The sequence below is a fragment of the Jaculus jaculus genome, chromosome 6, assembly GCF_020740685.1.
Source record: "Jaculus jaculus isolate mJacJac1 chromosome 6, mJacJac1.mat.Y.cur, whole genome shotgun sequence".
NCBI classification, from domain to species: domain Eukaryota; kingdom Metazoa; phylum Chordata; class Mammalia; order Rodentia; family Dipodidae; genus Jaculus; species Jaculus jaculus.
The window spans coordinates 26,077,559-26,221,737 of NC_059107.1; the positions used below are offsets into that span (position 1 = coordinate 26,077,559).

Genomic DNA, 144,179 nt, shown 5'->3' on the forward strand with positions numbered 1-144,179 from the left:
ATTGGACCTGGCTCCTTTGGCTTTGCCAGCAAATGCCTTAACCACTAAGCCATCTCTCCAGTTCCTGCCCATTCTTATTTGAAATGGAGTCTCTTGCTGATACCAGAGCTTGCCTTTTTTTACCCGTGAGCTCAAGCGAATTTTTAGTCTCTGTCCCCCCTTGTGTGACTGGGGCTATAGGGAGCCTGTGGCCATGTTTAGCAGTTTAAGTGGATTCTGGAGATTTCCTACTCTGGTGGGTTCACTTTAGGCCTTTAAAACGCTTGAACAGGAAACACATCTAATCATCGAACCATCTCTCCAGCCCTCATCTGTTTTTTAAAAAGTCAAGACACTTTCCACAGTTGGTAGACAGACACTGCCCTAGACCCCCCAAAGGTCACAGTTTCCCCCAAATCCAGCTCCAGGGATACGGGGGTCTCTTTTAGGCCTGTGCTGTCACCAAGGTCAAAGACTGGCCCAGGGCAAACAGAAAACATGGAACTCCATGTTCAACAATTCTTTAGAATTTCAAGACAGCATCAGCATGGGATTATACACAAGCCCATAGTCTCCCAATACAGGCTGGTCTGCACGGGTTGTAAGTCCGTGAAGCAGGCACTGCTCAAAGCCCTGTTCTGAACAGATGTTTAGGGGTTTTGAGGTGATGGCCTGAGTACATGGGGAGCTGGGTGAAGACCAGGAAACAGGAAACACCTCTGCCAAGTTCTTGTCCCCACTGGAGATTAGCCCCTTGTCTGCGTACAGTATCTAGTTACTACTCCTGATGCACTGTTTGCCGAACCCTCATTCATCAGTGCATTTGTGTAGCGCTTTTCTCTTTGTGAACCAAAACCTCAGCCTGCTGACCCGGCTGCTGTATAAACACACCGAGCAGGTGCCCCAGCAGACCTAGAATCTAGAGTCTGGTAAGCTCTGGCCCTGGCTACCGTGCCCGGTGACTTGAGGACTATCTGGGAACCTGCCCAGCTTCCATCTTAGCCAGGTGTCCAGCCAGTGTCATAAGAGGGGCTTCGGGGAACACCTTACTAGCAGCCGGACAGCTTTGGGAAACCCACCGTTCCTGAGTCACATGTCTAATTTCGTCTTCCCAGGGTTGAGATAAACTGCCAGCTGGGACTAGGAATGAGCTGGAGCCTAACCGCTTTTGATGCAAATACAGGTCAAAATTTAAAAAAAAAAAAAAAATGCTTCGTGGAGTTAATAGAGTCATTTGGTTAAAAGTTTAGAAGCATTGCACCACAACCTCTGGCCCCAGTAACTGGCCCTCAGGATTTGCATATGTTTTGAATGAAAATTGTTGGGACCATGCAAACTAGACAGCTAAATGCTTCTTATCAGATGGTTGTGGGGGAATCTTAGAGATGACAGGAGGAAACACCAGCCAGGCCTGGGGCCCTTGGGTGGCTCTGGGTGTCTGTGATAATATCTATACCAACCCTGGCTGATAAGCAGCCTTCTCCATTTCACCCGCCCCAGGGACTAAAAAGACACCTGCCACAGACTCCACCAGACCTGGCCAGTAATGAAGGGTTCTTTGTGTCCTCCTGGCCCTGCAGAGGACCCTTGTAAGAAGTAAGGTGACCATTCTCTCTTTATCTGTCTCTCTTCTCTCTCTGTGCTTGCAAATAAATAAATAAAAGTTTTTAAAAAGTGGGGGAGGGCTGGAGAGATGGCTTAAAGGTTAAAGCATTTGCCTGCAAAGCCAAAGGACCTAGGTTCAATTCCCTAGGACCCACGTAAGCCAGATGCACAAGGGGCACACGCATATGGAGTTCATTTGCAGTGGCTGGAGGCCCTGGTGAGCCCATTGTCTCTCTGTCTGTCTCTCTTCTCTCTCTCTCTGTGCTTGCAAATAAATAAATAAAAATTTTAAAAACAGTAAGGTGAGGATGTCACTTATCCTTATGAGGGCCCAATCTGTTTGTGCCATTAATCATGAAGCACTTGTTGAGAGCTCACGGAACACATCACTTCTTCCTCAATAGGGGTTCATTCTGCCATGCTTACAAATGATACCTATCACGAGAGAGAGGATCCTGACAGGAAATTCTATGGATACATTTGTTCATGCTTGCTCTCACCTATGTCATACAAGTTTTTTGCAAGGAAAAAAACTCAGCATACAGATATATAAAGTGAAAAAAAAATATATAAAGACTTAGTTTGAAGCGCCCACCATCGTGCTGCCCAGAAGGAACACCACAGGTAACTTCTGGCTGGCGGCTCTGCGCTGGCCCCGTGTGCTCATGGGTGTGGAATTATATCAGGATACTGAGCACTTTTCTCCCTAGGTTTTCTTTGCTGTTGTCCTGACATTCCTTAATCCTCAGTAATACGTGTGCAGGGCCATCCTTCACGACGTACCTCATCTTCCCATTGTGAGGCAGCTTCAGGTTAAAAGACCCCCGCCCCCTAAAAAAAATAAACTAAAAGTGGCTGAAGGCAAGAAATGGCCTTTATCCTATAAGTGGAATCTAGATTTCCTTGATTTTTTTATGCATAAAGGGGTTTCCTCCCTAGATCTCTTTTGCTTTAAGCCCAAGTCCTTCCCCAGATCTCCTCTTCCATAAAGAATTTCCCTTAGCCTAGAATAGCTCCCTTTCCTTGTGGATTAGGATTCCTGGAAAGAGTGTCCTCCACACAAAACCCCAATCTGGGTCTGTAGGTGGGCTTTCTTATTTCTGGCAACTTCACTCCTGCCTCCTCTTGGGCAGTGGCCGTGTCCCTTTCCTTCTCACATGCTCTATTGTAAAATCATTCTAAAGCCAGGGTGTGGTGACACACACCTTCAATCCCAGCACTCAGGAGGATCACCAGGAGTTTGAGGCCACCCTGAGACTACAGAGTGAATTCCAGGTCATCCTGGACTAGAGTGAAACCCTACGTTGAAAACCAAAAATAAAAATAATAAAAATAAATCATTCTAGAGTTAACCCTCTGTGGTTTGTGAATGCCAGCTCTGAATTCATAAGACAAGAACCCAGAGGCCACTGACTCTGGACAAGGTGAGGTGACAATGAGTGTCTGGCAATCTAACTCTTGAGTTACTTGCTGCCCACCGAAGATCCAAGAAAGGTTCTTTCAGTCTCAAGCATACCCCAAATGCCCATATTGCCAGAACTGACAATATCATATTCGTTCTTAGAGCAACCAGAGGCTCTCTTGCCCCCTGCTATCTCTCACTCACTCTGGGCAGGGAATATTGACATACTGTGGCCAGACATCTCCTTAGGCCCAGGGCATGAGCAAGGCACATTTGTGAAGACACAAACTAATGTTTCGCAGCTAACGGAGGCTTCCCAGAGAAGCAGCCACCGCCGACCCTCCAGTGTGACTTACATACTCTGCTTTCCAAGAACCTTTGTGCAACTTAACATTGCCCACTGCCCCTCACAGCTTATTTTTCCTGACCTACCTATAGATTGCAGGCTTATTACATCAAGCTTACATTGCTTTTTGTAATGGGGAAACACAATAAAACTGAATTTATACAGAATTAATTTTGTGGGTATTACACGCCTGAGAAATATTCATTATAGAAGGGACAACTTCAAAACTTCTTACAAACGGCAACAGGCTATTTTCACTCAAACTGCTTAGGGTAGGTGGAAAGGCCAAGAAAGCCCGTGTGTATTTTAATGAATGATTTCTGTGATGTGGGTGATGTGGGTCTGTTCAAGGCAGGTTTCCTAAGGTGGTTGGTAACATTAAGTCAGAGAAGTTAACTCTTACATAGGCCTGTGGGGCATACATATCATCTGTAAGGAAGAACGATAGAGATGATGTAAATGGCCCTATGACATGCCCCTTTAATTCAGTGTCCCCTGTGTGCTGGGGGGCTGACAACCGTCAGGACAGCAGTGTTAAAGTAATGAGGTTAGGTGAGGTCCCGTGCTCCTGGCGTATGTGCCATGAGTGTTCAGCAGTTTTCTCATTTCCTTTCCAGAACAGCCCTCTCTACACGACTTTTATTTCAACAGGTATTTGTTCTGTGAAAGACCTGGAGCTTAGTGAGAACCGAATACTTCGCTAGCAAGTAGTGAAGCTGAGATTCGAACCCTGCTCTCTGACAGCCAAGAGGACATGAGCTGTTGCTTGACCGTATCTTGGAATAAATTTAAGAGTACCTTGTCTCGGCTCTTCTTCTTAATGGTCCAGGTTTGGGCTGAGAAAGGAACACTATAGAAATAAATCTTCCAAAAAAGAAAAAAGAAAAGAATTCCGTCCCCAAACCTGGACCATTAAGAAGAAGAGCTATTTCTCACCCCTATGCTTTGGTTGGAGGGAAAAGCACTCAGCTCACATTGTTTAGTTTTGGTTCTAAACCCTAAACCAGATCTGCCTACTAAAGTACACTTGCTTTTTCCCTGCTCTCCTTCTGGGGCTACCTGCCTAGGTCAAAGCCCCCTTTGTAAGTTACTACCTAGATACTGAAATGTGTCACCTGGATCTCTCCAGCTGCTCCACTTCTTTTTTGTTAATATTTATTAATTATTTATTTATTTAAGACAAAGAGGATGAAATGCTAGCCACTGCAAATGAACGCCATATGCATGTACCACCTTGTGCATCTGGTTGATGTGGCTACTGGGCAAACAAACCTGGGTCCTTAGGCTTTGCAGGCAAGCGCTTTTAATTGCTAAGCCATCTCTCCAGTCCCCTGCTCCATTTCTTTTCACCAAATTCCGAGTCATAGTTTAAAAACGGGAGAAGAAAAGGCCGGTACTGCTCATGACTGGTAATCCTTCACCTACTGACATTGTCACATGCCTCCAGAGTTCTACCAACTTCTCCACTGGAACTCGAAAATGATGTCTACTGTTCAGAAGAAGGAATATGGCAGAATGCTGGCTCCCAGGCTGCATTGGTCATGACCTGGGTGGTCCTTGCAGTATGTTGAACAAGCTGCCAACCTTCAGAAATCCAGGGATTTCATCCAGCCATACAGACGCCCTGCTTTGTATGGAAAACACTTAGAAAAATCCAGACCTGGAAAGACTGGGCTTGCAGCTGAGCTACTTACCAGTGGCTCTCTCCCTATAGCCAGAGGACAGTAACCGTGCTGTCCTTACTTGCCAGCCAGCTCTGTCAGCTAATTCACCACGTGACTTAGGACAAGTCACCTAGGTTGCGTAAGCCTTCGACTTCTTGTGTGAAGCCTTGTGGGTGCTTGAGTCATGCCCTTTTTGTAGACCATACTTCTGGGATGCATCCCCTGCTCTTTATATCAGACAATTCATCCAGCCAGAAGGTAGAGGACCCCTGTAGCAGTTACCTGTTCATTACTGGAACAAAACACATGCCCAGGAGCAGCTAACTGGGGCGGGGGGAGGAGGGTTTATTTCAGCTTACAGATCTGAGGGGGAGTTTCATCATGGTGTGGAAAGCATGGAAAAATGGAAAACTGGGGCCTCACATCTTGCCACAGCGAGCTCGCTGGTGAATACCTAGTGGGCTGGACTAAAAAACCTCAAGGCCCAGCCTCCAGTGACACACCTCCTCCAGCAAGGCTACATCTGTCAGAGTTTCTTCCATGTGGGGATTGAGAGTAAGGCTTCATCACAAACACATGAGGATCTAGGAGACCTTCCATACGCAGACCTTTGTATACCTTTGTGGCCAGAAAAACAAAACAAAACAAAAGAGGAATTCAGGACAGCTTTCTGTGGGGACTCTGTGATACTGGGTGGTGAATTCTAACATCAGGCTGCTCTTTCTCCTGCACAGGGGTTAGCATTTGCACAGATCAAAAGCTGTCATGTTCAACTCACTTCCAGATAGCTCTGGGCTCACAGGACTATTTAACTTAGCATCTGTTTCCAGGCTGGCCATCAGAAGAGACTTTTTCTTCTATTTTTAAAAGAGACGGGGGAGGAAGGACAAAAGAAGGGAGGAAGGACCCATTTTGATTACAAATACTATTTTGTTTTTGAGGTAGGGTCTCACTCTAGTCCAGACTGAACTGAAATTTACTAGGTAGTCTTGAAGTGGCCTTGAACTCATACTGATCCTCCTACCTCAGTCTCCTGAATGCTGTGATTAAAGGCATATTCCCCACATCAGGGAGAGAGAGAAAAAGAGAGAGGGGGGATGGGGGGATGGGTCCACCAGGGCTTCCAGCCACTGCAAATGAACTCTGGATGCATGTATCACTTTGTGCATTTGGCTTTAAGTGGGTACTGGGCCATTGGGCTTTATAGGCAAGCACCTTAACTGTTGAGCCATCTCTCCAATCCTACAACTACATTTTTGCAACATTAACAAAAGTTCCATTCCAATAATTCCCACAAGAGAAATTTTCAGGCACCAGGAGCACTGAGTGAAAATCCTTGGGGACGATTTAAGTTTGAGAGTCCAAGGGATTGGCAAGGTGACCTATACCACTTAGAATTTCTGAATCATGTCTGGAGATATAGCTCAGCCAGATGTACAAAGTGGCACATGTATCTAGAGTTTGTTTACAGTGACTGGAAGCCCTGGCATTCCCATTCGCTCTATCTGTTTCTCTTCTCTCTATCTCTCTTTGCTTGCAAAGACATAAATAAAATATTATTAAAAATTTTCTGGGGCTGGAGAGATGGCTTAGCAGTTAAGCACTTGCCTGTGAAGCCTAAGTACCCTGGTTCGAAGCTCGATTCCCCAGGACCCATGTTAGCCAGATGCACAAAGGGGTGCATACTTCTGGAGTTCATTTGCAGTGGCTGGAGGCCCTGGCATGCCCATTCCCTCTCTCTCTCTCTCTCTCTCTCTCTCTCTCTCTTTCTCTCTCTCCCTGTCTCTTTCTCTCTCTGTCTGTCACTCTTAAAGAAACAAATAAAAATAAAAAATAAAAAATTTTCTGAATCTACTCAGAGACATCTTGCTGTTTTGTTCTCTTATGAATGCTTACCATGAAGTTGGGGGATACTGCTTATGGTTTTACTGTTGTAATTGTCCTCATTGTCTTGTTTTATTTTGTTGTTGTTGTTTTATTTTTATCTGGTTGTGTTCATGTATGTGCATGCTCATGAGTGTGAATGTGGGCATGCGTATGCCATGGCACACATTTGGGGAATCAGAGGACAACTTGTGGATCGCTTCTCATCACCACGTTATTTGAGGAGGGTCTCTTGTTGTTTACTGCTCCACTCATGAGGCACCAGGAAAATCCTCCCATCTCCCCTCCTCGCTTCTCACAGTAGGTTCACTCTGCTTATAGAAGCCAGCCGCAGCTTCTGGCTTCTTCCTGTGGGATCTGAGGATCCTCCAAACTCAGGTACTCAGAGTTATATGGAAAATGCTTTAGGCCTTTTCATTTCGTTTGTTTCATTTCTTTGTTTGGGATAGGGCTTTTTATAGCTCAATCTGGCCTCGAACTTAATATGTGCCCAGGAATGACCTTGAACTCCTGACCCTCTGGGCTCTACTGCCCAAGTGCTGGAATTATAGACGTGCATCACCATACCTGATGTATATGGTGCTGGGACTCAAACCCAGGACTCGCGCATACTAAGCAAGCAATCTCCCAGCCTCCTGGCTGAGCTGCACTCAGCCTGACTCTTATCTTCGTAAGTGAGGACCCTGAGACCCAAAAGATCGTGACTTACCCAATGACATACAAACAAAAGGCAGATATGATAGCAGCACTTTTGGAACTTTTGCTTGAATCTGCACACTGTAACCTTGGAGACTACACATTGCATCTGGATAAATAGAGCATTCATCTCTTCAAATGTGCTCTTACTAAGTAATTTAACACAACAGTAACATTTTATATGCCAGAATAACAAAGTTCTGAAAATAAAATACAGGAGATTTCAGGGAAACAATACTGTTCATTACATACAGATTATTTCTGGCTTCCCAGGGAAGATATTCATTCATTTCCTTTGCTTCTTACCAATATCAGGTGGAAAACCTTGATAAGAAATGGATTAAGGCATGCATGTTTTACAGATGAAAAGATTAAGGCTCAGAGGCCACCCATTTCACTAATCTTATTGTAGTAATGCGTCTCTTGGATTGATTTTGGTCTTTAGAAAAAAAATGAAAAGGCACAGATCATTTTGTGGGTATTATATTGGGTTTGAGACTTCTTTCTATGCCAGGAATTATTGTCATCTTACATGGAAACACTGCTAAATTTAGAGGATAAAATAATGGAAGTAACAATGATAACTGGCATATGTAGACTGCTTACTCATTTAATCTTATCATGTTTAATCTTCACGTCAGTTCTATGTTCTATTGCTAGACCCATTTTGCTAATGAGAACACTTAGGGCTCAGTGAGGTTAAAAATCTCCCTACGGGGCTAGAGAGATGGCTTAGCTGTTAAGCGCTTGCCTGTGAAGCATAAGTACCCTGATTCGAGGCTCAATTCCCCAGCACCCATGTTAGCCAGATGCACAAGGGGGCACATGCGTCTGGAGTTTGTTTGCAGTGAATGGAGGCCCTGGCGCGCCCATTCTCTCTCTCTTTCTCTGGCTCTTACTCTCTCTGTCTGTTTCTCTCAAATAAATAAATAAAAATCTCCCTAGGCCAGCAGCCAGGATTCAAACCAAGGCCGTCTGGCTTCAGACTTACTGCATTGACACCCTGTAGGATGCTGTTCTCTTCTTTAGAACAGGGAGTTGGAGCCTTGTTGGAGGAGGTGTGTTGCAGAGGGTGGGCTTGGGAGTGTTGTAGCCATCCCCCCTTTGCTAGTGTTCTGCATACTCTCCTGATGCTGTTCTCCACGTGCTGTGGCAGAGGTGACATCCAGCCTCTGCCCTACCATCTTTCCCCTCCCTTCACGGAGCTTCCCCTCAAGACTATAAGCCAAAATAAACCCTTTCCTTCCGTCAGCTGCTTTGGGTCAGGTGTTTTTGGACAGTGACAAGAAGATCACTGCAGCACCCAGCAGTGAGAAGGTAAGGGCCAAGGGTAGAAGGGAGGGCCTTTGATGGTTTTCCCCCAAGATAGTCATCACTGCCTCCCGGCCTTTGGTCATGTCGCTGGCACAAAGCACCTGACCGAAAGCAGCCTGTGGAAGGGAAGGGTTTGTTTTGGCTTACAGACTCGAGGGGGAAGCTCCATGATGGCAGGTGAAAACAATGGCACGACCAGAGGCTGGACATCGCCCCCCTGGCCAACATCAGGTGGACAACAGCAGCAGGAGAATGTGCCAAACACTTGCAAGGGAATATTGGCTATAATACTCATTACTTCACCCCCAAGCATATCTCCTCTAGGAGGCTCCAGTTCCCAAGTTGTCATCATCTGGGGACACAGCACCAAGAACACATGAGTGTATGGGGGACACCAAATTCAAAGCTCCACAAACATTTTCTTTTCTAGTGCTTACCCAGTTGACTCTTCCCTACTACAGTCCATATCATCTCACAGCACAAAGGCCTCAGTCTGCAGGTTTGATGAAAAGCAGGTGAATCCCCAGGCCACTGGCACCCTACATCATTTTCATTTTTCTAGACAGCACTTCAGGCCCTACTGGGGCAAGCAATCTTTGCCCTGAGTCATGGGCACAGCATGAATTACTCATCATGGGATTTTCTGGGCCTATACCTGGTATTAGCCAGGTCTGTTTCTTTCTCTAACCATCAGGCTCCCATTCATAAAATATAGGGATTGGAATCAGGTCAGTGTTTTCCAAGCTGATGAAAAATCATTTGAGAAATGACTTAGAACCAGACCCCATGTAGATCTCTGAATCTGAGGAAGAGGAGCAGTTTCTGAGGAGAGCTCAAGCCATTGGGCCCTCTAGGGGTTAGGGATGGGGGGAGGGGCAGGAAGCTAAGTGCTGAAAGGAGCCAAGGTGTCAAGAAGGGGCTAAGGAATCTGGTGATTGTGAGACTCTGTCCTGTGCGCATGTCCTCCACTTCCTATCTTGTGATAGCTCAGGAGGGAGGGTCCTTGGAGGCAAAGACCTTACAATCTGCTGTCTTATAATATTCCAGTATTACACGGATCTGTGGTATGTTGATTCCGTACAACTTTCCTTGCTTTCTGGTCCACTCAGGCTGTGCCCTGTGCCTTCCTATTTCTGTAACCTTGAGCTGGCCCCATAGAGTTCTCGGCACCCATAGCAGGAAGAGCTGCTGGGGTTGCTGCTCACAACAGGGAATTCAGCTGCGGCCACTCAAGCCCACCTGAGCAGCATCTGAAGCAAGAGGAGCTGGGCAACCCTAGGGAACTCCAGTGACGGCCTTCCGGTGCACGGCAGCTTCAGAGGGGAGGTAAGAGGCAGTGGGAAGAGAAGGAGAGAGGAGGGGACAATAAGGATAAATTATGAGCCAAGATGGGCATAGAACGCTGTGGCCCAGGGCTCATGTTAGGCTGGACCTATGCACTATAAATTCCTAAGGTCAGGTTTTCCTTTATGTGGAGACCAGGAGAGGGCCAACCCCTCCCCTCCAAGATAGTAAGCTACAAGTACTGTGGGGGTGTCAGTGTATGTTTTCAGGGGGCAGCCTCTAGTTGCCATCAGATTCACATGTGGTTAAACCTGTGGGGGCAGATCTAGAATCTGAAAATAATGTCCCCATGCTGTCACCACCCTGGTCCAAGCCACCTCTCCCAGTGTCAGGCCTATCTATACCCTTTATCTTCAGGCTCCAATCCACGTGTCTCAACTCAACCCTCACCTAATGCCAATCCCCTCACCCAGCCTGGGTTCCAATCGCCTTTTGCTTATGAGTCATGTGATCTCCCTAAGCCTGTGTCTTCATGTGTAAGACGGCCTGCTGGGGCTTCAGTTCCCGGTTCGGAAATGCACAGTGATCTACACGCCCTCTCGTATGTCTCAGCTCATCTTCCCCGTGAGCCTCAGACAGAGTCCCGGGCGAGGGAGGCCGTCCAGGTCTGGAAGCTGATGGCACTGAGGACAGCAGCAGGGCAGAGAGGAGCAAGCAGCCTGTGAGGCCTCCACCTCAGACCCGGACCCCCCACTTTCACTCCCCGAGGGTGGAGCCTCCGAAAATCTTTCGCCCTGGAGAAAGACTGCCTTGCCCTGCCCTCCTGTGTCTCCAGCACAGAGCCAATGGGTTCCCGGTGTGTGCCACGTCACAGCTTTCCCTTACCTCGCAGCGAAGCTGTAAGGACGCCCCGTGAATGACAGCAGCCAGTACACCACTTGGGAAAAGACAGGCTAACTACTGAGGCAGTAAACCCATTTAACCTTCTAGCTCAACTACATGCTGTCCATCTGACTGCTCCTGCAAGCTAACTTTCTGAGCTGACTAGGGAGTTATTTTTTGTTGTTATTGGTTTTGGGGTTTTTTGTTGGTGTTTGTTTGTTTTAAGGGAGTCTTTTTTCCCTGCTGTCCCTCAACATTAGGGGCCTGAGAAGTTAAGGGTCTTTGGCTGAGCCAGGTCTTTGACTGACGTGCCTTGCCACTGAAACCAGTTCACCTGGCTCCAAATAAGACAAATAGGCCCTTTCAGGAGCTAGCAATTAGGCAGCATTTCAATTTTTTTCTACATATTTTTATTACCTTACATTTAAAACATTTATTGCCTTGCTAGCTTCCGGCAGCAGCGCCCAGACATAGATGAGAAATAAGACCTGCAGAGTCCTTAAATTCTTGGCTGAGGAAAGCTTCCGGCCCTACACAAGACTCTGCAGAATGGGAGGCCTCCGGGGACACTCCCCAAGGAACTGGGCCTGAGAAGGTCAGGAATGGGTGGTCTCGGGGCTGCTATGCAGAAGAGACATAGTAAGCCCTGGCTGGTTCTAGAAGGAGCTATATCCCAGAAACCTGGGAGCCACAAGAGGGAAGGGGAGTGAAGTTTACTGAAAGTGTCCATGGGACAGGTCCTTTGGGGACATTAGTGCTTATTAAGTACCATCATCTCACAGCTGCTTTATATATGTGAAAACCAAGAGTCCCTGAAGTTACCTTACTTCAAGGTCACGAGACTGGTCAGTCTGATCAGCACCACTCACAACCTTGTAACCTTGGGCTCCATCCTTCCCTCTCTTGGCCTCAGTTTCCCTATCTGTGCCCTATGGGTGCACTAACCATATACTGATGCTCAGAAGTTTGAATGAGGGATGGAAAGATGGCTCAGCCATGAAGGCACTTGCCTACAAAGCCAAAGGCCTCAGGTTCAATTCCCCAGTACCCACATAAAGCCAGATGTACTAGGTGGCACATGCATCTGGAGTTTGTTTGCAGTGGCTGTGGGGCCTTGGTGTGCCCATTCCCTCTCTATCTGCCTCTTTCTCTGTCGCTAAAATAAATAATAAAATAAAATAAAGAAGTTTGAATGAAAAACCCATACATTATCTGTCCCACATCACGACGCATGCAGTCTTTGCTGAATGAACAAGCAGAAGAATGAATGATCGGCAGTGCGCGTTCAGCACGACCGAGAGCTCAGCTGTTTCTCTGTGACTCATTTTTCTCTGTGACTTGCAGAGCTCACACTGAGGCCACAGCATGCCAAGTTTCCAAACCAACCTTTATAGCTGGGCATGGGAGGCATGCCTTTAATCTCCACACTTGGCCGGTAGAGGGAAGAGGATCATTGTGAGTTCAAGGCCACTGTGAGACTACAGAATGAATTCCAGGCCAGCCTGGGATAGAGAAAGACCTTATTTAAACCCCCCTCCCCCCAGAAAAACCAATGTTCATGACATCTGCAGAATAGCACTACTCCAATTGATGGGTTTCTCAGTCCAAATATTCTATGTCCAGTGGGCACCACACCCGAGAGGTCACTGGGGCCCTTCTCAAGTGACTGTGGAGGCCTCTTTCATCTCAGAATGTTCCCCGCTGGGTTAGAGGTAAGACGTATCTGTTCTCCAGTACCTCCAAAGTAACTGTCACTGGAGGCAAGACGCCATGTTCCATCTGTGACAGACTTTTCTTCCTTTCAATGTGCCTCTTGGGGATAAGAGCTGTCTCTGGGGTCTTGTTGTCTGAGGCAGTGCCTGGCATCTGAATAGTGCCCATTAAGCACATGTGAAGTAAATAGAACAAAAAAAAAAAAAAAAGTTGACCATCAACATACAACACTTGTTAGCTGTTTGGCCTGGAGGCCAAAGCATCCTGGTACCCAGCAATCTCCCTGCTTTCCCCGGAATCTAAATGGAGGAGAACATAGTCCACTTGCTCATGATTTGTTAAGACGCCAGTTCCCCGGAGCCATGTGACTGGTTCTCATTGAGCAACACTTAGAAAGGAAACCAGGGAGGTCAACAACCACATAGGGTTCCTGCAAAGAGCACCTTTTACAAGGAGGCCTCTTGCCCTTCCTCGTGCCTCAGAGTGCACTCACCAGGAACAGATCAAGCCCGATAGCTCTCTAACTGCAGATTACATCGCTGCAAGAGATCCTATCTGGATGGACAGGCGCTGCCTGTCTGAGGTCCATTGGGGATGCCTTAGGACTGCCCAGCTCTGTCTATTGTGGATCCTGGCTCCACCATGACAAGCTTCTTTTACTGCCATGCTGCAGGATGGTATCCTCTAAGTGGTTAAGTCTTTGACAGCCAGGGCTGGGGCTCAAGCCTTGGCTCCATCACAGACCACATAAGACTTTGGTCTTTGGTCAAATTATTTATTCTCTCACAACCTCAGTCAAAACTATAGAATGAGGATGGTAGTAATATAGAGGGGAAAATATAAAGGGAGGAAAAAAAGGCTTGTAAGTATTGTGAATGTTGTACCTGGCCCTTAGGAATGCAACAAGAACCATTTTCTGCTGAAGCACATGTACCCTGGGTCTGCATTCTATAACCTATGTCGTCACCCTCTGGATCAGAAGCTATGTGAGATTAGGAACCCAGGAGACCAAGCAAGAGCCTGATCATAGATGCTCATCACTGACCTATTGAATGAATGAACTTCCTCTTCCTCCCATGTTGTAGTATTGGCTTATTTTCCAGTAGCATAATTAGACTGAGGTCCTAAGAAAGCCCCAGTGAGTCTATTTTCCTAGTACCTTCCATGTGCCTGATTTCTCTGAGGCTCAGTTTTTCCACCTGAAAGAGGGGGAATACAAACCGTGCTTGGCTGGGCTTCTGAGAGAGTAACCTGAGCTAATGCACGTGGACCACATCCCATGATGTCTCCATCCTCTAAGAGCCTTATGGTGGCAACGATGATTGCAACCAATGTACACAAAATGTACACATTTCGCCTCCACAGTCGAGTGTGGTGAAAGTGAGCTAGGTTGTACTCAAAGGCCATAACCATGTGAATTTATCAGTAGAAAAGCTTAGCATTCTCATCTCCTACTCACCAGGACATGCACTGGATAATTAACACAAGGCCAAGAGTAGCTACGTAACTTGCCCATGATCACAAAGCACTAAGCAGCGGAGTGGCATTAGAACCAAGTATCTGGCCCCACACCGTCATGAGTGAACTTTCCCTGGTCAGTTGCCTCTGATGCTTTTTGTCAACCTCAGCGCTACCGATATTTTGGATCAGAAGAGCTTCCCTGTGCATTGTAGGATGCTGATGCTGAGCACGATCCCCGCTGGTCTATATGAAAAGATGGAAAGCACAGGGCTTAGGGGGTAACATCTTTCCCTTCCTGAAAGTTCACCCCTGCCCCCTGCCCACCAGCATCTCACGGCCATTGTCTTCTGGGACGGGAGTTGCTGGAAGAGAGGTTTTAGCCCTGTGCCATTTCTTGTCACCTCTGTTCCAACTGGAGACCCCAGTATCACCCAGTAACCCAACTCAGATATATAGAAACTACCCATGCCCCCCTCTCTCTCTCTCTCTCTTTTTTTTTTTTTCATTACCCACACCTTATTTCTTACATGTTTCTGCTCCTCTCCACACTCTATTCAGCTGCTCCAGCTCGGACTGCCATACATCACCCCTGGTCCACCCCTTCAGCCAGCCTCTTCCTCCTCCAACTCTACTCCTTCAAGTTCAGGGTGACCACCAAATGCAAATCTGGTCACTCGCTTCTTTGGCTATTTCCTGAAAGTAACCCTCTACTCCTAAGCCGGGAGTGGGCACCCAAAACTCTTGGAGTGACCTTCTATCCAAGCCCTAGCCCCTCACCATGACTACAGCCTAACCTGTCTGCCTTCTTCCCTCACCCTAAGTTCTGTCCAGGCAGGTGGGCTCAGGCCCTGCATTGTTCTCCACGTCTGGCAGAGGAGGTATACTTGGTCAGTACCCAGTACATATTTGTTGAGTGGTTAGATAAGTGGATGGATAGACGCAAAGATGGATGGAGAGAGGCACCCACTTATGATCCAAGTTGAAAAGCCTGTGTCTATTGCAGAGGCTCAAAAATATTTTAGGGGTGACCAGCTTTCTGTTCTAATATGTCTCCCCACTTTCAAAGGAAGTTCTTTCTACTGGAATGCTTCAGATCCAGCCAAGGGGATGTATAGGGTGAGATAGATAAGAAAAAGCACATCACTGGCTACGTATTTGACAGCCCACTTCTGAGCCAGAATTTTTGTATAGGAACTAACAATAGGAGTGGCCACTTCTCCAACAGCAAGGCCCTGCTCCCTCGGATGGAGCAATGACCTTTATTTGGGGAAAAAAATGCACAATAATCATAACCATGTTTATTTGGCCTATGTAATTTCAGTCTGTCAGGGGGTTTTCTTTCCAGGGTGGGGAACAGGTTTGTTCTAGCAGAGAGGCTGCTGGGGCCAGTGTGGCCACATCCAGCCAAAGTGCACACACACATCACCAGATCCCTTGTTCTCCTCCTCACCCTTTCAGCTTAGGTCTGAGGCCCAGAAGGGGGCCAGCCAGCCAGAACTTGGAGCTGGGGACAATGACAGCTGCACCTGCCCAGAGCCAACAGGATTTGTTCCTCTGGATTTTCCACATCATCGATTCCCAAGATCAGACCTGATTGCCCATGCACCCTCGGAGGCTTGCCAGGGGCAGGGTGGGGGCTCAGAGCAATTTTGTGTCTCAGTTACCTGGAGAGAACCATGCCAGAAAGGGGCGGACAGATGGGACTCTAGTATGCTACCCCCCCCCCACCAACATACACATGCCAAGAAGGTAACTGGTAGGAGCAATGGAGCCAGCCGGGGGACAGAGCCCAGATAAGGGGTCAGCTGAGGCCAGATTAGGTGGGGAAGAAAAGCGGCGTCTGCCTTGTTGTAAGCCAGGGAGATGTGAGCAGAATGAAATCACGGCTCTAGTTCATGGGTTCTAGAACTGGAGCTCAGGACTTTATAAAATATTTTTTTGTGAGCAGAGAGATAGAGAGGGATGTGTGTGTTTGTGTGTGTGTGAGAGAGAGAGAGAAAGAGAGAGAGAGAGAGAGAGAGAGAGAGAGAGAGAGAGAGAGAGAGAGGTGTGTGTTTGTGTGTGTGTGTGTGTGAGAGAGAGAGAATGGGCATACCAGGGCCTCTAGCCACTGCAAACGATGTCCAGACATATGTGTCCCCTTGTGCATCTGACTTCATGTGGGTAGTAGGGTACTGGACCTGGATCCTTTGGCTTTGCAGGCAAGCACCTTAACCACTGAGCCGTCTCTCCAGCCTGAGTCCAGGACTTTTCAGTCAGGATGATTTAATCAAGGCTTCTTCTTTTTTTAATTTTTTATTTATTTATTTGAGAGCGACAGACACAGAGAGAAAGACAGATAGAGGGAGAGAGAGAGAATGGGCGCGCCAGGGCTTCCAGCCTCTGCAAACAAACTCCAGACACGTGCACCCCCTTGTGCATCTGGCTAACGTGGGACCTGGGGAACCGAGCCTCGAACCGGGGTCCTTAGGCTTCACAGGCAAGCGCTTAACCGCTAAGCCATCTCTCCAGCCCTAATCATAGCTTCTAAGAGAGCTAAGAGACTTTAGTATCCTGAGGGACTGAGTTCCAGCTCCTCTTTCCTCCCTTTTCCTATGTGTGGCCTTGGGCAAATTCCTTCTCTTCTCCAAACCTCAGCTTCCTGATTGGTAAAATGGGGACGACAGGGAGGATCACTGAGGCAATCAATAGATGAGGTGCTCAGCGTAGGACCAGTGCGCTGCGGATGCTGCGGTGTTTGTAGTGAGAGTTTCTGCACGCTCCTGGGATCAGGCAGAAGGACGAAGTGAGCAGTCTGGTGAGGGGAAGGAAGGGGGCCCCAATAGGGGCTTCCCTTGGTAGGATTATCAGAGACCCCACCAGGCAGACAGCTTCAGAACTCCTTGAGAGGGGAAGCACAGGCAATAGGCTCTCTGCTCGTTGCGGCTGGTGCTAGTGGCTATTCACCTAACGACCGCTCTCTCCTGTGGCTGGAAGGACTTAGTCTGTGCAGGTAAAGCCCACTGCCATCAGAGAACCTGGGAAGAGCAGGTCCGTTCCTTCCCCACCCCTCCCCCCAGCCTCCCGCACTTGGGCATGTGATCCATTCACGGAAGGAAACATCCTTCACTTGGTGGATGTTGACCTGCGGTATCTGGGCTGCTGGAAGCTAAGCCACTACATTGCAACCCTAACAGCATGGTTCAGAACTGAGTCACTTCTGGTCAGTTTTTTTATTATTTGAATCAAAGATAAAATCATCCTAAGCCAGGCATGGTAGCCCGTGCCTGCCCACCATCCTAGCACTTCAGTGGCTGAGGATTGTGAATTTGAAGCCAGAACAAGCACGAGGCAAGACCCAGTCTCAAAAACAAGCAAACAGAATACCATCCTAGCACCAGCCTTCCTAAGCCTGAGAAGGACACCTTGACGTGTCGTGAGTCTGGGCCTGGGCTGCGTCGTAGGTGTTCCCCTGGCTCCTTGTTACCCTTCTCTGGCTGAGGTGGGAATTGAGGGTCTCAAGTTCTTGAAAGCGGTGGATCTGAGCCCCTGTCAAGTCTCAACATGACACACCTCCACAGAGAATTTGTGGCATCATGAGATCTCAAGTGTCTTCTGTGTACCCCGTGACCTGGTGAGAGTACAGAACTAAAGCATTCGTCTCTGCTCGTGAATTTAGTAAGCACTTACCCCAAACCACAGTACCCCCCAAACTATTAAGATTTGCCTTTTCTGCTGGTCTTCCTTTGATGCATGTCCCTACTAACCCTACTGTGGTGCCTCAGGTTCCTTCTCTGGAAGAAGTTAATATCACTTTTCTGGTGGCCTCATGGATTCTGACTCAGCAGTCATGGTTTGAAGACCCCTTGGAAAAACAGAAATGTGCTGCTTTGCACTGAGGTCTAGAGTGAGGGCTGACTTCCTCATCAGGATCACATGATGGATAAAGTATAGTACTACGTGTCTGTGATCTCAGCATGGGGAACGCCGAGGCTGGAGGATCATGAGCTCTAGGCTAGCTTGTGCTACTTAGTGAGATCCTCTTCCCCCGCTAAAAGGAAAAGAAAAAAATTAAAGTAGGGCCGGAGAGATGGCTTAGCCGTTAAGGTGCTTGCCCATAAAGCCTAATGACCCAAGTTTGATTCCCTAGTACCCACATAAATAAAACAAGATGCACAAAGTGCTTCTGGAGTTGTTTGCAGTGGCTAGAGACCCTGGTGTACCCATTCTCTCTCTCTCTCTCTCTCTCTCTCTCTTTCTCTCTCCTTGGCAGAGTGGTGCACACTTTTAATCCCAGCACTCGGGGAAGGGGGGGAGGGTAGGAGGATCACTATGAGTTTGAGGCCAGCCTGAGACTGCATAGTGAATTCCAGGTTGGGCTAGAGCAAAAACAAAACAAAAAGCTAAAAGAATAAAAAGTCATATGCCACGTGCTCTGGAATCTAGCAGAGCCTAACTTTGAACACCGGTTCTGCCAGTTGTTTGCAGCATGACCTAGACAATCAATTTTTACCTCTGCAGGTCTCAGTGTCCACACGTCTCAATGGGACACATCGTGCCCATCTCAAAGGGTGCTGTCAGCACGCACCTCACTCAGCCAGGGGACATTGCATGTTCAATAGACAATAGCTTTTTTTTTTTTTTCTTTTTTTTGGTCTGCTATTTGTATTCTTATTAGTATTAGGTCTCTAGTCTTCTTGAAACATTCTCTTTGAGGGCCTCAGAAAACTGTCATGATAAAATTCATTTAAATGTGAGAGTCCATCACATAGACTATGCAGAAACAAACTAGGACAGACTCAGACAGCCAGAGCTGGGGAGCACGTCCTCAGCCTTCTGTTCCCTTCCTTCATCCCACCAATAGGAACATGGAGCTCAGAGAGGAGAAAGGACTTGCCCAAGGCCACATAGCCAGGCCTGGATCACTTACATTTTAGGGGGGTACTCTACTGAAGCAGGAGCACTTGGAAGAAGGAAGCAGAGGAAGTTGGGGTTCATGGCTGTACAATCCTGGGGAGAAGACAAGGGGGAGTGGTGGAGAGAATCCAGACCTTCCTCTGTGCTGGAGACTGAACCTGGGGTTAGGCCGGTGATCTACCCTGAGCTACATGCCCCAGTCTTGCTTCTTGTCTTGATTAGTGTCATTTGCTTGGTCCTCTTCCCTGCCGAACTCCAACGTTTGTCCTTGGAACAAGGTGGATCCAGGCTTCCAGGATGTCGGGCATTTGGATGTCCTCTATTACGAAGGATGTGCTTGAATGCTAGGTTTTAGGCTTCAGGGACCTGCGTAAGAGAGTTTACCTATGAATGGCTTGATTGAGTCTACACCTCTGGGGACCTACTGGCACGAAGAAGCAGTGACAATAAAGACAATTCATCCAGGACCCTGTCTCAAGGCTAAGGGTCTAGTGAGGGAGGTTTCAAATTATACAGGTATGCTCTAACAATAGATTGAGCTGAACAGTCACAATTTACCACACTCCTGTGAAAATATGTAACCCTGCAATGTCAATGTCTTCGTTCAAAGGCGGGTGTCTACTTCGGAAGGAGTGCATAGAGTACATTTGGAATCTCACATCACAGCGATACAGTGATTGTTAGAATCTCACCATCATAACGCACCTCCAACACCATAGATGGCTCTACCACAATCTTCTGAGTCATGAGTTCCTGAAGAGCAGATACTGATTGGGAAACTGAGGCATTGAGACCAGGGTCTCAAGGTCATAGGATTCAACAACAGCTGAGTCAGGCAGAGGCCAGCAACCCTCCCTTATCACACCACACCCCGCCCCTTGCCTGGCTGCCTCCCAGACTGCTCGTGTCTGCACCTTGCAGTGGCATGGGCCCATTAACTCTCAGGCAAATGGGTTCTGGGCGCGTGCAGGCAGCAGGTCCCAGGACAGCTTAAACAGGCCTGGACTGCCTGGTGCCTTGTGGCAGCCGCCCCCTGGCCTCTAAATGATAGTGTAGAGCACTTGACTGTTTTGAGGGTAAACAGGAGGGCTGGAGTGACTGTAGAGGGTGGCATGCGCCTCTACCAAGCCAAAACACAGAGCAAGTGCAGGGCTCCTCCTGAGCCCTGGGGGTCACTGAGGCCAACTGGAGGCAGTCTGGTTTTCAGGCTGCTGTCAAGGTCCTTACAGATTGTCATGAGAAGGGGGCATAAACTTTGGTCCACCCCCAGCAAGCTCTCACTCATTCCATCCTGGCAGCCTCAATGTAGGGTAAGTGAGACAAGGCAGAGTTAACCCACATCTCTCAGCACAGAGAAAACACTGGGGGGTGGGGAGTTGCTCTGCCTTCACCTCTGTCTCCCCGGACCCCGGTACCATGCATGGCTTCCTGGCCAAGAGACAGCCTACGCCTTAGTCCTGGCTCTCCCATTCACATGGTGTGACCCGGGGCTAATTATTTAACTTCTCTATGCCTCCGTGTTCTCATTGCTAAAATGCAGCTATTGGGCTGCAGAGGCGGCTCAGCAGTTAAGGCACTTGCCTGCAATGCCTAATGACCCTGGTTCAATTCCCCAGTACCCACATAACGCCAGACGCACAAAATGGTGCATGTCTCTGGAGTTCATTTGCAGTGGCTAGAGGCCCTGATGTGCCCACTCTCTCTCTCCTTGCAAATAAATAAATACATTAAATTAAAATGAAACTATTTACATATATACAACATGTAAGTAGAAGAACAGATTAATGGGAGTGAAAAGGCCTAAGTGAGGTCAGAGGAAGAGGTGGAGGGAAGGCTAATCAAAATCTAAGAGGATAAAAATAAGTCATATGGAAACCTACTTTTTCGGACAATGGAACACTCAGAGACCATAGACTGTTACTAGAAAATTTTCAGTGCCAGGGATGGGATACCTTCCAGTGAGCTGTTGGTCAGGGAGGTCCCTGATACCCCCAATACATTACAGGCCATTGCCGAGGCCCTTGGTTTCCCACCAGGAATAGATGGTCAGATCATATTGCTAAAGACTCCACATACTTGGGCTGCAAGGTCACCGAGAAATCCTGCTGGAGCTGAGCTAAAAACCTCCTCTATGTAGAACAGCTGACAGAAAGAAGGAAAAAGCCATGCTGCATACAGTTCAATGGGAGAGAGAGAGATCACCAGTGAAGATACCTAACAGTGGACATTGTATGCCTTATATTTGGCCAGACATGCCAAATGAGCTAATGGGTGCAATGGCAGCATATCTGTTAGGGGGGAAACCACCCACCCTCTAATTTGACTGGAGGTCTGCCATATGGGAGGGAATACATCCCTGATACTAAAAACATATAACAGGGGTAGTCATGAGCCCTAGGGCTATAATGTCTGCTGCCGTCTGGCTAAGTGTATATACTATGCTCATCAAACTTCCCAATATGTACTCCTCTTAATGTTCATACCCATATATTAATGCTACTCTCATTTTTGGTTAGAGAATCTTCTCATTTCAGACCGCGGTGATCTTGGGATGACTCAGAAGGCACCATGGTGCTGAGGAGTACTCAGCATTGAAATATCTCTATCATACCTTCCAAGACTCAGGGTCTATTGCAGAAGAGGTGGCAGAAACAATGTAAGAGCCAAAGGAAGGGTAGGACTTCTTACAACATGCTCCTCTAGACACAAAATGGCCTGGATATCCAGGACCTCACAGTGCCTGACACTACCTACACAAGACCATCACAATAGGAGGAAAATATCATGACATCAAAATAAAAGAGAGACTGATTGAGAGGGGGAGGGGATATGATGGAGAGTGGAGTTTCAAAGGGGAAAGTGGGGGGAGGGAGGACATTACCATGGGATATTGTTTACAATCATGGAAGTTGTCAGTAAAAAATAAAAATAAATAAGTAATACAGTTATTATGAATATTGCAACACACCAAAACCTAATGGCTGAGAAGCCCACATAGTTTAGTCCTGTCTTTCAGGAAGCAGCTATACCCAGCTCCCAGTGAACATCACCGTGAGGGCCCAGGAGTGTCAGACTTGTAGATACTTTGAGAAATGCATGAAACTGGACATCTGTGTGTAATCAGTCTTCTGATTTTTTTGTTGTTGTTGTTATTGTTGTTGTTTTATTGAGGTAGCGTCTGTCTCTGGTCCAGGCTGACCTGGAATTAACTATGTAGTCTCAGGGTGGCCTTGAACTCATGGTGATCTTCCTACCTCTGCCTCCCAAATGCTGGGATTAAAGGTGTGTACACCATCAGGCCTGGCTCAGTCTCCTGATTTTTAAAGGTTAGTGGCTAATCACAAATTACTACGCGAACTATAGAAACTAGTCTTAAGATTGGTTTTGGCCATTGGGCCCTGTTGTTGGGAACGTCAGATAGAATCCCATCCTCAATTTGCTATTGAAGGGCCTAAGAACAGAAGAAATAATTTGCCCAACCTTGAGCTACCAACTGACAGCCAGAGATCCACACAGCCATTAGTGGGTAAGGGCGGGGTTCCTAGTACACCATCTTGGGCTTCTTGGCGTCTCTTCCTTATGGTATGTGATCCTCACAAAGCTCCTATCTGTACCAAAGATCACCAGGGAACAAGAGCCTGGATTCAGAATCAGCACTGTCCCCCCACCACTGATGGGACTGGAACCCAAGCCTTTTCCTATCCCAAGAGGACCACCCCTGCCAGGCTGAGGGGAATGGCCACCCTTGAACTCTCTCCCAAATACCCAAACAGGGTACCGTGCCCCTGGCAAGAGAGAGTGCTGAGTGTCAGACTGTCTTGGGAAATAGTAGTGCTGTGTGAGTATTTTCTCAGTAAAATATATCAAATGATGGAAAAGATGAAGTGTATTTCCCCTAGTTCCTCTGCCTTTCTCGGTGATAAGTCTGTCACCAAAGGTAATATGTCACTTCCTTAAATGAACCTCTTTTCTCTCGGGACTCTCAAAATAGCCCCCTGAGGGATTGCAGTTGGATGTTGGGCCAGCCATCCCTAGACTTATGAGACTGGATGAGCCTCAAGGTTGGCAGCTATTTGGATAACTTTTGGCTGTTGGGAGGAAACCCGTGCTCTGGGTCACATCTCCCAATTATGATTGGTGGCCATCTGGGTTAGAACAAAGTCTGGTGGCTCATTGCCTCTGGGTCTCTCTGGAAGCCAAGCCTTGTCAATTCATACTTCTGGAAGTTGCTACGTATGGCTATATAGGAGTATTTTTCATCTGCTATGCTCTCTTCAGTATGTTGGAACCAGTTTATAGCGAGTCATGCTGTTTCCCCAAAATTTATAGCTGGGATATGGATTTTCAATTAAGAACAACTTGTGGAGCTGGGCGTGGTGGTGCACACCTTTAATCCCAACACCTGGGAGGCAGAGATAAGAGGACTTCTCTGAGTTCTAGGCCACCCTGAGACTGCACCGTGAATTCCAGGTCAGCCCAGGCTAGAGCAAGACCCTGTCTTGAAAAAAAAAGGGGGCGGGGATAAATTGTTGTATTTAAGTTTAATTAAAAATAGTTAAATTTGGGTGTGGTGGCTCATGCCTTTAATCCTAGCACTTAGGAAGTAGAGGTAGGAGGATTGCTGTGTTTGAGGACAGCCTGGCATCACAGAGTGAGGTCAAGGCCCTACGTCAAAAAGTCCTAAAATAGCAAATAATGCTCCAGGTGACTGGAAGAAATTTCATATCATTCTACTGGGAAGAAAATGGTTGAATTCTGGCATATACTGTGTGAGGCAAATGAGAATGGCCTTGTCTTGAACACCGTCTTAGGAGAATTTATCTGGTCGCCCTTGAGGCAAGTGGTGTCAGGTCTGGCTATGCAGGGCTTGAATTGTGGGTAGTTGCGGTAGGAAGTCCAAGAGGACCCTCTGCCCCTAATGTCCTCCGATGATCCAGAGGCACGCGAAGTCATCCTGGAAGCCACATTAAGTTGGTCAAGACAAACCAGGGGACAGAGAACTTCCTTCTGCGTGTGTTTGTTTATTTTTAATGCGTGCCAGGAGTCTGGCATTGTTGGCTTGGGCATTCAGAGGCCTGGGTTCCAGTGCCAGCATCAGTGCAGTGAGTGCCGTGAGTCCTGTGCCTTGGACGAGCACTCTGGAGGCTTCCGTCTTCTTCCCTCTGCTTTCTGAGTTTGTTTCCTGCAAAGTCCTTATCCTCTTTGTGGCTCGGTTTCTTCACCTATAAAAAAGATTTAATAAGGGTTTGGGTCACTGGGGCCTCACGTGGATGAATTGAAATATTCGTTTACGGTACTTAACAATGTTAAGATGCACCCAGCACTCCAAACCCAGTAGCTGCCGTTGCTCCTCTATCCTTAGAACGGTTTTAAGCAACTTTTTCCATGAGTCAGGGAACTTTAGGACCTGCCCACTGTCTTGGAGTCAGATGGCCTGTATTTGCATTTGGGCTCAGCTCTGGGGTTTGAACTTTGGGCTAGATGGTCAAAAGCCCTTAGTGTTCTTGATCATGAAATGAGGTGGGTAGATGCCTTGCAAGAATCTTTGTGCATGCATTGAAGTTGAGTGTGAGAGTGTAGTGTGAGTGTGTTTGTGTAACACCAGTGTGCTGCCTCTGACCTGATACTTTCTCTCCATTTCCCCTCAAGACTCTCTCTCTCTTTCTCTCTGATCTGTGAGAGGCTGACAAACTCCAGATTAAAGACCGGTGACAGTGTAGACTCTTTCTGCCCCCAGGCAGGGGCATTTGCATATGTTTAGAGAATGTGGAACATGAAAACATCTCTTGTCTCCTAAGGGTGGATTGCAAATAGTGGGATTACCAGCCTTCATTCACCCCCTCCTGTCATTCCCTGAGAGCTGTGTGGTGCAGTGGCCTTCTGAGAACTTGATTCCATTGGCGCGAGGGGAACTGAGGGGAAGCGAAACAAGTGATTAGGGAAAAGTAAACAATTCCGAGACAAACACAAATCAATTAGGTAGACTCCTAAATCTCCTTTTCAGCCCTTTGGGTCTCTTCTGTTTTCACCCGCAGGAAAGCAACGCTGACAGCCGGAGTTGTGATTCCACAGCTCTCCTTGGGTCAGGGAGACGTATGTATGTTGCTACATCGGATGGGGAGCAGATAGTTGACTTTAAAGAACTGCACGGTGCCTATTTCTCTTCTTCTCCTCTCCCTCTTCCAGACAGGACTTGGCTGTGTAGCCCAGGCTAGCCTCAGCCTGGGATTCTCTTTTCTCTGCTTCCTGAGTGCTGGGACTACAGATGTGTCATTTCTATACATATCCCTCTGTATTCATTTTTCACGTGAACATGTCATGGCCATCTTCCCATTGCATAAAACTCACCATTGTTTACAACTGCCGAATCCAGCACTGCAGTGCCATGGTTGATTGAGGCTTTGCTTCTTTCTCGGGATCTACGCGAGTCTTGTGCTTTCCCGGTGCCCTCTTCACCACACAACCACTGCGCTGAATGCCGCCTGTGGGCGCAGCTCCTCAACGGTCTTCATGGTCCTGGTCACCATCCCAGAAGTGTAACTGCTGGTCAGGGTGAAAGGACTGCTGGTGCCCTGATTTGAGGCAGGGATTTGTTGACAGCACAGCATTCTAGAGAGTTTGAAGACCCGAGGGGAGTAGAGCGGGCCACACTGACTTCATGCTAGGAACAGCACATCCACAGATGGTCTCACCTGTGGATGGGACACCACCATTCACCATTCACCCTGATATTGGGGGGGGGGCGGTGGGCAGGGGTGGAGAATAGTCATCATGCAGAGAGGGACACAGAAGCTTCCAAAGAGGAAAACACACACCTAAACTGAGGCATTCTGAGGCCTCAGCTGAAGGATCCTGCACCATCACCAGCTGATAGCTGTTGCTATGGGTCTAGCCATACACAGAAGATGTCTACGGAGGGGCGGTGTGTGTGGGGGAGACCCAGAAAGGTTTCAAAAGGAAACAGTGTCTGCTGTCAGGGTAGTGGAGAAGCCCAAAAGGCCACCTCTGTGCATATGGCTGCTGTTACTAATGGTACTGCCTCTTATTCTCACTATAACCATTCTCTGTACTTTCTGGCTAATGTTACCTTTAATTGAATGCAAAAAAGAAACCCCCCTGCCCCTCCCTGCCCCACTATCTAGGTCTCTGAAAGAAGTGGGGAATGCTCCTTCTTTTTCCAATTCGTTGCAAGCAATTGCTTTGCAGTTGAGTGGTGGGGTCCAGCAGGACAAACTCACTGAAATCATGGGTGGCAAAAGTGCCAGTCAGGGCACTGACTTGCAGTAACATTTCTCACCCCATGGAACCCACAAACCAGAGAGGAAGAGTTCTTCCAGAAGTTCAGGGTCGTTGGACCTGAAAAGAACCTCTGGCTCATGGTCATTTGAACAACTAACTTGAGTAGCAAGGAAACCGAGGCAGGCACGTAACTGGTGGGCTGGCAAGGAGAGACATCATGGCAACGGGCAGCGTCTGAATTGCTAAAGCGAGAAGCCAGAGCCTGGCGTGGTCCATTGGTCCTGTCCACATGGAGAATCTGGGCCTCAACCCCAGAGCCCTTCTTTCCTCACTCCCAGTTACCTTCCTGCCCAGCTGCCCTGCTCCAGAGCTTGGTCGGTGCTTGCAGATGTTAAAAATCAGTGCTACAATATTCCATCTAACCCAGTCCCCAAGGTAAAGGCTCAAGACAAACATCTCTCTTAAAAGCAAGGGGAGATAGCTCAGTGGTTAGGGCGCTTGCCTGCAAAGCCTAAGGACCCAGGTTCAATTCCCTAGAACCCAAATTAGCCAGATGCACAAAGTGGAGCATGCGTCTGGAGTTTGTTTGCAGTACTTAGAGGCACTGGCATGCCCCTTCTCTCTCCCCCTCTCTCTCTTTCTCTTTCTCAAATAAATAAATAATTTTTTTTTTTTTAAAGCAAGGGGCATCCTTGGCTGAGCTTGACTTGGTTGACTGCCTTTTCCAGTCCAGGCTAGTTCCTTGGAGAGTAAAAATTCTTGGGCTATAGAAGAACAAGAAAGCCCTGAGCTCTGAGCCTGCCTCAGATACTGACTGTTCATGTGTCCTTAGGTAGGTCGTTTCACCTCTTGAAGTCTCAGTCCAGTCCCTCATTATTAACAACAGCTAAGGAATGTATGTGGGGCGTGTATCGGATGACATTTATGGAACACGTAGCTCAGGGCTTGGCAAGGAGATATCAGTAAAGTGTACTTTCTTCCCTTCCACTCTTCTGCTGAGATTTTTCTGTCACCAGCATAGAACCTACCAAAAATCCTCTGGACCTTCGGCCAGGGCTAAGTACATGGTGGACAGAAGCTAGAGGGGTCTGAACAGAATCCTAATACATACTCTTTGGGCTCTGCAGGGTTCTAAGTTGCTTGGGGAATGTTGTCTTGGCCACTGGCCATCTAGCATGCCACCCTTGCCCTCCCCACCCCAGGGTGCACTGTCCTCTCTAGAGGGCAGAGGATTCCCCCGTGTTTCTTGTCCCAGTCAGAATAGAAATAATGGGGAAGGCAGGACACATATACCATTGCAATGGCACACTGCTTATTCTGTCCTCTAAGTCCAGCCAGGCCTTAAGGCAGGCAGCATGTGCCCAATCAGCCAGCTTGGCGGTGTGGTGCCTCCCTCCCACTTGCCTCTTGCAGCCTGCTCAGCCTCAGCCCACACAGCCAGCCTGGGTTTCCAAGGCTCATGCTGCCCCCTTGAGGCTGTCTGCCACAGCAGTGTGGCCGTGAGACCTGTGTTGGCTGTGCAGAAGCTGGGAATGGAAAGTCTAGTCTGGGACAGGCAGTCCTCAAGGAAAGGCCATCAAAAGACCAGGAAGACTCTGCTCCGGCCCTTGGTACCACTTGCCCACTGGTATTCAGAACCCACCACAGTGCACCTGCGTGGTAATGGGGTATGAGGGGGGGAATCCTCACGTTGGAGTTGTTCAGCTGCTTCCCCGACTTCTCTCCCTGTAAAATGGGAATCATGACAGTGTCCCCATACACAACCTTTAGAGGTTGCTGACCACCAGGAGACAATAAGAAGCATCATGATTTATGTTTAATTGAGCTGGGCACTATGCTTTGCACATATCACCTCATTAAATCCTCTCCATAGACAAACTTCTGATGGAGGAACTAGTAGTGTCCCCATTTTACAGTTGGGAAAATTGAGGCTCACTGAGATGTAGTGAGCTGCCCCAAAATTATACACTCGTAAAGAGGAGAGCTAGGCTGCATGCTAGGTGCATGGGACACCAGCCTCTTGTCCTTCACCCACCACTGTGATCTGCCTGGATTAATTCAGTGTACTTTCCACTGGTATCTCTGCACCCCTCTCCTGTCTGTGCCCTGTTTCTTTTTCACCCCTCCTCAGCTCTTAGTTGCCTTCATTTGCCCTGTGTGTCAACTTTTCCCAGCCACTGCCAGCAGGACATTTGGGGCACTTCTACTCAGACTATGACACGGGAAGCAGTGACCCACAGACCGTTACTCGGGACATGGGCTGCTGACAAAGATTCCCTGATCCAGAGCCCAGTCACAGGACAGCCCAGAGCCTGGGCGATGCTAAAGTGGGCTGTTTCAGGCTTATCGTCCAAGGCACTCCTAGAGCACTCTTGCAAGGGTGCTTGCGTCTGTCAGGTACCAAACACTGATGACTTGCTGACTTCCAGACACCAGACAATGTCTTCTCTGAATTTTTTTAAACATTTAATTTATTTATTTGTGGTTTTTCGAGGTAGGGTCTCACTGTAGCTCAGGCTGACCTGGAATTCACTATGTTGTTTCAGGGTGGCCTCAAACTCTCAGTGATCCTCCTACCTCTGCCTCCCAAGTGCTGGGATTAAAGGCATGCGCCACCACTCCCGGCCTTTAACATTTATTTTTATTAATTTGCAAGGAGAGTAGAGGGAGAGAGCAAATGGGTAGGTCAGTGCCTTTAGCCACTGCAAATGAATTCCAGATGCATGCACTACTGTGGCCTTACTCCATTGGGAGCAAAAGTGGGAAAATTTCAGGATGGGAACTGCTATTCACCATGAGTGAGGGCTTCCTAGGGTCTTCTTAAAATATTGTACATGTACTGTGTGTGTGTGTGTGTGTGTGTGTGTGTGTGTGTGTGTGTGTGATGTGTGTAGTGTGTGCACGTGTGTGTGGGATGCATGAGCCTATTGTGGGCATGTGGAGGCCCAAGGAGAACACTGGGTGTCCTGCTCCACTGCTTATCTACATGTCTCCTTGAGAGAGTCTCCATTGATTCCAGAGCTTTCCATTTTCACAAGCCCCACTGACTCTCCATCTTGTGTTTCACGTGGGACTGGGGTTACAAGATATGCATGGTCATTCCCAGATGTTCACCTGGCTGCTCGGGTATTGAACTCAGCAGCCTTAGGCCCTCATGCTTGGATAGGAGCATTCTTATCCCCTGAGCCATCTCTCCAAGGATCTCAAGAAAGCACCATCCTAAAGTTGCCCTTGAGTCTGCAAGAGGTCACAGGGAAAGAACATGCATTATGCTATTTTAAGACAGAAATTAGGAAATGGTCTCCACTGACCGTTCCCAGAAATCCACTGTCCTTTACTCACAGCCCTGAGCGCTGGAGACAGGTGATGTGGAAATAGCTGTTCCTAATTCGCTACTTCCTTGTTTTTGACAACAGTCCCCACTCTGACCTTGGCGTGCGGCAGAGGCAAACTGTCTAATCTGGGAATCAGGAAGTCTGGGTAACAGTTCCAGCTTCGTGGCCAGCTGGCTGCCACCTGGTCAGGTCACGAGGTCTGCAGACCTCTATCTGCTCATGGGTAAAGGCAGAGAGTTGAATGCAGTAAGTTCCTGGCTTCTTGACTTTTGCACATTTCAACCAGGAAGCTATCGCTCTGTCCAGCTGGCTATACTGAACCATCTCTGTGCCTCACCAGACCCCAGCACGGTGGAAAGGACCAAGGCTTCTTCTTCCAACCTGACCACTAACTAACTGATGGCACATGTCTAGCCCCAAGGGATGAGCCCATTTCTTTATCTACAAATGGGAGTCACTACCTTTATCAGATGACAGGGACAATACATCTTACATATCTACCACATGTAGTAGGTCCGCAGGAATGCTCTGCTGCTGACTAACAGAACCCACATGGAGGCAGCTTTAACTAAACTACTGGCTTGGAAAAAAAAAAAAAAGAATGCTGTTTCTGCTCCTAAGCAACGAGAGCACAGTTATTCCTGTCAAAGACCACGCCAGTAACGGGCATGCATCAGAGCCCCTGTCAGCACACCAAGAAGTCAAGAACTCTGCCACACTCCCTAATGGGCTTAGAAATAGCTACAGATCCGAACCAACCATTGTGAACACTCAGGCTTAGTCTAGACACTGTAACTGACTTCCTGTATCGAAAATAGAATATTTGAAGAAGCTAGTCATTCTCTAAAATGTCAACCCAATTTTTTTTGCCAGATATGCTGCTTCCCCATGTTCAGCAAGTTTCAAGATAGAAGGCACCTTGAGGAAATCTAGTTAGAAGCTCCCTTGACAAATACAGAAATCTTAAGTAACATGGGCAGATTAATCCACAAGGAGCTGTAATTAAATGGTGGGTCTGCTATCATTATGCAATATTGTATTTTCTACTTCATACGGCCCTCTCACATACATGAACTCACTTTGTGAGTTCCTGAGAGGAATTCAACAGGCAAGGAAGACCAAGTTCACCGTGTTGAAGGAATTTGATCTCCATCACCAGCCGCATGGCTTCATTGCCAAGGCAGGCCCAGAAGTTGTGCGTGGCTCTGGGAGGCATCAGAGTGGCTCTGAAGGGAGCCCAGTGCGCTCAGCTTCCTGGGTCAGAAGTGTAGCCTTTGGGGGGAAAGAGGGGAGGTTCATGGATTGAGATGACCTTTGGGGGTGGGAACAGAGTGGTCATGTGTATGCCCTGTGTCAGGGAAGATGGGTTATGTCACTTCCAAAGCCACCTATGCACCTAAGGGACATGCCAAGTATCAGGAAATGTGACTCATGCCCTCAGGATGCTGGTGGCTGCCTGCATAGCCGGTGGAACTTCATGGAGCCAATGTGAACAGTACTGGTCAGTAACGTAAACGTGCGTGCTCTAGTGCACACGTGGATGGTTCTCAGAAACACTGTGATGAATGGGAACACACATACACACACACACACACAAGCATGCTGACCAGCTGATTGCAATGACATCAAGCTATGGGCAAGATAATCTGATCTGCCAGGAAGAAGTTAGACCAGTAGTTGCTTGCAAGAAAAACAAGAATGACTATGAGGCCCACTGGAACTTTAGGGCAGATGGGTAAATGAGTGATTGTGGTAGGGGTGGTTACACTCGTGTATAAGTTATTTAATTGACTTAATTGCACATGTGTATGTGTGTATATCTAAGCCAGGGTCTCTTACTACTGCAAACAGATACCTTTCCAGCATTATGTAGGTGGCTGGAGAATTGAACCTGGGCCAGTGGGCTTCGTTAACAGGCACCTTTAACCACTGAGCAATCTTCCCAACCCCCACGTGTAAGTTTTATAAAAATTTGGCAGCACACATTGAAATGAATGTGTTTATTATACATAAGTTATGCTTCAATAAAGTTTATTGCCTAAGACAACACAATATTTGCTCTTTGTGGAGTTTTTAGTCTAGAGGAGAAAAATAAGTTATTTCATAAATAAATGTGACATAATTGTGATGGGAATAAGAGCTAAGAGGGACATTACATGGAGCATGAGGATATAAGAGGGACTTGGTTTGTTCAAGTAAACTGAGAAAGCTTTCCCAAGGAAGTATCATACATCTGATGTTAATGCATATATGGACCAGGTTACAGTACCTATGGACCAGGTAGAAGATGAACCAAGCAGGACAGCACGTGCTAAGAGTCTGTTGAAAGGTTGAAAGGACTTTGGTAAGGATCTCTGAAAGAAAATACATGTGTCTGGAGCAGAGGAGAGATGCTAAAAGGCAAGTTAGAGGCTTGAGATGATAGGAGGAAACCATGTAGCTATGATCAGTCCTGGATAAGAGCCGGCATTTTTCCTGAGAGAATCAGAAGTCCATTGAAGTTTGAGGACTTGTGGATGACCAGCTCAGTTCTGGGATTAGTGCTCACTTCTCCCTCCGCCAGGTGGAAGGTTCATGAGCTTCAAGCCCATTCTTACTGACCTGTGCAGCCCCTAGAGAAATTTCAACAGCCCTGAATAGGAGGGAATGCAAAGAACTTTCTGAATGAGTGACAGAAAAAAAGAAAGAATGGATAGGTGGATGGATAGATGGGTGGATGATGGATCAATAATAAATGCATGAAAAATAAATGGATAAGAGAATAATTGACAAACATAGATGATGATGGGTGGATAAATAGACGGATAGATGGATGGATACATCATGTTAGGATGTGCTTTTCTACAGTCACCTGACAAATGACAACTTTAGAGCAATTTAATTCTTCTCCCCAAATCGAAGGCACAGTGCAGAGATTAGAAGCCTGTACCTCCATGTTGCTAACTACAGACCCTGACCTCTGAGCACACAAGAAATCAGCTCCTGGGTCACAGGTCCCTGAGCCTCTCAGGCGCTCTCTCCCCTGCATAGAAAACTTGTCTCAGCATTTTTTCTTTCTTTTTTTTAAAAAATATTTTTTGTTCATTTTTTATTTATTTATTTGAGAGTGACAGACACAGAGAGCAAGACAGATAGAGGGAGAGAGAGAGAATGGGCGCGCCAGGGCTTCCAGCCTCTGCAAACGAACTCCAGACGCGTGCGCCCCCTTGTGCATCTGGCTAACATGGGACCTGGGGAACCGAACCTCGAACCGGGGTCCTTAGGCTTCACAGACAAGCGCTTAACTGCTAAGCCATCTCTCCAGCCCTCAGCATTTTTTCTATACCCACCGATGGTTCAGGCACACAGAGCATTCTCATGCCTCACTGCAGACCACACATACGTGCTTGAGAAAGCGACTCTGTCAGACCCGCCAGGACACTGCCCTCAACTCTCTGCTCCTCTGGGAAAGCCTTTCCTGCTTACCTGTCCCCATCAGCCATCACCTTGCCTCATCTCTTCCCTGACGACGGTACATGGCCTCTGCTCCATTCTGGTGCATTTCTTCACTGTTCGAGCATTGTCCTTGTGCTCCGTTCTCTAGACTCCTGCGTTCACCATGAAGCAAGGTGAGGTGAGGGGAGACAGACTACAGGCGAGTTGAAGCAGATTGCTAAAAAGACCCAAGGGGCACAGAAAAAACTATTAATATCAATATTCTTTCCCTTGAGGTAACATTACTGAATGATATTGGACATCAGTAAATAGAATTTCCCTCTGACTCTTTTGTTTGTTTGTTTGTTTCTGTGTTCTCTTGCTGGACTTGCCATTGCTTTTGACTCCGTTTTCCCCAGGCATCCAGTGCTACCCTATGGCTCTTGGTATTTGTTGCAGTGCCTTTGTGTTTCTTTCCAACAAATGACCCCTAACTCATGCTTTCTCCTGTGGTCTGTTCATGACCTTCTACCCTACAGTCAAAGTAAGCCATCATCTCCCCACAGTGAGGAGACACGTGATGCTGTGTGGCACCAACGATGGTTCCAAACTAGGAGACATCATGGAACCGCAGACAAACTTGCAGCGTGCTACATGAGGAAAAAGGTCTGTGTTCTTCGTATGTTATTTGAAGTAGATTTATTTCTCCTCTGATCCTTAAATGAAAACCCAGCTGTTGTTTCTGGCCAGACCATAGGTTGATATTTAGAACAAATTTCAATTAAGCAATGAGGGTACATACAGTGTCCGGTTGGGACAAAAATCATGGATTTTCAGTGAAGAAATATGTGCCCAAGTCCCATCTCTACACAGCTGGGAAGGCCTGGCTTGCAGAGAATTGGCCCCACAACCTGGGACCCGATGTGGACCACATGGCTCATGCTGGTGATGGATTTTCCACCCTTTATGCACAAGTATCATTTAACCCTCACGGTGACACTAAGAGCCAGCTTCTCTTCACAGGAAAGCCAGCTGAGCGGGCACAGATAAGGAATGAAGTGAGCTTCTCCTCCGGTGAGGTGTTTTTCAAGTCAAATGTGTGTCCATATTGTCATTATTATTACTCTTGAAAACTCTAGGATGAGTCCTGCAGCTTGCATGACAAAGGGTCTCACCTCCCAAGCTACACTGTGACCCATGCTGACAGCCATGTATTCCTCACCCCACCCCATGCCCAGTGCCCACCGATGTGCACATCTGAGAGGCTCATGAAATACCAACTGATTGTCCAGAAAGGGCCTTGCAGAGCTGGAAGCTGTGGCTTTTAAGCGACTAACTATTTTCCCTCTCCATATATAAAGCCAGCTGTGGGCTGGAGAGATGGCTTAGCTGTTAAGGCACTTGTCCGTGAAGCCAAAAGACCCAGGTTCCAGTACCCATGTAAACCAGATGCACAAGGGGACGCATGTGTCTGGAGTTTACAGTGGCTACAGGCCCTGGTGCACCCATTGTCTATCTCTCTATTAGCCTCATTATCTCTCTCTCAAAAAGATCAATAAATAAAATATACAAAAATATCAATAAAACACCTTAAAGAAGGATGCCTTGGCATAAAGATAAACATAAAAATGCAGAAAATTCAGAAGCTTTAAAGATGGGAAGGGAGCTGGGTGTGGTGACACATGCTTGTGATCCCTGTGATTGGGGACTCAGACAGGGGGTGCTTTAAGTCTGAGGCCACCCACAACTACATAGTGAGACTTTATCTCAAAAAGAAAAAAATAATAAATATGTAAATAAGTAGATAAATAAGTGAAGGAAAAAGTATAATCCTTCCACCCACAGGTATCGTTTTGCCTTATTTCCTCTCAATCCCCACTGTGCAAAGATTTATACTATTACTCTTGACTATTCTTATAAATGTTTACAATAAAAAGAGTATATTAACATATGGGAAGTAGGAAAAAATTAGAACAGCAATGTTAGTTACATAGATTTAACTGATAACATTTTACATATTCTGATTTGACTTCTCCATATCCCGTTTTGAGGAACTCTAACTGCGAACCATCACTTTCATGGAACATTGAAGATTCATGGCTGGTTCTTTATGATTTCATGATATTCTTTGTGGGCTGAACCGAAAGTCACCTCACTCTTCTGGCTGCTGAGCATGCAACAGGCCGGTTCCTATCTGCTATGTGTGCTTAGAGGTGCCAACAAAGGAAGTCTTGGTAGAGGCCACTGGGCAGCCTTACACAGCAGTCAGACCCCAAAATCCACCGTGCACTGGTCAGTGTATGTCTGAGCTGCACAGGCGTGTGCCAGCATCTGAGGCTAAAAATGACTGTGCCTCCTCTCACACACGAAATCTCTACACAGCGTGGCCCTGCTCACTCCTATGGAAGGATGCTCAGAGACAGAGAGCTAGGAAAGATACCGTGGCACTGGCATGTAACAGTTTAGGTGGAACAAAAGAGAAGCACAAGTAAGGGTGATCTATGTGTCTCTGTCTGTCTCCCCCACACATGCCAGATTGTCTATTCTCAGTGCAGAGATACACTATGGACAGTCTCTTATGAATCTTCCAGAACTGACCGATCTTCACAGTTACCTTTGCCTCCTATCTATTCCCTTGTCCAGCTCTCTTATTTCTCCCTCTCTGCTTGCCTCTTTCCTTCCGTCCCTTTGTTTATTTGAAATAGGGCCATGTTATGTTGCCCAGACTGTCCTGGACCTCACAATCCTCCTGACTCGGTTTCCGGAGGGCTCATTACAGACACGGGCCAGTTATCTTCCTTTTTCAGTGTATCTATGTACCTATTTGTCAACCCAAACTCAGGGTGCTCGAGAAGAATGGCCATCACAGAATAATTCAGAGGGGGCATGATGGATGAGACCTTGGTTTTCCACTCTAGCTACAAACCAACTTTGTAACTTTTAGCCAAAATCTCTTGCTACTCTCTGACTTGGTTTCCTCCCATGAAAAGACAAGGCCCAGTCCGCCCACTAGTGAACCTTGAAACATGGAGGGATGGAAATCCGAACAGTTCTAGAAAACTTTGCTCTCCTGGGGCCTGTTGTAGAAAAGGAACAAGGGTGGTTTCCAAGCCAAGTTGGAGGAAAGAACAGGGTGGGTGAGGACAGCCCAGCCGCCACAGCACTGTTTGGTCACCCAGAACCCCAGAGCCCAGTGAAGGGGACAGGGTGATCTTTCATAAACATTACCTCACGTGTTTTGTGGGAGATAAGCTGTTTGCTAAACTTTGTCAGAGGAGCAGGCTTGGGTGAGCCCTCCGCGTGACCATCACCAGGACGGTAGCCGCCTGCTCGGACCGGCTGTGGGGACCTCCAGCTTGGCTTGCCCAAAATAAAGGAATCTGCAAGTGGAGCTGGTTCTATTTAGTGTAAATAGAGACAAATGCTCTTGGGGTTGAAGGACAAAGGGGTCACGTTGGGAGAGAGACTGCGTGCGGCCTCCTCTGTTCAGGATCCGGGGGTCTGTGGGCACCCTGGAAGCCACCCACTTTGCCACGTAGGGAGTTGACCCCTCATGCGGTACCAGCTTAGTCTAGGAGAGGTTTTCTATGATGGGTTCGCATCAGATCAGAGCCTCTTCATGAAGTCACCCTACAGGCACATTTGTATCAAGTTCCACAGGAAGGGCCTCCTCCCAGAGACAGGCTTAAGCTTCAGGACAGCCCTGTGTGGGACAGAGAGGAGGTGACGTGACGACCACCGCTGACAGAGTGAAGTGTCTGGGGTCCTGGAGAAGCTGAGCTGACCACCAGCTCCCCTGCCTTCCACATTCTTCCTCCTCTGAAGCTCAGGACTGAGTCCTGGGGGTACTTGCTAGTAACCGCCTTTCCTCATTGGAGGCACTCCACCTGCAGCCCCACACCTCTGCATCAGGATGGCCTCCCAGGAAGCAGAAGTATGCAAAGGGCCTCCATCAAAATTCAACAAGCTTGACTGCTAGCCCAGGCCCCAACCTGAGGCAGCCAGGCTGTGTCCTGCTTGCTTTCCCACTTATGGTTGCTGCTATGTGAACAAGTTTACAAAAGAAAAGTCAAAGGAGCTCACCATGCTTTTCCTTCCCCTCTTATGCCACAGATCTAAAAGGAGCTTCCCAGCAGTGTTTTCACTCTGAACTCAAATGCCTATTCTTATTTTTATTTATTGTATTTATTTGAGAGAGAGAGAATGGGCACATCGGGGCCTTCAGCCTCTGCCAATGTACTCCAGATGCCACCTTGTACATCTGGCTTATATGGGTACTGGGGAACTGAACCTAAGTCATTTGGCTTTGCAGGCAAGGGCCTTAACTGCTAAACCATCTCTCCAGCCCCCCTGTTTTTGAGGTAGAGTCTCACTCTAGCTCAGGCTGACCTGGAACTTACTCTATAGTGCCAGGCTGGTCTTGAACTCACAGCAGTTCCTCCTATCTTAGCCTCCCAAGTGCTAGGATTAAAGATGTGCACCACCATGCCTGGCCAAATGCCTGTTCTTTTTATGGCTGAGTTGGATGCCTAGGCTTGGGCCTGCAGAGTGGGCATGCATGAACAACCGCCTTTGGGAGGCATATGCTTCTTCTAGACCCATGTTCTCCACAGCTCTTACTGACCATGGTCAGTAGCCAAACAGACCAATACTGTCTTTGTAATAATAACTATCATGTGTGTGACTCAGCATTTGCACTTACTTTCCTTGTGACCTCTAGCTGAGTGACTTAGCCACTCTAAGCCTCCAATTCTTTGTGTATAAATTGGCAAAAGTAACCATGTCTACTTATATGATAGTTATGAACATGATTACCTTATATATAATAAACCTAAACTGTGATTGATACATAAGTTAATTCAATATATAACAGAATGAATATATTAAGACAACAAAAAATTGCTGTTAGACACTGTGCTGTAGAAGTGTGCTGTGTGTATAATTCCCAGAACAATTTGCTTTGTTTTGTTTTTTTGAGGTAGGGTTTCACTCTAGCCCAGGCTGAACTGGAAGTCACTCTGTAATCCTAGGCTGGTCTAGAACTCATGGAAATCCTCCTACCTCTGCTTCCCCCAGTGCTGAGACTTAAGACATGTGTCACCACACCTGGTCAGAACAAATTTTGAGATTTCAATATTATCATAATTCTCACATCACACTAAAAGGAGAGATGAACATTACCTTGGCTCCTAGGCCTGTACTTGGGGCATCCGAAGTCCAATAGGGGCCCTCTTATTCCAAAGCCATGTTTCCACTTTTAAGGGACTGATTAGTGTCAAAGAGAAAGACTGTCATCCATTGTCACCTCTCTTCTTTAGTTAAAAAATCAACAGCCAGGGCTGGAGAGATGCCTTAGTGGTTAAGTGCTTGCCTGTGAAGCCTAAGGACCCTGGTTCAAGGCTCGGTTCCCCAGGTCCCACGTTAGCCAGATGAACAAGGGGGCGCACGCGTCTGGAGTTCGTTTTCAGTGGCTGGAGGCCCTGGCGCACCCATTCTCTCTCTCTCTTTCTCTCTCTCTCTGCCTCTTTCTCTCTCTGTCTGTGCCTCTCAAATAAATAAATAAAACAGAAAAAAAAATAACCACAGCTATGACAGCAGCAACTAAGAAACTTACATACATGCCCCCTCCAGTGTGGCAAGCGGGCACCATTGACCTTGGTTATGCTGATCTTCTCGCGAGCAGGAAAACAGTTAGCTGGGCTTGTTTAGGAAATCCCTAGTTCGTACGACACCACAGGGTAGGGACATGGCCTCACTGCCTTGGGCTGTCCTAGCCACCCCCGTCACACCACCTGAGAACGTGGCCCCTTACCTCAAGCCTGTCTGGGGAGCTCACCATCTTGACAGCCACTGAGGTTCTCAGCACATGCTGGCTAGTCCTGAGTTATTTAAACATCCTGTTACTTCTAGAAGCCTCTGTCGCTGCCCCCAGCACCAGGCCCCTCTGTGTTTGGCTTTCACATTCTGCACTTCCTAATTCCATTCCTGGGGCTTAATTATGATTACACAGCTTTATTACACAGAGTTGATTTTAAGTAATGGCCCTAATTAAGAGTGAATTTTAATTAAGCTTAATTCAGAGCCTGCCTCCGCTTGCCAAGGATTTGCAGCCTCAGACAAGGACAGGCTGCCTGAGCAGAACTCACACGTGACGTTGAGCTTCACGGGGCCGCTGCGACTTCTCCACCACATGGGTTCGCTCCATCGCCTGGCCTCAGAAGCGCACATCCTCAGCAGGCTGTAGTGGGCAAACTCTATTCCACCTTCCTTTCCCTCTCGAGCCCTGGCAATAAGCAAACAGAAGTCACTTGTTCTGGAGGTGAGGAAGCTGAGCCTTGGGGTGTGGGGGGAAGTCTATCCATCACACTGCTCACCCTGCTTGGAAGTTGAAGTAACTCTGCTTTCTTCCCTCCACCTGCTCATAAGACCCACTTTACAGATGAGCACACTGAGGGGACCATTCAGTCAAGTCAGGGGGAGACAGATAGCTCTGATCCCGATGTGATCTTGTTTCAGCACAGGTTTCCAGGGGACAGCAGTGAGCTGAGCTCAGCAGAAGCCAGCCTGACTCAAGTGGCCCCTTGGTCACTTTGTCCCAACCTTGGAGGGTCACGTGCTGTGCCGGTGAGTTCTGTCACATCTACCTCTACAAACACTAGCAAGTGGGAAAGAAAAAAAAAATCATAAAGCTATTTATTAAGTGAAATTTTACCCTACACTTAAAGCTGATGTAAAACAAGGTTACCTCCAAATCACAGCTTCCTTAAACATGCTCAAGACTAAGGGATGATAATTGGTCCTTAGCTCAGGAAATAAGTGAAGACTTCAGACTGCAAAGCTAAAGATTTTCTCCCGCATGTGCTGAGAACGACCAAGGGCTAGAAGATAACTTTCTGTCACCATGGTGTTCAGTGGGAAGACCTGTTCAAGTACCACCTAAGATCGGCTCTCACCTGCCCGCTCTGGAGACACTGGACAAAGCAGGGTGGTGCCACCCTGCACTGTTGGGTGGATGACAGGCTCCCGCACAGAAATCCAGCTCACCTGACCCCTGCCATGGCTCAAAGCCAGGTGTGGACATTCCTTTGGTGTTTCAAGTGAAAACCCAAGTGAAATCGATACAAGGAGGAACCCGTTCATGGGCACAAGCAGGCCCTGACCACCATGTTGAATGTCATTGTCGCTCTCTTCTGTTGGATGATAATAAAAATCACGCACAAGGAAGCCAAGACCTAAAAACTCCTTGACTTTCCTGGAGGGAAACGGAAGGTGAGAAAGAGGATCCAATTACCTTGGAAGAAAAAGCAGCAGTTTTACTCACAATGCTGTACCTAAAAGCTCAGATTGGAAACGGCCATTCAAGTATGTCCCAGGCTAAATTAAAAGGGGAAACTGTATGTGTAGGGTGGGTAAGAAATTATGTCTCAAGCTCCCACCATTGTCCAACTTCTGATTGAGGGAATCTTCCTTAGGCTGGAAGAAAAAAAAGAAAAGATAAACAGGCTTAAAACACAATAGATAAGCACACTGATTTTGATCATACAAACCACACAATGCTTCCATGAAATGTTTGGAATTTACAACCCCCGTTTGCTGATTCTAACCTGACAGCAGGATTCTCGTAAGCAGAGCCAAAGCAGGAGCTGCTGGTGTTTTCCTAGGGGTCCAGGGTGTGTTACCATCAGAACTTAACTGAGCCAGGTGCTTACATGTACCTGCTCCACATCTTGTCCACCTAGAAAACTCCACTGCAAGAGCAGAGGGAAGCAACACTGGTTGAACTATCAAGGAGTTACAGAAACTAACTTGTACCCAACCATGCAGCCCACGTAACCATCAGGCTCAAACCGCTAACTCATCCTCTCTTACTATTTTTTCTCCAGCTATGTCAAGGCAAGGCATAGGAGTGGTTTTGTGACCACCGTGGGTGGCTTCCCAAGGCAAACACATTATTTTCTCCTTCCACTGATAGCTACATCTACACTTGTTACAGGCTGCATCCTTGTGCTGCGAAGTTAGCAGCCTTGGAACTCTAGGTCTTGTTTCTCTCGTCTATAAAATGGGGATAACAGCAGCACCTACCTTGTAGGATTGTGGAGAGATTTTAAAGAGATGGTGCTTAGCACAGAGTTAAGTGTTCAGCAGACTGTCAGTGGGAACTCTGGCTCAGGCGTGTGCTGCGGTTTATCAGCAGCTCCTGGCCTGGCTGTTGGAGAAGAGACTTCTGTGTTCAGAAGTTCCCCAGTGCCCCAGAGGAAGCAGTTCAGCGGCTCAGCTGAGCTTGGCCAGGGTTGCAACAGCTGTTGCTTGATTTTCTGAGGATCCAAGCTGATGGGGATGGGGCCATAAGCAGCTCATGGAGAAGATGGAGACGTGTGTGAAGCTTCACTGGAGATCCACACGGACTGTGGCTCCTAGGAAAATTCTCGCAGGCTTCGTGTGTGCTGGCGCCCATCTGCGCGCACGCATGTACACACGCACATGCATACATACACATACACGCACACGCGTACATATACACACACACACACACAATCTCTTCCTTGCCATGCGTCGCCCTTTCACACCGAGCAAAGCCCAATTCCTGTACTAGCATCTGAGCGCATAGCTGTCCTGACCTCTGACAAAACGCGCTGCTTCTCCCCTAGTGAAGCCTAATGCACTTCAGCCTGGGGATTTATATCAAGCAGTAAAATCCACAGGACAGAAAAAAAATGCAAATTAATTTTACAATATAATATTATCATTGTCAACATAAAAGACTCCTATTCACTGTTCCTCAAAAGAAAATACGCCATAGTGTCATTTGTTTCAGGGAATGCAAAAAAGTTTCAACAACTAACAGGGCATGTTTCTGAGCAAAATATGCCCCATATATGATGTTGGGACGCATATTGTCAGTGGCCACTTGTGTGTCTGTGTTCTTGCAAACAAACCCATGGGATGGAGTCAAAGAAGGTCACCCCTAGCCTGCCTTTATACCTACAGGTCATGTACCTACCTCTGTCCCCAAATGAAACAAGCAGTATAAGTTTATTCAGAGAGAGAAGCAAGCCCTCTGAGACGAGCCATGAACGCACGCATCTCAGGATAAGCTGGCTGCCCGGCTGCTGGCTTGGCCCTGGAGGGACCTCAGTGGACCTTGAGTGCATGAGTGGTCAGTGTTGGTACGAGCAAGGGGAGGTTGGGAAGAGAAGATGTCACGGAGCAAAGGGGAAGACTGTGACTCTCTTCATTTCTCTAGGATGTGCTTTTTGTTTTGTTTTTCAAGGTAGGGTTTCACTCTAGTTCAGGCTGGCTCAGGGTGGCCTCGAACTCACTGCGATCCTCCTACCTCTACCTCCCGAGTGCTGGGAGTATAGGTGTGCACCACCACGCCCGGCCTAGGATGTTCTTTTATATTGCTATGCCTCCTCCAACTGCTAATGATCACTCACCACGTTTCCCTTGAACAGGATGCTAACAGGCCAATGCTGTTGGTGGATCTGACAGAGAAAAAAATGTAACTGTTCTTTTAATTAAGAGTTTGGGTGTCATATTAGATATCCAGTCACAAGTGGACCAGGTCTAAATGTATAAGGCTTTAAACAGCAATAATTGCCTCAATGAACAATATATTCTAGGTGGTTCTCTCACTATGAGGAAGTAGACAGGTACAATGGGCACTTGGTATCGTCAGGTATCGGTTCTAGGGACCTGTAGACTGCTCTCCAGGGATGCTCCAGTCCCTCACATCACATGGCATCACATTCTCACATATCTTATTCACATCCTCCTATATAATTTCAGTCATCTCTAGGTGACTCATAAAACCCAATGCATCAAAGTGCTAGGTAAACCATTGTTAGACTGAGGGGTTTAGACAGGAAGCAAGCCAAAATATGTCCAGAACAGATCCAAGACTTTTTTTTTATTTTTGCATGTGGGATGGATGGATGGATGGATGGATGGATGGATGGTGTGTGTAAGTGTGTAAGTGTGGTTTATGTGCCCTTGTGTACCCCATGCACTCACCTGCAGCAGGGAGGGGCGCTTACCTGTGGTGGCTACAGCAGGACATCCGCATTCTGTTCCGTCGCTCCTCCACCTGGCCTGGTTCGGATCCAGAGTCTCGTTACTGACTCCAGAGCTAATGGAACTCCAGCAATTCCTGGGTCCCATCTTCCATGTGGGACTAGGCTTACAGGCATGCATAGACACATCCAGCTCTTTCAGGGGTCTCTGGAGAGTCAAACCCTGGCAGTTTCTGGCCCTCCCTCATGCTTGCACAGGAAGGACACTTAACCACGGAGCCATCTCTGCAGACTTAGATCCAAGTTTTCACAAATATTTTTGATTCATCCTGGCTGAACCTTTGGGTGTGGAACCTAAAGATTTAAAATCCAAATGTATTACTATAGCCAACTCACAAAGAGAGGCCGGTGGGAGATGACATGAGTTATCCATGGTTGCCCAGCCTGTGGGAGGGAGAGTTGAGATGTATTCTCGGGTCTTCTTGGTTCCAGAGGCATCTATCCCAAGCCTCCATACTCTCTTACATGGCAGAATCTTGTGAGGCTGTGCTGGGTCCCCTGCCATGGGCCTTACACTCAGTCCTTACAGGGGATGGAGGTATTGTCACTCCTCTTATATAGATGCAAAACCAATGCTTAAGATAGGGAAATCATTTGTCCAGGTTGCTTGGATATCAGGCAATTTGATGGGGATTTGAACTCCAAGCCCTGATTCTAGATGCTGTGAGGGAAGAAAGAACAGAGGCTTGAAGGTCCTTACAGATAGATGCCATGCCTCATGTCAGTCTACACTGCATGACTGTCATGATTTTATCAGGCAAATAAGTGACCTCATGTCACATCTACAGATTTGGACAGAGTCTGTCCCCCATGTTTGAGAAGATGGCCAGAAAGGAGCTCTTGACAGTCCTTCACAAGTGTGCTCTGGCACTCATGGTGAACTGATGGAGACATTGACAACCAACTACAATCAAAGAAGGAAAGGAAATCATAGCCCAGAGAGGCAGATGGCTTCTCTGCTCCTCAGCATGAAACATGGTCTTGCTACTCAGTCTTGACCGCTACAACTCCCTCAAATTCCAAATGGTACCCTCAGGGCCATGACCAGATCCAGTGTGTGATTGGTTCTATCAGTTAGCCCTTATTGAGGGCTCATGGAAACAGAGGGAGCTGATGGGCCAAGCAGTCAGTGGAGAGGACAGATTTGTTTTTCTAACACTTGTGGTTTGCAGATTGTGGTGAAACAGACACGAATCAGACAGAGATAAGCCAGACCAGTCAAAAATTCTTAGTAAGACAGCGAGAAAGTGGGGGAATCATCAGACGGAGGACGAACATTAGATGCTGAACTCCAGGAAGACTTCTTTAAGAAGATGGCATTGACCAGAGACCTGGTCCCGGGCAGACCTGGTGACATATTCCAGGAAGGGCAGTGTCTGAAGATCATTGCTTTGGGAAGTCACCCACGTCAGAGTTTCCATGATGACACCAAGATCACATCGTTCCTCAACTCAAATTCTGATCAACAATGAATCACAGCCACCCTCCGAGTAGAGTACCACCACCCACACCTCCAAACCGCCACCCAACCTGCCACACCACAATGACAGTTTGTTTGACCAACAAAGAATATATTATGCCAAAATACACTTGGCGCAAAAAAACATCCACAGGGACACAGGGAGGGTAAGGACTACGTTTCTTCTTTAAGCAGCTCTCAGCTTTGATATTCATGACTGCAGGAAAGATTGGCACCTACCTGCCGGGTGGGGCCCTTGTTGTCAAAGCCCACAAAGTCAGTATGACTGCACGGGTCAGGAAATGGAGGATCTTTGCTAAGTGACTAGGGGAACAGGAAACCGCCCTGGCTGAGCGCATCACACACCAGCCCTGAGCTGGCTCCTTTACCTCAGCAGTTCCCTCCCTAGAGGACAGCACTGACAGCTCTCCCTTCACATCCAAGGACACCGGGGCTTTAAGAGACAGAGCCACATCCTCAAGGCCACACACAGCAAGTAAGTGGCAGAGCCAGAATTGACTGCATCACATCACTTACGAATTCACTGTCAATTATATTCACCGAATATGTTGATCACGTGGTAGCTTCCAAGCCCCTTGGTAGAAGCCCCAGGCCAGCGTGATGTGGACGCGTTGTCAACATACCTCACCCCCAGTTCCCATCAGTGCCATGGCTATCTTGTTTATCTTATTGCTGCTCCATTTGGCAGATGACAAGACTGACAACTGGAGGGAAGCAGTTCCTCAGTCACTCAGCTCCCACGGGGCAAAGCGGGGATTCAAACTGAGGTAAGTCTGGCACCTCTTCTTCCCAGAAGGTGACTGATGCTAAGAGAGAGAAGAGAGTAATGCTCCGTATTTCAGCAAATGACAGAAACATGATGGGGAAGTGAAAAACATCGACTCTGAACAGGAAAGTGGATCAAGGGGAAAGGACATTTATGGTCAATTGAGGAAATTACAAGGTGAGTGGGAGAGCAGATAAACATGTAGATAGAGGTCATAACAATTTTGGATTTATGCCAGGAGTAACCGCGGTGATGACATTCAAGGGCATGTCTTTATGCTTAGTATGCAAACAGTGAATTCACCCCGGGTAGGGACCATTGTCATGCAACCCTTTGTATGGTCCAGAGAAAAGTACGTACACACATGTGCATATATGTGTGTGCAGGCATACAAAGAAGCAACTAACAAATAAGATGAAGTGTCCACAGCAGACTAGTGAATATACTTACTTGTCCTTAATTTGAAATGATTTCCAAAATAAAACTTAAGAGATAGGAAGAGAGAACATTTCCCTATATAATATAATGAGCTCAGGGGAATTTTGTGAGTTCTACTCCAAGGGTGGTTCTACTTATTCCCGTGCCTTGATTCCCTGCTTCTCTCTGAAATGCCCCCATCACTAACTCATTCTTTTTGCCTCGCATGTGTTCGGTGTTAAAACGCATGTAGCCACTATTCAGCATTCACAGCCTAAGCAGATGGAGCTGCTAGCGTTTATATGGACTGCTAGCTGAGCCCCTCTTTCTGAGTGAATCTGCTTAATGTGGAAAACAGAGTTCTTGGGGTTGAAATCTGCATGCTTGAGAGATCAGAGAGGAAAACATGAAAGAGGTGGGCGCTGAGCATAGAGCTAACAACAAGGGAAAAAACAGACTTGTCACACCTTCCCCTGTCAAGTCACAAGTCACAGCAAGGCTGACCCAAACCTCTCTAAAATGGGCTGAAAATCAGTTTTTGGTTTTTTTTTTTTTTTTTTTTTTTTTTTTTTTTTAATGGTTTTTCAAGGTAGGGTCTCACTCTAGCCCAAGCTGACCTGGAATTCACTATGTAATCTCAGGGTGGTCTTGAACTCAACGGCGATCCTCCTACCTCTACCTCCCGAGTGCTGGGATTAAAGGCGTGCGCCACCACACCTGGCTCGAAAATCAGTTTTAAACTCCCCTGTTGGGGTGTTCTTTTCTCCAGAGAGTAAATAAAAAGACTTTAGAGACCAAGTGGCAGGGACTAAGAAGTTAGATTAGTTGGTAAAGTGCTTGCCTTGTAAGCATGAGGACCCAAGTTCGCCTCCCAGTGCCCACGCAGACACACAGTGTTGCAGTGTACAGCTATGACCCCACTGGTAGAGCTGTGGAGACAGGAGGATCCTGGAGGTCACTGGCCAGCCAGTCTAGACTCCTCAGTGGGAAACAGGCCAGTGAGAGAATCCCACTTGAAAGGAGGTGGAGAGAGCAACTGAGGATGAGACCCAAGGCTCACACACATGCATACAGGCATGTGCACGCCCACATAAACATAGGATAACACATATGTACAACATACACATATGAAAGAAAAGAATGACAACTGTTTCAATGATTGCTAAAGCCATTATGACCCTGCACTTGCCTTTTGGGTTAACCTCACCAGCTGTAGAAAAGTAGAAATGAGCCAAGTTGAGGAATAAAGTTAGAGCTTGTGTAATAAGTACTAAAGGGTAAGAATGCTATACTCATTTATGAAAGTGCTTTTCCATGTAAAGAAAGTTTTTAACCTTGCTTATTATCAGAGATAGAAATTATGAATACCTTTACGCCAATTAACAAGAATTAAAGATAATGGTAGTTTATAACATGTTAGAGGTACAAGCTTGCAGAGCTGATGGCAAATCCAAAACCAGCTCCCAGACGCTGGGCATGGTGGTACACACCTGTAATCCCTGAACTAGGGAGGCTGAGGCAGGAGGCTTGCAAGCTCAAAGCCAGCTTGAGCAAGGTACCCCAGCTCTACAACAATAGTAATTACCAACAAAACTCTGAAAAATAACTTAGCTATCCCCCCCAAAAAAACACGCCAAGTAAATGATGGCATAAATATCTATGGAATGCTAAAATAACAATTAGAAAGATTATGCTTACTACAGACTGAATTATGTCCAAAATTCATGCATTGAAACCCTGACACCCAGCCCCCCCCCTTGTGACTATTTTGCAGAAAGAAGTCATTAAGGTGAAACCTGTCATAAAGATGAAACCAATCATAAAGATGGAGCACTTGGAGATATGGCTTAGCAATTAATGCACTTGCCTGTGAAGCCTAAGGACCCAGATTCAATTCCCCAGTACCCATGTAATCCAGATGCACAAGTTGGTGCATGCATTTGGAGTTTGTTTGCAGTGGCTAGAGGACCTGGAGTGCCCATCCCCACCCCTCTATAATAAATAAATAAATAAAATATTTTTTAAAAAGATAGATCCCTGATCTGATAGAATTGGTTCCCTTTAGGAAGAGACTCGGGAGTATCAACGCAGTTTCTCTCTTCACCACATGCAGATAGAATGAGGAAGTTAGCCATCTGCAAAACTCATCAGACACCAGATTGGCCAGCATGTGGAACATGGATTTCCTAGTCTCCAGAACTGTAACAACGAAACTCTGTTGTTTGAGTCACCCACCCTGTGGAACTTGGTCTAGCCATCTAAATAAAGTGCAATAATGTTCTTAAAGGCTCTTTAAACATTTAAGTTAAAAAATCTTTAAAGTGTCCTTGTGGTATAATTTCAACAGTTGTAGAAAATGAAAATTCAGATTCCTAACTCAATGATCTCATGCTCTGTCCACAGTATTTTTGTCAGAGATACAAACTGCCTAACAGTGTTCGAAGTAATAATGCTTTATCACCATTGATTAGCTGCCAGGAACCAGGTGTGGTGCGAAGCTTTTCCTATGCATTGTCGCATCTGATGTTCCCAAACTCCTTACCACAGAGGGACTATCACTGTCATTTTTAGAAACACTAAAACTAAGGTCCCTCAGCAGGTGAGCAACAAAGCCCAGACAAACTGACACTTGTTTAAGTCTCAAACTGTTAGGTTCTACAGACACGTGGCATTTCCAAGCAGCAGACAGTTTGCTTCCATGGCAAAATTAACCAACAGCATTTTCCCAAGATGATTGTCATGATTTCTTAATCTCTCCTCCATGTCCTCAAAACAGCTCTTCTGTGCTGGGACTGTAGCTGTCATTTCCTGAGAAGTGTCTTTAGAACGAGCTCGTTCGGTTTCCTGCCCGGGGCATGTGCTGACCTGAGCAGCCACATGGAGCTTAGACATGGTAGAGACTGGCACTACGTGGGCATTCCAAGTCTCCCAGGGTGGTGTCCTCATCCAATGGCTATAGCTCCTCACACATGGGGGGGCGGTAGGAGATGCTGAGCTCTGTAGCCAATAGCTCATTACACTTCTAAGACAGAACAATTTTCAGAAGGCCTCTAACATCCTAGGAATCAGCCATAAACTTATAGAGTATGCAAGTCCCCAGAAAAAGCTAGTCCTTAACATTCTAGCATCATCTCTAGCCATTCCACCACTATCTTCCATTCAAAGTACACTACGTTTCTTAGATTTCCCTAAAAGTGTCTTTTTTTTTCATTTTTCAAAAAGAATTTATTTATTTATTTGAGAGAGACTGCGAGAGAAAGAGAAAGGGGGAGAGAGAGAAAATGGGCGCCCTGGGGCCTCTTAGCCTCGGCAAATGAACTCCAGATGCATGTACCACCTTGTGCATCTGGCTTTACATGGTTACTGGGGAATTGAATTCTAGTCCTCAGGCTATACAGGCTAGCATCTTAACCACTGAGCCATCTCTGCAGCCCTGAAAGCATCTTATTTTAACCAAAATTTGAACAAATAATCTATGTTTTATGCCCTGAATGCCCATTGTTTTGCCTCCACCTTTTCCAGTTAGCCTTTATTTTTTCTGTCACTTCTTCCAGAAAGCCTTCCCTGAACCCTAATCTACAGTGGGGACATCTCTTTTTTGATTTTTATGTTATATAAATTCTAACAGGTTATTCTCTTTTATACCTTTGTCCCAGCTCCTATTACCCTAGGGCCCTCCTCAGCGGGGTTATGGTATTCACTGCGGAGTCATGAAGGCCTGTCAGGTGGTGGGGGGGGTGACCATGCCTCAGGGTATTCCTACCCACTCTGTGGCTCTTACAGTCTTTTCATCCCCTCTTTCACCACATTCCCTGAGCCACGGCAGGCCTGCTGGCAGTGGAATTTAGCACTAAGTTCTCTATAGCCTTTGGATTTCTGTTTTGATTGATTCCACGTTTGTCCCCATCAACCTGGGGTAAGAACAGGATTCACGTTGCCACTTCCCCTGCAAATTCTCACTGGCCCTAGCAGATTTGGTAGAGGTAGAGGTGGCAAGTCTCACGGTGGGCAGTTGGCTAACTTCTTGTCTTAACGATGGATCTTGGTTCTCCTCCATTTTCTCTACCATCTGTAAAATGAAGCAGATTCTCCAAACAAGAGTGAGAGCAGCTTGAGTTAACGGGACGGGGGAGTATGCACCATTGAGAGGTTTTTGTTCTTGTTGTTTGGTGTGCATGTTAGAGTGCAGACAGCTCTCCACTCTCCTTTAGGATTACCAGGAACCATGATCATGATCTTGGCTTTGGATCCATCTCAATCTGCTTGAGATGATCTTTCTCTCTCTCTCTCATACACACACACACACACACACACACACACATGCACACACACACACACACACAGAGCACCAGACTCTCTGTAGTCCTACAAAGCAAGTGCTGATTTTCTGCCTTGTCGAGTTTTGTGTCTCAGATCTACCACCTTCTCCCTGGAGGAGGTTCTCTGAGAGCAGCACTCATGTGTAATCCGCCACCTCCTCTGCAATGCTTCCTGGGCCGGGGCAGATGTGATGGAGATGACTCGTCACATGCTAGGCAGTCTGCTTTCTTTTCTCATACTGATGGGTCTTGGGTCTCCCTGGCATTGGAATTCATGACCCTATAGGGTATACCCATAATCCCACTGAGCTGGGCTCTCTGTGGAATGGGGTTGTGAGAGAGGGGACATAATAATATAACCTGATGGGAATATGGCCAATATGTTTTTGAAAGTGCTGAGTCATGCTCTCCCACATCCTATTCATGATGCAGCACATCAGTGACTCAGCGTTGCAGTTGTGTTCATATTGCTGGTAGAAATCACCTGACCAAGTGCAGCTGGTGGGAAGAGAAGGGTTAATTTTGCCTTTCAGACTGGAGGGGAAGCTCCACAATGGCAGGGAAAATGATGGTATGAGCAGAGGGTGGACATCATGCCCTGGCCAACATAAGATAGACAATAGCCACAGGAGAGAGTGTGCCAAACAGTGGCATGGGGAAACACTATAACACCCATAAGCCCGCCCCCAACAATATACCCCCTCCAAGAGGCTTTAATTTCCAATTGCCATCAGCTGGGGAACCTAGCGCTCAAAACACCTAGGGCTTATGAGGGACACCTGAATCAAACCACCACACTCAGGAAATACTTGTTGATGAATGCATCAAGAAAAAAATTATTTTAAACTGAATTTCCCTGCCTACTGATGGAGGGTTTTGCCATAAGTTCCTGTCCCTCCAATGTGAAACAGTTCAGAAAAGATGACCCAGGGCTGGAGAGATGTCTCAGTAGTTAAGGCCCTTGCCTGCAAAGCCTAAAACCCTGAGTTATATTCCCTAGTACCCATGTAGAACAAGATGCCCAGGGTGGCACATGCATCTGGGGTTCATTTGCAGCAGTTGGAGGCCCTGGTGTGCCCATTCTCTCTCTTTCTTTCTTCTCTTTCTCTCTCTGCTTGCAAATAAATATTTTCAAAAAAATAAATAAAATGTTACCCCATCCTGATCAAACAGACCCAATCTCAAATCCCACACCTGCGACTCACTATGATTTTAAGAAACATACTAATCCTTCACTCTCGACCTCAGTTTCCTTATGTATAACATAAGGTGGCCCTGCCTTGGTCTGGTAGTGTGACTGTAAGGGTCAAACAGCATCCAAGCTCAAAACCCACTGCCTCACCCACGGGCGGGCAATGGATAAGTATTAGCCATTGGGATTAGGATTTGTGATGAGATTTTCATGGCGATGGTGGGTAAAGCCATATTAAAGAATAAATGTCTCATGCATAGATGGTCAAGAGGCTGCTGCCATGGAAACCTGGCTACACATCTGAAATGTTAACTGCCTTTTCAACCAGATGTTGGGTGCATCGAAGCATATGGGGAGCCAAAGGAGGATTTTCCTCTAGAAGAAGATTTCTCTTTCCTTTTTCAAGATCAAAACAGATTTGGGGGGTGGGGGGAATAAAGCACTTCATTTCAAATTTCTGGTCCCCCAGCGTCCAGAAAAAGATAAGTGTGTTCTGATAAGTTTGGTTTAAAACCTGGAGTGGGGCCAGGTAATGACAGGGTCTGGGAAGTGCTCTTTCTAGACGTGTGTTTACCTACAGAAATGAGGCTCCTAGCATGCTCAGTTTTATAGGCATAGATGCCCTAGCTGCCAAGTGCACAGGTGAGAGGTGGTGTGTGTGGCAGCTGTCAGCACAACTAGCCACCACAGCTTACAGTCTGCCAGCTGCCCCACCGTGGGCAAATCACCCCTTGCTGCCTCAGTGTGTTCACCTGAAATGCAGCCATGATACCATCTACCCCACAAGGCTTCCTAAGAGGAGCCAGTGAGTGTGTCAAATGCTTAGAATGGTGCCTCATCCTGTTTGTTAGGTGCAGAAAATACGAGAACATTGAGACCAACTCAGATAAGAGAGAAAATGATGGGCTATAACCTCAGGGCCTTGGGGATTATGAGCATGTATATTTATTTCTGCATTTTTTTGTTTCAAAGGCAGCTGCTCAGAAGGGCAGAGGGAAGCACACAGAAAATCCTTTTTGTTCTGCTTGTGTAGTTGGCTGCTCCCAATGGGGAGAAATCGATGAGAATTTGATGAACAGTTTGCCATTCTCCTTGGAAAATCCCTGAAATTGATTCCACTAAGGTCCTTGACTTTCAAATCTTTTATAAAGAAAGCAAAAGGCACAAACTTTTTTATCTGAAATAGGAGGTAAAATTTAATTTTCAGTAGTCATAATACTTTTTTAGAAGTTATATTTGAACCAAAGTTGCTTTACTATTTGTGTGTATGTGTGTGTGTGTGTGTGTGTGTGTGTGTGTGTGTGTGTGTTATGCATGTGTATGTGTGTGTGCTTTTGCAGTGTCCCAAGTGCTGGCCTGTGGTGGGAAGCACTCACAAGTGATGGCCAGAGCAAATCATTCCCATTCTTTTACCCATTCTTATTTCAAGCTAGAGAATTTTACGGATACCAGACCTTGCTATTTATTTTGCATAAGCCTGGGCCGGGGGTGGGGGAGAGAGTCGGGCTTCCTGGTCTCTGCTCACCTCTGTGGACTGGAGTTACAGGTTTACATGGCTGTGGGATCTGGAGATTTGAACTCCCATGGTCTCAGGCCTCCTCAGACCCTCATGCTTGCATAAGGAAGCTCTTTTAACTGCTGAGCCACCTCCCTAGCCCCAAAATGACTTTATCTTTTTCAAAAATATTTTATTTATTTATTTACTTGCAAGTAGAGAGGGAGATAGATAAGAGAGTTAGACAGAGAAAATGGATGCACCAGGGCTTCCAGCTGCTGCAAACGAACTCCAGATGCATGCACCCTTTTGTGCATCTGACTTTACGTGGGTACTGGGGAATCAAACCTGGGTCATCAGGCTTTGTAGGCAAGTGCTTTAACTGCTGAGCCATCTTTCCAGCCCAGTTATTTTATTTTTGAAGGGCTGTTCAAACCAACATGATAACAGGGCTTATAATAATAACCTGCAATGAATACCATAGGATGGTACAGGGCCCTAAGGTCTCAAATGTATTTTCTTTTTTGCCTGCATTCCACATACGCCCCTCCCCCGATACTGCAGAATAAAGAACGGCTGATCCAGACATAGTGATTGATGTCTTTCTGTAAGAATTTCTCCTCATAAGCTTGTGACTTCATTCCTCTAAGCTTTAGTTTGTCAATAACAACAGAACATTAGTGCCTCGCACACTGCACGTATTGAGCAGGCTGCATGTGTAAAACCCCTGCCATGGTGACTGGCAAGTATTGTTGGCATCATTGCCTCTCATGATTAATTCTGAAGGACTGACAAGTTGGATGGATGCCATGAAGATTCACAGTACGGGGATCATTTCCAATGGATGCACATATGAAGGAATGCTTATTAGATCCAAGAGATGGAATTCTCTTTTCAAAACAAGCCCTTTGAGACGGAACCTCTAAGTATATGAACTGCTAACATGAGATAAGGGGTCCCTGGGAAAGATGGCTGACTGCAGACCTAGGGAAGGAAATGGCTTCCCCATCATACCAGCCAGGGAGCCATGGCGGATTGACAAAAGGACTTTGAGGACAATTGTAAGGACTGGAAAACATTGTGTTCCATTCCACATGTTTACCCATAGTAAACAAGTTCACTGTTTTGCTCAACACTCACTGTTGTCCACCAAGGATCAGGGAACATTGCGGGAAAGGAGGGGAAACAAGGTGAGCCAGAGGACGCGTGGTGCTGTAGAATGCTGTCTTCTGGACCTAAATTGGCTGCAGATTGTGCCTGCCTGCACGGGACATGCATAACACGCCTAAAAAATATTTGCCTCATCGTGGATGGTTGAAGAGGCTGAAAATTAAAAAAAAGGACATCAAAATAGAAGAAGGAGTAGTTGGAAAGAAGGTTCAGAGAAAGGGAACTGGGGAAAAGAGGCCAAAGAAGGTAATAGGAGGAAAATAAATATGAGCAAAAGGCACTATGTATATGAATTACATTTGTCAGTACAAACATTTTTAAATGACCACTTTTGGAAGACTCTAAGGAGCTAGCTCAATACTTTCAAAAATTGGTAAAGTTGGGCTGGAGAGATGGCTTAGCGGTTAAGCGCTTGCCTGTGAAGCCTAAGGACCCCGGTTCGAGGCTCGGTTCCCCAGGTCCCACGTTAGCCAGATGCACAAGGGGGCGCACGTGTCTGGAGTTCGTTTGCAGAGTCTGGAATCCCTGGCGTGCCCATTCTCTCTCTCTTCCTCTATCTGTCTTTCTCTCTGTGTCTGTCACTCTCAAATAAATAAATAAATAAATTTTTAAAAAATTGGTAAAGAAGGGGAGGCCAAGCATTTATCTGACCATACTTTTCTTTATGTTAGTTTTTGTGTTTTTTCAAGGTAGGGCCTCACTCAAGTCCCTGCTGACCTGGAACTCATTCTGTAGTACCAGGCTGACCTTGAACTCACAGCAGTACTCCTATTTCTGCCTCCTACGTGCTGGGAGGAAAGGCATGCACCACTATGCCTGGCCTCCTATTCTTATATGAATGGTCTCTATGTATAATATTAAGTACACTGCTTCTGGTCACGTATGGTGGTACATACCTGTAAGGCTGGAACTTGCAATCCAGAAGGATCTCAAGTTAGAGGCCAGCCTGGGACTCATAGCAAAACTCTATCTAATAACAATAATAATAATAATATATAATAAATTAATAATAAAAATAATAAAAGCCACATTTCCCTCTACGGGGTGATTACAGCTAATAAAAGCAGGAGGAAGAGTCGTGTAGAATACTTTTATATAGCTTTAAAGAAATCAGTGACAATGCATATAGTCAATGGCCACCCATGGTTGCTCATATCACTAAAGAGACATGTGTACATCATACATATATGAGGAAGTAATGTTATCAAAGGAAAAAAACAACACAATCTTCTTTTATATTTTTATTTATTTATTTGGAAGACAGAGGGAAAAGGAAGAGAGAGAGAAAGCGAGGCACACCGTGACCTCCTGACACTGCAAGCTAACTCCAGACCCATGCACCGCCCTGTTGGTCTGGCTTCAAGTAGGTACTGGGGAATCAAACCCAGGCTGTTAGGCTTTGCAAGCAAGCACCTTCGGCCTCTTAGTCACCTCTCCAGCCCCAAACCACAGAATTTTATGAGACTCTACATTTGATTTTCAAAGTACAGACAATACAAAGATAAATGAATATGTCTACCAATCACCACAGAGATACAGTGAGCAAAAGGAAGACTACAAAACAAATGTTTCTTCCATTAAAAAAAAATAGAGGAGGGCTGGAGAGATGGTTTAGTGGTTAAGTGCTTCCCTATGAACTCTAAGGACCTCGGGTTCAAGGCTCGATTCCCCAGGACCCATGTTAGCTAGATGCACAATGGGATGCACACATCTGGAGTTTATTTGCAGTAGCTGGAGGCCCTGGTGCGCCCATTCTATCTCTCTCTCTGTCCCCCTCTTTCTCTCTCTGTCTGTTGCTCTCAAATAAATAAATAAAAATAAAAGAAAAATTTTTTAAAGTAGAGGAGACTAAACCATAACATATAGATCAAAAGGCAAAAACTATGAGCCAATCCAAATAGTCTGACCCTTATTGTGTCCCAGCTGAAGCAATCTGTTATCTTTGTATTTTTTCAAAGATAAGCACATTGGAAAATGGACTGGTTATTTGATATTAAAAAATCAATGTTAGGGCTGGAGAGATGGCTTAGCAGTTGAGCACTTGCCTGTGAAGCCTAAGAACCCTGGTTCGAGGCTCGATTCCCCAGGACCTACATTAGCCAGATGCACAAGGAGGGCATATGTGTCTGTATTCGTTTGCAGTGGCTGGAGGCCCTGGCATGCCCATTCTCTCTCTCTCTCTCTCTCTCTCTCTCTCTCTCTCTCTCTCTCTCTGCCTCTTTCTCTGTCTGTCACTTTCAAATAAATAAATAAGCATAAAAAAATCAATGTTAATTTTTATGTGTGAAAACAATATTGGGGATATTTATTTTAGCAAACAAGCCTCACATGACATAAACTTAACCATTTAAAAATTCAAAGGCTGGGTTTGTGATGAACGCTTTCAATCCCAGCACTCAGGAGGCAGAGGTAGGAGGATTGCAGTGAGTTCAAGGCTACCCTGAGACTACATAGCAAATTTCAGGTCAGCCTGGGTTACAGTGAGACCTTACCTTGAAAAACAAAACAAAACAAAAATTTCAAGATGCACAATCCCCACTTCCACCTAGCTCCGGAACATTTGGGATGCTCCAAAATCCAGCTCCATTATCATTAAGCAGTTGATTCCCATTGCCCAAGGTCATTGTCCCAATGTATGTCCTCCGTTGGTTACTGGATATTTCATATAAATGGACCACACAATACATACTGATGATCTCTGGCTCTTTGCACTTGGCATATATTTGAGATGTATACGTATTTTTTTTTTTATTTGCAAGGAGAGAATTGGCATGCAGGGGCTTCTTGCCACCGCAAATGCACTCCACATGCATGTGCTACGGCTGACGTATTTCCACATTACCTATTTTCCCACGCCCAATTTTCTCTCCTCCACCCAGCAGCCTTCCCTTGAGCTCATACCCTGAGCCAGGCTCTGTGGAGATGATCTGAGGTGGATGACTTGTTCTCTGTTCTCCAGGATCTCTAAAAGAGCCAGGCACATAAACAGGTGACCATGGCACTGAGGGCCGAGAGCAATGGTGGACATGATGACAAGATCAGAACTGGACTAGGGAAGGCTTCTTGAGATCACAGCGGGATGAAAGGAAAAACGTGAGAACAGGACCTGAGAGCAGCTAGGAAACCGTTCCCGCCTGAAACGTCGCCCTCCACCTGGCATGCTCCGAAAGGCTGCACCTTGCTTTGGGCGACAAAAAGAAAACCAGAAAAGCGCTCCCTTCCAGGTGGAGGAATCAGAAACAAGAAGTTCCTAAGCCCCCACCGTGCTCTTCCGCACCCTCCTCCCTTCTGGTGTGAGAAAGGGCCCTTGGGGTCTGAGGTTTGGTTGCTCCGCTTCTCTGCCCTTTCTCACCCGCAAACGTCCCTCCGAAAGAGGGAGGAAAGGGAGATACCACGTGAGAGGCTCTGGGTGCAATTCAATCCCCAGGATGGAAAGAAGGAACAGGGGAAAGGAGGGAGAGGAAAAAGAACGAGTGAAAGGAAAGAAGGCAAGGAGGGAAGGTGAGAAGAGAAAATGAAAGGATGAAAGGAAGAGAGGACTCCAAATCGGGAGTGTCTGTCCACAGATTTCTGTGCAGAACCTTTCTACCAAACTTCCACTGGAACTGCGGCGTAATCACAGCGGCCGGGATGCGTGGACTCTCTTTTTTAAGGAAACAGCGCCCCCTGCTGTCACTGTTAAATATATTCTAATCTTGTTAGTACTTGTGAAACCTCACCCTGCTCCAGGAAAAGTCCAGCTGGGCCGCAAGCCTTCCCCTTAAATGTCTCTCGTTACATTTTAAATAACTTTGTGCTAAGGATTAGCTTATACCGTCAGTTGTATTATTTATCATATTGAATAATTAATAATAACTGCCAGTCATCTTGAGCTAGGCGTTGTGCTCAAACATATTATTTTGTTCAAATCTCTCCAAAGTAAAAAATTATTTGCCCACTTCACGAATTAAGACACTGAACACACTGATCACTTGGTATGATGATCTTCATTTACTAACCTGACGATTGATTATTCACCAAACTCCTGTGTGTTAAGTATCTGTCGGTTGCTCAAGTTTCAGACAATGTTGAGTAAGTGGCTGCTATTCCCTTTGTCAAGTCACAGCAGAATGACAAAGGGGAGGGTTGAGAAAAGAAAATAACTAATGCTAAATGAACATCTAGTCTATGGTTTTTAGATTTTTTTCTTTACATTTTTTATTCATTCATTTGTTTATTTATTTGAGAAAGAGACAGAGTGAAAGAGGCAGATGGAGAGAGAGAACGGGCACAGCAGGGCCTCCAGCCACTGCAAACGAACTCCAGAGGCATGCACCACCTTGTGCACTTAGCTTTATGTGGGAACTGGGGAATCGAACCCGGGTCATTTGGCTTTGCTGGCAAGCGCCTTCACCACTAAGCCATCTCTCCAGACCCTGCCCAGTGTGAAGCAGACACTTGTAGTAAAATTGTGTAGGTGAGAGACGGGTTCACAGTTCAGATGACCTGCAGCTCATTGGGAAGTCATGGGCTCTCCATAATGTCAATGTGATACTTTTTGAGAGTCTGTACTAAGTGAGATGCTATTTCTGTAAGCTAGACCCCCAAAGGAGATCAAGGTGATGGGCGGAGCAGCTCTGCTTAGGAGTGGACTAATGATTCATTAAGTTAAGTGGCCACCTTTGAATTCTATCAATTGTTCACTTCCCCGGTCATCCCAATGAGCTCAAATGGTGTCTTTAAGCCTCTATTCTGTGCACGGTTTTAAAATTAAAAACCAGGGAGCTGGTGATGAATAAGGCAGCATCGTGACACCTGCCTCGTGCAGCTTATAACGAGGGCATGTTGCAGTCGGCTTTGTGTTGATGGACAACCAACCAACCGGAAGCAGCTTTGGGGGAGGAAAGAGTTTATCTCAGGCTTCCAAATCCCATCGATGGTGGCAGAAGCTGGCACACTTCTGTAGATCCAAGCAGAGAGACACCACCAGACAGCCAGCCAGAAGACACCCAAACCAGCAAGCACAAACAGCCAGAGCTCCAAACTGCCCTCCACACATCTTAGGGCTGGATTTAAGATCCATCCCCAGTGACGTACCTCTTCTCCAGTAGGGCTCCATCTACTCAGGTTGTCAGCCTGAGCCTATGGGGCCCTATATTTAGACCATTACAGAGGATCCACGTTTAACAGTGGAACTTCCAAACTCCCTACCATGGGATCAAGTGGGGGTGGGGAAAGGATGAAAGCACTATAGTAGTTTAGAAGTATCCTAAGCAGGGCTGGAGAAATGGCTTAGTGGTTAAGGTGCTTGCCTGCAAAGACTAAGGACCCATGTTCAGCTCTCCAAATCCCACATAAGCCAGATGCACAAGGGTAAGGCAAGCGCAAGGTCACATACACCCACTAGGTGGCGCAAGTGTCTGGATTTTGATTGAAATGGCTGAGGCCCTGGTGTGCCAATTCTTTCTCTCTCTAAAAATGAACAATATATATATATTAGAAGTACCCTAAGCAAGATGAGTGTGTGTTTGGAAGGCCTGACTGGGAAGCGACTACTCTGCCTTAGAAGGCTGGATGCACAGATAGCCAAATGGCAGCAGGACAGAAGAGCTGCCTACCAGGAAAGAGTCAGAGATGCAGGAACAAAGACGCTGTGCAAGGCAAAGGCGGGTTGGGAGATGACGGTTTGAAATAAAAATGGATGTGCCATTAATGCATTACAAACATATAGACAATGGTTTATTTCATAGTAACCTCCACAACATTTACAGAAATTTTTCTCAAGTGTTAGAATTTATCACGAGGCTTGCATAGCACACATGGCAACCCTTCACAATGAATAGAAGTGTGAAGGTTCAATGTTGAGTCACGATGGTGTAACTGGTGGAAGCGTATCCTGCAATCACCTCATAGCCACCTTCCCTGTTACAGACATGAGCTCAGTGTCCCGAGTATCCTCCTAAATACCAGGGAGGTCCAATCATCTCCACTCCATGGTTGAACAGTTCAGTAAAAGGTGGTTTCTTGAGATTCTTAAATATTTTCATTACATATGACACATGTACCAAACATATGTATTAATCAACTGTTTTGCCTGCAAGGCTCTGGTCAGGCTGATGAGAAAAAACTGGAAGGAGCAAAAAAAAAAAAAAAAAAAATTATGCTTGTACCAGACTGTGCAAGGTAAGGTGGAGGGAAAGGGTTCACCCTTTAACCTCTGTATTGTTCAAGGATCTGCTGAGTACTCAAGTCAAAAGATAGTGATCACAGTAGATAATGTTTTAGAAATATCCATTCCACCATCCCAAGTACATCAGAACTTGCCCAAGGTAAATAAATAAATAAATAAACTCCAAGTACAATAGAAATAGCTTCCATTTTCCAAGCCCTGGACACAAGTGATTGTCATGCATCATTCAGAAATGAGGACTCTAGGGCTCAGGGCAGAGGTGCAGGGCACACTATATTCACTCAGCTAAGCTAATGGCCCATGCAGTTTCCAACTAGGCCTAAGCCCGGCCTGTGCCTCTCTCCTTCAGGTTGCATGCTTCCTCTCAGCTTTGCTACGGAGCTGGTGACAACAGACCTGAGGGGAGACATCGCAAGGCTTCAAAAGCATCACAGGGGTGGAGAGATGGCTTAGCAGTTAAGCCACTTGCCTGCTAAGCCTAAGAACTCATTTTCAAATGCCCAGGTCCCACATAAGCCACACGCACAGTGACATAAGCACACAGTGTCGCACATGTACACAAAGGTGCACACATATCTGGAGTTCGTTTGCAGTGGCTGAAGGCCCTGACACACCCATTCTCTCACTCTCTCTCTCTCTCTGCTTCTCTCTCTCTCTCTCAAATAATTAAAAATAAAAGCATCAAAGACAGGTAAAAGTAGAAGGGATTCCTCAGGGCTTTAGAGGTGGCTTAGCAGTTAAGGTACATGCCAGCAAAGCCAAAGAACCCAGGTTCGATTTCTCAGTGCCTGTGTAAAGCCAGATGCACAAGGTGGTACATGCATCTGGAGTTTGTTTGCAGTGGCTGGAGGCTCTGCTGTGCCCATTCTCTCTACCTCCCCCCCAACACACACACTTAAATAAATAAAATACTTTTTGAGGCAAGCCCAACAGATGGGCCTTTCATGAGAGATAGTGAGAGAAATATAGAATTGTCATGCCAGGGCCTCTAGCCACTGTAAACAAATTCCAGACACATGCACCACCTTGTGTGCATGTACAACCTTGTGCATGTTTAACTTTATGTATCTGGTTTACATTGGATCTGGGAGTTGAACATGGGTCCTTAGGTTTCACAGGCAAGTGCCTTAGCTGCTAAGCCATCTCTTCAGCTCTATACAATATATATTTAAAAAAAATAAACATCAAGTTGGGTACGGTGGCACACACCTTTAATCCCAGCAATTGGGAGGCAGAGATAGGTGGATCACCATGAGTTTGAGGCCCTCCTGAAACTACATAGTAAATTCCAAATAAGCCCAGGCTAGAGTGAAACCCTACCTCAAAAACAAAACAAAACAAAAAGGAGTCTTGAGAAGAATTGTTCCATCTAGGCAGCTACCAACATCACGTTCTGTGACAGCCCATCATTCTTCAGACCTTACCACAAGCAGCTGCTCTACTAAAACGTCTCTTTGGCCTCTAAGGAAAATATTTGATAACTCTTGCAGTTACCCTTTCGTTGCTGGCACAATGCTACAGACCAAAAGAAGCTTGTGGAAGGAAAGGGTTTATTTTGGCTTGCAGATTTTTTTTAACTTTTTTTTTTTAAATTTTATTTATTTATTTATTTGAGAGCGACAGACACAGAGAGAAAGACAGATAGAGGGAGAGAGAGAGAATGGGCGCGCCAGGGCTTCCAGCCTCTGCAAACGAACTCCAGACGCGTGTGCCCCCTTGTGCATCTGGCTAACGTGGGACCTGAGGAACCGAGCCTTGAACTGGGGTCCTTAGGCTTCACAGGCAAGCGCTTAACTGCTAAGCCATCTCTCCAGCCCTGGCTTGCAGATTTTAGGAGAAGCTCCATGATGGCAGAGAAAAATGTGGAATGAGCAGAGGGTGGACATCACCTCCTGGCCAACATCAGGTTGACAACAACAGTGGGAAAGCATGCCAAACACTGGCAAGGGGAAGCTGGCTATATAATGCCTCTAATAACACACTTCCTTCAGTAAGGATCCAGTGCCCAAATTGCCATCAGTTAGGGACCTAGCATTCAAAACACAGGGGTTTATGGGAGACACCTAATTCAAACAAGCACAAAAATATATCATGAACTTGCCAATCCTCTCACATGTTACATTCTAGGGAGCAAACAAAAAGATAGAAAGAACACAAATGGATAATAATTAATCATTGTGAGGTGAATATAGAGGAAGAAATAAAAGGGGTGATGAGTCAGAGAATATGTGGGAGAGTAAATGCATTGGTCTCAGCAGGAAATGGAGCAAACTCAATCTACTAGAGAGAGATGGTTTACTGCAGTGTGGACCAAATTGGATAGAGTTATGGGGGTGTATCTCTGGCTAAAACCAATGGAGTGCCACCTTTCATCTAGACCTAAGGAGGCAATGGGAGAAATTAGTTTCCTGAAATTGGAACAAGAGGTAATTGGTGAGTTCTGTTCACAGGAGAAAGGACCTTTAGAAGAGATTGCCCACCAAAGCCACCCAGCAGGGAAGGAATAGGAGTGAGCATCACAAACTAACACCAGGCAGGGCACGGGGTTCTTTTCCAGGCTCCAGCTCTGTGCTACGAGACTTGCAGAAAGAACATCTCTGGATGTGAGGATTTTAGGTTAAGAGATTAGCCAATAAGAAAGCTCAACACTCCACTGTCATCTCACATTAAATGCACGGTCTTCAAGTGAAATTGCTTCTCTCAGTCACCTTTGGGCCATGGCCTGAATGAAGAGGGCCTTTTTGCAGATGCAGCCATGTTACAATAATGAACTCTGTTATGGGCTCAGGTGTTGAAGGTTTATTTCCTAGCTGGAAACACTATTTTGGGAGGTTGTAGAAACTTTTGGTGGTGGGCTCTAGCTAGAGGAAGCAGGTCACTGGGGGAGAGCCCTTTGGGGTTTGTTATCTCTAGGTCCTTCCTGTGTCACTGTCCTTCAAGAAGTGAAGAATCAGCCAGGTGTGCTCACGCACACCTTTAATCCTGACCCTCAGGAGGCAGAGGTAGGAGGATCACCATGAATTTGTTCGTGGCCACCTTGAGACTACATAGTGAATTCAAGGTTAGCCTGGGATAGAGTGAGGCCCTACATCCTCAATATATCAAAAAAAAGGAAGTAAAGAATCTCCTTTATTACATACTTTGGCTATAATGATGTCCTGGCCAAGCAACCAAAACTGAAACCACTGAAAATGTGAGCCAAATTCATTGAAGTGGTTTCTAATCAAGTATTTGATCATGGAGATGAGAAAAGTTACCATGTGGTGGTGTGAGTCAGATGTCCCGGCAAATTCATGTGTGCTGAATGCCTGGTCTCCAGTGGCAATTCGGTGGAGCCTTCCCGGAGGAGGTGTGTTGCTGGGGGTGGGCCTTGAGGTTTATCAGCTCTGGCTTGCCAGTATTAGTTTGGCACACTCTCCTGCTGCTGTTGTCCACCTGGTGGTGACAAAGCATTGATGTCCAGCCACTGGTCATTCTATGCTTTCTCCTACCATCCTTTCCTCCCATCATCTCCTTTTCCCAACATTGAGAAGGTAACTACAACAAACGAAAACAGAAAACCCATCTTTCTCATAGGACTAGACGGATACGTTCTCTAGACCTTGAAAAATGACCTTGAGCAAGCTGCTTAATATTTCCACACCTGTTTCCTTGTTTGTCAAAGAGACCGGGGCGGGGGAGGGAGGGAGGAAGAGGGAGTCCTTGGCTTACTCTTTCTAGATCCCAAGCGACGAGGTGGAGAATAAGAAGCGTAGGCTTTGGAGGCTGGCATTGGTGAGTCCAAACTCTGTTCAAGCAGCGGGCTGACCTTGGGCTGAACTTATAGAGAGAATGTCTCTGGCTGTGAGCGTTTTAGAATAGGAACATATGGTTAGGAGACTAGCCAATAGGAAAGCTCAATATTAAGTACAGCCTCCAAGTACAATTGCTTTTTTTCAGTCACCTTTGGGACTCGGTGTCTGCCTAGCCCAACCAGAGCACTTAAACAAACAAACAAAAGTCCCTAGCATCGTATGCATGGGTAGGACACAACTATTACAATCTTTCAAGGCAATGTGACACAAGATAGCTCACGCTGTGAGGTACATGAGTTTGAAACTAACCACAGCTCTGTTGCCATCTTGTCAGGGACCTTCAGCCGGCCACTCAGTCTCTCTAAGTCTTGATTGTTCTCATCCTTAAAATGATGAGGGGAAAAAAAGTGCTACATTTCCTCACAGTGGTCTTGCCAATATCCAATGAAATCCTACATCTTAAGTGCTGGGAGCATTTTCCTTCAGTTACATATTCTGCTGTGTACATATCATTGCAAAGAGCTCTTCACAGTACTTTTGGATTTTTCTCTTTTTCTTTTGTTCAGCGGCCACCTGGGGTTGATTAAGTATGGGGTTGTAAGGTGCTCTCTGGTCGCCGGGCGTGGTGGCGCACGCCTTTAATCCCAGCACTTGGGACGCAGAGGTAGGAGGATCGCTGTGAGTTCGAGTCCACCCTGAGATTCCATAGTGAATTCCAGGTCAGCCTGGGCTAGAGTGAGACCCTACCTCGAACACCCCCCCCCCCGCAAAAAAATAAAAAAAAATAAGATGCTCTCTGGTAAAATGGTTGTACCCAGAAGTCCCTAATCTAACCTTGCCTTGGTCTGAGTAACAAGATTCTAGGAAGGCAGAGGATAGCAACAGGAAGAAGGAGCATGTGTTTACACTGGATCTCCATAAAACCAAGAAATGAGCTGACCCTAATCCTTGGCATCTCTGTGCTCAATGCCCTGCCTTTCCAGGCTCCCTAGCATGGCTCAGTATGAAGCACAAGGGATTTGGGTGACTAGTAAGGAGCTACTAATTTAAATGCATAGCTCTGGCAAAATGAGCCCTCCAGAAGAGCTTTGAGGGAAATAATGGCTGCTTGTGTTTGGAGGCTGGAGTCCGGATGTCTGCTGATGGCCTCTAGGGCCAAGCATTGCTATAGCAACAAATGACTTAGCAACAGTTTGGAACAGGCTGCCTCTTTGAAAGAGTTTACATAATAAGGATTACTTGTGTTCTCTCTGGAAGGTATAACAGAAAGACATTTTTTTTTTTGTCCTCTGAAATATTAAGGGCATTTGAAGGACCAATCCTTTCTCATTTGGGTTGGGAGGGAAGTTAGGTGGCTTTGACCTATAATGTTCACTGTTAGAGTTTCCTAACTAGAGAGATTACAGGTGATTTTGTTGTTTTTCTATTGGGGACACTATTCTTATATTCTTTATTTTTCCCTTTTCTAATTAACCCCTTTCTGTTACCTTATCTTGTCCCCTGTCTTAGGACCACTTTATTCTTCCAACTACACCCCCATTCTACTTTGTATCTCTTTTTAAATTTGATGTTTTAGAAAGAGTGTGTGTGTGTGAGAGAGAGAGAGAGAGAGAGACAGAGGGAGAGAAAAAGAGAGAGGATTGGCATGCCAGGGCCTCAGCCACTGAAACTGAACTCCAGACACTTATGTCACCTAGTGGGCATGTGCAACCTTGTGCATCTGGCTAATGTGGGATCTGGACAGTAGAACATGGGTCCTTAGGCTTCACAGGCAAGCTCCTTAGCTGCTAAGCCATCTCTTCAGGCCCTCCATTCTACTTTGATATCTTTTTCCCCTCTTTCTCCACTGTCCACAATAGCATGTTGATGGGCCCAGTATTACAAGGGCCTCACACAGATAAAGACAGTCACTGTGAGTTCATGAATGAAACAGTAACTTCCTGGCTGGAAGGCGGCATTCCAAAGCACTCCTCCCCATTCTCTGGGTCTTTCCTTCTTTCAGCTCCTTCTGTGATGTCCCCCTGAGCCCCTGAGTGGTATAGATGTCTCATTTAATAGTAATCATTCCATATTCTCAGTACTTGGACCAGTTTTGAGTCTCCCCAGTAGTTACCATAAACTGCAAAAAGGAACCCCTTGGATCTAAGGTGAGAAGCACTAATCTATGGGCATAAACATAAATATATGTACATTTTATGGACAGATTATACGCAGTTACCCAAACAACAGTAGTGGCTTCCTTCCTGGAGTCTATGACCTTCCTAGCCACAGGCGTTTGGCTGAGTTTTCAGTAACAGGCATGAACTTCCTCCCATGGAGCAAGCTTCAAATCCAGAGAGCACTTGGCTTCTTCAAGAATATCCATGCCACTACTGCACCAGTGGGCACATCTTTCCTGGTGGGTTGGTTGTGTAGCTTATAGGGTCCACTGCTGGGTTGATGAGTTTTCTCCACCAATATCTTGCCAGGTATAGTTTCCAGCACTATGATAGCTGGGCAGCAGAGAGGAGGCTTCCAGTTCAGTTCCAGCTTTCTCAGTGTCCTGCAACCAGAACAGATGGTGTCTTCAGCAAGAAGGTTTACCATCTAGTTCCAGAGAGCAACAAAGAGCACTGGCAATGGTCAGTAATGTTTCAGGCACCTTAGGGAGGTTCCCTAACCAACAACAACTCCCTGGGAGCTAACCCACTCCTAGACTTGAGATTTTCCTGTAACAACTCCTGGTTTCTGGGAGCAGCATTACCTTCCCATGCAGTATATTTCAGCTCATACTCTTTTTTTTTTTTTTTTTTACTAAATTTTTTTAATTAGCTACTAACAAAGTGGGTTTCCATATGACTTCTTCATACATCTTTAGGTTTTTTTTTTTGGTGTTTGTTTGTTTGTTTGTTTGTTTTTCGAGGTAGGGTTTCACTCTGGCTCAGGCTGACCTGGAATTCACGATGTAGTCTCAGGGTGGCCTCGAACTCTCCGCCATCCTCCTACCTCTGCCTCCCGAGTGCTGGGATTAAAGGCATGCGCCACCACTCCCGGCACATCTTTAGTTTTGATTAACCCTCTCTCACTCCTACTTCTCATCAGTCCCCCCAACCCTATGCCCAGTTGAACCTCTATACTCCCAATGCACCATCTCTTCCTCCTTAAACCCTCCCCTTTTTTTTTTACATACCTCAAATATCCACTTTCTGCCTTCCTGGCCTATCTTGACCATTACTCCACATTACATACAAATCTAAAGATTCAAAGCTAGGATCCTCATACGAGAGAGAACATGTGGTGTTTTTCTTTCTGAGCCTGGGTTACCTCACTTAATATGTTTTCTAGATCCATCCATTTTCCTAAAAATTTCATTTTGCTTAACAGCTGAATAAAACACCATTGTGTATTCATCATTCATCCAGCTGTTAATGGGCATCTAGACTGATTCTAGTCCTTAGTTATTGTGAATAGAACAGTAATGAAGATGTATGAACACGTACCTCTGTAGTAAAGTATAATGTCTTTAGGGTGCATGCCCAGAAGTAGCCCAGCTGGGTCATGTGTTTAGCTTTTGAGAAACCCCACGCTGATTTTCACAGTGGCTGTACTGGAGACTCATGTGCACTGACCACTCCCCTCCATCAGCTCCTAACCCAGCAACACGTAGAGCCATTCTAAGAACGGTACCATGTTTCATTGTGAAAAGTGGACAAAGACTGATGGAGAAAATGCATCCTTTGTTATCGGGTGTTGTGACACTTTCATGACTCTTGAGGAAAATAAAACTTGAGAGGTAGCAAGCATGATGGGTGGGTATTTATTTTCACGTTCTTAATGTGCTAGTCAACATTTGGTCATCATGACAACATTTCTGAGATGAAGAATTTAAAAGGAAGAAATGCTTATTTAGGACCACAGTTTCAGAGATTTCAGTCCATTGTCACTTGGCCATATTGTTTTGGGCCTGTGGCAACCCCAGAAATCACAGTGGAATGTATGGTGGAGGAACCTGTTTACCTCATTTATAGCTGCGAAGGAGAAGGATCCTAATGTCCCTTTCAGGGGCACATGCCTAATGACCTAAATTCCTTCCTCTGTATCCCATCTTCTAAAGATTTCACCAGCCACCAATATTACTGCTGTGCAAACCTTTAGCACCCATGAGTATTGGGCACAGTTAAGATCCTGCCAGTGGGCTGGAGAGACAATTCAGCAGCTTAGGTGCTTGCCTGCAAAGCTTAACTACCTGGGCTCAGTTCCCCAGTACCCATGTAAAGCCAGATGCTCAACGTGGCGCATGCATCTGAAGTTCGTTTGAAGTGGCTAGAGGCCCTGCAATGCATATTCTCTCTCTCTTCTTCTCTCTCTCCCCTTGCAAATAAATAAATACCTTAACAAATAAAAAGAAGAACATACCAGTGAATTTGGTGACTCACAAAACCCTCAGCATGTTTATCTCTAAGATGCTTTATTTTGGTGGTCAGTATAATATGGGGGGGGGGAGGAATAGAGGTGGGAGATTTCAATGGAGAGATACTCTGAGGCAGGAACACCGTGACACGCATGCTAGGTTTTCACATGTACTATGAATTCACAGTTGCACAGCGACTATTTAAACAACTATAACATACCACATCCAGAACCAACAAACACCATGGAAAAGCCACATGCTTGCTCAGGATCAGACTTGCATGTGAATCCAGTTCCACCACTGGCCAGATGAGTAACCTTCAGTTCCTAGCTCAGGTTTACAGAAATGGGCAGTGAGATTGACACGTGAATTTTTCTTTGAATGATCCCCGAGACCCGTGAGCCTTAAATCAAATGGGTGAGTCCTGGAAAGGTTGAGGGTTGGTGGCTTTCAGGGGAGTCTTCACTTCCTCTGGTCTGTTTATTTAGACCGTTGGTCTTGCTCTGGCTCCTGTTTGGCTGTGACCTGTCTGCCATGGCTCCTTTACCTACTTGAGAATCCAGCTTTGGGACACATTGTTTGCTTAGACTTTCCATCCATCTCCATTTTTAATTTTGTCAGAACCATGAATTAAGCAGGAAACAGATCTGATTGATTAATTCCATTCCCACTCCCAGAGGCTGGTAGACACACACTGGAAATCACAAAGAATAATAATAATAATAAAAGAACTGTCTGTTGGAAGCTGCCTTAGGGGATATCTGTCAGCTTGTTGGGGACCTCCAGAGAGCCAACTTCCTCTTTCTTCATTCCAGAATAAACCACAGGGAGAGAAGTCAGCAATTGACAGATATTTGAAGGCCAAGAAGAGAGAAATTCCTATCCTGTTTTCTTTCTTGGCTAGCCATGCAATTTCTTAGCCCTTTTTCTTTTTTTCTTTACAAAAACAGGGAATTCATATGCTAAGGTGCCAGGTGGCAGGGATAGTCAAGTATGCTCCTCACAACAGACCTGCTAAGTAAATACTTAAGTTGCCCTCATTTTGTACCCAAGGATGCTAAAAACTTGAAGGGTAAGTGCCTCCAGCACAGAACACTCATGGAGCTGGGATTTAAGTCCAGAACCACATGATTCTGAAGCTGGTATTTTTTTTTTTAATCACATTGGGCTGCTGGAAACTTCCAGTTCCTTCTCAAAGGTCTTTCCTAAGCGTTGCAGCCCAAGTCCTCAAACTGTGGTACTGGTGCAAGTACTGGGCCACTGGAAATGTTGTTTTAAACACCCTTTGCCTTCCCAACTGGCTCCTTTCTATAGGAATCTAGGGCAAGTTTCCCACTCACTCAGCCAGTGTTCTCTGGATCACTGAGAGCCAGGCATGAAACTAAGTTCAGAAGTCTCTCCTTATCAACAATTTCTCTTTTCATGGTTTGTTATCTGTAGTCAACCATGCCAGAAAATATTAAGTGGAATATTCCAGAAAATAAAATCACAGGCTGTAAATAACTTTTAACACAATATGTTGAATGGTATTGTTTTGTTATTGCTATTGTTAAGCTCTTACTGGGCCCACCTTATAAAGTAAGCTTCAGCATAGGCATGTCTACACAGGAAAATCTGGAGCATTTATAGGATTTCAGACCCAGTTCAAGCATTCCCTGGAAGTATTAGATAAAGGTTCACTGTGGTGGTTTGAATGTGAAATGTCCCCAACAGCCTCATGCGTTTTACAGTCAAATGCTCTACCACTGAGCTATAACCCAGCCTCAGCTGGTTGCAATTTGGGAAGGTTGTGGAGACTTTAGGAGTTGAAGCCTTGCTGGAGGAGGTGTGTTGCTAAGGGAAAACCTTGAAGTTTATTAGCCCCACCCATTGGGGGGCCTCAGAGCTAGCTCTGTTGGAGCTATGGTGGCTTCCTGCTATGACAAGATGTGATATCCAGCCTCTGCTTCCCTGCCCTGATGGAACTTCTCCTCTAGGCTATGAGCCAACATCAACCCTTTCCTCCCATGAGCTGCTTCTCATTGGATGTTGTGTCCCAGCCATGAGAAGGTGACCACCACAGTCACTGTCATGGCAAAACAGGCGATAACACCCGACTGCTGATCTGAACCAACTTGTCTAGTTGGAGAGACAGAGTGGACGGTAAATGCAGTCAATGCTTTGGGGTAGTCTCAGTAAAGAAGGTGATATACTCACTGAAAGGATGAGAGAGAGATGAGCTCCTAAGAAGGTCTCTATGCAGCCTGAGAAACAGAGGGACAGATCAGCAGGTGCATTGCTCAGCCATTGCCCAAGTGTGTGAGTTTGAGCCCAATGCTAAGCCTCTCTAAGCCTCAATGGCTTCAGGTGTACAGTGGTATGAACCTTCGATGGGGCTATACTAATGAAATGTGAGTCACTGTAGGTCATGCTCAACACCTCCAGCTCCCGTCACCATGTGTTGCCTGACACCACCAAGTCCATATTGCTTTTTCCTCCCATACAGTGCTCTCACCTTGCTTTTGTCACCTTTGCCACCATTTTAATTACACAAGCACCATAATCCTAGGCACAGACTGTGCAACACACTTCACTCTGGGCTTTCTGTCTCCGTGCCTTTTCCTCTTTAACTCACTCTCCATCATGAAGCCGGGTCGTCTTGTGAAAGCACAAGTGTCATCAGATCAACTGCCACCATTCCCATCCCCCTCTCGTGTAATAACCCTTCGTGGTTTCTGTCAAGGTCAGGACCACGATCCTTGACAGGCTACGTGGTCCTGGCCTGGCCAAGCCCCACCCCCTTTGCTGCCTCCTCTTGCTCTGGGCTTGCTCTTGCTCTCTGCTCTGCAGCCTTGCTGACACTGATTCAGGCTCTTTCCTTGATGCACTGTGTGAGAACATGATGTTCCCTTGACCTAGAAAGCTCATTTCCCCTCATCTCAACCCAAAGGTACCTTCCTCAGAGAAGTCCTTCTTTAAAGCTATCCTGGCCATGTCACATCCATCAAGATATGACTCTTTCTTTACCTGTCAAGGTCTCACTAAATTGTCATGTAACATGTACAATCATGTGCATTATTAGGATATTTCAGTCAACAAAGCAGAACATCTGGAGCAATGGACCCATAAGATGATAGCCTTTAGTGGTATACTATCTTGGCTAGTATCTGTGCACTCAACAATACTTACACCAAGATGAAGTCCACTAACAAACACACTTCTCAGAACTCATTCTGCTGTTTACAGCTCAATCTGGACTCAGTGCTTTTCTTTGAATTTTTTTAAAGATTTTTTTAAATTTTTACTTATTTATTAGGGACAGAAAGAGGGAACGAGAGAGAGAGAGAGAATGGGCACACCAGGGACTCTTGCCACTGCAAATGAACTCCAGATGAATGTGCCACCTTGTGCAAGTGACTTATGTGGTACCTGGAGAATCAAACATGGGTCCTTAGGCTTCGCAAGCAAGCACCTTAACCGCTAAGCCATCTCTCCAGCCTGGACTCATTGCTTTATGTCTAAAGCTTAACACAGTGATTAACACAGAAGAGATATTCAAGGAATATTTCTTACGTGAATACATGCAGGCATGGAAGTCCCTTATCCCTTACCTCAGGCTTCTTATAGTGAAAAGTTCAAAGCTTTTGCTTTTGTTTGATGATGTATTTTAAAATTATTTTATTTCTTTAGTCAATTTGATAGAGAGAGAGAATGGGCACACCAGGGTCTTTAGCCACTACAGGTGAACTCTTTATACATCTGGCTTATGTGGGTACTTGGGAATTGAACCTGGGTCCCTAAGCTTCACAGGCAAGTGTCTTAACCACCAAGTCTTCTCTCTAGACACATTTGGTGATGTTTTAATGAAGCATAATTTGTCAGCATCTCTAATAATATAGACTCAAGACTTCCCTATCAAGATGTGATTGGAAGAGGGTCCCACAGGAGCGATTTTTGAAGTCAGACCAGTGAAAACAGCTGCTCCTGGGAGACAGAAGATCCTATCATCAAATCACTGTTTATCCTGGAGCAATTTAGAGGAAACATCACCAACAGGCTGCAAACACTGTGGCCTGCCATGTCCACAAGATGTTTGATCTGTCGTCAAGAAATGAGTTCCTAGGTAAGAAATCAGCCCAGCCTGTTTTCATGCAAATCCACTGCTTATTCCTTGAGTTGTCAGTTTCACACTGAGGGATTTGTAACCAAGAGCTCACATTTAGGTAGAATCATGCATGTGTATTAGGAGAGATTTGCTTTCTTTGTGATTGCCAGGGAGTAGTTTTATTTCCATTTTAATTTTCAGAACATGTTCCCCCTCCCCCCACAGCCATATCCCGTGGTTTGGAATTCATGTGACTGCTGTGTGCTTACTCATGATGCTTGCTTGTAATTGACAAATTTAAATTCTGGTCATATTTCATTTATTACTAAGACCCAGGGAAAAAATTCTAGGCGGAAACCTAATTACATTGACAGTGCCATGAGGTAATTGCTGGAACAAACTCCTGCAGCACAGGGCTAAATATTTCATACACCCATAAAATGATTACACTGACAAGATTCTGAAAAATAATAAGATCTGTTTAATAAAAAAGAAGCAAAATACCAGTGTTTTTACACACAGAGTATTAAAACATCCTTCATTTTGGACAGATCCCAAGTCACCTGATTTTTATCCAAATGATGGTCCTTCTCACCCGAGGCTGGTCAGAAGCTCCCAGCCTGATGTGACTCCTAGGACAGCCGAGTGTTTCCCTCCCGTTGCCCCAGTAAGAGTCTGTCCTCTGGGATCAGGAAGCAAGAGGGATGAAGGGTATGCCCTTTGTTCGGGGTTGTTGTGTGTAGATTGTAACAACTCCTCTATATTCCCTAGCTGCCACTCAAAAGATACCAGAGTATGGCTCTGTGTCCTGCAGGGTGCCAGTGAGACAAGGTTCATCTCGGTTTCTGTAGCCAGGATGTCAGGGGTCATCTCTTCATTCAGCTGCTAAGTGAAGACACTGAGACCATAATTGTGTACCAAGAATTGTGCTAGGCACAGGGCAGATGGTGGAGAACAAGACAAGTCTCTTCTTTCCCTTTAATAGAGTTGTGTTACAGTAAGAGAGAAGCCAGAAAGCCCCAAACAACAAGCAAACAAGCAGAAATATACGTGAAAACATTCCAAATCATACCCAATAGTGTGTGGAAAGAGAAAAGGGGCTGGGGCTGAGGAATGGCGTGGTCGTAGAAGATGTCCTAACTGAGCCCCACTGCATAATAAGTAGCCCATCTGGGAGGTTAAGGAGGAAGCAACTGAGGCAGGTAATAGGACTGAAAGGAGAGGAAAAAAGGGGAGCAGGGCTCTATAGACCAGAGCAGAAGTGTAGCGCCTGTTCTAAGTACTAGAGGGAACCCCTGGAATGTTTGAAAGAAGGAAAGGATAAGATCCAATTTACACTTACAAAAGCCTAACCTTCTGAGGTGTGTAAGTGGATTGCAACCAGAAAGAGCACAGTGCAGTGAGAGTAAGGATGCTCTTGGAAGGAGCTTGGGCAGGGCGGGGGCAGGGGTCATCCTAGACCAGGCGTATGGCAACAGAGGCAAAAGCATAGAGAGCTCATCTAAAAACGTAAATGGAAATATTTATCTTGAGCTGAACATGTAGGCGCATGCGTTTAATCCTAGCACTCTGGGAAGTTGAGGCAGGCAAGTCACAGTGAGTCGAAAGCCAATTTGGGGATCAGAGAGAGTTTTAGGTCAGCCTGGGATAAAGCAAGCTCCTACTTAAATAAAAATACAAAAAAAATACCTATTACTTATTAAAAAAATATCACACCTCAGGTTGCTAGCACTAAACTTTCCTTTGTGATAGTAAATAAAACTAGAAAACAGCAGCAAAAGGGGAGACATTTTCAAACATTTTCTCAAACACCCTCCTGTCTGGCTAAGTGAATCTTATTTAAGACTAGATTTATATAAATATTTAAGAAGAAAATTCTCCTAAATTATAATGTCAGGGTCTAAAATAAGATCAATCATAGCCATGCATTTGAAACTTGCAGAAAATATTCAATGAAGATGTAAGACAGTGTTATGCAGGTCATCTAGGTTAAAGCAAAAGTGGGGACAAAGGATGCAATTTAGCGAGTGTTGTAGGTACCTTCCTGATGCTGGCACAAAGCATGTGACCAAAAGCAACTTTGGGAGGAAAGGGTTTTTTTTTGGCTGAGAGTCTCCAGGGTAAACTCCATGAAGGCAGGGAAAGCATGGCATGAGCAGTATCTAGACATCACCTCCTGAACAACATCAGGGGACAACAGCAACAAGCTAGTGTGCTAAATACTGGCAAGGGGAAGCTGGCTACTACAACATAAGCCTGTCCCCAACAACACACCTCCTCCAGTGAGGCTCCACTTCCCAAGTCACCATCAGCTGGGATCAAACGTTCAGAACATACAAGTTTGTGGGGGACACCTAATCCAAACCACCATAGGGAGCCCATTCTTAGGTTTACCAAATCCAGGTCTTTGAGGTGGACCCCTCAATCTGTTTGTTTGTTGTTGTTGTTGTGGTTTTTTACATCCTTCTGGGTAAGTACATGCAATATCAAGTCTGAAACGGTCTTTTTAAAACATAATTTTATTTATTTGCTGAGGGACAGAGAGAGAGAGAGAGAGAGAGAGAGAGAAATAATGGGCATGGCAGGGATCCTGCTACTGCAAACAAACTCCAGACACATGTATCTCTTTGAGCATCTGGCCTTACTGGGGAATCAAACTCTGGTCCTCAGACATCACAATCAAGTGCCTTTAAACTCTGAGCCATCTCTCCAGCCCTAAAAAAGGTCTGTTTTTAAGTGATTATGTACCATGATGAGAAATGACTTAAAGAGTTTAACATAGAAAGAAGAGACCTGTGATTAAAATTACAGTTAGGTTAGATAAGGGTTTTTTTGTTTGTTTTTATTTATTTATTTGAGAGTGACAGACAGAGAAAGGGGGGGAGGCAGAGAGAGAGAGAGAGAGAGAATGGGCACGCCAGGACTTCCAGCCACTGCAAACGAATTCCAGATGTGTGCACCCCCTTGTGCATCTGGCTAACGTGGGTCCTGGGGAATCAAGTCTCGAACCAGGGTCCTTAGGCTTCACAGGCAAGTGCTCAACTGCTAAGCCATCTCTCCAGCCCAGATAAGTTTTTTTTTTTTTTTTTTTTGGTTTGTTTGTTTGTTTTTCGAAGTAGGGTCTCACTCTAGCCCAGGCTGACCTGGAATTCACTATGGAGTCTCAGGGTGGCCTCTAACTCATGGCAATCCTACCTCTGCCTCCCAAGGAATTAAAGGCGTGCACCGCCACGCCTGGCAGATAAGTTTTAAGAAGTAAAATCACACTTAAATTCTACGCTCATAAGTGTTAGTAACTCTTGCTAACATCTGAATGAATATTCTTCCAGATCTGGATGTGTCTTTCTGCATGTATGCATTTTGTTTTTCCTAATGAAATATAAGCAAGCCCACTTAAATTCCAGCATGATTGACTTCAGGAACCTAATAGATCTTTTCATAAAGATGCTCATTCTTCATTCCACAGACAGCCGATGAGGGCATGGAGTGGGGGTGGGGCACTATCCAGAGAGAGTCTAGATCTGATCAGGATCTATGTCTTTAATAAACAGAGGATGTATTGTTGGAAGATGGATGGCTGACATAATAGAATTAGAGACATATTTTATTTGCAGCCAAAGACAGGTATTCTCTGATTGGTGGATTTCTAGAAATAAACGTGTGTCATGAATATGCCTTGCTCAATGAAGAGATCATCAGAGAAAGCCAAGCACAAGAAATTTCAGATGAAAAGATGTGACAAACAACTATTTTTACACAGTGACTTGTTGAACATCGTCAGTTTGTCCATCTGCCTTCTCAAAAAGCGAGCTGCTTGCTTTCATCATAGACATGCCAAAGGAAGAGGAGAGCCAAATTCTGACAGAGTAAGTGCATCAATATTAATATCTTGAACATCGTTTTAGAAAAACTTCTACCTTGGTTTTCATACCTACTGAATCTACAAGGCTTCACGCTGTTTTGTTCTGTTATGTCTTGTTTTGTTTTTTCATAGTAAACAATATGGGGCTAGAGGTTACCAAATTCAGCAAATAAAGATTCCCAGTTATATTTAAATTGTAGACAAATAAATTTTCCATCTGAGTGTGTACTATAAAACACACTCAGGAAATTTATACTAATATTAATTTGCATGTACTATAAAACACTAAGGACATTTATACTAATAATAATTTCTGTTGCTTCTCTGAAATTCCAATATAAGTGAATAGCCTATGTTTTACCTGATTTTCTTCTGCAGGTGGCTTCCTATTTCATAGGGAAATGTTAATACAGACCTATCCATTTTCACTTAGAAGTGAAAACATTTTAAATAATCTATGAGCAATATACATTTCTATTGATAACACCTTTCTGTGTTTCAGAAGTTTCTCTCTAGGAGAAAAAAAGAAAATGACTATCTATCTAAATGTAGGAGCAGCTCCTACAAGAAGACAGTGGGCAGCAAATCCATCACAGTGGCCAAAGTCTTGCTTCAATTATATAAGTGGCTAGGAGAAAGACTGGTTTTTTGGATGTACATGAATTTTTCCAGTCTTTCTGACTCTGGCCATGACTGTCAGGTAATAATGCAAGTTTATACTCGGGGCTCTGAGCACAGAGGAAGGGAGTTGATGCTCCGGCAGACAGCGGTCCTCAGACACAGTGGCCAGCACTTCTAGCTGATAATGAGAAGAGAGAAGAGGGAAAAAGTAGCCCTGAGATTTATTCAATTTGCTTCACCGGAAGCTGAGGGTTTATGTCAAGAGTCTGTAATAAAACCAACTGAGGCATTCACATTTGGCTCCATAAAACATGTAATCACCTTGCTCTGTAACAGCCTTTCTCTGTGTGGGGGGAGTTTGCCTGTTTTTTAATCTCCTTTATTTGATTAACATTAGAATCAACAACTGCAACCTGTGTTGGATTTTAGTAAAGTGAACTATTAACAAAGTTAATCAAGAAGATGTTTTTTTTTTTTTTAGGGCCTCAACTATATAAGTCTCACATCTTAAGTACCAAGTAATGCTTTTACAGTTTTATTTTCTTAGAAATGGAAAAAAAAAAAAAAGCACAGAATGTATAGCTACGTTTGGGGGGGGGAAACACTGCAAAAGTAGTCATCATTGCTCTACAACAACTTTTATGGAGTGACTTTGTCAGCTGGATATGAAACACAAAAATAATGCACATTTTATCTTAAACAATAATATATTTTTATGTTTTTAACCTATAATATGCCTATATTTTTACCTACAGTTGTAATCGCAATAATAATAATATAGTTATAACTACAGGCCAAATAAATTGTCTGGCATTTTCTTAATAAATTTAAATTAAATATTTGTTAAATATTTATCTTATTGTAATAAACACTTACAAACCATTTTAGTTAAAAAGAATTTACTCCCAGGCATGGTGGCGCACGCCTTTAATCCCAGTACTTGGGAGGCAGAGGTAAGAAGATCACCATGAGTTTGAGGCTACCCTGAGACTGTATAGTGAATTCCAGGTCAGCCTGAGCTAAAGTGAAACCCTACCTCAAAAAAGAGGGCATTTACTTAATGCAACCAAAGTACAATAAATTCATGACACCACTGTTTTAAAATATTCTTTTTTCTTCTAGTTAATTTGCTTACCCATAGATACAATTATGTTACTTACACAAAGGAAGCTGAAAGCAGAGATGAATCATTGTCTCAAGTTTTGGGGTTCTAGAACTGGTGGAGCCTAGAGGGGCCCTACCCTTAGACGAGGGCAGCTGCTTAGGAGGGTAATGCTGCCTTACGAAGCCACATGGTACTGTGATTCTTGGACCATCTTGTAAAGTCAGAACTGAGACAACGACTTGAATAAAATCTTAAGATGCTTATATAGACCACTTTTTCTTTTGTTTAAAACGTTCACTATATTACGAGTCATAAGGAATGTGGACCAACATAGCAGCTTTAATTTATATGGCCATTTACTTATTCATAAAGACATTTTGATATTATGGGAACATGAAAAACATAGGGACATGCCGACAAAACATTTATTTATATAGTAATATATAAAGATAGATTAAATAAAACCCAAAGATCTTATCATTTTTATTTAGATCAATCATTGCTAGTTTTAAGTTGATTTGGCTATAAGTAATCCTTTAATCCTAAATCTGGACCTTTAAAAACATGACGTAAGGGCACTTACTTGTGAAAGCTTGCGAGCCTGGCTTGGCCCAGGTTAGATTCCCTAGCACCCACATAAAGCCAGGTGCACAAAGTGGTACATGTGTCTGGACTGTGCAGTGGCAAGAGACCCTTATGTGCCCATACTTTCTTTCTTTCTCTCTCTCTCTCTCTCTCTCTCTCTCTGCTTGCAAATAAACAAATAAAAATATTTTTAAAATGTATAACAATTAAAGCAGAAAATTTAAATCTTAAAGTCAGAAACCCTTTAAACTAACCACTTTTATTTTAAATTTAAGTTGGAGAATATAAGCATTTAAAAAAATATTTTGGAGGGGAAAAGCACAGATAGGGAGGAAATAGAGTTTACATCTTAATGCCACAACTATAAGTTAAAATTTTTCCTAAAAATATAGCACATTAGTTATTTCCTTTATGACTTAAAAACATAGCCACATCTTTAGGGGAGTATATCTCCTGAAATTTTTGTTGTGAAAATGAAGTTTAACCTAAATATCTTTGACAAACATTACATTTAACATTTGTATATTTAAGAACATTTTTGAAAAAAAAAGACATAGTAATTAATCTAATCACAAGACCTTTAATTGTGCATTATGGATGTCTGATACTCTTTTTTATTTTCTTTTGTTACCCAGGACTATTAAACAAATAAAATAGAATTAGCTAATATTTTAGAACCTGTTTTGGAAAGCAATCAGTATTACAAAAAGAATCTATGTGTCTAATGTTATATCCTAGGTGCCTCCTTAGTGCAGTAGTTAGCACATCCATTTCACAGTGTTAAATCTCATAGTTTAATGACATTTTTGTGATCCTAATGAATGGTATCTTCTATAAACAAACACTATTGTAAGGCTTAATGAAACATTTAATAAGCCCACATAACTATTCTTGGTGGGGAAAGCATAGGAACAGGAGGCTCGCTCACATCATCACACACCAGCAGGAGGCAGTACAGAAAGACAGCTAGCTCCAGACACCCAGTGAGGCTGGACCAGTAAACCTCAAGGCTCACCCCCAGCGACACACCTCCTCCAGCAAGCCTCCACCTCCCAACAGTCCCACAGTGAGGATTAAATTGAAGCTTAACCACAAACACATGAGGCTATGGGAGACATTTTACATTCAAACCACCACAGGTGCAATGGACTATGCACAATAAAAATGAATGAAAATGGAGCTCAGGTTTTGATATATACACACACACTTAGATGTGTTGCGTGTGTGTGTGTGTATTTGCAGATATAGACTTTTGTGTATGCATGTAGATATTTAAGAATTATTCTGGACACACATAACATAAATACATAAAATCTGGTGCACCCCAAGAGAAGAGCCAACTAAAAAGTTTATATAGTCTCTCTCTCTCCCCACCCTTTCTGAGCTGTAAGGCAGGCTTGGTGACACAAAGAATCAAGAGGTGACAAATTGGTCATGAAGATCCAAAGCACTAACTTTTCTGCTTTGATTCTAGGAGCTAAACAGCAGATGAGATGTCCTTACAGACGGAAACATTTTCAACTTTATTTTAGGTCAGAACTTTTCACTCTTTTAATTAATTAATGATGAGGCTAAACTATATTCCCCATGCTTTCTTGTATATCAGGAATAAAAGAAAGAAGAGAAAAAGAAAAATAGACCCAGATATTCACTCTACTTTTGAGTTCTCAGCCTGGAGCAGAGCCATAGGTCTGGATCTGGCGAGTTGCAACTGTGGGAAAGTCCCCTTCCTCCATCAGACAACTCAGGCCTGACTCTTATTCTCTGGATCAGGCATTATTAGCCTGCACCATGACATATGGCCACTATACTCTGCCCTTGGTCATCACTATAAGCATGGGTATCTATTTTTCCTCTCTAGGCATGTTTAGAGGTCTTTCTTAGATCAAAGCTCATTGTTTTCATCTAGTACATAATTGGAGTCCCCACTGTTGAGTTTCCTACTGTTGCAGTCAGGTTCAAATTGCTGGTAGAAATCATCTGACGAAGAGCAGCTTTTGGGAAAAAAAGGATTTATTTTGGCCTATAGACTCAAGGGGCAGCTCCAGGATGGCAGGGGAAAATGATAGCATGAGCAGAAGGTGGACTTGACCCCCTGGCCCACATAAGGTGGACAATAGAAACAGGAGAATGTGCCAAACACTGGCAAGGGGACCCTAGCCATAACACCCATAAGCCCACCCCCAATAATACACTGCCTCCAGGAGGCGTTAATTCCCCAAATCTCCATCAGCTTGGAACCTAGCATTCAGGACACCTAAGTTTATGGGGGACACCTGAATCAAACCATGTGCATCTGGCTAATGTGGGTCCTGGGGAATTGAGCCTCCAACCAGGGTCCTTAGGCTTCACAGGCAAGTGCTGAACTGCTAAGCCATCTCTCCAGCCCATCTTTTCTTTTGATATAGAGAATTTCATTACTTTTTGAGACAGAGGAGAAATAGACAAGGTCAGAGAAATGTAGATGAGAGTAGAGGGTTGAGAATAGATTCTTAGAATTTACCTTTAGTTCTAAAATAATCTCTCAAATGTTCGTATTACTTTATTTTTAATATATCTTTTTAACTTAGATGTACTTTCTAAAACTGTTGATTACTTTGTAAACTATTAATTTCATCATTTTTCTTTAGATGTTTTTATTTTTTTAAAATTCTTTAGATGTTTTTAAATTCTAATTAAAACAGGATGCTTAGTTATGGTTTTTCAATTCTGTCATGTAGGACTATAGTTTGGCATGCCAAAAAAAATAAAAATAAAAATAAACCCAAGTTTAGGACCAAATATTCTCCTTTGGGGGAAACATAAAGCAATTTATTTTTAGTTAGATTTCCCTATTTTTCTTAAATACTTGTAAGCTAAATTAAAACAATTATAAATATAAAACTAGCTGGAATACCAAAATAAAGGGCTTCTTCATACATCTCCTCCTTATTTGAATTAAGTATTGGAGGAATAGCAAAAGGAGAAAAATAGAATGCATATTAACAAACCAGTCAGAAACTAAAATGTCCTCAAAGATTAGAAAACAAACTGGTCATAAAACAAAATGTTTTCAAAGAAAAGAAAACGGATACATGAACAAAACATTTTGAAAGTAAACCAAAAACTTCTCTAGCAAATAGAATCCTAAAGCCAGCTCAGCATAAACAAATGGACCATTGGCCAAATCAAAGGAGGTCCATGCTCCAGCAAGAGCTGACCACATGCACCAGAAGAGGCTGCTTGGTCGGGCACAGGGGGTCCCTGCTGGTGCCTGGCTTCCATCCAAGTGATACCCCCAGTGAAAACTGTTTGTCTTTAGAGCCCAATATTTGGCATCATACACTGTCTACACAAAATACACAGCTCTCACATCAATGGGAAAAAGTGAGGGTCTATTTTGGAGCCAAATGTGAGTGGCCATGGACTGAAAACACAGATTTAGACCAGCCCAAACTCCATGGTCCAACATGTTAACATTTCACTAAACTTTAAAAATGGTAAATCTCATGAACCAGGGCACTTTTCAAACGCATTGGTGGAAACATCAGGTAGGTGGGTTAAAGCAAGACAGGGGAGTCTCTGCTATAGGCTTCAGATGCTATCTGATGACATTCTTAGCCTTTGGGTTAATGGAAGCTAGTGTCATCTACTAATACATTCCAAAAGTTTTCACCTGATCATCTGGCAGTCACAAAGATGTTAGGTCAAATATAGAGGTGTGCAATAAATAAGGAGGCTAAAGATAGCCCAAGATAATTTGGCTCTGAATCTGCAATATTCTACCTGTACAGTTATAGAAGTTTTTGTCAATCAGTCAGCCTAGTAGGATATTTGAAATAGGTACAGCTGCTGCTTTTCAGAAACTTTCATTTGCAATAATGATATAGGGAACAACAACCTATCATTACAATGGCCCCATCATGAGTAAAATTTAGGCAATACTGGTTTAGCCCATGACTCTTCTAAGGAAAGAGATGGCTCCAAAGATGAATGAAGGTCTTCTAAGATCACAGTCTATCTGCCATTAGGACTGAAGCTCATTTCCTCTGTGTCTCTTCTCATCTATCTAACTGTGCATCAGTCAACAAATTCTACTTTGTGTAACTGGAGATTAATTGATATAAAATAGCCAACAGATTGTGCTGTGGATTGTCAGGAAGGCACTGGATTGAGAGGCTTGCCTGTACTGTTGGAGAAGCTTCCTGATGCCTAAGCTCCTTACTAAGACTAAGATAATAACCCAGGGTACCATATCAAGTCCTTGGGCCAGCTCTAAATAGTGGAAGTGGAAGAGATTTATCTTAGACCCAAGCAAAGATGGCTTGCATCCCAACTTCTCCACTGGCAAGAAACCACTGTACTTTCTCAGCTCATCTGTGCTCTACTCATCTGTAAGAATTTATAGGAATGATAATAGCTAACATTCATAGGGCACTTATCACCTGCCAACTGCCTTTGATAAATTATCTCACTTAATGCTCAAAGTAGAAAACCAAGACATTATTGCCATTCCATATGACAGATGAGAACATTTCACCTCTGAAGGGTGACATGGTTTATCTGCATCTACACAGTTGAAGGAGTAATGGATTTTAGGATTCAAACCCTAACAGTGTCAATTCAGAGTCTGGCTTTCACCCCAGCACTACACTGTGAAAGCTGAATAAAGGGCTGGGGAGAGTGCTCCGTGGTTAAAGGTGCCTGTGGACTAAGGTTTGATTCCCCATTCCCCACATAAAGCCAGATGCACAAGGTAGTATATGCATCTGGAATTGTTTGCAGCAGCAAGAGGCCCTGGTGCACCCATTCTTTTTTTATTTTTTTTCTGCTCTATCTCCCTTTATTTTGGTATTCCAGCTAGTTTTATATTTATAAATAGGGCTGGAGAGATGGCTTAGCAGTTAAGGCATTTGCCTGCAGAGCCAAAGGGCCCCTGTCCGATTCCCCAGGACCCAGTAAGCCAAATGGTTTGCAGTGGCTGGAGGACCTGGTGTGCCCATTCTCTCTCTCCCTCTCTCTGATTCTTTCTCTCTTTCTCTCTCTCTCTCAAATAAATAAATAAATATTAAAAGCAAAAAAAAATAAAAGGCCAAATACAGACAAGGGCTATAAAGCACTATGAAACACCTACTAAAGAACCTGGCACGTAGTAGGCAGACAGTATCAGAGGCTTATCTGGCCTCCTAGGAGTACAAGTCTTTTCGCAGCCTGTCATAAACTATCTTCTCCCCAGGGTTTCTACCTGGGACTACAATTCCCAGGATGCCACAGACACGGAAACTGGCCAATCAGGAAGCCTGTCCTTGCTTTCGCCCCACCTAGAGACCAGAAGTTTCCTTGACTGCCGAAAACTGGCTGTGTCCTCACCAGGTCGGATTTGTGAAAAGGCCTGGGGGTTGGGGGAGTGTCCTTGGGTTTTCTTTGTGGTGCCCATTGGGGTTTGGGAAGGTGAGATCCCAGGTTCTGCCTTCACCCGCCAGCAGGCGCTGGGCGGGCTGTGGGAATTCTGTGGCCGCATCCATGTGCAGGGCCTCAGTGGGTCGGTCGGAGCTTAGAAGAGGAACGTGGCCTTGAGGCTAAAAATCTGTGGAAATTATCACTCCTCTGACCCAGGGACGGTGACATGGTGGCCCCGACGTCCTCTGGTCCTACCTTCAGAGCGTGGTCCTCTCTGCTTCCGGTTATAAGCCCCCTGACCCACTGCTGCTTTCTCTGAGCCACGGTGTAGCCGAGTTCTTGGAGAAGGCCGCCTGGCATCAGCCCAACGAGATCTCAGCACCTCTGTGTCCTCCACCCCGCACCCATCTACTTTACTGGGCGAGCAGCAAGGGCTTTCCTCTCCTCACTTAGTTTCATTCATTCATTATTTTTTTAATTATTATTTATATTTAATTTTTACACATTTTTTTAAAAAATATTTTATTTATTAGAGAGAAAGGGGCAGATCGAAAGAATGGGCATGCCTCTAGCCCGCCGCAAACAAGCTTCAGACACATGCACCACCATGTGCATCTGCTTTACTTGTGTACTGGGGAATTGAACCTGGGTCTTTGGCCTTCACAGACAAGTGTCTTAACCGCTAAGCCATCTCTCCAGCCATACACATTTTTGTTTTAAAAATCATTTCATTTTCTTCAAATCTGAATCATTCGGTGTGTTGTATTCAAGTAAAATTAAAGTGTACATTTTTTGATTTTAGCAAGAGTCACTGATGACAGGAAAACAAAATCATTTCTTTCTTTTACAGTTGCTCTGGAGGGAGTCAGAAAAGCAGGATAGATGGCTGAGATTCAGGAAACTACACACGCAATGGCTGACATGGTGGTTAGTTTGTTTTCATTATTCTTGACAAACAGCCCTGACCCATAACTGCTCAACTCTCACAGTTTTTCCTGTGTTAATTGTGATTTACTTTTTCAAGTCATTTTGAGAGGTTCGAATGGCTAAAGGTTGAGTTTCTAGTGAAACACCTCTCTAGACAAACTTGGTTAGATATATGTACAGTATTTTATGTAACACAATAATGTGTTGATTAGCCAAAATCAAAATGTATGTTGCCCTAACTCCTAAAGTCATCCACTTAGTCAATAATTTACAATCAAATTGCATTTTAGTTTTACTGTGTAAAATTATAAGCGTGCTCTGTCATTCAAGAGTAAGTTAGAAAGTAATATTGATGTAAAATTAGGGAAGACCTTCCCTAGTCACTAAGTTCTAAGTTAGTTTATCAATGTTGAGGATTTCTGTAAAGAGCATTCTGTGTCCATTGTAAGGTCCCCCTCTTGTGGGTGTGATTTAAGAAAGAAACCTCATCCTAAGAATTCTATCTGGAGTTGTTTTCACTTGGAACAACATAAAACAAGTTTAAGCCTTTGTATGTTAGAATTCTAACCATTTATGTAAGTTCTGAAATAGGTATTTTTTTCTTTTAGAAACACCTAAGGTAGGTTAAAGTAGACATAAGTACTTTTGATGTCTATGTTGTTTTTGCTTCTCTTTTACAACCAGATACTTAAGGATAATAATCCCGACCATAAGCAAACAGTAGAAACATTAATTAAAAACCTTCATACCATTTCTTTGGAGGTGAAGAAGATGAGAGGTAAGTGTGAAATCACTATGTCAAAATGTTAGCATATCATTGTTATAAAATAAATGGTAGAGCCAATTTGTGCTCCAGCTGGGGTCAATTTTTCCCACTAATTATGAGCATTCTACTGAGAAATATTTGTAGTTCATGCAAACTAGATTTCTAAAGATGAATTGAATTCAAGCATAGGCATTAGCAGGCCTGAATTCCTTTCTCTGACACCAGCAAGCTTATGTTATTCAAGTCTCTCTAAATTTACCTCTTTTCCTTTGACACACTATTAGAAGTCACATTCTACAAAATTCAGTGTATTTATCCATGAACACATGGTATAAACCTCTAAACTTATCCTAGATAAAGAATTAAAAGTTTGTTTTTATGAGTAAAGGATTCTTCATTTTAAACATATTCTTAGAGTAATAATGCTCCTCATAGGTCATGGTGTTTAGACATTCACAGATACATTCTTTTGTTTTAGGCCAGGTATATTTCACATGTTTGTGATTGAATATTGTTAGGGACTCACTAAATTCTGCTTCCATCTCATGTATCACACTGCATTGTAATTGTGTCTCTTTTTCTATCCTTGTTTCAATGGTAAGCTCCTTAAGATATTCATAGTGGGCTGGAGAGATGGCTTAGTGGTTAAGTGCTTGCCTGTGAAGCCTAAGGACCCTGGTTCGAGGCTCAATTCCCCAGGACCCACATTAGCCAGATGCACAAGGGGGCGTATGCACCTGGAGTTCGTTTGCAGTGGCTGGAAGCCCTGGTGCGCCCATCCTCTCTCTCTCTGTCTCTCTCCTTCTTTCTCTCTCTGTCTGTTGCTCTCAAATAAATAAAATAACAACAACAATAAAAATTTTAAATAAAGATACTCATAGCAATTAATACAGCATCTTGATATAATAGGTTCTTGGAAAATGTTTACTAAATAAATAAGTGGTGATAGTTTCTTGCTTTCATTTAAAATAGTTAGATAAGGGTTACATTCCTTCCAGATTTGATTATATAATTGTTCTGCCTTGGGAAATATTGTATGAGGTTATATAGAAATAATATGGTAGATATGGTCTTAGAAGAGTTAGGCAGTTAAGAGAGACCTATAGAAGATTTTTTTTTTTTTTAAGGAAAGAGGCTGGAGAGGTTGCTCAGTGGTTAAAGGTGCTTGTTTGCAAAATCTTGAAAGCCTGGGTTTGATTCCCCAGTATCCATATAAAGCCAGATAGATAGATGTTAGATAGATGTACAAAGTGGCACGTGGATTGGAGTTCATTTATAGTGGCAAGAGGCCCTGGTATGTGCTCTCTCACTCCAAATGAATAAAAAAAAAAGAAGTTTCATACAGAATGTTAAATACATAGGATTCCCTGAATGCCTCATTTATCCTCACATCCTCCCAAGATAGTAATGCCAGTGGCCAGCACAGACTTCCATGTCCAGCTCTACTTCGAGGTTGAGGCTGATTCTCTCGGCATTCTTAGTATTTACAATTGTGCAGAGGTACAGAGAGGTTAACCAACATTCTTGAGGTCAAGTAGCTAGTTCATGGTGGACCTAACTTTTAAATTCAAGTCATTTTAAATAGACAGAAATCTACTTAGTAAAAAGCTAAATTGCCACCAAAGTGGAAGCAAGTAAGTCTGAACCATAAAGTCCAAAAAGAGGAGCCCGTAGATGGTGGGATTAAGTGAAGCAATCAGTCCTCAAGACTTAATACATGGCGAGACTAGAGTCCTCCGCAAGTGGCAGTAAAGTGAGGCCACTAGCAGAGTGGCAAGTTAGTATTCAAAAACAAATCATATGGGTCTGGGGATATGATTCAGTGGTTAAAGGCACGCACTTGCAGAGCCTGCTGGCCCAGGTCCAGTTCCCCAGCCACTCACATAAAGCTGCACGGGCATATTCTCTTGGAGCATCAAAAGACTCTGGCCTGCACACGTGCATGTATGCATAGACACACATGCAAATAAAAGTGATTCTTTAAAAATCATGGCTTGGGCTGGAGAGATAGCTTAGTGGTTAAGGCCATTTGTCTGCATAGCTTAAGGATCCAGGTTTGATTCCCCACTACCCATGTAAGCCAGATGCACAAGGTGATGCATGCATCTAAAGTTCATTTGTAGTGGCTAGAGACTCTGGTGCACCTATTCTCTCTCTCTCTCTCTCTCTCTCTCCCTCCCCCCCCCTCTGTTTCAAACAAATAAATAAAAATTTCTTAAAAAATAAAATCATAGCTTCCTGCCTCTATATACCTGGAGAATTATGTGTGACAAAAGACTCCTTGTTTAAACAAGAGATCACTAGTGAGAGTTGAGAAAGATATTAAGACAAAATTTATATTTTAAATTTTCATAACCCTAAATTTCTTTCCTCATGTGGCTACCAAAGCAAAGCCAGATTTATGGCTTTTAAGTAGATTTTTCTTTTTTTTATTTTTTTTTTATTTTTGAAGGTAGGGTCTCACTCTGGTCCAGGCTGACCTGAAATTAACTATGTAGTCTCAGGGTAGCCTCGAACTCACAGCAATCCTCCTACCTCTGCCTCCTGAGTACTGGGATTAAAAGCATGCATCACCACACCTGGCTTCAAGTAGATTTTTCTTTCAGGTATCTAACCCACCTAATACAGACCCACATAAAACAAAAAAGCAATAAAAAATTAAGTTTAGGTAAGTGTTGAAAGCAGTTGCCTGTAGGAGATAGGAACTTTTTTTTTTGTACCATGCTTTATAATTTCATCTGATTCTTTTCTTTATGTGCATGTATAACTTAGATAAAAATAAGTGAATTCTATACATCATATTTTTATCTATCAAGTTGCAATTTAAGAATATAGCTATGTAGGTGGGCTAGAGCCTTTTTAGTTTTCACATCAAACCTATGATTTTAAGTCAAAATGGGGCATATCTAAAGTGTGGCTTGGTCAGTGAAAATTTGAAAAATATAAATTAGAAATTAGGAAATAACTACTTAAAGTAATAATACCTGCCTGTGACATATGTGTGACAGTGTAACTGTTGTTATTTTATTTCCTTCAGAACTCTCCCAGTTGCTACTTTGTGACCTCACTCTGCAGTTTAATCAGCCCGTGAAGACAGAGCACAGAAAGGAAGCAAACAGCCCTGTGTTTGAAGAGTCTGAAATGCCAGATGTGTCCCTTGATGCTATCAATTTTTCTGCCTGATTTTGTTTTTCATTTTCAATTTCTATTTTTGATGGATAAAAGTGGAATAACTGAGTATATTAATATAGCTAAAGACAATACCGGGTCGTGAAAAAGCATTTCAGGTTCCTGTAGACTGTTCCATTGTCTTAGTATCAAAGAGTGACTGATGTATTTCACTAATGACAAGAGTGTATCATGGCAAATTGGCCAGGGAACATTGCTTGTATATTCTCTGATGCTTGAATTTGACTTGGATTGATACTTAACTATATTGTTAATGGATTCTAATTTAATCAGATATAATCATCTACATAACATTGTATCTTTTAGGTCAAGTGACTTGGAATTCCATAGTCTGAGTTGACTTGAGGGACCCCAAGAAGGCATCCAACTTAGTTATGTTGTAGTCTGTTTCTCATTGCCGGTAGAAATCACCCAACCAAGAGCAGCTTGTGGGAAAAAGGTTTATTTTGGCTTACAGGCTTGATGGGAAGCTCCACAATGGCAGGGGAAAATAGCAACATGAGCAGAAGGTGGACATCATCCCCTGGTGATGGTGATGAAGGTGGACCATGGCAACAGGAGAGTTATGCCAAACACTGGCAAGGGGAAACTGACTATAACACCCATAAGCCCGCCCCCAACAATACACTCCCTCCAGGAGGCGTTAATTCACTAATCTTCATCAGCTGGGAATCTAGCATTGAGAATACCTAAGTTTATGGGGGCATCTGAATCAAACCACCACATTCCGCCCCTGGCCTCCATAAACTTATAAACATCCATGATGTAAAATGCAATGCATTCAGTCCAACTTTAAAAGTCCCCCCACCACCTTTTATTGTTTGTTTGTTTGTTTTGAGGTAGTGTCTCACTCAAGCCCAAGCTGATCTGGAATTCACTTAGTCTCAGGGTGGCCTTGAACTCACGGTGTTCCTTCTACCTCTGCCTCGTGAGTGCTGAGATTAAAGGCCTGCAACACCACACCTGGCTAGTCCCCGTATTTTTTTCATCAATCCCAGTGATGTTCATACATCCCCATAATCCAAGGTCTTTTAACTGAGCCATAATACCAAACAATAACCTCAAAAAAAACCCATAATGGCACAGCATAAACATTCACATTGCAAAAGATGACACTGGGCATAACAAAGAAATATACAACTAATACTAGATTTAAAACAACCAGGGCAGGGCTAGAAAGATGGCTTAATGGTTAGGCGCTTGCCAGTGAAGCCTAAGGACCCCGGTTCAAGGCTCGATTCCCCAGGACCCACATAAGCCAGATGCACGAGGGGGGCACATGCATCTGGAGTTCGTTTGCAGTGGCTGGAGGCCCTGGCGTGCCCATTCTTTCTCTCTCTCTCCCTCTCTCTCTCTCTCTCTCTCTCTGCCTCTTTGTCTCTGTCTGTCACTCTCAAATAAATAAATAAAAATTTAAAAAAAAAACGGGCAAACATCAAACACCATAGCTTCAAGTCCAACAATTCTAATTAGTGACAAATCCCTGAGTCCAACAATCCTAACCAGCAATAAGTCTCTGGCATTCCAATTCCACCCCTCCAGAGAGGCTAGGCCTGAAAAAACCTCATCGGGCCGGCAGCTTTCCTTAGCCATCTCGTGGTCCTGGCATCTCCACTGGGTCTCCACTGCAACCCCATGGCTCATCCTCTTGGCTCCATCAGGTCTCCATGCAGGCATCCAGCAGACCTGCTGCCCACTGCCCACAGCCATTTCCAAAATACAAGGCTGCATTGCAAACTCAATGACCCTCTCTGTCTTGCATTTTTGTACTCCACAATACCAGGTAGGGTGCCAGTTTGCCAACCCAGGGGGGAATAAAGCAAACTGAAGAACAGGGCACTCCTTGAGCACTCAGGCCTCTTCAAAAGAGTCTCCATTCTTCCTGTTGCCCCAGTGCAGGTCAGCTGGCCCAATGTCAATGGTTGTAATCTCTCCAACAATTTGCAGGCAAATGGGCAGCAGTTTAAGACCCCAAATTTCATTTTTTTTTGTGCCATTTCACTCAGCTCCCACCAGTTCATTTCTATGCAAAGCAACCCTGCACAGCTTCTCAGGACATGGGCATAACAGCAAGCTTCTCACACAAACTGCTAGCCCAATCCACGCAAAGCTCTTTTTCACCCTCATAAGCCAAACCACACAGTCCATAACTCTTACTGCCTTCAGGTCTTTCAACTCTGACCAAAATAGTCTGTCAAGCTGTACTTACAGCACTACAAGGTGTCTCTTAGGCCAAGGTTTCAAATCCCTTCTCATTCCTCTTGAAAATCAGTTCCAAAAGGCCAAAGCCACACAGTCAGGTGTCTAGCGGCAATCCCACTCCTTGGTACCGCTTTACTGTTGCAGTCAGGTTCACATTGCTGGTAGAAATCACCCAGCCAAGAGCAGCTTGTGGGAAAAAGAGGTTTATTTTACCTTACAGCCTTGAGGGGAAGCTCCACAATGGCAGGGAAAATGATGGCATGAGCAGAGGGTGGACATCACGCCCTGGCCAACATAAGGTTGACAACAGCAACAGGAGAGTGACAAACACTGGCATGGGGACACGGGCTATAACACCCATAAGCCAGCCCCCAACAATACACTCCCTCCAGGAGGCATTAATTCCCAAATTTCCATCAGCTAGCAATCTAGCATTCAGAACACCTAAGCTTATGGGGGACACCTGAATTAAGCCACCATAGTTAGTTTCACCATTCTGACGTCATTCCTCTATAGACTGCTTTCCTACATATGACAGAAGCCACATGGTAACAGACAATCTCGCTTTTTGTGGACCCTCCAAAAGGAGATGTTTCAGTGCTCATGTTTAGCATTTCACAGAGAGTCCCTGAAGGACTAGCTTTGATGATTTCTTTATCACTAAGCAACAGCCTGAACAGGAGTGATGGGTTCAGCTGGGATCATGAGGCCTGTGGCCAGAGGCAAGGCATGTCCAGAAGCATGGAGTTGCCAGTGCTATAAGAAAGAGAAGTGTGTTGGTCATGGAAATGCCAGATAGTCACAGCAGTGGAGCAAAGCACTTTGTCCTCAACATTCATTTCTGCCCCTACACCAAGAGACTTAAAGTTTGATGTGCCTTGTGAATGTGATTCATTATTATAGTAAACACTTTTCATGTTGCTGTACACCTGATAACAAATAGCTTAAAGAAGGACAGACTGACTTCTGCTTAGGTTTGAGGGGATGCAGTCCAATATGGCAGGGAAGGTGTGGCAGAAGCATGATGCAGATGGTCCCATTACATCCACTGTCAACACAGGTAGAGATTAATGCTGGTGCTCATCAGGCATTCCTGGTCCTCCTTTTCCCTTTCTCAAACCAAGCATTGAGCCCTCATTTTGGGTGGGTCTGTTCCGTCTTTAGGGTGGGTTAAGCCTCTCTGGAAATCCCCTCACAGGTACACCCAAAAGTGTGTCTCCTAGGTGATTCAAAAGCCCAGTGAAGTTGACAAAGTTTAATAAAAATATAAAACTACCAAAGAGATGCTGCAAAATCTCCCCGGTACTTCATTTTAGATGTTTTTACCATAAAGGGTAGAATGGCAGGAAGGAGGACACAGGTTAAGGTTACTTTGTCACAGAACCTATAGTATCCTGCTGGCCTCCCCTGGGGACCAACCTCAGTGTTTAACACAGAACAGATACCAAATGAATGCATGTTGAATATCCTGCTGGGGAAACATAAAACAACATAGAGGTTTTTCAACCTTTAGAACTTCCAAGTTCTGCATCCTAAATTGAGAGTTTGTGGTTTTAAGGATGAGGTTTTGTCACACACCATTTTTATTACTTGTTAAATATCTCCATAGTCCACACATTCTTTACCTTAGCATATCATCAGTAGTTAAAAAATATTTGGGGCTGGAGAGATGGCTTAGTGGTTAAGCACTTGCCTGTGAAGCCTAAGGACCCTGCTTCGAGGCTCCATTCTCCAGGACCCACGTTAGCCAGATGCACAAGGGGGCTCATGCGTCTGGAGTTTCTTTGCAGTGGCTGGAAGCCCTGGCACACCCACTCTCACTCTCTCTCTCTTCTCTCTCTCTCCCACCTTCTCTCTGTCTGTTGCTCTCAAAGAAATAAAAATATAAGCAAACAAAACCTTTTTTAAAAATTTATTTGCAAGCAGGGAGAGATAGAGAAACAGACAGAGAATGAGTATGCCAGGGCCTTTGCCACTGCAAACAAACTCCAGATACATGCACCACTTTATGAATCTGGCTTTACATGGGTGCTTGGGAATCAAACCTGGGTCATTAAGCTTTGCAGGCAAGCAACTTAATCGCTGAACCATCTTTCCAACCCACTCATCAATCTTAACCTGGTAACCAATCTTTATTTTTTACTAGCTCATTCTATTTGAAAACTTAATAGACCAGGGAAAGCAAAACTTGCAGCAATAAAAGTTGAAGAACAACAGACTGCCACTGTTTGGGCTTACTAAATATCACTACAAGTGCTCCTTGACAATGTTATGGTAAAGTTTACAATGGTAAGATGTAAATCCTGTAAACTGAAAAGGTATTTATTATATACATAATCTATTAAACATTATATCTTAGGCTATCCTATCATAAAGATGCTTGGAAAACACATTAGCCTGCAGTTGGGAACTTTTGTAAGAAAGTGTTGAATCTCTAAAAAAAATTATTGAAAGAATGACCATGTCCTTTTAAAAAACACTAGCAATATGGAACACTGTAGTTTTTTTCCCTGTGATGACATGACTGACTAAAGGCTCAACATTACAGCATCATACCATGTATTGTTACCATAAAAGACCCAAATTCAAAATTTGAATTGTGGCTTCCCCTTAATGTTTATCACTTCCACACCATCATAAAGTAAAACATGGTAATTTAGGCCAACATAAACCATAAACCATGAACCATCTTTGCTTTTTGATACATGAGATTTGTAAACTCAAGGAAGGAGTTGAATGCCTTTAAAAAAAATATTGGTCCATGGGCCTGGAAAATGGCTCAGTGGTTAAAGGCCTTTCTGGCCAAATCTGTGGATCTGGGCTCATTTCCTCGGCCACCCACATAAAGCCAGACCCCAAAATGAATACGTCTAACAAGAACATGAGAAGGGGGCTCTGTGATGGCCCTGGAAGTGGATACAAAGGAAAAAAATAAAACAGATTAGACGCCCAGTGTCAGGTTTTTTGGGGGGAGGGGTTGAGGTAGGGTCTTGCTCTAGCCCAAGCTGACCTGGAATTCACTATGTGGCCTCAGGCTGGACTCTAACTCTCAGGAACCCTCCCACCTCTGCCTCCCAACTGCTGGGATTAAAGGTGTGTGCCACCATGCCCAGCTAGTGTAAGGTATTTTTGATTAAGCTTTGCCTGTTGGAGGAGGTGTGTCACTGGGCATAGATTTTGAGCCCTGAGGTGTGTTCTGAGCCAGCTTGAAAATGGGCTGTTCTTTCTTTCTCTGCCATGGATGTATGATGAAGTAAGCCAGCTTCTTCTGTCATGATGAAGCTTCCCCTGGAAGCTAGAAGCCTGAAATAAACCCTTTCCTCCCATAAACTGCTTATCATCGGATGCTTGTCCCGACATCCCCATGAAAAAGCACACACAAAAAATAGCCCTGGCAAAACCAAACACGCAAAAATGAAATATTTCTGAAGACTTTTAAGTTATTGGTGCTCAGAAAATGAACTTTAATAGTTTTTAAGTTACATAAAAAAGCTTGCCTCTGTAGGACAAAGGTTTCACTATAAAAGACTATTTTTATGTGATATTAAGAAAACAACTACTTTTTCGGTGTTTTTAAACTTGCCCCAAATCATTTCTGTAGTTGCATAAACTATTTTGAAATACATATTCAAAATTGCATGTCTTATAGTGAAGTACTGTGGTGCACTAGCAACTTCAAGTGTGAATATTATGACTCCTGCATTTTAGAAACACTCATGAGGAATAAATAAATTATGGCATTTCAACAGTCTTCATTTCTGATGGTTTTCAAAGGAAAGGTCAAAATGCTTTTGGTTCATGTTGAGGGGTTCACTGTGGTCCTAAGTGTCTGTCCATTCGTGGGGTTCAGTTATCTTCCTGTGTGGGTGACAGAGGTGACAGGAAGAGCCATCAGCTTGTCAACTTGCTATGGACACCCGGCAGCATATGTTAGCATGCACTGGTATCTAGAACCTCGGTTTTTCCCATCAATGAGCAGAAGTGGCATTTTCCTGAAGTAGTCAATAATATCTGAGACAGACAGAAAGTCCTGGAAAAGTGAAAGCAGGAGATAAGTCACCAGTGGAATAGACAACATACATTTCACTAAAGTATCTTTCTTTTCTAATCTGCATAATGTAGCCTATCTCATCAGGTTATGAAAGCTGGGGGAAAAAAGCAAAATTTAGCTACTATTTTAGATATTTCAGCTATAGAAACTTGGAAAGAGTTCCTTATCACCAACAAACAAATCATAGATGAGACTTAAAACTTTTTTAAAGCTATTTTATTTATGTATCTATTTGAGAGAGAGAGGGGCAGATAAATAGAGAATGGGCGCTCCAGACCTGTAGCCACTGCAAAGAAACTCCTGATGCATGCACTCCCTTGTACATCTGGCTTTTAGGTGGTTACTGGGGAATTGAACCTGGGTCCTCAGGCTTCGTAGGCAAGCATCTTAACCACTGAAGCAAGAGATATAATATTGTCTTAAATTAAAGGATGGTTTACCTTAATTATTTTAATTATTATCCCTTTGACTTGGGATTGCTTCCTTTGTTTTTGTTTAGGGCTTTGGTTTCTGTGTCCTTACTTCACCACAATCAATACTGTTAGGAGGTGGAAGGACACAGGAGATCAGACATCAGTCATGGTGTTTGGAGGAAATAACTGTAGTATCGTGTGATAGCCCCTTTACTGCCACCTCCATACTTAAAAGGACCTGACAGGGTCCTGGATCACCTGTTCTGATGGGCCATTTGAGAAATGCCCCATTTGTCCTTCTAAATGTTTTCTAAAGTCAAGTACTTGCTGCAAAGTGGTTTATATGCTTTGCTATAAAACAGACTTCCCTGGAGCCTCCCTTCTGGACAACTGCAGTCCATGGTGCCCTTGTGTGTTTCCTCTCTAAACCAGAAGAACGCTCAGAGAGAGACTCTGCAGCTCCATTGACAGACAGCAGTTATCGCAAACATTTGACCAGAATCATGTGTTATTTCTACTAAGCATGGTTATTACTTAAAAGTATTTGAGGAACTAGAGTGATGGCTTAGTGGTTAAGGCGTTTGCCTGCAAAGTCAAAGGATTCCAGTTCAATTCCCCAGAACCCACATAAGCCAGATGCACAGGGGGCACATGCGTATGGAGTGTTTGCAGTGGCTGGACATGTCCATTCTCTATCTCCCTCCCCTCTCTCTCAAGTAAATAAATAAATAAATAAATAAATTTTTAAAAAGTATTTAGATTGGAGATAGAGAGACAACTTAGCAGTTAAAGGCACTTGCTTGCAAAGCCTGATGGCTAGGGTTCGATTCCTTAGTTCCCATATAAAGCCAAATGCACAAAGGGGAACGTGCATCTGCAGTTTGTTTGCAGTGGCAGGAGGTCATTGGGTACCCTTTATCTCCCTGCCCTTGGCTCTCCCTGTCTGCCTCTTGGCCTCTTAAATAAATAATTAATAAAAATTTTAAAAAGTCTTTGGACTGAAATGTAAGTTGTGGGTGAAATGTTCTCAATCTATAAATGTTTAATTCAGCTGGTTTTCTTCTTGCAGCATTCAAAAGCATGTTTTAAGAAAACATTAAGTTTGGGACTGGAGAGGTGGCTTAGTGGTTAAGCGCTTGCCTGTGAAGTCCAAGGACTCCGGTTTGAGGCTCAGTTCCTCAGTACCCACGTTAGCTAGATGCACAAGGGGGAGTACACATCTGGAGTTCGTTTGCAGTGGCTGGAAGCCCTGGTGCGCCCATTCTCTCTCTCTCTCTCAATCTGCCTCTTTCTCTCTGTGTCACTCTCAAGTAAATAAATAAAAATAACAAAAAAATTAAAAAGTAAGCATTAAGTTTGTTAGTTTCCTTTACAAGTGACAGTCTTGAGAAGTTCTTTCACAGTAAATAGTTGACTTGGCCCAATAGAAAAACTTCTTAAGCAACTGGCCATATTCTCAGAGCCAAACTTTGAGTTTAGCAAGGAATGACCGAAGAATATAAATAATCACCTTGGCAACTATTCCTCTTTCCTCCTTTCCCAGGTAACATTTTTAAAATAGCCTTATAAATATTGTGCAATCTTACATTAAAGTTATGTCAGGCAGGTCATCAATAGACTTGTCTTTGATACCAACTAACTGAATTTTTAAAAAAGCAATTTTTTTCAAAAATATTATATGCTTAGGGAAAGGTGATACATCACAGTGTTGGAGCACCTGCCTCACAGCTCTGGGTTCAATCCCCAGCATCCAGCATCCTAACAAGAGTAAAGTTATTCCTGTAAAGTTGGGTTATTTCGAACAAAAGATACAGGAAGTACCCTGGATAGCAAACTTAGTCACAATTAGTTCTTTTCTTTACTCCCCTCAACACCTGAAGGGTTATACAGCACATTCTCCCAAAGAATGTTCAGCGAGAGCCCTGGGAGATATCCAGAGAGGTATAAGAAGAGGATTTGGGGGAAATTTTGAAACTTGAAATCCTCACCTCTTTTCCTCGAAGTCCAGTTCCCAGCAAGTACACTTGACTTTCCTCCTGATAACGGATCTGGATATTGTAGACTTTATCTTTGTACAAGACCATGAGGACGTACGGATTGGCTGTTGTTTTCTTAGAACTGTCTCTCACCAGAAAAGTGCCATCCTAAAAAAGCCAATTGTTATTAATGGGGCAGCAGAAGTCAAGACTTCCATTGCCTACAAGAGACATGTAAGGCAGTCGAGTCAACTAACATTGAATTCCCCAAACACACAGGCCCCAGACACCCCAGATTTCTTGGTTATTAACAAAGGCAGTGGAGATTGGGTAATGGAAATTTCAAAGTTAACCTCTTTGAAATCTCTTAATACAAGGAATCTTTTTTTTTCTCCCAGTAATGAAAGTAGCTGAGTAGATAAAGGACCAGGAGAAATAAGGACTTTAGTGGCTAATTCAATATATATCTTTTTCCTGTGTGTTAATGCCCTAGCCTTTCCTTTCTTCATCTACTCAGAACACACACATTTGCTAGGAAATGCATTCCCTTTAAACCCTCATGATTGCTATATTTAGCTTTCATCCATCACACACCTGAACAAAATTGAACACGGACCCTCTGCATTTTTGTCACCTTTTCTTCCCTCAATGCTCACACAAGTTGTGACTTGTTCTGTACTTTAAATTTTCATTGAATAAATTACTACAGCCTAATAATATACTAGTGTACAATCCAATCTGCAAATAGAATTAATTATTAAAATTAGGGTTAATCATTCTCTCTTCAAGTATTGAATCAGGGCACCTTTTCAATAGCCATCAATATACAATAAAGGCCTTCTTTTGTTCCTTTATTCCTAGTTAATGGAGCCTGTTAGAGTATCTCTGCTGAATAAACCTGCTGACCAGTGAGTCACAGCCTTGGTTACAGTCACAACCACTGGGGAGTTCTGAAGGCTCCCTCAACACACACACTCATTAAAACCAGCATCTCAGGCTGGAGAGATGGCTTAGCGGTTAAGATGCTTGTGTATAAAGCCTAAGGACTCATGTCTGATTCCCCAGGTCCCAAGTAAGCCAGACGCACAGTGATGCAAGCCACAAGCCGACATGTGCACACTAGGGAGCACATGTGTCTGGAGTTCCATTGTAGTGGCTAGAGGCCCGTCTCTCTGTCTGTCTCACTTTTTCACTCTCATCTATAAATAAAACCAAAACCTTTCTAGGTGATTACATTTGCAACCAAGGTTGAAAATTATTGCTGTGTTCTTTTTTTTTTTTTTTTTTTGTCGTAAAGTCCCAACTTTTTTTTTCAAAGCTTTTTATTTATTTGAGAGACGGAGAGAGAAAGAGGCAGACAGAGGGGGAGAGAGAGAATGGGCACACCAGGGCCTCCAGCCGCTGCAAATGAACTCCATATGTGTGTGCCCCCTTGTGCATCTGGCTTACATGGGTCCTGGGGAATCAAACTGGGGTCCTTTGGTATGGCAGGCAAACGCCTTAACCACTGAGCCATTTCTCCAGCCCTACTGCTGTGTTCTAAGATGGAAAATATGAAGGATCTCTGTTTTCTGGTCTCTGATAGACTTAAGATTAAGAGTCAGCTATGCATCTATTTAAGGCCTTATAATAGTAAAGGACTAGCTAGATATTTTCAGGAGAGATTACAGCTGTGTTTTTCAGTAAGGGTCCCTTCTCGTCAACTTCTGGCTGCTGTGTGTTAAGAGGAAGACAGGCTGGTAAGATGTTAGAAATGTTGGGCAAAGAGAGTCTGCTTTCATTGCTACGTGGTCCATATGACAACATAAACATATTCATCAATGAAATCTCCTAAAATCCTCCCAACAAAATGCTTACCTTAATTTGAATTTTTCTGCTAGCCAAGTGGTCCCCAGTCAGAGGATACATTGCTATAGATGTTACTGGGTACCTGACCGGCACCGACGGGTCTCCAAGGAACAGCACGCAGCAGAAGGAACACCACCTAGCTCATACCTGGGACTCAGTACAAGTCAATTTTCCTTTTCTCCCTCCATTAATATTTATAACTACTTAACAACTAAAACTATAGCACAATACCTGGTTTATCTTTCTCAGAGCAGCTTCTGCCTCTGGCCGGGTAATATAAGAGACGTACCACTCTTCATCTAATAGATTCTGCAAATATGAATTTAAAAAATGTTCTGCAGTTACCCAGGTAAGTGACCAGAATAAACCCAAACTAATAATTTCTGTAAATTACCATATTAATTCTATAAAGTATGAGGCATTTGTTTTCTTAACTTGAATAAAGAATCATTTTAGTTGGGTTAAATAAATGGCACACCTGTGTGAACTGCTTTTTGTCAGAACACTGCTTACACAGGCAGCCATGTGAATTCTCTCTTACATAATGGAGGCTTTCATGAGGAAAGACACCGATAGAAGAATTTCCTCAGCATATTGTATAATAGCAACATAATGAAAAATCCATGCTAATAGATCAACCAAGACTGTCAAGGTCATAAACCAAGAAAAAGATGAAAAATATGATTTTTTTATCATGGTTTATTGCAAAACACGGATTTGTCAGTGGAAGAGTCTGACAGAACACCAAAGGAAACATTATTTTTCACATGTATCCACTCTTTTAGTTTTTTGTTCATTTCTTTGTGGTGCTGGGACCCAACTAAGAGCCTCATACATGACAGACAATAGATTTCCCACTGAGTAACAACCCAGCCCTTTTCTCTATAATTAGATAACAATAACAATTAAAAAAAAAACTATAAAAGGCTATTTGATGGGAGTTTCTTGTAGTCCATTTGCTAGGGAAAGGAAGTAGACAGACATGAAGCCTTGCTGCATTACCTCGCCTTCCCCAGTAGCTGGCTGGGACTGGTGTGGCACCGGCAAGGGACAGCTTCTGCCTTCAGCTCTGAGAGGCGGTCTGTGGCCAGGGCCTGTGGAAGTGCAGCATTTTGAAAATTAATTATTGCTCATGTCTGACACCCTTACCTCACAAATGTTCTTGTTACTGTTTCAATCGTTCATATTTCAAGAAAACAAGGCTTTAAAAAAAATCATTTTCACCTGTTCCAAACCTCAAGGGGCTGCTTAGGCATCATTATGTAACGGTGTTGGTGAAACTTCACGAGGAAAGTCAAATTTTAGTGATTTCTAAAGGAGCATGCCCCATAATGTGCAGTGACTAGATTCCTTTATGAAAAAGGTCTCAGTTGTTGGGCTCATCAGTAGGAATATTCCAACAAAAGATCTTTTATAGACTCCTGGGTGAGCAGAGCACACAGACTGGATTCCCACGAACCAATGCTGTAGCAATGTGCTATAAAGATAATTATGTCCTCATATAAAGAAACGTAACTTACCCCAAACCATAAAATTACCTTGAGGATATTGTTGGCTTTTAGAATCAGCATTTGCTCCCTGCTTCTTTTCAGAGCTTCTTCAGAAGTACATGTATTCAACTAACATACAGCAACAACCTATCTGCTCAGTTATAAATTTGTCAGCAAGCATGTAAAATTTACTTAGCATTTGTGCCTTCCTTTTCCTGGAGTCCTCTCTTCTTGTTTATAGGTTTCTGAATGTTTATGAAGGTTTGACTGTGTGGTATGAGTGTTAGTGCTATGTTCTATGACAGGATAGCTGTTAAAATTGAGTAATCAGCCTGGAGATGTGGCTCATCAGTTAAAGGCACTTGCTTGCAAGCCTGCCAGCCCAAAGTTCAATTCCCTAGCACCCACTGTAAATCCAGACAGACATTTGTTTCACAGTGACAAGAGACCTTGGTATGTCTATAAATACACATGTGCAAATAAATAAACATGTGCTTAGTATGTTGTTTGTCCTTGATGATATTTTTAAAATGTTAAGTGAATATTTAAAAATTGGTTCACTTAGTTAGGTGTGGTGGTGCACACTTTTAATCCCAGAACTTGGAAGACAGAGGTAGGAGTATTTTAAGTTCAAGACCAGCCTGAAATGACATAGCAAATTCCAGGTCAGCCTGAGCTAGAGTGAAACCCTACATAGTAATTTCAAATCAAAGACCCTATTTTCAACTTTTTCTTAGAAGACAACTTAGAAGATCTGGCAGTACTGTAGGTTTCTTGGGCATGACAAAGTTCTCACCAGAGCAGGTCACTCTGTAGTCTTTTGAAAGTCACGTAGCAATTTTTTTTTTTTTAGTTGCATGTGTTAGCCACTTGCTTTATGCATAAAATAAACACATTAACGGCTGAAGAGATGGCTGAGTGGTTAAGGTGCTTGCCTGTGAAGCTTAGGGACCCATGTTCCACTCTCCAGGTCTCTTGTAAGCCAGATGCACAAGGTGATGCAAGCACACAGGGTCTCACATGCACACAAGGTGGCCCACGTGTCCAGTTTGATTGCAGTGACTAGAGGCCCAGGCATGTCAATTCTCTCTCTCTTCCAATCTTCCTTCCTCTCTTTCTCTTTCACTTTCTCTTGCTCATACAAAGTAAATAAATAAAAATAATAAGATAAACCCAGCAAAGTTCTACCCTGTAGGCTTTGGCAGCTGGCTGTCAGAGTGGCCCAGTGGCATCAGTATCCTGAGGGAACTTGTTAGAAATGCAGAGTCTCAGGTCTTACTCCAGCCCTGCTGAATGGGGTTCTGCATTTAAGCATAGTTCCCAGGTGTGCAAGCATGCACGTTAGGGTTTGAAAACTTTCAAAGCACATGCCCAGGGGCAGTGTCATTAAAAATGCATTTCCCTGGGCCTTGCTCTACTAAATCAGACAATTTGAGGTTGGGTTCTTTTAATTGGCATGTTTTGCATACCCCCAATTCTCAACCCAAGGCATGACTCATCATGGACACCTACAATGACAGAGAAAGCCAAGCACTGTTCCGAGCTCTCTGTGGAACTGGCAGGGGCATAGCTCTGGAGCAAAGTTTGGGGCTTACAGCTGCAGTGGCGGGGGGAGGTACTGGTGCTTGGTAGTTTATGTAGAGTTCCATCATTTCAGCCTGGCTACACTGAAGACATTGAATGAAGTGTTGAATGAAGAAATCAGATACTCTTAGGAAAGAAAGACTGTCAAGAGGCATCGAGTGGCATTGGGAATCTAATCACACAGGCATGTTACTTGACAGAAGTCAAGAAGCTCAGGGTACAAACCTTGGGAGAAGTATGGTGGCAAGGAGGCACCCTGTGAAAATCCACTGTTACTGTAGAAACAGAAAGAGAACTGGGTTTAACTTTGGTTGACTTCATGGGGTCACCCTAGGGAGTTGGGTTAAGGAAGTCTTGCATTGTTTCGACTTCCCACTTCTCCTCCCTGACACTATGGGAGATAGGCAAATTGAGGAACTTATCTGACATGTTTTATCAGTGTTTCAAGATGGACCGAACATGTAATAAACCTCACAAGCCAAAGGTGAACGATAAAAATAAAGCTGATAACCTATATTTAAAAGTTAGTTTTTAGGGCTGGAGAGATGGCTTAGCGGTTAAGCGCTTGCCTGTGAAGCCTAAGGACCCTGGTTCGAGGCTCGGTTCCCCAGGTCCCACGTTAGCCAGATGCACAAGGGGGCGCACGCGTCTGGAGTTCGTTTGCAGAGGCTGGAAGCCCTGGCGCGCCCATTCTCTCTCTCTCCCTCTATCTGTCTTTCTCTCTGTGTCTGTCGCTCTCAAATAAATAAATTAAAAAAATTTTTTTTAAAAGTTAGTTTTTAAAACTTGGCTTCAGTTTGAAGGTTCTGGGAATGGAGAATAGCAGAGGTAGGAAATCATGTTAATGGATATGTGCTATGTGATCAGCGAGCCCCCGGACATGATGGAGCAGGAGCAGGAGGAGGAGAAGCAGGAGGGCAGGAAGGGGAAGGGGAAGAAGAGGGACGCACAGGAAAGAAAGCTCATGCTGTTTGCCACTGCAACAGAGAGACAGCATTTGCAGGGCTGGGGGAAGGAGCAAGGACCTGAACTGGGTGCTAAAATGCTATGGTTCCCACCATGCTAAGCAGTAACACCCACCCATTAGCCCAGAGAGTTACTGAAAGTCTGCTCTGGACCACAGAGCCTATGAGTGGCAGCTCCCTAATATTTGTTTGAGCTCAGTGAGGAAAAACTTTTCCCTTCTTTCCGCCAAAGGATGACATCGGAGAACTCACTCTGTACTCGTCCCCACTCCAAACACAGAACAGAGAACATCAGGGGACTGTCACGGTGTTCCTAAAGATCAGTTTGGTGTTGTTTCTTTGGACAGTACTACCTGTTGGCTTGTTTCTTTCTTCCTGAAGCCACCTAGCTCAGTGTTGGGTAAACTAGATGTTATGCTGAACTGAATGACCACAGGCACAAACCTTTCTGAGAATCCTCCAGACCCGTGAGACAAAGGGAAAGTAGGCTTGGGGCTTGGCTTCACAGATCTTGAAGGGAATGTATTGGAGTTCATTGAAAGTACTGAGGGCTGGGGCAAAGGTCTTTGATGCACTATGTGGACAAAAAAGAAAAAAGGAGTTTGTCAGGATTCAAGTGTCACTAAGAGCATTCTAGAGCTTGTTCCTGTTTTTTTTTGTTTTTTTTTTTAAACTGCTAATATAAAGTATAAAAATCCCAAAGATCAAATGTAGTTGGAAAATGGTTGGAAGGAACCCACCAGCCATTGTTTTTCTAGGTAATTTACCACCTTAGAAAACACTTTAAAACTGTTGTCATTCTTGTCCTTATGACACATATTTAATTTATTTTTTTCATTTTAAAAGTACCTAGCAGGAAATTGTCTTTGGAACATAAGAGCTGTGTTTTGGTTTTTTGAAAACCAGAAACTTAATGCTATCTCATTCACCTGTAGTTATTGACGCCTCACTCACACATCAAAGGTGTAAATACTAGAACTTTTTCCATCAAGCCAGGCATGCAATATTAATTTTGTCATACAGTAGATCATCTCTACTATAGCACATGAACCTAGGAGTTCTCTTTGGTAACCCAACCAAATAATTCCATTTTACTACAGCTAGCCAGTGCACGAATTGGCAGATGTCTATGTATATTAATTTGCAGTTGAGTTGGTCCTGTGGTGTTCCAAACTAAATGATTCTGTTTAAGTGAGTAAGCAGCAAAATGTATTAACAGGATATAAATTGTAAGAAAGATTTTTGTGCACATACCATCATCTTCATCCTGATAGAGAAAATAAAATAATAAAATATATTAATCATCAATATATAACTATTTTTCAAAATGTGTTTTATTCATTTATTTATTTGAGAAAGAGAGAGAGAGAGCAAGAATGGGTAGCCCAGAGCCTCCTGATGCTACAAGAGAACTCCAGACACATGCACACCTGGCTTTAGGTAGGTAATGGAGAATCAGGCTTTGCAAGCAAGACCTTTAACCAGTTAACAATCTCTCCATCCCTTAACTATGACTCTTAAGTGAACAATTGCATTCTTCAATTATATACATGTGCCTCATTCTTTTGTTAGTAGTTAAGACTCTCCATAGTAATTATGTTGTAGAGAATTTTCTAGAGCACCTCCCCATTGGGGGAAAAATACCCAGCTGAGCATCAGCTTTGGTCAGAGAAGCTCCTTTGCACAGTGGGCCCTTTTAACTTCATTCTCATAACTGATCAAGGTGCTGAGACTAAGTCACTGTTGAGTGCTTGGATATGAATGGACAACTGTATCATCCCCTTCAAGACTCGGGAAACATCACAGAAGATGGGAAGGAAGAATCTTCAAGCCTAAGCCAGAAGAAGGAGTAGGGTGAGGGAGAACCCTGTCCTCAGTGCCTGGCACCACAGTTGCGCCATTGATGTCACAGCAGTTGGGATTACGGGCACAAGACCTGTAAAAGATTGAGCCTGTCAACATCCTGTCATGGGGTCATGGGGTGGGGAAAGGTCCTTGAGACTCCCACTCTGCCAGAGGTCTTACAGACAGATCATGGGAGCTAGGGGTAGGGACTCAGGAGGCGTCACCCCTCCCTGAGTATCTTATAGGTAGTTAATGATGGTTGGGGCAGGAGAGACCGTTTCATTAGCGATGGAGCCACTAGTAAGGAGCCCCTGCGAATAAACCCTTACAATCCTAAGGGAACTCACTGGGTCAATTAAAAAAAAATAAGCAACACAAAAGTAGAATGGAGAATAGTAGGGAGGAGGAAAAGGAGTACCTGGTACAGGAGGGGCACAAGAGAGGGCAATTGGCAGGTGAATATGTTAAAAATATATAACATTCATGTATGGACATGCCATAGTGGGGGCTGGGGAGATGACCTAACAGGTAAGAGCACTTGAAGCATGAGAATCTGTGGTGGTTCGATTCAGGTGTCCCCCATAAACTTAGGTGTTCTGAGTGCTAGGTTCCCAGCTGATGGAGATTTGGGAATTAACGCCTCCTGGAGGGAGTGTATTGATAGGGGCGGGTTTATGAGTGTTATAGCCAGCTTCCCCTTGCCAGTGTTCGGCACACTCTCCTGTTGCTATCGTCCACCTTACCTTGGCCAGGGGGTGATGCCCACCCTCTGCTCATGCCATCATTTTCCCCTGGCATCATGGAGCTTCCCCTCGAGCCTGTAAGCCAAAATAAACCTCTTCTTTCCCACAAGCTGCTCTTGGTTGGGTGACTTCTACCAGCAATGTGAACCTGACTGTAACAGAACCTGAGTTCAATCTCCAGCGCCTGTGGTAAAAACCTGGCATAGATGTGCATGCGTGTAATCCCAGAACTGAACCAGGCAAGAGACAGGAGGATTGCCCGGGCTCCTGGTCTGCTGGTCCTACTGAAAACCAGAATGTTCCAGGGTAAGTGAGATACTCTGTTTCAGGGAAATAAGGCAGAAGAGCAAACATAGAGGGCACTTGACTTTCTCTTCTAGCTTTAACACATATGTGCACTGGGCATGAACATCTGCACACACATCTATACACTATACACACACATGCACATATATATATATTATGCATACCAGAAAAAGAAAATGCCACAATGAAATTCACTGGAATGTATTATTAACATATGATAATGAAAAGCTAGAGTTTGTTGTATCTTATGATTTTCTAATACAAACAATATACGGACTTTCCAATCCGAAATTCTCTTCATATATTTAGCTTGAAATAGGTTCTTGGGGTCCACACAGGACTTAGATATAATATTTATAATATTGGTGGAGTGTCTAAAAGATTTATACACAATATTACACTTGATTACCATGGCAACCTTTTATGAATTTAACACCTTTACTTTGCAAATGGAAACAGAATGCTCAGGAAGGATTCCTGGCTTGTCATGGATTATAGGAATGGATTCCATCCCAAATTTGCCTAACCAAAGCACAGCCTCTTCTCTGGTTCTCCTTCACAATTCCCACTCCAAAAATCAGTGTTATTTCTTTATAGTGCTTCTTATAAGGCACATACTGCGTGGACCTGGCACAGGCTAAGTTCCGTTTAATACATGTTTTCTGACAGACGTTGGTTCTACCACCAGTCCGAAGCACTCATCCCAATGGGCCAACTGGGAGTCCTGGCGCAGAGCTGAGTAAACACACATGGCTCCTGATGTTCCCACTACGAAGGTGTTCTTCAACACTCTTGCCGCCATGTCCCCTCTGACTCCAGAACATATGTTTCCTGTATACTTAGTTTAAAACTTCATCCTTCCAGAGATTGGGAAGCTCAGAAGGTGGTGTTTCCCTCATGTCTCATGGCCACTTTGTCCCTAGGACTCTGCAGCCAAGCTGTCATGCTCACTATCCCTGAAGGCTCTGTTGTCATTTCCTCTCACCTTCTCAAGACGTTCCCAAGACTAGAATATGAACCTGGGCTTTTTTCTAAAGTGACTATTCGGTGTCACTCCCATCATTCAGAGACCACCATAGATCTCCACTTCCTTAAGAAGCCACCACTGGGTGCTGGGGATGTAGTTCAGTTGGGAGACTGCTTGCCTAGCATGCATGAGGCCCTGGGCTGCAGCCCCCAGCATAGCATAAGCCACACACATGCCAGCGCATGCATACGTGTAATTCCAGGTAGAGGCAAGAGGATCAAATTCATCCTTAGCTACCTAGGGAGTTTGGAGCCAGCGCTAAGCAACATGAGACACTTTTTCAAAAAGAAAAACAATATTTTTAAAAAGAAGTCACCATTGACCCACTCCTCTCTAAGCCTGGCTAGATCATGCCGTGATGGTATGCAGCTTTGCCTACATGGTGTGGAGGCATTGAACTATGGCAACAGCAGGCACAGTTGGGTGAACTTCTGACCAGAGGCAGGCAGCCAGTTAGCCTTCAGACAGCCTAAAAATCCCCAGACAGGCCTAGATTCAGGTGCAGGGTATTGACTAGCTATACCACTTGGAGTATTTCATCCATTCTGAACCTCACTTTCCTCCCTGAAGAAAGAAAGCACAATCACAAGGTCATTACATACGAAACAGAGAAAGCAGGCTGAAGAGACGGCTTAACAGTTCAGGGCTTGCCTGTGAAGCCTGAGGACCCCAGTTTGAGGTTCATCTTCCCCAGGACCCACGTAAGCCAGGTGGGCAGTGGCTGGAGACCTTGGCACACCCATTCTCTTTCTACCTGTCTCTTTCTCTCTCTGTCTATTGCTCTCAAATAAATAAAAAGCATTAAAAAAAAAAAAAACAGAGAAAGCTAATAGCGAGCCATCATCTTGCTTTGCATGGGCCTATGGAAGTTACTGAAACTCTGGACTTTACATTCTAATACCCATTAAAACAACTGTCCCTTCCAGGTTAGCAGCCAATAATAATTCCCCTCGTTCTCGGGTAATGGGTGACTTCAGAGGGAAAATAGAAACCTCGGGAAGTTTTGTACGAGGCAACAACTCTCTCTCTTTATGCTCTCCTCTACTCCGTGCCCCTTCACACCTTGCTCGTTTTATCTCCTAGAAATGGGCCTTAAACGAACCCAGCTACCCCAGAGACCCTCAGAGAGCCATGAGCTAAGCAATTCAACCAGACAGCTTCCAGGGAAAGGTGAAGGCATTGATATTTAAGGGCCTACTATGTGTGTGATCCACTCTTAGTGTCTGTCTACAGAGAAAGAGTCCCAAGCTCCCCAGAGTCTTCTCTGGTTGGCCCTGTGCCAAGCATTGATATAATGACATTTCATACTTACATGATCTCTCCTGTCTGGCCCACATCCATGCCTGAAATGAATCAGAGCAAAGAAAAAAGAAGTAAGCATCAGTAGTTTCCAAAAGCCAGCCTCAGAATATAATTTCAGAAAATCACATAAAGGGAAGCGAAACCCAGGGAGCGGTGATAAAACAGGAAGCGGCGAATCCTAGCAGAAAGGCAGGCGCGATGCCGGGGCGGGCAAGCTGGCCACTCAAGGCTCCGTCAGCGAGGCAAGCTGAGCTAGGCAAACCTTTGTTCCGTGTAGCTGCCGTAGCAAATAATTACATAATTATACACATATATGTGTGCAGTCAGCATTCTCACTCTTTAGTAGCTATTAAATTTCACTGAGTAGATGTTTCTCCAAGCGAGGGAAAACATTTTCAGTAATATTCTCGCCTGCTGATGTTTTAAACCGGCCATCGCAGGAGCCCACCCTTCAATCATGGGGAAACCGCTGAAAAATGCCACAGCTTTGGGGCTGCTCCAAGGGGTGCACAGTACCATCGGCCCAGAGGAACAAGCCAGTCTAAGAGCTCTGGTGTCAGCTGTCTGAGCACCGCAGAGACATTGGACCGCATGGCCCACAAGGCCCTCGCTGGGTTCTTAGGGAGGGAGGGGGGAAACAAACAGTTTGTGGAACACCTAGGGGTTTCACCTGGCATCTGGGAATACCTCTAATGTTGATGTTGATAGTTTGGTCTTTATGAATGTTTTTGTATTTTTCTGATTTTGTTAATGGAGTAACTTGTGATGATGAGTGAGGATATTCTAGGTACACCCCAGTCCTGGTCTGGATTCAATCCTCACAACAGCCACGTCAGGATGATGGTTATGAATCCTGAATCCTGACGGAACATAGGAGATAATAGCTTTGGCTCTTTTCCTTCCTCAGAGGCAGACTTGGCCCAGACCTCTGGTTTAAGTGAGTCATTTGGTAAATAGACTCGACACGACTTGATAGTAAAGTTAGACATACTGGAGCAGATCTCAGTCTCCTGTGGTTGATAAAAGTGGTTGTGGGCTACAGTGATGACTCAGCAGTTTAAGGCACTTGCTTGGAAAACCCGGGTGGCCCTGAGTTCAATTCCACAGTACCCTTGTAAAGCCAGAGTGGCATATGTAACTGGAGTTTGTTTGCAGGGGCAGGAGGCATATCTATTCTCTTTCTTTCCCTCTGTGCTTGCAAGTAAAAAAAAAAATATATATATATATATTTAAAAAGAAAGTGGGGCTTCGGAGGTAATAAAGACACTGGTGATCACCTTTCCCATCTATTTCCTCTCTGCGACTTGCATTGAAAAATGAAATGGCAAACGCAGGTCTCATGCAGGCTGTGACAAGGCAGGGAAAGTCCAGCAAATATACAGCTGGCTGCAGACAAGGGCTCCACCAACAGCCTCTACTCACTTCTCAGCTAGATCCCAGTGCTCTGTATCTAGAGAGAGAAAGGAGCCACTGCCCACCCAGAGAGAACATTCTAGAACCACCTAGTCTGGTGGGAGGACAAGCACACAGAACGCAAGGTAGTTACACGGGCACAGGTGGCTTCTTCCCCGTCAGGGGGTTACTTCTGTCATGTCTGTCCACGGCTGGTGGTAAAGGAGGCTTTTGTATCTTGGGTACGTGTTCCCCGAGAGTCCTGCCGGGGTGGGAGAAAGGACAGATAGGAAGTGAAGTGGCCACACCAGGTGGGGTTCTGCAGCCCCCCCCCCCACGGCTCCTTGGACATAAGCAGCGACATCTTACCTTCCTGCTGGAGCCGAGGGCTGCAAGACAGGGTGGAAGACAAGGAAAAGTGAAGGAGAAGACAAAGCAAATGAGTAAACAACCACTAAACGCACCACAGACAAACCAGAAAGATAGCTTACCTTGTCAGCAAATGCCGGTTTCTTTCCTGTAAGCAACAAGCAAGAGAGCGTTAAATTTAGGCAAGCATGAGGCTGCAGCAGTTTGATGAAACCCTGGGCCCTTAAGGGGGGTTCATGGGATTTAAGCACTGATGAACACGGGCTTCTGAACGGCCTCTTTCATAGCACCTGATTTTATGGCCCCAAAATATGCGGTGGCTTGTCCAAGGTCACACAGCATACAGCAAGGCATCTGTTCATCTTTTCAACATTTTACCTCGTATAGCTGGTGAGCAAATGGATAGCTTCTTTTTGGGATTTTATACCTTCTTTATTGACCAAAGTGTTCTTTGTATAACCTGTTTTGACATCTGAAATGAGCCACTGTGAGTGGAGGGGTTACTTTTCCTCTCAATGCTGTGGTACGCTTAACATTATGTAAAGAGCTCTCCTTTGCTCCTGAATTTTTTTTTTTTTTTTTAATTTGAGAGGGAGAGTGTCAGAATGTCGTCTTGCTTTGCCCAAAGCCATTTTGATTGTTGTTGGTAGCGATTTTTGTTTGCTTGCTTTATTTTTCTCCTAGGACAAATGACACTTAGATCAGGTTTTTATATCTGAGAACTCTGTGAAGCCAAGTTATTCAAAACAACTTAATTTTTATTTTAGCTGAGGTCCCATTCAGTAGGGCTAACCTTTGAATTCAGTGTGATAGAAGTTTTACTAACCAGATTCTGCTAAGTCTAGAAGCAAACCTATATGACCTTGACCAATGCTCAAGGTTACCTGGGCATGTTAAATCTCTGTTTCCTCATCTGTAAAATAAGTATGATGGGCGAAATCTGTGTAGAGTTGTGTAGAGGTCACAAGACAACTTTGTCCAAGGTCAGGGACAGGATAGGTGTGCCCTCTCATACCTCCCATACCAGGTACAATTAGAAGCCTAAGATAAATGATGCCACCATCCACCTGGAATTGCATTTTCACCACAGGATTTGCTGCATAAAGGCTGAGTACATACTAGACCCACTGTCGTCTCAGTAAGAAGAACTCACAGGAAAGGGAAGAGCATTTCCTGGCATAAGGGATGTTTATTACTGACAAAACTTAGCATGGGATAGAACTCTATGATGGTTTAAATGACATGTCCCCAGTAGGCCCGTGTGTTTTGAATATTATTTGGTCTTCAGCTGGTGGCAATTTAGAAAAGTTGTAGAGTCTTTCTTTAGTAGTGGGCCTTTGTGCTACAGGTGGTCTTTGGGGTAATATATCCCAGCTCTGAGCCCAGTTCTTAGACTACGTCCTTCTTGCCACCAATTAGAAGATAGCGCCTGTCAATTCCTACCGTGATTTTCCCGCCATGATGAAACCTCCCCTTAAAAACAGCATAAGCCAAAATAAATCCTTTCCTTTCATGAGCTACTCCTGGTCAGGTCTTTTGTCTCAGCAATGAGAAAGTAATTGCTACAAATAGGAAAAGATGGTAATTTTATTTTTAAAGGCATAGCTCATGTGTCTGGAGGTGCCTGTGATGTTTTCACACCAGCATTCCACTCCTCTGATGGCCTGGCCCATGCTCATGAGCTGGGTTAGTCTGAATTTGGGCCTGCCTTCCTTTTCATAGAGCTTTCACGGTTCTCTACAGTCAGCTCTCTAAGCCCAAACAGATAGGAGCTTTGCATGACTCAGCACAGCAGTGAGGGGAGTCAGGGAAACAGCAATGAACTGCAGCTTCAAGTCCAAGAACTCAGTCTTTTTGCCAACAGGGAGAATAGTAAGGCATCACTGAGAGTATGGAAAGAAGAGCTAGGATAGGGCTGAAAGGCTCCATTCCTTATGGGCTCAATTCAAAGCTTCTTACACAGATCCACCCAGTCTATAGAAGGTTAAAGCTGAGGTCCTCAACTCCAGATCAAAGTGAGAAAGGCATGGGTTCAAATCTTCCACCAACATATGTAAATGGGGCAAGTCATCCAGCTTCTTTAACCATTGTCCCATCATCTGAGATATGGTGATACTGATACACCTTCTTTCACTGGGTTGGCATAGGATTAAAAAAGATTATATGTATACATGCAATATATATAAGCAAATCATTTGGAGTATGTAAACTACTTGCCTCATACTAGGTATTAGATATATGGTAGCCAAGTTAAATGATTTAATTGAAAATAACTCTATGTAGAGGTAGCTAGGGTCATTATATATTCTGTGTAAATTATAAGACCACAGCATGCCCAGTGGTTAATCAATGGCACACATCTATAACAAAACTCAACTTTGATATTTAAACAGACCCTTAAAGTATTTTTTAAGCATTTCATCCTAACAGAACACCCTCCTTAGAAATAAGGAGACTGGGCCCTGAAAAAGTGGCATCCCTGTGGACAGGTGAGCTTGTAAGTAGAAGTGGAAGCAGAATTCGGGGTCTCCCAGAGCTCTGCCTCTCATTCCATGTCTTCCCTGGACACAGTGATGCTTCCGGCTGCATCATGGCTGAAGAACCATGAGATGGGAAAACAGAGATTGCACTCATGGTGAATCAGGCATAGCCCAGAGACGAAGAGCCGGAGCTCAGCATGGAGCTGACCTGGCTTAGCCTCTAGCTTCATCACTTGGTAGCTGACTGTACTTGGAAAGTGACTGCTTTGTGTCTCAGTTTCTTCCTCTGTAAAATGAGGGTGCTCACAGCTTCCACATCACAGTATTGTGCCAATAGTAAGATGGGATGGTATTTGCCAAAAGCACTCAGCAAGCACTCTATAAATGCAGCCACTAGTGTACATCAACTAAGCGTCACACCAACCTAATGTGAAGGGCTCTCGGTCCAGAGGAGCTAAGGAGCGATCAAGGGGAGGTTTCGTGCTTCTGTCTATTGAAGGCGCAGGAACTGCGGTGGAAAAGGTTAAGGTCGATTAGAAGAAGAAAGAAGCTGGCTTGGGACAGGTGGGTGGGCTGGTTGGCAGGGGAAGGTAGCCTTATGCTTACGCTTGGCTGGTCTGAGATTTCGATTTCTGCTGGGTTCTTCAAGGTTGGGCTGGGGTAGGGGTAGTGGCTGTATTTAGAAAAAAAATCAATCCAAATATCAGAAGGATTTTTCACAAGTGCTTGGTAAAGACCTGATAGCTTTCCCTCCTCAAATCTATGTGGATCAGTTCCCTTTTCTCCATCTCAAAATTGCACCCAATAATAGCCACCCCCAGTTGCCAGCTGAGCTGCTGAGGTAACCTCCCATGTAACCTTCCTCACTCTCTCATGTAAGGTGTTTTCTGAATGGTAGTGGATAGATCAGCCTCCCAGGGGCTCCCGTCACAAAATAAATGAAATGTCAACACCATGCCAGGCCTTGCGTGACTTTTCCCTGCCCAACCTTCCATATGTTCCTCTCCTGATGTTCACGGGGTGTCTTCTTACAGTTCTTGGGACTCTGAAGTTCATGTCCTCCTGAATATCTCTTCACATTGTTTTCTCTGTCTAGAATGTTTCCCAGCTCTTGCCATGACTGGTTCTTTCTATGCCAGCTAATGTCACTTCTGTACCCACCATCATATTATCTGGTCTTCCACCTCCCTGACTGCTAATCATTTTTACATCACCTGTACATCCTACTAAACCAAATCAAAACTTCAGGAAAGCATGGACTTTGTGTCAGGTTCATACACTATCCTTGGTACCTAGAGCAGTGCTTGGTGTAAGTGGCTGCCCAGTAAATGTCTATTGATTAAATAGGTCAACTCAGGTCCCTAACAGTGACCAAGGTCTATATTTCAAGAAAAAATGCTGTGATAGACATTCAGGTCCACAAAGCCCTTTGCACTGGACTTCACCAGCAGGAAGGAGCCATCTTTTCTGAACAGAGTCCCCACTATGGCCCATTATGGATGTTTGAAGAACAATTCACCCACATCTCCTTCCTTCTACTCCTGACACATTGGCATTTGCCACAGTTTAAAGGGCTCTGGCCTCTTGTGAAGGGAGTTCTACTGTGGTGGTTTGGATCGGATGTCCCCCATAAACTCAGGTGTTCTAAGTGGTTGGTTCCCCAGATGATGACAAAGTTTGGATGTGGAGCCTTGCTGGAGGAGGAGCATTGTTAGTGGCAGGCTTAGGGGGTGTTTTAGCCAGCTCCCCCTTCTTAGAATCCAGCTCACTCTCTTGCTGCTGTTTTCCACCTGCTGTGGCACGGGGCATGTCCAGCCTCAGCACGTGACATGCTTCTGCCCTCCCTCCCCCCACCCCCCAGCCATCACTGTAAGCCAAAATCAACGCTTTCCTCCCATCAGCTGCTGTCCATCAGCTGTTCGGTCCCAGCAACGAGAAGGTAACTGCAACACCTTCCCAGCTAATGACAGCGCAGACTGAGATTCTCGCGGTCACTCCCAGGCTTTATCAGCACACAGGAGCTTGACTGAGAGTTCAAGGAAAGAAACTGGGGCTTGTCTCCAGGATTCCTCCCTGCCAGGGAGGTTTTTTTGTCCTTGGAATTTCAGTCTCTTGCCAGCAGGTGGCACGATTCTCTCTGCAAGAGGGAGGGCCAGGCTAGGCCCACATAACATGAGGAGATGTCAGGGCCTCAATTTGGTTCTCTTTCAGTTTGTCTTACACTTTCTGCCTATTTCCAGTGGTGGATCTCAGCAGCACAATGAATATTGGTAAGAGTCTCTTATTATACAAGTCATTCATGCTGTTCATGGAACAAAACTGCCGCTAAGCACCACCGCAATGTAGAAAGCGCTTGTATTTCACCACACACAAAAAAGAAGCAGCCGCTGTTTGAGTGTGCATTTCCCCAGGCTTGATATACTTTCTTACACCCTTAGCATCAGGTTAGGCTGTTATTTTTCCTTGTTTGTCTGGTAGAAGAACGAACAGGCTTGTGTACAAAGTAGCATGGAAGAAAGGGAAGAGGCTTACGGAGTGATTCCGGCCAGTGGGTCGTGGAGGAAAGGCAGCCACTGGTCTCTGGGGGGGCATGGGAGGCTGCTGGGGGACCTTGCCACAGGGAGGCCGATCTGTGGGAACATAAGAAGATTTAAAAATTTTTTTAAAAAGGAGAAATGAGGGGCTGGAGAAACAGCTTATCAGTTAAGGCATTCTTCTGCAAAGCCAAAGGAACATGGTTCAGTTCCCCAGGACCCATGTAAGCCAGATGCACAAGGGGGCGCATGCATATAGAGTTCGTTTGCAGTGCCTGGAGGCTCTGGACACCCATTGTCTCTTTCTCGCTATCTGCCTCTTCCTGTCTCTCTCTCTCTCTCTCTCCCAAATAAATGACATATATAAGTATGGAGAAACAATAAATCAAGATGAGCATTGGCCAACCTCTGGGGTCTCCTGGAACATGTGCCTTTGTGCAGCTTGAGGCACCAGAATACCTAGCTCTTGACCCCCAGACCTCCATTCACCCAGGAAGAGCCCCAGGCCCTGCAGGAAGCAGGGAGTCCTTGGCCCCTCGCCTGGCCCTGCCCATGCCCCAGCTTCTTTCACTCCCTGAATGAACAACTCTCATCACGCCTCGAGAGCACAGGCTTTAGTAGAGATCAAAAGCAGCCTCTTTGGAATTACCTCAGAGACTGTTTTCAGACAGAACTGTAAAGAGACGCAGAGAAACACATGTGTGTGCCCACATGCACGCGTACATGTGTACACACACAGGCACAGGTACATGCTGAAGCATGCATGAACAGAAACACCCCCGTGATGCTCACACGTGTATGCTCACACTGCCCATGCAGATACATGCCCGGCTTGTTGACCATCGCCATCATGGGATTCTTGTTCTGTGGGTTCCTTTCCTTCACGAATGCTCTGGGCTGTTCTAGTCCTCATGCTGCCTCCCTTTGCTTATTATATAACTCTTCCCTTAGAGGGAGGAGCTGACCCCCCAACTCCCGTTAACAAATCAAATAGCCAGAAACTCACAGTCCTCTGATGACCAAGAGCGACCATAGGCCAGTTTGACAGCTTGGCAGTTTTGTACCTCTTGGCTGGGAAAAGCCAGGATAGAATTTGGAGGCATAAGCAGTAAGCAAGCAAGGGCCTCTTGCCACCTCCCTTGCTTCACTGGGGCCTAGAAGGAGTTCCCTTCCAAAGGGAATGCACTCAGAGCACGGCCAAGCCTGGCCTCACCTCACACCACGCTGGCCACTTCTCCGCTTCTCTGATGTGTCTTGCTCTTTTGGACCTCAGGGCGTTTGCATAGCCACATCCAGTGTTTCGAATGTTCTTTCCTTACCACACCCAGGCTCACTTAACCAACTCTTAGTCATTCCTCAGTATCAGCTTAGTACCGCAGCTCAAATGGTCGCATCCTGAGGAAGTCAAGCTTATCACCCTCTGCATTTATCATCCTGGTTTAGTTCCACAATGTCACTCATTTGGGTGAGGTTGCCTCACACACTGGGCTATGAATGCTTTAGACTGAGAGCCATCTTTTGCCCTCTGTACCTTCATAGCCAACACACATCAGATATTCCACAGCTTAGTTTGCCATTTTCCTCTCTGGACCTTTGTTTTCCTAAATCCAAGATTGACTTGATTTTCATTGCCTTTATTACCCAGGGTGCTTCAGTGCAGACCACAAGATGGTAAGGTGAGTCTGAATGAGTTTAACAATGCAGAGTGCAATGCCACACACAGGGTAGATGGTGTACATCACCAGCCCCAGCTTCCCCTGATTATTTGATGTGAAAATCTGTGTGTGTGTGCGCGCGTGCGCACACGCACATGCACGCACATTTTCTGTCACCTCCAGAATTAGAATATGACTCCCATGGGACAAAGGCCCAGCTTCCTTCCCAGTGGTATCCAGCCCTTGAAGCAGGATCTGAGTCATGGTAGATTGGACATGTTTGTTGAAGGCATGAATGAGGGAGAAAGACTGTTTATAAAGCTGGGGTGAAACCCCACTCCGCATCTTCGCTTATTCTTACAGTCTGAAGGTGGCAGTGCCACCTACGTGTGACAGGGTCCACGGGTGGGAAGGCAATAGCACCACACTCTGTAAGGCTGGAGCAACCCACAGAATAAGCTATGACTGCAGAATGCCCTTATATGTCAGTGCCCAACGGACAGCAGCCACACGGTAACAGCGCCTCACAGTGTAACAGCCCTCACACTGACCTTCTGTTTTCTGGGCCATCGTTAGCCTACTTCACAGGTGAGGAAATGGAGGTCCAGAGATAGAGTCTTCCATCTCAACCTGTGCTCAGAGAGGCTGAGCTGGCATCAGTGCCTAGAGGTTGCTGCGGCATCAGAAGCTGAGTGGGCACCTTGCCTCGGTCCTGCCAGGACCAGCAGGCCAGGAAGAAGCCCTTACCGATATACATGGAGCTGGCGTTGGGGAAAGGCTTGGCGGGCAGGATGGAGCTCTGCAGGGTTTCCTCATCGTTGGAGGGTGGAGGCTCGTAGTCTGCAGCGTCTTCCACCAGAGCATCTGCCTCTTCACTGGGTGACTCGTAGTCACCTTCATCCTCCCCATCGGGACCATCATCATCATTGGGGCTTTCATAATCGTCATCCTCCTGCCAACATAGTGGAGGGACACCATAGCCTGTAAAGGAGCCAGCAGATGCCATGCACCATGTGCCCATGACACACCCTGGTGGGGCCCATGGGGGGAGTCACAATCATTGTACCTGCTATGCTCATGAGGAAACAGTTTGGGGAGCACAGTGTCACAGAGACAGCTAGCCATGAGCCAGAGACCCCACTCAAGGTGTTTTGACTGTTAGGGGTGTATTTTGTCCTCTACAGTCTATGGGCAATGGAGGAAAAGAGATGTGGGGCAGATGCTGGGTCTTGAGTAAACACATTTTGCCCTGCAGGCATTGTCAAGAGAAATGATAAAGGCTTGGAGGCTTCTGCAATGACGTTTGTCTTTGCAGTCACTATCCTGTGCTCATTATAAATAGATGGTAGCACGGACAGCCATGCCAATGCAGGAAGCCAGATAAACACAGCCTGGGAACTGGAACATTGATTAAGATGCTTCTGAGACTGGGAATGAAGCTCAGGGGAAAGGTGTTTGCCCAGCATGTGCCAGACCCTGGGCTGCATCCCCAGCTGTGCAAGAGAAGAGCAGAAAACAAAGAAAGAAAAATCCATGCGTGACAGGCTGGTCCACACATGCTCACCTTTCTGTTGAGTTCATCAGTGTGTTAGTAATGGGAGCATGTGCCATGGAGTATGAAACTGCTCTTTTGGAGAAGACTTTACAAAGTTGAGACTTTTCATTGCTTTTTCACAGGTCTCAGAAAGGTGTGGGGTGATTGCCTTTGAAATGGTCCAGGAAAATGGACATCACCAAAATGACTCCCAGTAGTCACCATCCACCTCACAATGAGAGGCTGGGCTCTGAACTGTCAGGATGGGGTCAAGTAGGAAGGTAATTATGCCCACAGGCAGTGACAAAAGCAATAGGAGGGTCTGGAAAGATTGCTTAGTGGTTAAGGCACTTGCCTGCAAAGCCTAAGGACCAAGGTTCAATTCCCCAGTATGCACGTGAAGCCATATGCAATAGGTGGCACATGTGTTTGGAGTTCGTTTGCAGTGGCTAGATGCCCTGGTACATGCATTCTCTCTTTGTCTCTCTCAAATAAATGAACAAAATACTTTTTTATAAAAGCAACAGAAAATAGCAATTTGTGAGGAAGACTGAACCAATATCCTAGAAGCCCTGACAGCTTTGCTAAGTGGCTTCCTGAAGGGTATCTCTAAGTTGTCCAACTGAAGCATTTCTTTGTCCATCTTCAACGCAAGAAATATCTGCAAACTTCTACAACTAGGAAGGCAATGTGAGGGCTGAATGCCTTCCTCAACTGTGGGGAAGTCTTTACTCTGTAGGCATTGCTGTGACTTGAGAAAACATTGATCAAACATTTGAAAAGGACTTTGACAATTTTCTCAATTGCATATAGGGGGTCCCCACTGTGCTTCCTAGAATGGTGACACCCCCTCTTTCAATCTAATCAACATGGTACTTTGCCTTTCTTTTGGCCCTTCTAAGCCCTTCTATAATGACAGATATCTTTCCTTTGCTCTTAGGAAAATGCTCTTTTCCTAAGCATAAACGTGTTTGTTGTCACATGTGATTCTCTTCATCTCTGCCTCTGTCCCTGCGGTCCCCAGCTGGGCACTAAAGGGAATTACAAAGTGTCATGGCCTCCAGCAACTGGAAGGTCTTGCTTTTGGGGGAGCAGAATTGAAGATGAGTCTCAGGCCAAGAACGAGGGGTGCAGGGGGGGCACTTATGACAAGGGATGACACAGATCCCACATCTATGCAAAACCATAGGCACATCTGGGGATTCTGGCTTTCTTGCCACTTTTGTACACAATAAATCTGCTATATTCCTTTCTGTTTGTTTGTTTTTAGAGGTAGGGTCTCACTCTTAGCTCAGGCTGACCTGGAAATCACTATGTAGTCTCAGGGTAGCCTCGATCCTCTTATCTCTCTATCTCTGCCTCCCAAGTACTAGGATTAAAGGCGTGTGCCTCCATGCCCAGCTTGTTTATATTTTTCATTAAAAAAATTAAAAATTCACTAAAATATTTGTTTTCAGGGGGAATGCGTTCATCTAAGAGAATCCTACTAGGACAAGAGACACTCTGCACCTATGTCCTAGAGGCCCCAGAGGTCACTGCTTACTAGCAAGGCCTCTAGACTGAGGGTCAGGCAGCCTGGATGCCAGCTCTGCCTCTAAATGGCCACAGAGCTTTGCAGTAGGGACAGACGGCCTTCAGCAGCCTTCATGGCTTCCTCTGTAAAATGAACAGATTGGGCTTGGATTCATCATGGGGCTTTTCAGGGCCTGGCTTCACAGCAGCAGCTACATGTAGTTGGTGTGTGTGGGGGGGATGTGTGTGTGAAATGTTCCATAGAGTCCATCAGACTCTGAAAGGGACCTCAGATGTAAAACTGGAGTGGAGGGCTTTTCAGCACTCATAGTTCATTCTGTGTGAACCACGGAGACAAAGACAATGAGAAAAGTTACTTGAGCATAGAGTCCTGGGAAATAAGTTTTGCAGATGGGATAGTGGTCAGGGAAGGAGTATTTTGCATGTGGTGATGGAAATCGAGGGGGTGCTTAGAAAACCACAGCCCCTGGGTCAGTCCAGACCACACTCTGTTTTTATAAAGGAAGCTCTGTGGGTACAGCTGAGCCCATTCATTTAACAAATTGTGGCTACTTTTGTGCAACAGTGGCATCTTTGAATAGCAGGCTGAGAAGCCTCAGGGCTTCCAAAGATGGAAATATTTACTGTCTGGACTTTGCAGAACACATTTTCTGAGCCTTGAAGTGGGGCATGCTGGTGCCCTACTTGCTTTTTAGTACCGTTTTGAGTTCTTAATACAAAGCCACTCTGAGGGCTGGAGAGATGGCTTAGCGGTTAAGCACTTGCCTGTGAAGCCTAAGGACCCCGGTTCAAGGCTCGATTCCCCAGGGCCCACATTAGCTAGATGCACAAGGGGGCGCACATGTCTGGAGTTCGTTTGCAGTGGCTAGAAGCCCTGGCACGCTCTCTCTCTCTCTCTCTCTCTCTCTCTCTCTCTCTCTCTGCCCTTTTTCTCTCTCTGTCTGTCGCTCTCAAATAAATAAATAAAAATAAACAAGAAATTTTAAAAAGTACAAAGCCTCTCTGAACACTGCTCAAGCATACTCACAAAGGATGACCAGCCCCCAGTATCCTCCTCTTCATGGATTTCTGTGAAGGAGAGAAGAGCATTATCAGTGTCCAAAGATGCTGTCACCTGAACTCAAAGCCACTCTCCTACCTGATGCCCCACCACAAGGCATCACCCTTCTTCATGTCCAGGAGTTAGCAGTTGCTGCGGTTGGGTATGACTCACCCCTATTAGTACTTGGGCTGAAATTTGTTTCTCAGTGCAATGGTATTGAGAGGTGGTGGGTCTTTAAGAGCTAACCATGTTCTGGGGACCTCATGAATCTTTCTCCAGAGATCTCATCAGCTTCTTGAGACTGCACTGGGTCTCACAGGAGCCATCTGGGTTTCGTAAGACTAGAACGAATCTATGAGATCGAGTTGTTTTTAAAGCAAGGCTTCCCTCCGGTACTCTGGTCACTTCTATCCATGCCCCTTGTCACTCATGTTTTCTCACCATGTGAGGCTATTTGCTATGAAGTCCCAACCAAAAGCTGAGTAGATGTCAGCACCATGCTCTTGGACCTTAGAACTTTGAGCTGAAAAGAATTCACTTTATAAAGTAGCCAGTCTCAAGTGTTTTGATATGGCAACAGAAAAACAGACTAAGGTAGCAAAACTCAGCCCATAGTCTTTTCCCCTGAGGAGTTCATTCTTCCAGAGAACAATAGTGGTTTTTAATCTTTGATGCACATAAAAGTCATATGAGAGTGTTTTCAAATATGTAGCTAGCTGAATTCCTATCCCTAGGGCTTCTGATTACTGGTGGAGCCCAGGGATCTGTGTCTTGATGGTGTGCCCAACTTAACAGAGAAAATAGCTTAAGAGCCTGAGAAGCAAGCAATTGGCTCAGCTCGGGTATGCTGTCAAAGGGCTGAGTGGAGGGGTGCCACAGAGCAGCCAGAATTCTTTAGCGATCCTCTGTGGAGTGGCACCCCCTTCCTCACCGTTAGGACCCAAACGCTCTTCTGAAGAAGAAGAACTGGCCAGCTAATGAGCAAGGACACCAGCATGACAGCAAAGGAGCCTCAGGAACCAGAAGTTACAAAACTCACGGTAACTCAGCCCTCCCTCCTTACCTGTCTCTTCAGGAAACCGCGGAACTTGAGGTCTGCAAAGGAACGTGATGCCGCGTTAGTGGCCTGTTGATTTAATGGCCTCTCCTTCTTTGCTACTGGAGACTGTGCCTCACTGTCCAGGACTTGTGTCCTCACTGCCTGAAAACTAGCGACAAGCTGTCTCCCAATGTCTAGAAACCACCAAAGCCACACTGATCATACACCTGGAGCTTTTGAATGCCTGACATTCTAAGGGATATGCCCCGGATATCCTGACCCAGGGACAGAATGAAGGGTGGGGAAAAGAAACCTCTTCCATTCCTAGAGACCATCTTCAAGACCCCTGGGTCTGAAAGTACCAACACACAGGTCAAATAATTGCCAAAAACTGTTCTGAAAGCTATCTTTCAAGATTCAGTGTGAATTTGAAAATCAGCTGCCCCACTCACTTGCGTGTGAAAATGCTCCTTCTCTCTTCATTCTTGTTGATGTCTTGACTTAACTTACTGAGCATCCTATAAGATAAAGAGAGACAGACAGACAGATGAGGGGACAAAGACACCTCCTGGCCCTCACCTTTCTGCTGAACCCTCAAAGGGCTCTGATCTATGCTATCTCTGAGAACCTGGGCCAAACTCGGCCAACTATCTTTATGCTCCCTTCCCCCATCAGCCAGCCAGCTTCACATTTTCAACTGCACTCCTCCCTTCCTCTCAGAACTTGCCCCCTCATCCTCCAGCATCACGCCCAACACCTGTCACTCTTCCTGCTGCTGGGAAGCATCCTTTCACCTGCTGATCTATGTCTGCTGAGACGTTAAAGTCTAGCTCAGAACCCTCCTTAAAGACTGGTCAGGAGCCACCTGTAGCACATCTGTCAGGGCCAAGAGATATTACAGAGGAAGTGGCAATTTAAACATGAGTGCTGCTTGAACTGCTAACCTGACACTAAAGACACTCAAAACTCATCAAAGAAGAAATTTAGAGGTTGTAGAGAGCGCAGCACTAAAATAGATTTATAACACATCATCCACCAAGGCTCATGGGACATTGCAGAAGAGGAGTAGAAAGATTGTAAGAGCCATAGAGAGGGAAGGGGTATAACTGGGACATTGTCCTTCCCTACAGACTAACTTATGCATTCATAACCCTGAGGTGAATACCAATAACCCCACGCAGGGGGCCCTCAGTGGAATTGGGGCAGGGGAGAGGAGATATAAGATTGGAAGCCAATGAGAATATGACCAATGCAACATTTTTCATAGAGTTCATAATTAGCAAAAAAAAAAAAAATCCACATAACTATTTTAAGATCTTCATGAGGAATTATGATGGGAATTGTTAGTTCTGTTTAGGTCAAGGTATAATAAAGAAATCTTTGTCCAATAAGAAAAAGAAAGAAAGTCTGGTCAGCTCACACTTGTGTCCCTTGCTCTGAAAGTCTCAGGATGGGGACCCTCGAACATCCTTATGTATGGTGCAAGGGCTGTAGTCTCTTGACCCTTGGATAATCATTTTTGTGCTGATACCTTACTCACACAAATGCTCAAACCACCTGCTAGACACAGAGGACGCAGCTGCCTGTTTCTTGTTACAATCTAATGGGATGCTCTTCATCCAGTTATCTCCTTCCATTATTCTTCTTTGCTTCTGTTTAGTGACCTGGTATGATGGCCAACCTCAACTGTCAATGTGATTAAATTTAGAGACACCTAGAAGATTAGGGAAGTACATTTCTGTTTTGTCTGTAATGGTATTTCCTAAGATGATCAGATCATGAGTTGTTTGACATAGTCAATAGCTTAATTCATTTGAGGCAGGCTAGAAGGACTGGGGAAGCTATAATGACATAGGAAGTAAGAGTAGCCCCTCATCCTGGAGTCTGACCAAATCCTCTATTAGCTGAGAATCTAGAATCCCATCACAAGTAACAAGATTTGCTGTGAAGCTTGTTGACATAGAGACAGTATTTCTTTTACATAGGAATATATATTTTATATATTTCAAGAATGTTAAAAACAGCAATGAGTCAGTCATGTGGAAGGTCTAAGCACAATGTTTTGTTTTTTTGAAACACTAACAAAAGTAGCTGATGGGGGGAAATGATTTATTCCAAATTACAGTCTCAGGAGAGGAAGTGACATCATGGCATGGCAGAGCAGAGGCTGGCCATCACATCTTGTCACATCAGCATAAAGGCAGCAACAAGAGTGAACAAGTTAGTGAACATCCAGTGGGCTGGACTAATAAATCTCAAGGCCCATTCCCAGTAACACTTCTCCTCCAACAAGGCTCCACCATCTTGGATTTGAATGTGAGGCTTACTCACAAACACATGAAGCTATGGGGGACATTCACACTAAAACCACTGCACCAACTGTAAACCTGCAATTTTCAAGGGATTCTCACTAGAGGGTCCATTATGGTAAAAGGCATATCTTAGCCTCACCCCCCCCCATGCAACCCTGAGGCTTTAATTTATCGGATTGTAATTCCATCTAAGGAACTCTGGAGCCAGCCTATAATCTCACCTATCAAAAAATAAAATAAAATAAAAATGATTTTCTTAGCAAGCCTGTGAGCTGTAATGAGACAACCACCAAAATGATGCATATTTCTACTGTGAAGACTCCTCAACATGATATTCCTTTGAATATGAACACAAATACTCTCCTGTGTGTTTTATTCTTTCCCTAAGTGTCTCTCTTGTTATCCCTGTGTGTAAATCTTTGTGAAGCTTTCTAGTTTTTTTTTTTCTTAAAGATTTAAGTTTATTTATTTATTTGAAAGAGAGAGAGCCACTGCAGATACATGCACCACTTTGTGCATCTAGCTTTATGTGGGTACTGGGGAATGGAACCAAGGTCATTAGGCTTTGGAAGCAAATGTAGTTAACTGTTAATTGATCTCTCCACACCCTAAACTTTCTATTTTTAATAACCTCCAACTTTACTTCACATTAGCTTATCCTGAAATTCTCTTCTGCAGCAAGCCAAGGACCCAGCTTAACTGAGTTGGGGCTCCTTGAAAGAAGATGGTTGCTTCCCAGACTGCTGATCACCATTTGTGGTTTTCCCTCATGTCGTTCTGCTGATAGAGGGTTTCTAGTTGGAAGAAGTTGGTTTCTGATGATAGGAATGTCTTTGAAGGGTATTTTTGGACCTTGATCCCTTCTGTCTCTTTCTGCTTCCTTCCTGCCATGAGGTGAATGGCTCTGCTGTACCACACTCTTCCACAAGGACATTTTACCTCCACATAGGCTCAGAAGTCCCATCAATAGCCAGCATGGGCTGGAAGCTCTAAAACCATGAGCCAAAATACATGTTTAACTTAAGTTGTTTTGCTCATGTATTTTGTCACTGTGCTGAAAAACTAGCATGTGGATTCTTTCAGAAATTTGTAAAAGCACAATAATAGGAACACAAACCACAGAGGGAGAGGTCCCTGAATCACCCATTTCCTGAGGCTAACCTTGGCCAAAACACCTGAATACCTTGTCATTGGGTACTTCTATATCTGAACCAACAAGTGTCTAAACCTTAGCAAGGCAGGGCCATCGTCCTCAGGGAAAACATGCCATTGCAACCACATGCATGCCAGTCTCTTAGACCTCCAGGACACGAGCATGCAGCCTCCCTCAGCAACTACTGGTAACAGCAAGGGGCCCACCTTTGTCAACAGTCTCAGAGTTCCCTAGAGATTTAATGTGACTGGAGAAGCCTCAGAGGTCATCTCACAGAAGATATAACAGAGGTTTAGACATAAGAAGGAACATCACAGTTTGGTGATGAGAGCCACCTGTCTTCCCAGCACACACATCAGCCCATAAGGCAGCTTGTCTAATTTCCAAGCTGGAATCCCCTTAAGGTTCTCCATCCTTGTGCTGGCCTGTCTATGCTGCAGGCTCCCTGGGAAAGCACCCTCATGAGCCTCTTCCCCTCCATGAGAGTGAGCCATAATCTACATCCCTTTTGTGGAATGATCATCTCATGGAAGCAAGTTAGTCTAGGGCTGGATAGATGCCTTAGCAGTTAAGGTGCTTGCCTGCAAAGCCTCAGGACCCATGTTCAACTCTTCCAATCCCTCGTAAGCCAGACGCACAAAGTTGAGACAAATGCAAGGTCGCACATTCCCACTAGGTGGCGCAAGCACCTAGCAGTCAATTGCAGGTGCTGAGGCTCTGGTGCTCCAATTCTCCCTCCCCCCCCCCTCTCAAAATAAAAATAAAAGCAAGTTGGTCTAAAACAAACATGCTAAGTTGGCAAGGCAGTCCTGAGGTCCCCACTTCTTACTGCCTTCCTCACTCCCTGAGGCTTCCATTGCTCTGTCAGGGTGTTCCCGCCTCATGGACACAATAACACAGGAGACTGTGATAAGCACACAGGAGACTAAGAAGGCAGGGAAACAGAGCAGGGTAAGCCTTCCATAACAATGTCATCATTAGAACTTCAGACTTTTGTCACCACCTTGGGTGGGGTATCTTTGAAGTAGGGAAGGGAGCCTCCTAGACCCCTCTAATCACAGCATCAAAATGTTCCTGACAGGATTATTGTCACATGGGACCCATGTGAGAGCAGATGACCTCCAGGGTGGTCAGGGAAACAGTATCCCACATCCTTTCAGGACAGGTGGCAGTGGCTGCAGCAATCACTCCCATTCTGACACTTGCTTATTCAACAACATAAATATAGAGCCTTCTAAGTGCCCAGGGACCCTGCTGGGTACTCAGGGTCCATAAGGAAGGGGAAAAATAAAAACTTGACTGTTGGACTTTCTGCTTCGAAAAGAGAGAAAGACAATAAATAATGAACCATTGTTTGTTTGAGACGGTATTACTGTTTAATCCAGGCTGGCCTGAAGTTTGCATTACTCCTATCTCTGTCTCCTGAATGCTGGGATTAAGGTGCATGCCATCTCGCCCGCCTGGCAACAAATATTCCACGAGGTAAAATTCAACATCAGTATCTGTCACATATGTGCATCCACCGTGGTGGCTGGAGCTCAGAAGTGGGGAAGGAGCAATAGGTGTGCACTGAGGTTGCTATTTATAATGTCTAGCTCTCAACCAAGTGGTGGCATTTCAGCAAGGCTCTGAGGAAGGTCGGGCTGAGCCTGACCTCAAAGCCCCCTGTCCCACAGAGCTTGGCTGGTTGGCTCCGACATGTTTTGGAACTTGAAAAGGTCTCATTTCTTTGCTGTGGCCCTTCTTACCAGTATCTCTTAACAGCCAGGCTGAGAGCTGCAGGGACTCTAACTGGTAAGGAAGGAAATGCCAAACCACAGGGCCTCACTGAGCACAGCTCAGAGCTAAGAGGGCAGCAAAACTTGGCTTCCCAGAATCCCACTATGTTCGTGAGCTTCTCAGAATGCTGTCTAAGCCAGAAAGACCCCTGCCTGGGCTTGGGGGTGGGGATGGCTTTGTTGGTGATAGAGCAAGAAGGTAAGGTTGTTGCTACCTCTTTACAAACCTACACTCCGCCCCCGTGGAGCAAGTGACACTGATGTCCGGAGGTGACTCATTCTCCCTCCTCCCCACAAACCCCAGACCTTTCTTCAGCCCAAGGAAGGAGCAGCAGGGGGCTAGGAAGCCACAGACAGTAGCTCTCTCTCTCTCTCTCTCTCTCTCTCTCTCTCTCTCTCTGCTTCCTTTCTTTTGAGTATGGTACTGGCCCTGGGCGGGGGCTGAGCCTCTGAAATGAAGTCAAGCCATTGCAACAAGATGGTATTGCTTGACAACCAGGGTGGCAGCCCAGCTGCGTCCTAACTTCCTGGTGATTTTCCAGCCTGTCCAGGAGAAGCAGGCACCATTTTCAATCCTGTGATTAGCTACTATTGCATCTAGTCCTATTGGATTTTTTTTTTTGGGGGGGGGGGTCAGGTAATCTCCTCACATATGCTGATCAGCCCACTGCTGGGGAGGAAGTCTATGAAGTTTTCCAGAGCTTTCTTTATTCTGCTCTCTCTTCTCTCGTACCGCCTTCTGTACTTTCAGCTTTGCTTCACCATCAGGATTAACACATTTTCCATTTGCTTCTTTTAAAGAAGCTAGATTAAAAAAATAAAACTTTGTGGTTAAAATAACAGGATGGACAAGTCTTAAGATATCTGCAGGCTGATTCTATCAGTCTACAGTTTTGACTCATGTGTCTGTCCTTCACAGATACATGTGTGTGTCTGCTGTCATGAAAATGTTTTATGTCTGTACTCTTCAATATAAAATAACTTTCTTTTATTTATAGGAGATATGTTCTAAGACCACCAATGGATGCCTGGAGCAATAGGTTATGTTATAATAAACCCTACATATACTATGACTTTCCCTATACATGCATGCTTATGATAAAGATTAATTCATAAATTATACATACTAGTAAATCAATAACTAATAATAAAATGGAAAAATTATAATATACTGTGAAAATCTATTTGAATGTTTTTTCTCTCTTCATAAGTAATGGACACACACACATATGAAACTATACTTTTAGATGCAGTTGACCATGGATAGCCAAAATCATGGAAAACAAAACTACAAACGAAGAGGGATAACTAGAGTCATAGCCATGTATATATAGCTATTGAATTGTGGCTAGTGACTCCGTAGAACTGGATTTTAACTATTTTTATTTATTTATTTGCAAGGAGAGAGAGAGAGAGAGAGAGAGAATGGGCACACAAGGCCCTCTAGCCATTGCAAATAAATTCCAGACACATGCACCACTTTGTGCATCTGGCTTTATGTGGGTACTGGTTTTGTAGGCAAGCACCTTAACCACTGAGCCATCTCCCCAGCACTATTTTAAAACTTTTATGTGTGTGTATATATGTATGTATATATGTGTGTGTGTTTGTTTGTATGTATATGATGATGATAATGTGGGAGAGGCTCACATGTGCCATGGCATGCATGCGGGGGTCAGAGGACAACTTTGGGGTGTTGGTCCTCTCCTTCCACTTTGTTTGACACAGGGTCTCTCTTGCTGTTATTTTCCCTTGGGAAAGCCAGATTAGCTAGCTCCAGTGAGCCCAGTGATTCTCTTGATTCTGCCTCCCATTGTCTTAGGTGCATTGTGGTTACAGACTTATGGGTCATTTCTCTGCCAAGTTTTATGTACATGCAGAAAATCTGAACTCCAGGCAGAAAAGCTCAGGTGGGCAGACTTGCAGAGAAAGTGCCTTGTATACCACCTGTCTAGCTTCTGTATGTATTTAAGTGAGACTTTTACTAAAGCAATGAAAAAAAAATGTCTACATCACAACATAAATAGTCCAGCTTCCCATTTCATGGTAGACATCACTAACCAGTCATGTCTTCCTTTCCCCAACACTCTTTTTAAAATTTTTTTGTTTATTTTTTATTTATTTGAGAGCGATAAAGAGAGAAAGAGGCAGATGGAGTGAGAATGGGTGCACCAGGGTCTCCAGCAACTGCAAATGAACTCCAGATGCAAGCGCCACCTTGTGCCTCTGGCTTACGTGGGTACTGTGGAATTGAGCCTTGATTCTTAGGCTTCACAGGCAAGCGCTTAACCGCTAAGCCATCTCTCCAGCCCCAACCCCCCCAACATCAGTCTTTTCAACACTAAACCCAAGGCAGCCACTCCCAAGCAGTCTGTATTGATGAGTAAATGAGTGTCCCTTCTCACTTCTCATTTTACTGAGCAGAGCCTGGTGGTATAGACCTCTCAAGCCACAGTGAGTCAGGTATGGAGTCCAGTGAAACTACAGGTCTCTTGGAATGTTTTCATAGGCTTAAGCTACCCCATGAGGAAAACAGTAAATGAAAACATGGCACAGTCAAGGAGGTAGCTGGACTGGATCTGCAACTTTCTTTTTCTAACTCACCATATAATTTCTCCTCCCCACACCTGGCCCTTGTCATACCTATTCCAACATGCTTTACTATCTCAGTATTTTTAATTTTTTTTAAAATTTTTACTTGTTTATTTGAGAGAGAAAGAGGGAGAGAGAGAGAGAGACAGCATGAGTAAGAGAGAGAGAGAGAGAGAGGGAGAGGGAGACAATGGGCATGCCAGGGCTGCCAGCCACTGCAAATGAACTCCAGATTCATGCACCACCTTGTGCATCTGGCTTATGTGGGTGTTGGGGAATGAAAGTCCTTTGGCTTTGCAGGCAAATGCCTTAACTGCTAAGCCATCTTCTCCAGCTCTTGCTTTACTATTTCAGATCACAGTAGTATATACCTGATTCAGTTTTCCCTTGACTGCTCTTTAATTTCAACCTATTTCCCCAAACTGCTTCCCACGGGAGTTGGAGTACTTACGGCATCTGTATCTTCGGGAACTTCTGGATGTCATTTTCTGTCAGGTTCTGAAATAAAGGCACACATGGCAGGCAGGTTACCACCCACAGGAAGGGCTCTGGTCCTGCAGGTGAGGAGAGTCACGAGTGGAGAAGAGAGAGTCGTGGTGACCACAGCTCAGGGAACAGTACTGAGTCCAAGGGAATCCAGGAATCAGGATTGGATGGGGAATTTCCCAAGGTGTATATGTTTATAGATAATTCTGACTTCAACAAATAAATGTGGTGAAGGATAGATCTATGAAACCAAACAGAATCTGTTTTGTGGGTTGAATTTGTCTAGGTTGGGATTTCCTTCCTGACACTGCTTCTTCCCTCACCCACATCCACTCTTCCTTCCTTCCTCATTATCAGGACCTGCATTTTGTTTAGGCCAGGAAATGTGCTTTGACAAAGTATTTCATTCCCCAGATTTCCCTGGAGATGGAGGAGGTCATATGACTTACTTTAGGCAGTGAGATATAATCTAAAGTTTAGTTAGTACGCAACAAGATGGAGTGACATAGTCACCATGTGTTTTTTACTCTCTGATCTTCCCCTCTTCCTCCTGACTGTCTGCCAGGCACATGTGACATCTACAAGTGGAGCAGCCAGTGTGGAATGATTAAGACTGACCCTCAGGGCCATCTGGTGAGCAAAATATATGCACTAGCCAGACAAGAACAGGTGTAACACTCTTAATGCTCATGACCTCCCTCACCACAGACTTTTAGTTAGATTTTAAGTACCAAGCATGTATTCCCTCCCATGGAGCAGGCCTCTGGTCCAATTAGTGAGCAGTTGGTTTCCCTCATAACAGACATGCAACTATTGCACCAGTTGGCTCATTTGGCCTGGCTGGCCAAACTTGAGGCTTGCAGTGTCCACAGTTTGCACCACTGATGGCTTCTGTCTCCCATAATGCTGCATGCAAGTACAGCTTTTTCCAGCTTTCTGTCAGCTGGTCTACCAGGAGAAGGTTTTCAGCTCATCCCCAGCTTGACTTCTCAGTGAACTTGCAGCCCAGGCATGTGGAGTCTTCAGCAATAGAAATTATCATCTACTCCTGGTGGGAAACCAAGAGCCTGGGCAATAGCCTATAATGTTTTGGGGGCATCAGGGACCTCCCTGGCCAACAACTCACTGGAAGTTATCCCAGCTCCCTGGCACTGAAATTTTTCTAGTAACAGTCTATGGCTTCTAGGTGTGCCATTATCCAAAAAAAGTAGGTTATCATGTGGCTTATTCACAATATCCTGAATTTTGATCATCCCTCCCCCACATTCCTTTTACTCAATCTCTTCCCCTGACCCCACTTAGGCCATTCCACCCACATTAATCTGCCCATCTACTAACATATATATGGTACCATCCCCTTAAATCCACCCCTCTCCTCCCTCCCTTGTAGCCCTTTTCTAGCTTACTAGCCTCTGCTACGATTTTTACTCCAATTTACATACAAGTCTGAACATTTATACTTAGGATCCACATGTGAGAGAGAACATTCAATGTTTGGATTTCTGGGCCTGGGTGACCTCAGTATATTCTTTTCTAGATCCATCCATTTCCCTGTAAATTTCATAATTTCATTTTTCTTTACCGTTGAATAGAACTCCATTGTGTAACTGTACCACATCTTTATTATCTATCATCTGTTGAGGGACATCTAGGCTGGTCAAACTGTTCTATAAGCACTTTAATTAATGTTCATGCCCATATATTAATGCTACACTCACTTTTGGTTAGAGAAGCTTTTCTTTTCAGATGGCAGTGACCACTGGGATGACTCAAAAGGCACCATAGTGCTGAGGAAACATGATGGAGGAATGTTCAGCACTGAAACATCCCTATCACACCTTCCAAGGCTCAGGGTCTACTGCAGAAAAGGTGGCGGAAAGAATGTAGGAGCTGAAGGAAGGGAAGGACTGCAATCGACAAGACAGAAATTGGTCTTGGTGTCCATGACCTTGCAGTGCCTAGCACTATCTTCACAAGACCCTTACAATAGGAGGAAGAGATGATGACAACAAAATAAAAGAGGGACTAATGGAGAGAAGGAGGGGATATAGTGGAGTGTAGATTTGTTAGGGGAAAATAGGGGGGATTATCATGATTTATTGTCTGTAAGTATAGAAGCTGTCAATAAAAAGGGAAATATATATATATATATATATATATATATATATATATATATATATATATGTTTTTTTTTTAAAGAAGAGACACTAGTTGGAAAAAGGAATTCAGTAGAGGAAGGACTGGGAGGGATAAAAGAGAGGATGATGTTAAGGGATTATGTTCATGGTATATCATTTATATGTATGGAAGTTATCAATAAATTGCTTTTTAAGAAAAGACTGACCCTCAGGTTTTCCATAAGCTGCTCAATGGGTCCTGGCTTCTTCCCAAGCAGCTCACCCATCTGGACATTTGTAATTACTTAAGAAAGACCAACCCCTATTTGGATAAGATCCAGAGGTCAGCTTTCTGTGAGATGCAGCCACATGACTTCCTAAGTAATGCAGCTTCCGTTACTCCCCACCCTTCTAGGACTTCTGTAAGCTTAGCACCCACATTTCCCACCAGAAAAATTCTGGTCCTCTTAGTGGAGAACAAACATGACAGCAAAGTAGATTCAGGAGACTTACTGGCTCTTTGTAGAAGAAAGAAGAAAGGGGAGAGGGAAAATAAAAGGGAGGAAGTGAAAATAGCTAGAAATATATACGGTTGCCTTCAATAGCAGAATAGCCCTGGAGGTTACAGAGCTGGAAGATGAAGCAGGCAAGGAATTAGAACTTACAAAGGACTCCAGACTTGCAAGCAAAGTTTTTGTGGTGGAAAGTAGTTTTTAATAGAAACTACATTTAAATACTCTAGTTGCTGGGGCAGATGTTGGATTCTGCTCCCCCTCTTCTGGCTCCCCCAGTCCTGTGTCCACTTCCTCCATTGGTACAGTGAGTAGAATGTGTTAATTCTCTGAAGAGCCAACAGTTATGGAGAGCACAGCCGAGAAGCTGGAGCTGTTCAGATACCATCTCTCAACCAGGAAAAAAAAAAAAAAAAATTGTGCGATCAGGAAAATTCTGACCCACTAATCACATGGGGAGCGCTGGGGGAGAGACAGCTGAGAAGGGCTGTCACCCCCACCATGTCCCTCTGAAATGTGCTCAGTCATCGGAGGAGGAAGCTCAGGACTGCTCCGCGAGGGAACGCGCTTGTCCCAGGTTACCCAGGGCAATGGGGCAACCAGGCTCCTCCTCAAAGGTGTTTTCCTGTTCTGCTCAATTTTTGTTATCTCTCTTCTCAGTGCTAATGCACAAACATGAAATATTCAGGTTCTGTGGTAACTGCAAGAATATCAGCAAATAAACTCCAGGAATTCTACTTATTCAAAGCTCAGTATTAATAAATAACATAGTTAAAAGTTCATGCAATATTAGATTAAATTAAGTGGCACATTTTAATTTATTAATAGGTCTGTGACTTAGGTCAAATATCTTCATACTTCTGCCCTATTCCCTTGTCTATAAATAAGGTGAATTCAGGGTTTCCTGGTGGCATCTTTTTTTTCCTATAAAATCAGTTTTCACAAGGCATAATTCTCACTCATTGTTTAGCCCAAGCACATTGCACAATCCAGTGTGGGAAATGCACTCAAGTGAATCACTTTCCATATGAATGAATGAATTGATGGGTGAATGAATGAATGATTTATTTAGGTATAATGCTAAATAAACAAATATAACATGGCACCTAAAAGCAAAACTCAGACCAACAGGACCCTAAGTTTTATCTTAGCATGGAATTTCAGAAAGGCCCAGAAAGAGGCAGATAGATAGATGGTTATGGGTGATAATGAACTCACCATTATTAAGGAAACTCAAGCAGATATTGGTGGCAGGAACACAGTGTAATAACTGGATTGATGGGCAAGGGAAATACCTTAGTCAAGTAAAGCTCTTGCCTTGCAAACATGCAAACCCAAGCTTGATCCCTAGAACCCCTGTTAAAAGCAAGCTGGGGGCTGGAGAGATGGCTTAGCAGTTAAGTGCTTGCCTGTGAAGCCTAAGAACCCAGGTTCGAGGCTCGGTTCCCCAGGTCCCACGTTAGCCAGGTGCACAAGGGGGCGCAAGCATCTGGAGTTCGTTTGCAGAGGCTGGAAGCCCTGGCGCGCCCATTCTCTCTCTCTCCCTCTATCTGTCTTTCTCTCTGTGTCTGTTGCTCTCAAATAAATAAATTAAAATAAATAAATAAATAAATAAATAAAGCAAGCTGGGTGTGGTGCATCACACTTACAATCCAGCATAGGGGAGTCAGACAGGACAACTCCGAGAGCTTGCTGGTCAGCCAGTCTAACCCAGTGGTGTCTAGCCAATGAGAGACCTTACGTAGAAAAGAGGTGGGTGGTATTCCTGAGTTATAACACCTGGGCTTATCTTCTGGAATTCACATGTACACATATCTGTACACACATGAACATACACATACTCACATGCTTGCCTAAAATTAAAAAAATAATAAATTGGTGTACTGGGTGACAAGCTAAAGCAGATGCTTTCTTGTTTCCTTTCAACTAGCTTGAAGACTCACAGTAAAGGCCTCTTGGTGATTATGACATGTAGATATACACCTTAGCTTTCTCCCCTCACTCTGAACGCATCTCCCATGAGACCTTCGAAGTCTTTTTTTATTTCTTTGTTAGAGACTGAAGCAAAGAACCCAGAAGGAATGACCATGCTCCCAGGTCTCGCTTAACCCACAGGCAAAGACATCATTTCTGGGAGATACTCCAACAGTTCCTGTTGTAGCCATCAGAATTGTCCGTTTTCCCTTTAATGTATGCTCTTTAACATGCACCTGTACTGTGGTCCTACACTTAAAGCATATGGAGCTACAAAAACGGTGGAGAGAGTACCATCACACATGCATTTGGCAAAAAGTCGACCATATGAGTTCAATAATGAAAATGAGAGAGTGGAAGTAAGGAGAGTGATTGCCAGCATTCTTCCACTCTGCAGGTATGCACCCAAATGGATGATCAGGAGTGAGAATCCTGTCCTTATACGAATTGAACATGTCTTCTTTGGGCTTCTCAAAGTATGAATGACATGTGGGTAGATTTTCAAGGTGTGTTTGTGTGTATGTATGTGTATGTGTGTGTGTGTGTGAGAGAGAGAGAGAGAGAGAGAGAGAAAGAGCAAGTAATAAAGAGAGAGATGGGCTGGAGAGATGGCTTAGTGGTTAAGCACTTGCCTGTGAAGCCGAAGGACCCCGGTTCGAGGCTCCATTCCCCAGGACCCATGTTAACCAGATGCACAAGGGGGCGCACATGTCTGGAGTTTATTTGCAGTGGCTGGAGGCCCTGGCGCGCCCATTCTCTCTCTCTCCCTCCCTCCCCCTCTCTTTCTCTCTCTGTCTGTCGCTCTCAAATAAATAAACAGGGAGAGAGAGAGAGAGAGAGAGAGACCTTAAGCTCTACTTGGATTCCTCCCTATATGACTTTATAGAGTATCTTGGTGTCTATAAAATAACTGACAGGACTCTGGAATTGGAGGATACTGAGAGGTAGTGAAAGAGAGGGTCCTACCAAACCTCTGGCAAAAGCCAAGGGCTGCGTAGAAAGCCTGAAGACAGCTTGTTCCTATAGGCAGCCCCAGGGACTGTGGCCCTGCAGTCATTGGGAAAAGTACGGCATATTTCTGGTTTCAGTGTGTGGGACTGGCCAGAGCTTACCAAGAACCGAGCCCCGTCAATGTGGTATTTCTTCACTGCCTTCTCACAGTCCTTGTAGTTCAGCTGCACAGAGAAAGGGAAGATGGTGTCAGAGTCCTGCAGGCTTCTCTGTTGGTTCCCCTCTCTAGCATGCCCCAAAGCTTAATAATTTGTGGTACTTGTGGATAGCCAAGTTTCCCCCATCCCTCCTTCCTTCCCTCCCTCCATCCCTCTCTCCCTCCCTTCCTTCCTCCCCTGTCTTACAGAAATGCTTCCTCCCCATCTCAGCCTTGCTTTTACTACCCCCTTGGGACTGCATGAGATGGAAAGATCATGTGCTGTAAGGCATTGGGGGCAAGCCCTCAGAAAAGTCACTGCCTTAAGACCCAAGAAGTGCTGGCCACATGCTCCCTAGGAAAGCAGAGAGTAGCTAACAGAAGAAGTTAAACACCACCCTGTCTCACCCCTGAGGACAATCTTGGTGAATGCTGTGATGTGTTTAGGCTATTCCTAGCATAATGGAGACTATAATTTGTGATTGGCCTTGTTACTCCAATTGTTTTCTCTTAAATTACCTAAAATGACCATGCAAGCACTGCTTAGTATCATTTTAAAGGTTATGTTGAGGGCCATTCATGTTGAATAACTCTCATACCACTAAGTGTTTAGGTGTCATACCAAGCCACTATTTCAGAATTAGAATAATAACTGCCCAGGCACTTTATAGGTGGCAAGCTTTCTGATCTTAAAGACCTGTGTTAAGACATTCAGCCTTCCAGTTTAGTGGGTGAGAAACGAGAGCCCAAGAGAGTTAAATAACATGCATGGGCTGAAGGTGACAACTGAGCTTCAGAACATGGCATTAATGTCTCTGTCAAGTCAAGACAGCATTACTTACACTAAGCACAGTAAGTATAGCTTAATATAACATCTACATCAATGCATAGAGCACAGTGGGTATTCTTTGGTTAATTTTTTTTCTATGTAAGGTAAATTGTTGAAGTCAAATCCTCAGAATAGAGTGATAGAATCATTAGTAATGAACATTTTCAGTGTCTGGGTTATTTTCCAAAACCAATCAATGATAATAAGACTTTGATTTCACCTTGTCTTCAACAGCTTATGCATCCACGTTTGAAATATTTCTAAGTTTGAGGCTTGGAGTATTTAAGATTAAATATTTGTTTTGCAGTTAAATATTTATTTAACTACCTTAGATTCCTCTCAGAAACATGAACCTGACAGTATGGAGCAGCCTTCTTTGATGGCAAATTTATAATTAAGTTATTATCTTAGATAAAAACAACCATCATAAGTAAATATAGCAGGGTGTGATAGCAGATCTTTGTAATCCTGGCACTCAAAAGGCTGAAGCATGAGAATTTCTGTGAGTTTAAGGACAGCCTGGGCTACCAATTGAAAACCTTTCTCCAAAAAATGTAAATATAATTATTGTCACTTCTCGATTTTAAAGGGTAGAATAAATGTCACACTCAGGAAGCTGATTTAGAGGTCAGAGCTGAAGGCAGGTACCCAGGAATCTCCTTGATCTGCATGCATTGTGTGGAGGAGTCTTTCACAATGATAAATTGTTTTCAAACCATCATTTTCACAGACACTGTCATCAGAATGAAGTCACTGAATTTGTAGATTTCTGGCCTTGACTGTAAATTGTAGAGTTCTAGCCTTTAGATTAGTACTTACATGGTTGGTTCTAATCCAGTAACATGGGGCTCTGATGGCATTTTTAACAAGCACCTTGGGTAATAGTCATGGGAAGAGACTGGAAGTCATAGACCACATCTTCAAGTGTCACCAAGAGAACTACACAGCCTGATGGCACAGCAGAATCTATGGGGTAAGAGAATCTAGGACTGGCAGGTAACTTGTCTAGAGTGTCACCCAACTTTGTACACGAAGCAAATATGCCCAGAGAAGGGAAGGAACTGGCCTAAGGCCATACTTTAACCCCAGTGGCGATCACGAAACATGCCTGTGAGCCAGTAATTCTACTGCATGATTCAAGAAGGCTACATGGTCCAACTCAGCTAGGGACCACTTAGTAGAGCAGGAAAAAGGTTAGAGGGAACATTAGATTAAGTCTCCTCAGTACTGACCATTTTACACAACTACCCCCATTTTGATAGTTACCATTAGTACTTCTAGTTTACTGATTAGGAAGAGACAGAGAGACAAAATCCCTATGCTGGTAGTTGGCAGGGGCACAATTCAAACTAAGGTGTACCTGACTCCAAAGCTAGGTAGTACCTGGGTATCCTGACCCCATTGTTTCTATAAGATTGTGTCTTTTGACCAATCTTTAACATGGCTCATTTAACCTTTAGAATACCCTCAAGTGACTGGTCCACTCACTTGGTGATTTTCTGGGGGACTGAGGTGCTCAGGACCTGAAGGCACTCTACCTGCATTTTTGGGAGGCAGGGACTCCCAGAATCATGGATTCCCCTAAGCCTGCTTATTCCTACCTTTAGTCCTTTTAGGCCAGTACTGAAGACCTGTCTCTGGGTGTGGCTTTGTACTCCTTTCCTCTAATTCAGGCACAGTGGTGCCTTCCTGGCTGTTGGTCTTTGTCCCTGTTGACTCATAGGCTACTTTCTGTGTTGTGTAATTCTTATCATGACACTTGAACATGGGGCCTTGTCTGTGTCTTTCAGTCCCTTCCCAAACATTCCTGTCATAATTCTCAACTCCCTTCTCTTCCCTCTATTGAGTTAACATGCTACTTCATTCCACCTTGGCAAAGTTATGTTTTTGCACTAACTTGTTTTGGTTGGAAGGACATTTGCTCAACACTTTTCTTAAAAAGGAAAAGTACCCACAATGCTAGAAAGTCAGCTGATGACCTTGAGCAGGGAAAGTAACAGAAATGAGATATTCAAAATGTGGAAAATAACAGGTTAGGTGGGCTGTATGCCTTCCATACCACACCTGATTCAACATGATAACAGTTTCTTCTTGTGGGTACGAAAGGGACCATTGTGTAGGTGACAGGTTCGACACTGTGTTCCAGGGAGCCCATTTTACTCCTTCGGGTATAAACTTTCTCAGGAAGCATGGGAAATGAATAAGATGACTTCTCAGTTCTTACATTACAATCTCTTATGACAGAAAAATCCATGGAACTTGATGTCTTCCCCAAAGCAGGAGGGCGTTGGAGGCGCATATGTCTGTCATAAGGTATCTTACCCCTTGGGCGTGGGAGGAGGGTGCCTAATGACTCAAGTGGTTTGAGATCTGCCCAAGCAGATGTGTGAGATTCCCCCATGAGCAGATGACCAAGTAAAACGATTCTTGACCATCTCCTTTCAGCCCAGAGGACAGGATAGTAATGTAAGCCATATTAAACCCTAAGCATTGCTTCTGACTCTGCAATGTCCAGGCTCTTCCCCTGCAGGGGCCTCTATTCCTTAACTGTATCCTCAAAACTGCCTCCTAGGACTCTCAAAAAGCTCCAGTGGGACTCTGGCTCATAAATAAAGTCCAGCCCTCTTGCAGGGTCATGAGCAATGGATGCTTTCACATAATGTTTGTCTAGTCCACTACCCATCCTCCCTACCTATATGCTTTTTCTCCTACTACAATATTCTGTGCCTCCCTTTCTAGTAAGTAGCCTTGCTCACATCCACGTTTATAGAAATTCTCTCATCTCAGAGCATGGTCTTTGAAACCAGACAGGTGTGACTCCACTAGAGTCTTGATCACACAAACTCTCTGGTGCTTTGTTCCACTTAGCCTCTGTGAGCTAATTTTGCAGCTGAGGAAAAAATATACATACTGACAATATGACAGTGTGACATTGTCAATATGCGCCGTTAATACGGTGACATTGAATGCACATGACTCTGGAGAGGGTCTGACAGGACGGAGCCTTTAGAGTGCCGAGAGGAGCTTGCACAAAGTGGGGTCTTATTCATGTGAGGGCTCCTTATCACATCCTTCTCTGTAGGACTCAGGAAAGCTCGGTGCTCTATCTGTCTCCCAGGAAGGTAGCTGTGACTGGTAGCCCTTGCACTTCCCATGTAATACCCAGATTTCATCTTCAAGTCTCTGTCCAGCCCAGTAAGGGCACACCTGCCCCACCACTACCAGAAGACAAGTCTCACCTTTTTGAAATAATCGGCAAGGCTGTCGGGGTTCCAGTTCAGGACCTCTGAGCGAAATGGCACATTCTTCAGGGCCATGGCTACTGCTCCAGGAGAGGCTCACAGGCTGGGCAGAGGCACTGTACCCATGGGCAGAGGAAAATCCTAGATCCAGAGTGTGGCGCAGCCTTCCTTGGCTCTGTAGGTTCCCAACTACCGTCAGGGACACCCTGTTGACTGCTGTAGCCAGATCCCAGAAAGCAATGGCTTCCTGTGTGAGCAAATATGGTCTCTTCTCAGAAAACGACTCAGCTAGTTTCCTTTACCACTTCCTCTGCTGGCTTCTAAATAAGTAAACAGGGAAGGCCAGCTCTGGTGGCTTGCAATGTAATGAGAGTGAGCTGGGGTTGGTCATTTCGTACTGGCCCAGTCACCCCAGCCTAGTGGGAGGGACAGTGAAGGAGATTCAAGCTCAATTCAAGTGAGTTGTCGTTAAAATTCTGTACACCCAAATTCTTGGCTATCTCACTCTTGGCGGATTCTTTGCAGATAAAAATCCATTTTACCAAAAGTTAGGGGCTGGAGAGATGGCTTAGTAGTTAAGAGCTTGCCTGTGAAGCCTAAGGACACTGGTTCAATGACCCACGTTAGCTAGATGCATCTGGAGTTTGTTTGCAGTGGCTGGAGGCCCTGGAGTGCCCATTCTCTGTCTCCCTCTATCTGCCTCTTTCTTTCTGTCTGTGGTTCTCAAATAAATAAATAAATAATAAGTAAACCAAAAAAAATTACAAAACGTTAGGATGCCTTCAGCCAGCTGCCTCTCTGTCATCATGATGTGTGAGTTCTTAGTGGGTAACGCAATCAGGACCCCAAAGAGAAATTCCACAGTGCAGGGAACCAGACTTGGTTCCTGAGGTGAACATTTCTTCTCTTTACAGCCTTTGGCAAGGACTGGAAATGTAAGCATCTGCTCTGGAGAGGCGGTTCAGAGAGCTTTTCCTATGCAAGCATGAAGACCCAAGGAGACCTGAGAAACTGCTGTGCCCTTGTTATGTCCCCAGAACTCACATTAACAGCTGGACATAGCCATGCACGCCTATCCTCAGTTACAGTAACCCCAGTAATCCCATGCTGTAAGAAAGCACAGACATAAGAACCACTGGAATTCACAAAAGGGAAAAGCCCGGCAAGCTTTGGGATCAGAAAGAATGGACAGAAGATTGATGGAGCGGCATCCAATGTTCTTCTCTGGCCACTGCAAGCAAGTGCACCCCACTGCTGGTGAGTACAGGGGCACCACATGGGCACATACCACGTATACAGTACATACACCAAACACACACACATACACACCACCATGGCCACATCACACACACACACACACAAAAGTTAATAATAGGGCTGGAGAGATAGCTTAGTGGTTAAGCGCTTGCCTGTGAAGCCTAAGGACCCCGGTTCGAGGCTCAATTCCCCAGGACCCACGTTAGCCAGATGCACAAGGGGCGCATGTGTCTGGAGTTCGTTTGCAGTGGCTGGAGGCCCTAGTGCACCCATTCTCTCTCTCTCTCTTTCTCTCTGCCTCTTTCTCTCTCTGCCTGTTGCTCTGAAATAAATAAAAATATTAAAAAAAAGATAATAATAAACCAGGCATTCCAGTTTCCAGATCTATAAAACAGGAAAACAGAATTAATCCCATAAAACTTTGATGCATTTCCCTGACACACTTGCAGGGATTTTTTTTAAGAAAAGATTGTTAATGTCATCACTCTCTATTCTATTCACTATGTTTCTGCCTGAGATTCTATTTGCAATTTTCTCCTCCAAATACTCTCTTTACTACTGAGTCTACTATATGTTTGATCCAGAGCATATTCCCAGGGAGCAGGAGCTAGAAATTGGTGTCTCCATCAGTCTCAGAATGGGTCTACTTCTCCACGACAGAGCACTTCTGGCAATAGGTGAGTCCTGTGGCTAAAAGCAAATTTATTTGTGTAACATGTCAGGTTAGTCAATGGTCCACATATGCATGTGCCCCACACAGAGTCATCAATTCCTATGGCAGAGAAAAGACTCTTCTGAATGATGCTTCACTGGGGCTTGAGGTGAGTGCCTTCCCAAAGGTTCCCCAATGGTGGCATTGGCTATGCATGATTTCCATCATGCATTTTATACAATGCAGGAATACCACTGCTGCTAGAATCTCTGTCACTACCTTGCTTATAAGCTTACCTGATGTGGTGGTTTGATTCAGGTGTCCCCCATAAACTTAGGTGTTCTGAATGCTAGGTCCCCAGCTCATGGATATTTGGGAATTAATGGCTCCTGGAGGGAGTGTATTGTTGGGGGCGGGCTTATGGGCTTTGTAGCCAGTTTCCCCATGCCAGTGTTTGGCACACCCTCCTGTTGCTATGGTCCACCTTATGTTGGCCAGGGGTGATGTCCACCCTCTGCTCATGCCATCGTTTTCCCCTACCACCGTGGAGCTTCCCCTTGAGCCTGTAAGCCAAAATAAACCTCTTTTTCCCAGAAGCTGCTCTTGGTTGGGTGATTTCTACCAAGAATGCGAACTGAACTGCAACAGTAAAGTGTTACCAGGAGTGGGGTTGCTGCTAGACACCTGACTGTGTGGCTTCAGCCTTTTGGAGCTGATTTTCAAGAGGAATGTGGAAGGATTTGAAACCTTGGCCTAAGAGATGCCTTACAGTGCTGTAAGTACAGCTTGATGGACTATTCTGGTCTGAGCTGAAAGACCTGAAGGCAGTAAGAACTATGGACTGTGAGGTTTGGCTTATGAGGGTGAGAAAGAACTTTGCCTGGACTGGAATAGCAGTTTGTGTGAGAAGCTTGCTCTTATGCCCATGTCCTGAGAAGTTGTGCAGGGTTGCTTTGTGTAGAAATGAACTGGTGTAAGCAGAGGGATATGGCACAGAAAGAAAAATCTTTGGGTGAACTGTTGCCCATTCAGCTGCAACTGCGAGATTACAACCTTTGAGACTGGGCTAGCTGACCTGCACTGGGGCAACAAGAAGAATGTAGACTCTTTTGAAGGGGCCTGAGTGCTCAAGGAGGGTCCTGTTTTTCAAAGTCTGCTTTATTCCCCCCTGGATTAACAAATTGGTACCCTACCTGGTATTGTGGAGTATAAGAAATGCTGAAAAGAGGGTCATTGAGTTTGCAACACAGTCTTGTGTTTTGGAAATGACCATGGGCAGTGTGAAGTGGGTTTTCTGGTTGCCTGCATAGAGACCCCATGGGGCCATAAGAATGAACCGTGGCTTGCAATGGAGACCCAGTGGAGATGCCAGGACCATGAGATGGCTGCCAAGGAGCTGCCGTCCCCGATAAAGCTTCCCAGGACTGTGAGTAGCCTAGCTGGAGGGGTGAAATTGGAATGCCAGAGACTTGTTGCTGGTTAGAATTATCGGACTTGAAGATTTGTCACTGGCTAGAGTTGCTAGACTTGAAGCTACAGAGTCTGATGTTTTCCCTGGTTGTTGAAATCTTTTATTGTTTGAATGTTTCTTTGCTATGCCCAATGCCATGTTTTGCAGTGTGAATATTTATTCTGTGCCATTATGGTTTTTTTTTTCAAATTATTTATTTATTTATTTGAGAGAGACAGACACAGAGAGAAAGACAGATAGAGGAAGAGAGAGAATGGGTATACCAGGGCTTCCAGCCTCTGCAAACGAACTCCAGAGGCGTGCGCCCCCTTGTGCATCTGGCTAACATGGGACCTGGGGAACCGAGCCTCGAACCAGGGTCCTTAGGCTTCACAGGCAAGCGCTTAACTGCTAAGCCATCTCTCCAGCCCATTATGGGTTTTTTGAGGTT

At 44.7% G+C, this 144,179-nt stretch overlaps 2 protein-coding genes and 2 long non-coding RNA genes across 10 annotated transcripts; 2 read left to right on the forward strand and 2 right to left on the reverse strand.

Annotated features, from left to right (window-relative positions):
• Positions 1–19,156: 19,156 nt before the first annotated feature.
• On the reverse strand, positions 19,157–41,733 carry LOC123461631. Of its 5 annotated transcripts, XR_006637759.1 has the most exons (9): positions 41,197–41,733; positions 40,719–40,862; positions 40,406–40,587; positions 40,159–40,304; positions 39,489–39,769; positions 39,261–39,397; positions 36,677–36,817; positions 36,343–36,494; positions 32,911–33,352 (listed from the first exon to the last, which is right to left on the reverse strand). It is a non-coding gene; the product is annotated as an uncharacterized LOC123461631 (long non-coding RNA). The 5 variants fall into 5 exon arrangements; XR_006637758.1 differs by lacking the exons at positions 36,343–36,494; positions 36,677–36,817 and adding an exon at positions 19,157–19,492 and having other exon boundaries at positions 33,166–33,352; XR_006637757.1 differs by lacking the exons at positions 36,343–36,494; positions 36,677–36,817 and adding an exon at positions 31,728–32,312 and having other exon boundaries at positions 33,166–33,352.
• A 3,244-nt stretch (positions 41,734–44,977) lies between these two features.
• Positions 44,978–72,341, forward strand: LOC123461453. Its single transcript, XR_006637702.1, has 3 exons — positions 44,978–45,142; positions 45,356–45,434; positions 72,258–72,341. It is a non-coding gene; the product is annotated as an uncharacterized LOC123461453 (long non-coding RNA).
• Positions 72,342–72,410: 69 nt separating this feature from the next.
• Positions 72,411–88,971, forward strand: C6H5orf58 (chromosome 6 C5orf58 homolog). Of its 3 annotated transcripts, XM_045151408.1 has the most exons (7): positions 72,411–72,481; positions 76,224–76,329; positions 80,111–80,168; positions 83,852–83,988; positions 84,866–84,942; positions 85,627–85,720; positions 88,746–88,971. In XM_045151408.1, the coding sequence occupies exons 5-7, from the start codon at positions 84,898–84,900 to the stop codon at positions 88,889–88,891; spliced, it is 285 nt and encodes a 94-aa protein (XP_045007343.1). In that variant the 5' UTR covers positions 72,411–72,481; positions 76,224–76,329; positions 80,111–80,168; positions 83,852–83,988; positions 84,866–84,897; the 3' UTR covers positions 88,892–88,971. The 3 variants fall into 3 exon arrangements, with proteins under 3 accessions (XP_045007343.1, XP_045007345.1, XP_045007344.1); XM_045151410.1 differs by lacking the exon at positions 83,852–83,988; XM_045151409.1 differs by lacking the exons at positions 80,111–80,168; positions 83,852–83,988.
• Positions 88,972–94,539: 5,568 nt separating this feature from the next.
• Positions 94,540–140,611, reverse strand: Lcp2 (lymphocyte cytosolic protein 2). The gene is made up of 21 exons (XM_004664961.2): positions 140,367–140,611; positions 136,264–136,326; positions 130,514–130,560; positions 122,680–122,745; positions 122,252–122,283; positions 121,174–121,214; positions 117,827–118,031; positions 115,423–115,520; positions 113,497–113,563; positions 113,315–113,398; positions 110,533–110,558; positions 110,411–110,430; positions 110,196–110,303; positions 108,660–108,690; positions 104,681–104,693; positions 103,871–104,000; positions 102,687–102,736; positions 100,390–100,481; positions 99,619–99,696; positions 97,552–97,707; positions 94,540–95,129 (listed from the first exon to the last, which is right to left on the reverse strand). Exons 1-21 carry the CDS (start codon positions 140,442–140,444, stop codon positions 95,007–95,009), a joined length of 1,608 nt encoding a protein of 535 aa, XP_004665018.2. The 5' UTR covers positions 140,445–140,611; the 3' UTR covers positions 94,540–95,006.
• Positions 140,612–144,179: the final 3,568 nt, after the last annotated feature.

Bases quoted from the DNA above. Each gene is read 5' to 3' on its own strand.
- C6H5orf58 (XM_045151408.1), top strand. From the start codon at position 84,898: ATGGCTGAGATTCAGGAAACTACACACGCAATGGCTGACATGGTG. The intron at 84,943-85,626 runs GTTAGTTTGTTT...TTTTACAACCAG, and splicing joins ACGCAATGGCTGACATGGTG to ATACTTAAGGATAATAATCC. The intron at 85,721-88,745 runs GTAAGTGTGAAA...TATTTCCTTCAG, and splicing joins GGAGGTGAAGAAGATGAGAG to AACTCTCCCAGTTGCTACTT.
- Lcp2 (XM_004664961.2), bottom strand. From the start codon at position 140,444: ATGGCCCTGAAGAATGTGCCATTTCGCTCAGAGGTCCTGAACTGGAAC. The intron at 130,561-136,263 runs GTAAGCTCTGGC...CCTTTATTTCAG, and splicing joins TTGACGGGGCTCGGTTCTTG to AACCTGACAGAAAATGACAT. The intron at 113,564-115,422 runs GTAAGCCTCTTC...TTCTAAATACAG, and splicing joins CCACTGGCCGGAATCACTCC to CCACTACCCCTACCCCAGCC.